Source organism: Oppia nitens, unplaced genomic scaffold (assembly GCF_028296485.1).
Source record: "Oppia nitens isolate AA-2021 unplaced genomic scaffold, nextdenovo-longstitch-racon4-pilon3 scaffold3_pilon_pilon_pilon, whole genome shotgun sequence".
NCBI classification, from domain to species: domain Eukaryota; kingdom Metazoa; phylum Arthropoda; class Arachnida; order Sarcoptiformes; family Oppiidae; genus Oppia; species Oppia nitens.
In genome coordinates this window covers 7,189,110-7,327,513 of record NW_026533221.1, presented here as the reverse complement: position 1 = coordinate 7,327,513, position 138,404 = coordinate 7,189,110, and the positions used below count along the sequence as shown (strand labels likewise).

The window sequence follows — 138,404 nt, the reverse complement described above, 5'->3', positions numbered from 1 at the left end:
ATTCAACCGGACCAACACATGATAGTCGGTGGCCAATGGGTACGGGTATGAATCAGATGTCAATTCATAGTCTTCCTATCGGCTTTAGTCTTACCCGACAACCGACTACTTTTGGCGACAATTTTAATTAAATCCATTTTAAATTTATTTTGTTAACAAGTTTTTTAATTTTAGTTAACAATACATTTATTATTCCTTTAAATGATTCATTAATTTTTAATTGACAAATGTAAATAAAAACAAAATTTTAATAATAAAATATATAAGTATATTAATAAAACATTAATATTATTACTAACAAATATATTAAGTTTTGATTTACTATAAAACTTTAATTACATGTTATTATATGTTAAAATGTTTGATTAACTTTGAGATGTAAGTAAAAATCGATTAAAATAGTGTCCATATGTTTGAGGGATTGCAAGATTGCTTTGATCCCAACGGGAGATCACATTTTATTAACAATTGGCTCCAGCTTTAGATACAGAAGCTTATCATTGTTATCACTGTCAATGCATAACGATATTAGTTTAGTATTACGTTATAAACACTAAATGGCCTATACTTACACATAACTTAGCCTTAGTTACCATATACTTAACATTCATAACTTGAAAAATGAAAAGTTCAGCGAATAAAATATATATTGTATTTAACTTTCAACACAATCAATACAATGAGTATTACATTTGATATTTGCTATGTATTGAACTAAAATGTTAGTCAATTTAAAATTTATGAATGAATGCAATGAAGGCAATGGTAAGCCTTCATCTCATTTCACAGTTTAATAAAGATCGCAGTGGGAAGAGATTTATACCTAAAACATACATTGCTTTGGCAGCTGATCCGTACCAACACATACAATGTCATACACACACCATTGTCTACATACCAGTGCCTATTGTTTTCTATATACCAATACAGTATTTATTCTGTACATAATATTGTGTATTGCATTTAATTTATATTGAATATACTGTACTTATCAACTGTTATATTATGTTATAAATATTATCAACAAAAATATTTACACAAAACAAGTTATCCAAAAATAGACTAATTATAAAATTTTATCCATCAAATTATTATCTTGATCATCTTGGCTTAAACTGAATATTCAAATATTTATATTAAAATTGTTAAAACTAATTAACTATACTAAATACTAAAAATATGTAAATACAGTGCTAAAAAAGAAAATATTTTATTTATTTAATTAAATTTTTATAATTATAATTAAAACATATTTTAGAATTACATAAAATATTTTTAGATTTTTTTCCAAAATGTTTTAGAATAAGATATTTCAATTATAAAAACTAATTTCTATGAAATAATATGTAGAATATATATATATATATATTATGTATATATTTTGTGTATATTATAATATTAAGTGTAGAAACAAACTTCTATTTGAATAGAATATACTGTAGAATACAGACTAAAAATAGAATATATAGTAAATCTTTGGGAATATGTTTAGGAATTAATTTAGAATGTAATCAAAATTAGACAAAATTAATATAAATATAATTATTATTGTTATTATATTTTAAGAATATGAAAAATTGATGTCAATTTTTTATAACATTTTTTTAATTTAAGATTGATAATTTTAATTCAGATTTTTTAAAGTAAAAATTATAAATTTAATTTTTTACATTGAATAAAATTATATGTAATTAGCCAAGCTACAGAATAATTTAGATTTTTAATCAATATTAATACTAAAAATTTAAAACAAATCAAAATCTATCATGTAAAAAAATGAATAAAATTATTTTTACGGGTGTTTCTTAGATTAACAAGGTTAAATCATTGACTAACCATTAATTAGATTGATTAAAAAAATTATTTGATTAAAAATTAAATTTTATAAAATTTACGACAATTTATATAAAAGATTATTTTATTTAAATAACAAAACGCCTTATTTTATATAAATAACTAGAATTTGATTAAACAATTCATTTTTATTTTAAATAATAGTTTAATATTGTCTAATAATATTAACAAATTTCTGCTAATTTATATCACTTCATAAAAAGATATAAATAAATATATATTTGAAGTCAGATATCATATCTAAGATATGCTATCATTGCGTTTGAATTATAATTATATTTATTTAAAATTAAAAAATAATAATAATAAGTATATCTATTATAGTTTCATATCTATATTCTGTATTAAATTAAAATATAAGTATTACTTACATTTCAGACATAAATAACGTTTCAAAGTTATACCTTTCAAAAGCTTACTTTTTCGACTCTAAATAAATAAATATATATTTAATTCAAACAAAAACCAAAATTAGTAATATTATGATATCCTTTATACTGAATATAATTTATTAAAAATATATAATAAAATTGTAATTTAAAATAAAACACGAAAAAACTTGTGAGCATATACTGTACTAAACTTGACTAAATTAATTTAAAAATATAGTTAGCAATGCTAACTTAGCATGGACAAATAATACAATGTATTGCCAATATTATAACATAATTAGGGTTCGATCCCTCGTTTTATTTTCTCAAAAAACCCTATTTTCTTATCCTAAGGAATTCCCAGGGAATCTATTTTCTTGTGCTCTCTTCTATTGAATCTTAAACAACAAATTTTATCATAAAGTTTTAAAAACAAATGTTATATTAAGCTTTTTGAGTAGTATTGTTATATAGTATCACTTTTATTATTTTCAATGTTTTAAATATTTCAATGAAATTTTAGCCAAAATACTAAAGTTTTGGTACTATATATTGTGATATTATAAAATATATTTTCTTTCTTTCTAATCTTTCTAATAAAATATTTTCACGATTCCGGCCAAATTTGAGGGATTTTATTTGGGAACTTTCCTTCCTTGAAAAGTTGCCCGAACTCTAAACATAATATATTTTATTTATAGTATTTTTAATACCAGGCATAAAGAGTCAGTTATAACTTATAATTATTTTTTAACGTTAAATTATGGCAACAATTTGTGCATGTTAAAATAGTTAAAATTGCTAATATAATTTTGATTAAATTTAGTCATCTTTAATATACATTTAGTATAACTCGTTTTATGTTTCGTATGTTTTATATAGTTATTATAAAATTTTATTAAAAAATACAAATATTTAAGACATAGAATATAAACTAATATCAATAACTTATATAATATTTATAAAAATTATTATATATTTTTAATTAACAATTGCTATAACATATATATTCTTTTAATTAATATTTAAAATTTATAAATTATTTGTATAAACAAATCGCAAAATATTAAAACTAATTATAAAAAACCAATTTTAAATTTAATATTATATATTTAATATTTATTATGTAATTTACAGAATATTTATACATAGATGCGGTTAAAATGTTTAAAAAATAATAAATACATTTAATCTAATATTTATATAAACAAAAACTATTTCTAAATTTAAAAGCGAACTAAAATTTAAAAGTATTATTAAAACAAAGTTACAGTCAATTTAAATAAATTTTACTATAATTTTCAATAAATAAATTATTGAATTGTAGTTATAATTGAATTCAAACACTAAAACCAATTGATTAGCGATTGGTGTCGACCTCTACTATATGTCATTCAATACAATGATTGCAAACTTTAGTTCAGTTTTTTAAGTAATTTATTGTTTGAATTGTAATGATTTGTAAACATTTTAATTGAATATTAAATACTTTAAATGTTTTGATTTTTATAGTAAATGATGTTTTAAATGATATTTAATGTAATATTTGTTTAAATGATAGACAAAAATGTGTAAAACAATGTTGACGTAAGTGTTTAGTAAATGTTGTTAAATGTATTGAATTACTTAATCATATGATATATAGTTGTCATTGAAATGAAACTAAAATTATATATTTATTTATTTTTAGTCATATATTATATATTATATGAAATATAAGTTAATTATAATTAGAAATGTATTTCATTTGATTAGTCTATGAGTTGTACTAAACATTACAATCAATACATTAACTGTTGTTTTAATTGATTGTCATTTAAACAGAAATTTGCAGTCATTTTGCAAACGAGTCATACATTTGAATACATCGGTGAAGACATTATCGACAAGACATCAACACTGGAAACCAATGGAGGATCAGATTGTCTGCAATTTGGACCCAAAACAGGTACAACTTCTCAATGAAGAGTGTATTGTTGTCGATGAAAATGATAAGCCTTTGGGATCTAAATCCAAGAAAGAGTGTCATTTGATGTCAAATATAGACAACGGACTGATTCACCGGGCATTTAGTGTAATGCTATTCAACAGCAGAGGAGAGTTTCTCGTCACTCAAAGATCTGACGCAAAGATTACATTTCCCACATATTTTACTAACACTTGTTGTAGTCATCCCTTATATAATGATCTGGAAAGGGATGAAATGGATGCCATTGGAGTCAAGAGAGCCGCTCAAAGACGTCTTCACATTGAATTGGGAATCGATTCGTTGAAGATTCCGCTCCAAGACATCAAATATATGACGCGATTTCTATACAAAGCGCCGTCGGGTGGCGTTTGGGGAGAGTATGAAATTGATTACGCTTTGGTCATACAAAAGGACGTCCAACTAAACCCTGATCCAAATGAAGTCAAATTCTATAAATATTTACCTAAAGATCAACTTTTGTCGTTTTTGGGTTTGTTTTTTAACTTAATATAATTTATAATTATTGCAATTATAAGTACCGGTAATTATTAATAAATTGTTTGTTTGATTAAATCAGAAAATGAAGAGCAGAAGGGAAATCTGGTGACGCCTTGGTTTCGACTAATGATTGATAATTTCCTGTTTGAGTGGTGGAACAACTTAAAGGATCTGAATAAATATCACGATCACAACAATATTCATCGATTACCTTAACAAACATTTTTGAGTCTTATTTTCCTTGTTATCAAATATAATGCAAATTTATTAAGATTTACTATTTTTGTAATTTTTAAATAAATTACTGATTTAACATTTCATACAACTTTACTTAAATATGATTGTCATAATTCACATAGAGTTGTTATCATAGCAAGTGTTGGTATTGTATGTATATTATTATTATTATAATGAATGACATCATCAGATAATTGCTAACAACACTAAATTTGGTTTTAATATTAAGAAACTGAATGATATACCGGTATTTTTATGCAATGATAAATGACTGGTGTATTAATGCATACAAAGCAACAAATTATTGATAGTTTCAAAACAATGTACCGAAATCTAAGTCATATCACATATATATTTCAATAACAGTAAGCAATAAACGATAACAATATTGTATTCAAAACAAAACTATTTTAATTAATGAAAAACTATTTAATAGACAATAATAGGGAAAAAGTAATTTCAGACACAGAAGTAAATTGTGAAAAAAATAAAAGAAATAATTGACGCCATTGTTGTCATAATCAGTAATTTCTAATAATTAGTTATTACTTTCAATTATATATCAAAATTGTCTAATTGTTTCTATTATTAGAAAAATTATACCATATTTTAATGAAATTTAAATATAAATGAAATATTTTAGTTGTATTATTATACTTTATAATAGTATATATTAATAATAAATTAATACTTTATAAGATCAAATTAAATGTATTTTATAAACATTTAATAAAATAGTAAAAATATCTATAAAAATACGTTAATTTACTAAAAACAGGAGATACTAATACAACAAGTGCTTAAAACATTAGGCGACGCTTGCATTAAATTACGAGAGAAATGCAAGTTTTTTTTGCGACAGAAGTGGAATATTTGGTAGCGATGGCTAATCCATTGGGTGGGGAATCACACAGAGATGTCACCCATACATACACATACATACTGTACATATATATACAGTACTATCTCTCTCTCTCTATCTATCGCATCCTTTCCTTCAGTTTATGAGACACACACACACACACACACCCATCACTTATATTTTTAATTTTTTAATTTAATTTTAATCAATACTATTTCTATCAAAGTTTTTCATTGTTGAAGTGGTCTTAATAGACATTTATGTAATTTTTTTAACTGTAAAACCAGTTAAAACAAAATTTTTTGATAAATTTTATAAAATATATACTATAATTAATAAATGTTATAAATTTCTTTAAAGTACAATATGATTTGATGAAAATATCAGCACCTAAACTTACGTTACTAAAATTTCAATAAATTAGCATTAATTTGTTATAGTATTAAATAATGCTATATTTAGTTGTTGATATTTTCATCAAATCATATTGTACTTTAAAGAAATTTATAACATTTATTAATTATAGTATATATTTTATAAAATTTATCAAAAAATTTTGTTTTAACTGGTTTTACAGTTAAAAAAATTACATAAATGTCTATTAAGACCACTTCAACAATGAAAAACTTTGATAGAAATAGTATTGATTTCTTATACGTCTCGCGACTGGTTTTATACGAGTGAAACGCTATTTTTAGTTAAATCGCGCGGTGCGGACAAACCATTGTTAAGGTATGACATATAAACACATCAACAGATGTAGAAATGTTTTAAGTTTTATTATCTAAAATTTCATTAAAATATCTCAATCCTATCAAAAGTTATTCAATTTTTTTGTTGTGGTTTTATACGATTGAAACACACTTTACTATTAATAATTTTTGCTACAATAAATTAAAGTAATCAACTTATAATAAAAAATCAATTTTATTTTTATAAAAAATAATAATCATATTACTATTTTTTGCTAATTGTTGATTGAAATGCACTTAATTCTCTGTCATTGGTAGCCGATTAGGATAGACTGCATTTTAGTGGCACCTAATAAAACATGTTTATATTAGTTATTTTTATTAATCATTTCCCTATTATTAATCATATTTTATTTCGCAGAAAATAAATTAATCACTAATAGTTTGGTTAGATTAGGTTATAAATATGATTAGGCGTGGTTCACATATTACGTTCTCACTTTTTAAGAAATATAGACCCCCTCCCTCTCCTATGTTCGCAATTGTTCGCATGTAGTCATTAAAAAAAATTACGTTCGCTTGTCCCTAACCACTACCCCCCCCCCATCACAAGAAATAAAATATCTAAATGCGAACATTCTTAATGTCTCTACCCCTCCCTCCCCCTTGTTCGCAGAAGTTCGAATGGCTAACCCCCCTCCCCTTAATTGCGAACGTAATATGTGAACCACGCCTTATGGGTTTAGTTAGTTAGGGATAGGTTTGACAGATAGATGTGTTCTGTTATTAATATACATGTATTAGTAATTCTATATTAGATACAGGCAGGAAAAGCTTACTAGCTTAATTTTTAAATTAATTGACAACGTACTTTATTAAACATTATAAAAACTTATAAAAAATATCATCATGTACATATAAACTATTACTAATTAATGTTTACTTTTTTTATTTTTTGCAAATAATAACGTAAAATTTTAATTTAAAAATTAAGCTAGTAAGAATTTCCTGTCAGTATCTATTCTATATATACTAATTAGATCCATGTAATAAAATGTGTATCAATAGTTAACACGTGCAACAATATTCTCTCAATCTATCTCTTTACTAAACAATGCTTTCACGCGCTATATATAATATACAGTGTATTATAAAAAGTATATTTTATTTATTTTTTATTTAATAAATTAAAATTATTAATAATCGCCGACACATTAAATTTAATTGTTTGCGTCACACAAACATTGAACAAATTATATAGTATTATAGATTACAATATATATAATAATTCTGATAATAATGTGTTTAAGTTTAGCTTTTGTCTAATTACTGAATAAAAACCCCAACAAATGAAAAACATTTACATTAAAACATGAAAATGTTAATAAATTAAATTAAATTTTTATTAATTAACGCAATTTTTTTAAAATTAAATATTGAATTTTGAATATCATTTAATGAAAATAAAGTCATTTTATTAGTTGGCAGTAAAGTGAAGAAAGACAGTAAAAACTTAACTTTAATTGAAAACACTTTGAAATTATTAATACAATATTATTAATATTAATAGTGATATTCATATGGTTTGTGTGTTTGACAGCAGACATAAACCCCAATTCACACTAATTTATTGTATTATAATGTCTTCATTGAGACCAACACTCATGTAAGCGATACGAGAGCTTTGGACGGGAATAATGACAATCGAAATGTTTAAAAATTATTTATAAAAATTGTTTTTATATAATATTGTAATTTTAAATCTATTATATACTGTATATATTAATCATAAAGTTTATAACGTAATACTACTGTACTTTAAAAGCATATCTATTGTAACATAATATAACACTAGATATCGTTACTAGTTTTATGTTTATTTCTAATATTAATAAGTTATTTCATTATCTTTTATATAAAACTTATTTATTAAAAACCAGTTGAGAATGCTAAAAAGCATTTTCATACGAACTCCTTATCCAAAGTAAAAATTAAAATCAAATGACTGACAAAATAAACTCAACATTGGTCATGTATGGTATCAAATGACTCAATAATACAAAATAAACTCAACATTGGTCATGTATGGTATCAAATGACTCAATAATACAAAATAAACTCAACATTGGTCATGTATGGTATCAAATGACTCAATAATACAAAATAAACTCAACATTGGTCATGTATGGTATCAAATGACTCAATAATACAAAATAAACTCAACATAGGTCATGTATGGTATCAAATAACTCAATAATACAAAATAAACTCAACATTGGTCATGTATGGTATTAAATGACTCAATAATACAAAATAAAATCAACTTTAGTCATATAGAGTATAAAGTAACTAAGAAATTATTACATTTACTTTAAATTTTAATTCCTTTATTTTTCTGTTCTTTAAAATATAAAAAATTGTATCTTAATTCCATTTAACTTATTTTTATGCTTTATTTAAATCTAAGGTTTAAACATTAAATTTAAAACTTTTGTACTTTGGCCGCCATTTTCTCTAAGTTCTCGATGAGATATCAAATTTTTAATACTTAATCCAAATCTGTAGTCAAAATTTCAAAATTCAATCAAATGCGGACAAAAGGACTTATAGAATTCAAATACTTATTCCTTTCAGGAGTTAGTGAATATGATAAAAATAATACAATTGATATTTCAAATAAATTATATAATTATAATATCTAATATCACAATATAAAATTTAATATGTATTTATTACTGTATTATAAAATTAATCAAAAACATTTATATTGTTATTTTTACTGTAAATATTATTTTATTTAATTTATAAATAAATAACTATTTATTTTGTTAAATTCATTTTATATTAAATTATAGTAAAAACATTTTTAAAAAATAAAATAGTCGTAAAAATGTAATTTTAGAAACAATTGTTTATTTTTATAATGAATTAGTAACTTAACAAATAATAATGATATCATTATACTCATCATATACACTAATATTATAAACATTATAATTTACTGCACTTTATTTGATTATTGATTTTATTAGAAATTTAATTAATTTGTTGTATAGCTATACAATTGAGATACCTTTGTATAAATTTTGATATATTATTTAATGTACTCCAATATATTGAATATTTGTATATATATATGGTATATATGGTATATATATATACCGGTATATAGTAAATGTTATTTTATTTAGAAAATAATTTCTAAGTTAAGCTAAATTGCATGACATAACATTAGAGTAATTTAATAATAGTTATTTGAACTTAAATTGATGATAATATCAATAATACACACACTATTGGCAACATTTGGTAAACATTATTTAATATAATTGTTTTGACACACCATTAATATGACATTCAATTATCACTAAAATATAAGACTAAATAGAAAATGAAAATATCATTATCATTATATAAATAATAATTTTAATGGTAAACAAATTGTCAGTAAATGCCAAAAACATTAACTATTGGGAAACACTTAATAATTAAGAGAAAACTACTTATATGTGAAACAGCTGTTTATTGTAGACCTGGAGTGCAGTGGACAGGGATTGACAGTCATTGGGATTGAATTAACTCTAATAAGCAATGTTTGGTAGCTTTGAATCACGCAATCGGCATATTTATACATTTATTTATTAACGATTATTATAAAAACCCAATATATGTTATGGTTAATCACAATATTATATCAAATACAGTACTATATTAATATCATATATAACTACAATATATTAATGTTATATAAAAAGCATTTAAAACTTCACAATTGTATTATTCACTCATCCGATAAAATTCGTGCTATATTTTAATGATTGCAATCAATTTAGTAGTGCATTGGATCACATTTTATACATTTACTAGTTTTTATATTTCAATTATAGACCTTTTGTCACTTTAACCATCAATTTAACTCAATTTCAATTCAATAATCACATTATAAGTGATTTTATTCATATTTTTTATTAATAGACAAAACTTTATTTTTTAATTTAATTGTGTATAAAATATAAATAAAATTATCAAATTGATATCTCATTAATAATAAAAACAAAAATAAAGTAAGATATAACTCATTAATTATAATCATTTTAGTTAATTCAAAGTCATATTATATTTAAACAGATTTTAAGCTTTGTTCAAAAATCCTATTATTTCTTAGTATTTAAAAAATATTTAATATAGTGACAATTTATTGTCCTAGTTAATTTTTGACTATTTTATTAACATATTCATAATATATATATATATATATATTATGCAAAAATAATTTGATTTATGTTTTATTATACTATACTAAGTATATTTTATTTGTAAGTTGACAATTAATAATTGTCAAAAAATATAAAATAATCATTTTGTTTATTTAATATATTAATTGCAATTATATGTAATCAATAATTTTATTGCTAATATTGTAGAGATATATACTATAAGCAGCTTATTAAAAATGAGTAAAATATAAAAATAGAAAAAATAAGAGGATTATTGAAATTATAGAAAATAAAAAATTAACTACAAATACAATCATAAAACTATTTTATATATTAAATAGAGTATTCTGTAAGTCAACCAATGATACAAAATAATATTTTGACAAATTGTTTACTCAATACTATACTTTGAGATTTTCAAGCAATGGATGAAAACAACGTTTAAATACAAATGTGTTTAATATTAAATGTATAAATATATTTAACGAAAATGTTACTAAATATTTGAAAACAAGATTTTAAATTAAATATTTATTAACCTTTTTTCTAAATTAAAAAACAATAATCATTTTTCAATCGACAAGTCCAACATAATTATCAATTTATACACTGTTTTCTATAACTATATCAGACCCCATAAAATAAAATTAAAAAAATAAGACAATGATTTACTTTATTACTAAATAAATTTGTTAATAGTTCATAGTTTTATATATCAATATTTATATACTTATTTTAGTAATAAATAATTTATAAATTAGTAAAAACGCTTTTACGTAAGTTTCGTTAGAAAAACATTACACAAATATTTAACATTTAAGTTTCAAATAATAACAGTTTTTATATTATAAAAATTTTAATATTCTAGGTTTTTTAATTAAAACTAATCTTTTAAGATAATGAATTGCAATATTTCTAATTACGCAAAATATTAAATGCATATTATTAATTGATGTAATTTAGAAAATTAGTGTTATATTGCATTTTTAAATAAATTAAATTAATAATTGCATATATTTTATATAAAAAATTATTTTTAGTAATATTATTAACGAAAAATATAAAGATATAATTTGTTATGTATAATTAATAATTTTATTGAGTGTATACTTAATAATTTTGTTGAGTGTATACTATATTATTAATAGTAATAAATTTACTTATAGTCATGACATATGAAAAGTCAGATTATTTTGTATTTCATATAAACATTGCTTAATATAGTACTTAAGTTAATGTTATGTTCTATACTTTGATAATAATAATAACAATAAGACTGACGTACACTATATCGCTATTATAATAGATTATTAGGTATATTGTATACTATAATAACATATAAATATACGTATTGTAGGATATAGTGTACATATACTGTATGTCAATCAATATGTAATATGACTAACGAGAAGACTAATAAAACGAGAATCAAAACATTAATCCTTTAGAGTAAAAGCATTGCTTTACTTCTCATCCGATTTAGTCAATTAAAAACACTTGACTTGAATGGTAGGAAATACTATAGGAATAGTTTAACTAAATTTATGTCTATTGTTAATATATATAGCATTTACAAGCCATTCACTAATGAGTTGTTCCCATTTCATGCAATCCATATTCCCATTGGATTCACAAAAATACAGAATATAATTACAGTATTATATGATATTATGTTTGACACAATCTATACTTATTTCAATACTTTTTTCTTATAAACCTTATTATATATGCTTACCATAAATTAATTTTACTATTATTATATTATATATTTAATTTAATTTAATTTATTATTATTATTCTGATAAATATCAAGTTATAAATAATATTTTTAAATAATTTTTATTGAATATTAAATAATATATTTTTACTAAATATTAACTATTATATAATTTACTAATATTAATTTTAAAAAATTAATTAATTTACAATCTAATTATATAAAGCAACTAAAATTAGATAATAATCTCTTTTTAAAATTATATTAATTTGTTATAAAACCAATTATGAACTTGTCATATTAAAAATTAAATTATATGTAACATTGAAAATATAATAATGTTAGATTTTTAAAATACACTCCATTTATAAAAAACAATATACAGATATATTGTTCATTATCAACTGTATAAAAAAATAGTTAATGTATTGTACATTATATGCCGTACATATTACAACTTGTAATTTACAAGTTTATTTATAAACATATTTAAATTAATACATTATTTAATATTTTTTAGTTTGGACTTTATATAAGTAAAAAAATTAAAAATAATCATTTAATTGCAGTATTATTTAAAATAATTCTAACTTGTATATATTATTATTCTGATATAATGTACAAATATAATTTAAATAAATTTAATATATCTTTAATTTGAGTAGTTGTGTGAAAATAAAACATTATAAAATTTTTTAATAAAAAAATTAATAAACAAAATTTATTAATTCATAAAATTATTTTTTTAGAAATAAAAACATTCCAATAATAATTGCATTTTCTAAGTTATTAAGTAAATAATACAACTTTTGGATTATAATTTACAATTTGTAATAAATAATTAAAATAATAGATTGTACGATTAAGTTTGATGATTTTAGTTAATTATATGTATACTTAAGTTAATTAATATGAATTTGATTATATACAGTATATACTTAGTATACATATTAATAGCTGTATAATACCATATTTTGTAATATCATATTAAATTGTTATTTGAAAATTGCTAAAGGTTAATTGTATGTATAATATATATAATTTATATACATATATGTTTGAGGGCTTTTTGGTAATACTGTAGAAAAACTTAAATTATATACACAATCGTTTTAATACCTTATATAATTTATATTCATAAAGCAAACTAATTAATCTATTTCCCTAATCAATAGGGAGGCACGCAATGCAATAATAATAGTGGCTATGATTTCATATCTAAAATATTCACTTAATTAAGTTTAGTTAATGTGTTTCAATGGTTAAAATAATACCATATTCTGACGCATTTCACGCTATTTCACATAAATTGCTTTTATCATACATTTTCTATTATTTGTGATCTAATAAAACAATTATTTATTTATTATATAATCAAATTTTAGTAACAAAAAATATAAATTGCATGCAAAACATTTATTTCAATTCATTTTCAAACTTATTATAGTATAAAAAATTTAAAATTTAATATAACAAAATACAGTATTTAAATGACAACAAAAAAGCGGCTCATTTTGAGTTAAAAGTTTTGATGTATAATAATATTTGCAATAATAATGTATATTTTACTGCAATAATTTAATAACAATAGATAAATGGGACACATTTACGAAGACAATCTTAACTAGTGATGGGCTAATAGAAATTTCTAATAAATTTCCCTAAAAAAATTCTCAAAAATAAATTTCATTAAAAATTTTACTATATTATTATACTACGGGACTATAGATATTTATATCTATAGACTATGGTTATTGAAATACTATATTAATGATACACAATATTCAATAAGCTACTATATAAAATTAATATAATTGTAGATTTGTAAAATTTTACTTTTAATTTTATCATATTTTTAGTTTAATGTAATAATATTTAGTTATTATTAATAATTATAATGTATTGTTAGAAAATAACATATATTTAGAAAACAAAATTAACCATGGATATTATTTCTCAATTATTTTAGAAATTTCTCTCTTTTGTTACTCTTCACAGAAATTGCAACTAAAAATGAAAAAATTATTAATTCAATTAATGCTTTTTTGCTTAATATTAAATAAAATTATATAAATCAATTGACAAAAATTTTAAAAAACTTTGGGGTACTGTGTGGGGTGTCGACTTTTTTGTATTTTTAAATAGCTATTTTTTTAATTTGAAAATCAAGGGGTCATAAGAAATTCCTAATGTAAATGGGAGAAAATTCCCAGGAAAATAGATATATTTACAGCAAATTTTCTTAAATTTATAAATTTATTTAAATATAACTTAAATTTTAATGATAATAAATAGTTTTGCAGTAATACAATTGTATAATAATAACAGATTTAGAAATAATTAATGATTACATTCAGTATTTTAATCATTATTATAACTTTAAAATCATACTCGACTTGAAATAAAATTTCTCATTCTAAACAAATATTCATTTTTAACTTTTAAGTTAACATGGTAATATTTTTAATAAGATTTAAATAATAAATATTTAAATTAACGAAATTTAAATATTTAAACCACTTTTTATTTAATTTGACTTGATTAAGATAAAAATTTATAAAATTATTTTTTTATCAAAAACATTAATATTCACTGTATAATTTATTATAATTATATTAATTATTTCAAAATAATATTATACCAATAACATAATTCTTTTTTTAAATATATAGTTATTTTTAATATTTTAGTCACATATTTTTATTAAAATAATGTTATATTTAGATATATTTTAACTTATTTTACTTAATAATTTGATGTAAATAAGTTAGAAAAACAAAAATAGTTAATTAAAATTATAACCTGTATAATTAATTTATAAAAATAAATTTTAGTAGTGTTCAGTTTCACATTGTTTTTAAGCGACAATTTATCAAATTTCCGAAAATCTGGGGTAAAATTTCCAAAATCTTAATCTCAGTGGGTAAGCCCACATTTACATTCCCCCAAATCTCAACCCTGATATAAATAAAATTTAAAAATATATATAATAATAGCGATACCGTACTTTACATTAGTTATATAATTATAAAAACTAATATATCTTATTTCAAATGTCATATGTTTCGTAGATTATATAAATATGCAATATTTTGAAGTTATTTTTATAAAATAATTTATCATAAATGTTACACAATAATTATTTGACAAACTACTATCAATTTAATTTAATTAAAATGAAATTCAAATACATATGTTAAGAAAAATTAATTATTATAAAATTAATACAATATAATATACTATTACAATATACAGTATTAAAAATAAATATTAAAGAGAATTAATTATAATTTTTGAAATTTGAATCAATATTTGTAGTGACTTTATATATTAAAAAGCAAATAATTGCAGATGTATTTAAATAAAGTTTTTTTTCATTTTGTATTTTATGATTTAATTTGGATTCATCTGTGATCTGACTCATCATATTTGTATAATTTTATATTTGAAAATTGAATATAAATAAAAACGATTATTATTATTATAAATATAATTTAAATGTATAGGAAAGAGAAAAATCAATTATAATTGAATGGTTAAAATGTTTGATAAAACTTTAATAACATTTAGTTGAATGCCTGCACTTCAACAATAAAGCAATTAATAGGTTGGAAAAGCATTGAATTTAATTAAATGTTGATTTTGTTACTTAAAAATAGAATAAATAATGAATTAGTATTGGAGTTGAGTTAGTGTTTGCTTTAATCGATTTATATGTTGTTATCTAACAATTTAGTTGACTCTCTGTTATGTTGTGTTATATGTGTTATATGTGTTTGTAGTGAACACTCCATCTCAGGATTGGGTGTTTTGGATATTTGAGTGAATAAAAGCAAAATTTTATTGCGACTGTCAGTGCAGTTAAGTCTCTTATAACCAATAGAGTCCTCTTATGATAATTTTGCTCCAAAAGCTCAAGTAATGCCACCAAATGCTTGTCTATTGTTAACTAAAACGCTTTGGGCTTTCAATAATCCTAAACAACACTACAGTCACTCTCATTCACACTAATCATCACTAAATCATTAAACACTACAAACCATCCATATTTTCAATGACCGCATCATCCTATCGGTGCATTGCATAAACATTATATCATTATTTCATAATATACAGTATATTAAATATCATTTATATAAATATAATATTCAGTTTTTAAATTTAACAGTTATTTGTTTAATGTAAATAATTGCTTCAATTATAATATGTAAGATATTATTATTTTATTAAATTTATATTTTATTAAATGACAAACTCTTTTTAATGCTGTTTAAAGCAAATTGATTAAAACAGATGTAAATAAACATAATTATGGAAACTGATGGAAGATCCGGAGGTATGGATACAAACAATGATGTCTTAAATGCAGTTGAAGTCAATGTCTCGACATCTTCTCAATACTCTTTAAATGATAGCAAAAGTATTGTAAAACAAAGTGCAGTAAATTTAGATAATATGTGTAGAGAGAGACTGCATAGTATGGCATCACATCTATCATATATGCCTTACCCGTCGCCATCATATTCTTCGCTATCTGTAAAACCACTTCTTGGGACAAAACACACCATCGATGCAATTCTTGGTCTCAGAGGATCTCATTCTCTTAGAAATAAACATTTTTCCGTTGACAACAACCATACAGATGTTAATACAAGTGAGCTCTCGTGTGAATCAATTGGATCTAACAGTAAATCAGGTAATTGTTTTTATAAGCTTTTCTTAACATTAAATAAATGGTTATATAAATGCTAAGCAAACAAAAATAAATTAAATATATGAATAATTTATTTGTTGAAATAAGCATTTATTGTAGTTATTATTAAAAATGTATAATTTAGTAATTATTTATTGTCTACAAACTTATATAATATACAGAAATAGTGTATTAAATAAGCCTTTGATTGCAAATCCCTGTGCGCTTCAGCACTCAATTGGCTATTAAAGCAATTGTTGAAAACAAAATCAAAATTTCAAACACTGTTTCCACTTTTGTTTTTATGGTTTATCATCAAAATAACTAAAATGAATATTTGTTATGAATATTAAACAAAATCTGCAATCAATTCACTTATAATTAGATATTTAATCATAAAAATAGTGGTATCGTTATTAAAGCAGCACCGGTACCACTACTAGAGCACAACACAATTAGGCTAATGGCAAGTAAATCATTTAATCAAATCACGCTCTTGTATTTGAACATCAATTAATTACTGAATAAATGATTGTCTAAATGGTTACCAAATGGTTACCCAATGGTCACCCAATGCGCACCAATTTTATCAGGTCTGACATATCATGTGAACCGCTTAAATAAATATTGCGCTTACAGTTTGCTTTGCCTAACAATACATGATTTTACTATTGCTATTCATAAACTCATAAATTATACTGTATATGATATACATTTATTATAAATTATATACCATAGAAATATTTACTAATATGTATGCAACTGTGTACTGAAACACACACACATTGTATTGTATACAACTACTGTATTAAATTTATATTCTATGATCTACACTGTATTCTACAGCACTGTATATATAATATAATTTATATAACAGGCAGTATTTATGTATATAATGAGTATTTATATAATGTATATATTTCCACAATATGTTATGACTATCATGACTATCATGACTATCATGAATGTCGAATATTTATAAGAGAATATAATTGTATTCATTTATCTGTGTAACAATCAATTCATCTTTTATCAAACTCAGCAAATAAAAATAAATATATAATTAACATAAAAACTAGTTTAACGTCAAATAATGTGACAAATGATTTGTGCAAAACATCAAAAAACCTTAATTTCCGACTCACTGACCAAAACAAGTATTAATATATAAACTATTAAATTATGAGATATTATAATGAATTGATATTTTAGTTCATTATTTAAATGACAATTTCAATCCGTTTTGATTGCATCTCATATTTGCTTCAAAAAGCTAATAGACTTAGATAATTATTTAATTGCTATTATTTTAGACTTTATTATAGTAATATTATAAGTATATATAATTTATATATTAGTTATATATATATATATATGTGTGTGTGTAAAATATATTTTTATATACATATATGGCGAATTTAAATATTATCTAATAATTTGTTTTTTACTTATTAACTAAAATCAATTATTTCATTATTAGTATGGTTTTTCTAATGATAATTTTATTTAAATTGTTTTATGTATGCTATCATAAACACATATATAATAAAATAACAATTATTTTTATTTATTGCAGTAATATGATCTTATTTCAATAATAAAAATCTATTAATGTAACAAAATATAACAATGATTTATATTAAATGTTAAATTGTTATTGTGATATAAATTATTAAATTGATTATTAATTATTTATAAATGATTTGCTACTCTCTCTCTCTCTCTCTCTCTCTCTCTCTCTCTCTCTCTCTCTCTCTTTCTTTCTTTCTTTCTTTCTTTCTTTCTCTCTATTTTTCTCTTTTTAAAAAACTTTTTTTATATCTTTGAATTAACTGAATTGCAGAGTAAGTTAAGTTTATTTTTGTAAATCTATTGATGATTGGCTTAAAAATGAATAAGTTTTTGTAAATTTAGGACTTAATTGAAAGGCGTTTGTGTTGTTATTGTATGCCTAACTAACTAACTATAGCTTACAATATAGGGATGTGTATTGTATGACCACTATTGGTCTCATATGATGCTCATCTATAGCGACATATCTATTGAGATGCAGATAAGCGTTTAGTAGTGAATAGGAGCTAATCTGTAAATAAGCTCAGTTAGCAATGCCTATTAGTCCCTACCACTGCTTTACTCTATAGACTAGAAACTTGTAATGTTTATTCTGCAATTTTTTTTTATTATAAGCAATGACAAACATACAGTACTGTCACTGTAACAGTAGTATCGCTGGAACTGTATGTTTATTGTAATGGTATAGTAGTTGTAATAAAATTGTCACAATTGTCCACAATATGCCATATATTGCTTGTTTCACAAATAAGTTTTCTATTCAATGATCTGTTGTATAAAAAAGTCTATTATTATAAAGAAGTTTATAAAAGTAACTTAACTTATGTTAAGAGAGTGCCGTTGTGTCGTACTATTGTATGTATGGACGGACAGGTTATCCCAAAGCCTTATAAATAAAGCAAACGCTTATTTAGTTATCAAAAGACTCCCTGTGTTTCTCTTTTCACAATATGTTGGGTTACGCCTTGTAATCACTTTTTAGGTGAACCCAACTTTTCACATCAATACCGCATAATAGACCCAAAACCGCCTAATTAGACACTATTAGCAACTATTAGATACTGCGGGCCATAGGACTCAAAGCACACAAATTGCCGATTAGATCGCATTCACACTATTCACACAAACCATACAATGCTTTTGTCAAATATTACTTATAATACATCTTTTTAGGTGATGAACAAGCAATTGACGACAACGATGACGATACCAGAGATTGCAATACTGTATCAATTCATAACATATCGTCATCGCCGCTATCAATAGATGAGGACAACAGTGGAAGCATAGGCGCCGCAGATGACGGACCCAAGAAAAAACATCGCAGAAATCGCACCACTTTTACAACCTATCAGTTGCACGAACTCGAGAGGGCTTTTGAAAAGTCTCACTATCCGGACGTCTATAGGTTTCACTTTATATTTATTTTACTATTATATATAATAAAATTATAAAAATACAGTACATATATATATATATTACGTTAAATGAATTATTACATTTTAACACCTAATAATACTTTTAATTATTTTATTATAACGATTATTAGTCGTGAAGAATTGGCTATTAAAGTAAATCTACCGGAAGTTAGAGTTCAGGTAATTATTTAAGACATTTGAATTTTATTTGAATTTGTAAAAATATCACTTTTAGATATTGACAACTAGATATTAGTAATATTACTTAATAATTAGCAATAATAAATTTTTAAATTGATTGACTATCATAAAGTATTGTATAAATATTGCATGTCAAGTAATTTAGTAATAATATTTAATAAATAATAAAAACGAAACTTATAAATATTATATTTTTTTAAATTAATATTTTCTCTATACTAATAATAATTTTTAATTTTAGATGAATATATATTGTTAATAATTTAAATATTTATATTATTCATTTGTATGAAATAATAAAATTAAATAGCTTTTGTTTTTTAATCATAAAAAGCTTAAATTTCTAAAACTAAAAGTTTATTACTCAAAATACAGTATTATTATTATATAGAAAATTAGCTTATCTCTAATTTATATTTAAACTATAAATAAATTTTGAGATAAAATGAGAAAATCAAATAATAATATTATTATATTATTTTGCAACAAAATAAATGTCTTTTAATAAAATTGATGGTATTTTAGATTAATTTAGTAAATGATTATATTAAGCACAAGTATTTGATTTGTGACAATAAATTTTAAGGACAGACAACAAGTTGAGCGCTAATGAAGTAGTCATTAGAATACTATACGGAATCACATAAAAGCTTCCTTTCAAATGAAATCTCAGGAAATTCTATTGAAATACTATTTTATAGTATTTTCTACTATTCTCTACTATTCTCTACTATTATCTACTATTCTCTACTATATTATCGGCACTTTTTAGCAATTTATACATTGATTACTTCATCCAATACAGTGACGTATCTTTTCTTTAATTTTTTTATAACTTATATTATTTTAAATATGATATTTGTATATTTATTTAACAATTAATTTTAATAGTTATTAATAAATTGTTTGTATTTGTGTTAAACAACTATAAATTTGCATATATTATATCATAAGTTAAAATTATTATAACACAAATTATAAAATAATAGTAATATTATATAACAACTTCAATGCTTTACTAAAAACTGAAAAACATTTGTTGGATATGAAGGATACGCTACCGGCGCTTAAATACATGTATAACATAATATACTGTATTAAATATTAGTGCCGTTGTGCCGGTGCTATACAAATGCCTCAATTGAGTTGTCTATACTTACTGTGCTCTCTATGCTTACAAAACTGTGTTTTGATGAGCCCCTGTACTCAACATTTCATTAATCATTTTGTTAGACTCCAATTATGTTAGACTAATATTAAATAAAAAAGACATTTTATACAATTTTATAAATTTAGTTAATATTAATTAAATTAAATATTATTAAATGCTTTTATGTTTTTATTGTTAGGTTTGGTTTCAGAACAGAAGGCAAGTATAACTTTTGATATAATTAACATACATTTGTAATAATTTAATATAATTTTTTATAATTAATAACTAATTGAAAGCAAAACAAAAATGACATTAATTTGCAATATATTTTAGAGCTAAATGGAGACGACAGGAGAAGCTGGAGAGTCAACACGCGCTCAGAAGTCTGAGTGCCGCTGACTATCACTCGCCAAATACGGCGGATAATAGCACTGCAAATGCATCGGTTTTGTCTCGTTCTTCACACTCTCCGATCAGTTCGCCAAACAGTTTAACAAAAAGGCCAACCATTTCATCGGACAGCAATCTATCGCACAACACATTTATACCAAATATGCATTTCAATACTTCATCACTACCTCTGGATTCATGGTTAGCAGCGGCCGCATCCCGGTCTCCATCAGCATTGCTCAGTACAGCCTCACTCTCCAGCTTTTTAAGTCATCCATCAAACCTTTATCCCAATTATTTAATTCAATCGACACAAACCCCTTCCGATTCACAATTGGTAACTCAATCGATGTGCAACTCATCCATAGCTCCCATTTCAATGGTTTCAAACCCATTGATGAGAACCAATACAAACCCCAATTCAACTTCTTTAAGTCCATCGGCCAGTCCTCTCAATCTGTCAGTTAATGACTCAAAAGAGATCCAAAGTAGAAGTTCGCTCAATACTAATAATATAAATATAAGAGGAATTGAAGACAATTTATCTATTGGAGGACACTTTGATCAGAGAAACTCAAGTATAGCATCATTACGTCTTCGAGCTAAAGAGCACGTGGAGCTAATCAATCAAAGCTTAACTATTATATAATTAATTTGTAGTAATTGTCAATCAATTTATTTATTTGTACTAATTGTACATTTTTAATGATAAAAAACTACATATAAATGCAAACAATGCAATGAATTTGTTTATTTAATTTGACAGTATTTTTCAAATACAGTTATTATAATTGTATTATCGATCGTTTGATTAAAAAATAAAATTCAAATTATAGTGCAATTCATGACAATCTAATGTTGCTTTCCTTCAGGAAATGAAATTCACAAAATTACGACAAATTATGCAGATTTGTCTCAATAAACATTTGGTTTTACTATATTTTCAATCATTTTCCACTCATTTGTATCTTTTATGCAAATATAATATTTTTAGCACATTTCATACTACTGTACCATATATTACAATATTCTAATATATTGTGTATATACAGTATATATGTTGACAATTGGTATATCAAACACACAATTAACTTATTATACACTATAGAGTGGGACATTTAATACAGTTAGTAATGTTTGGCTTACAGTAAAAGCTAATACAGACACATATAACATATATATAAGTTTTAATCTATTGAGTGCACTGTAAGGCACTGGAAGGCAATATATCTTTGACTAAAATTTTCATTTCCGTAGCGCTCAACCATAGCTTATATACCGTAAAAGTGGAGTGAAAACACTTATAACTGTTATTGAAAAATAAAAACCTTTAGGCCAACAAAAATACAGGGATTTTAGTTATATTAATGTATAGGCCTATCATATAATATAATAAATATAAACACTAAGACTTTTTAAACGTTCAATTTATAGATAATGGCTTTTATATGTGTTTTAGTTATTTTGTTTGAGTCAACTCTAGTTAATAAAATTGAGCGATAAATTCAATTATTATTAATACTGGTGTACCTGTTGTTCAAATCAAATCTCCAAGCAATTCATATAATCGTATGATTATTTCATATACCCTCTGAATGTACTATTTATACAACATTATTATATTATTCAATTTGATTTTATTTGATAAAAATTTAATTTATTGAAAACACAAAGAGTGCTAAAAGATTCACATTTAGACTGATTTTATATTTAGCTTACATTAATGTCAACAGCATAACTGACTAAATTTTATTTTTATAAGTTTATTGTTTGAAATATCTAAATATATTATTTCTAAATTTTAACATATAAAGCATTTAAATTTATAAAAACCATTGTCTAAGCAATAGTTTGAAGCAATTTTTGTTGAGAAGGTTTTGCTTTTAAAATATAATAAATATTATATTTGATTGTTTATGCATTTGGTTTGAACGGAAAAAATGTTTTTCAAATATTTTCATCTGCGATCTCATGAATCATTTATAACAATATTGATTTTATGCACATTTTCATCGATGTCTATGTCATATAAAACTTTAACATAGACTATGTATTTCTAATACACGGCGTGAGGCATATGAGTGCAAACTTTCATATAATGTTTGTTGAGCTCAGGTATATATATATATATACAAAACAACTATTGAGATGATTGTAATCTTAGGTTTGACATCATATTTAGCACGAGTTTGACCCATAAATCGCTTTACAGAACAGGATTTGTCTCAATTTTAATGACATATGTCTGTTATATACTATATATATATATAATATACACACATATTTGATGTCATTAATGTTATGTAAGAAATGTTTGATACAATCTTACCATTTAATGTAAGCAAATATAGTAAACATCTGACAATTGTGAGCATCACTTGTCTAATCAATTCAAATGAGTTGATAGGCGTTGTGTTTAGTGTTTATCAATAATATAATCTATTAATAAGTAGTGCTTAACTTTAATGGGCTTCAAATTCGCTATTTTATGAGCTTTTATCTCATGAATACCAATAAAATAGTCACTTATATTAGTAAAAAAAAAATTAGGGATGAATGTAAATATAAAGTAAATCTTTAAGTGTGAGTGCATTACAATTGATTAAAGTCTGTCTATAATTTAAGGTCTCAAATGTCAGTAAAATTGGAGACGAAAAACAAGTCATCAATTGGTGGTACTCTTTGCTGGAATCAACGGTCTGTAAAAAGCGGATTATATATATATATATATACTATATATACATACATATATAGATGCCTTATTCTATAGTATATATGCTTTTGTGACTAAATATGGGAAGATTGTCTCAAAGACCTTCTGTCGCTTCCATCAGAGTCCTGACCTTAAATGTTGTGATCAACTGTAGGCACTATTAGATGCTTTATCCACTTGAATGATGTCAGAGAAGTACCAGTGCTTTATGTTAGGCCTTATAAGTATTGTATATACTATATAGTAATAGAAGGCGAGAGTGTAAGACCAACAAATTGAGGGCCATTTACGTGTCTTATATGGTATGGTATGGTATGGTATGGTATTGATGTATTGGCGCCGCACCAACACATCCATTGAAACCATTGAACCATCACTTAATCTATTCTCGTTTGAGAGCACTGTCTATATGTTGTAAATATAGTGAATGTTGTCAATACTGTTTACACCTTTTATATGGCAATAATAGACAATATTGTATTGTAGACTATATGACAAATACCTATTTTGCCGCACAAACGGTTACACAGCACTCAATGCTGTGATAATCAATACATTGTTCACTAGTTTGTCGTCACTTCTACTTCATTGAAATACTTTTGTTATAATTATAATTAACACTATTTTCTACTTTTTCCCAAATTTAATGATTTTCCTTTTTTAGGCTAAACTTTGTGTACTTAACAAAAATGATATATAATATATCATATATTGGCAACTGATATACTGTACTGTATATATTAAATAATATATTACAAAATAAAATAGTCTTTAATACAATCATAATATTCTAATAAACAATTAAAACAAATTTATATAAAAAGTATAATTTAAGTCAATATTTGCATAAACTGTATTGCTTTAATCAATTTTGTATTAACTCACTATTGTTCACTACTTATATCATCATATTATAGTGAATTAATTATATAAATAATAATATCGTTTGTAATATCGATTAATACCAGACTTAATCAATGTATGAGACTTACAATATTAAGTGCAAAGCATTTATATAAATTGAACACAATTTGCTTCAATATTGATCTTAAGCCGGAAGTCCATCCAATACTATGTTTAAGGTTTTGATGATCCATTCAAAAGAGCACTGAATACTTGTATTGATATTATCATTATATATACAGTACTATTAGCCATCAATAATACGATCCGTTTGAGCGGGGAATGGGGTGTTTTGCACAACTGAGTACCTAATGAAACGCATACAACCATTTCATACAACCGTTTCATATTGTTTTCAACAATTCAATTAAACATTCATTGCGTATAAACTATTGATTTAAAAACAAATGTTTTATATGTTTTAACTTACTTTTAATATAATTTTTTCAATTAATAAATATTAATTTAAAATACATTTTTTAATTATATAAGTAAATGTAAAATAAAGATAAATTTAGTTAAAATGTTCATTTTTACTCTTTTAGCTTGATTAAAATTAGATATAATTTATTTATCTTTACTTACACTCAAAGTATGCTATCGTAAGTCTATTATTAATCATTAATTGAATCAAACAATTTAATTTCATACACTTATACACAATAATAATTAATAGCTTCTTATTTACTAAAACTACTTGTTATATATATACTGATAAGTTGAAAGAAAGATAAATATTAATACAGTATTAATATAATTTATATTGTACTGTATATAATATAATTTTATATATTGATATAAAACAAATAATTAAATAAATTTAGAAATAATTGCATAAATTATATGAAATAGAATATGGAATTTAATTCAATTGATATAACAATATATTTAATAAAACCAAAGTTATTAAAAGTTTTTTTAAGAAAGATAAAAAATAATTAAATTTTTATGTATATTTTGATTTTTTATATACTAGTTATATCACAGATAAGGTATATTTATTTTATTTTATATAACGCATACTAAATATCTACTTTTATAACACAATTATAAATCTAAATATTGTATATTAATTAAAATACACAGTCATAAAGTAAAATCACAATACTTTATAAAACGAGTATTTAGTTCAGTTTACTTTTTTAGTATTAAAAATAAGGATTTGTTTTACTACAAAAAACTAAAAATTACTTTTAATATTTTATATTATATGTGTTGCTCTAAAATATAGTCTATATTATAGACTATAATATACAAATATAATACGTTAATTGTAAATTTATGTTTAGTTCATTTACACACAAATATTAATACATTATATATAATACATTCTAAAGTATAAACATTTAGTATACTATATAATAGTATTAAATATATGATAAAAGGCAACAATTATTTGCATAACAAATAAGTTGATGTAAAAGCTAGAAATGAGCGAAATATAGACAATAAATTTATATAAATTATTGTACAGTAGTTTAATGTTTATTGAGACAAATCTGTATAATTTGTCGTAATTTTGTGAATTTCATTTCCTGAAGGAAAGCAACATTAGGTTGTCATGAATTGTACTATAATTTAAATTTTATTTTTAATTATACGATCGATAATACAATTATAATTACAATTATAATGAAAGTTTTGTTAAATTAATATACAAATTGATTGCATTGTTTGCATTATTTTATAGTTGTATCACTAAAAATATACAATTTGGACAATTAAATAAATTGATTGACAATTACTACAAATTAATTATATAAGTTAAGTTTTTAATGATTAGGTCCACGTGCTCTTCATCTCATCAAGTGTTCAAACAGATTATATTGGCCACCAGTTGATCCAATTTCTTATATTATTAGTATTGAGCGAACTTCTACTTTGGGTTCCTTTGGAATCATTTGATGATAGATTGAGAGGACTGGCCGATGGACTTAAAGAAGTTGAATTGAGGTTTGTATTGGGTCTCATCAATGGGTTTGAAACCATTGAAATGGGAGCTATGGATGGATTGCACATCGATTGAGATATCAATTGTGAATCGGAAGGGGTTTGTGTCGATTGAATTAAATAATTGGGATAAAGGTTTGATGGATGACTTAAAAAGCTGGAGAGTGTGGCTGTACTGAGCAATGCTGATGGAGACCGGGATGCGGCCGCTGCTAACCATGAATCCAGAGGTAGTGATGAAAAAGCTTTAAAATGCATATTTGGCAGCAATGGGTTGTGAGATATACTACTGTCCGATGAAATGATTGACTTTTTTGGCAAATTGTTTGGCGAACTGATCGGAGAGTGTGAAGAATGAGACAAAACTGATGCACTGATAGTACTATTGTCACCAATATTTGGTGAGAGATAATCATTCAAACTTCTGAGTGCTTGTTGTCCCTCAAATTTTTCTTGTTTTCTCCACTTAGCCCTACAATCGATTCAAATTATATTATTTTTATATAATGTTTAATATATATAAAAAATTAATAAAACTTTACTTGCCGTCTGTTTTGAAACCAAACCTAATAATAATAATAAAAATAATATTAAATTTAAAGTTAATCTTAAGAATATTTATTTAATAATTTTGTTGTAAAGTCATTGTATGTCATTGTCATTATATAATTATTACTTTAATTAATTTATAATGTTTCTTTAGTAAAATAATAAATAAATAAAATTACTTTAATAATATTAATTTTTAAATTAATAAATAATCATTTATTTTATATAAACTTTAGTAATATGTCTTTGTATAGAATAAAATAATCAATTTATAAAGTAATTGTCAAAAAGTGCCGATAATATAGTAATATAGTAGAGAATAGTAGAGAATAGTAGAGAATAGTAGAGAATAGTAGAGAATAGTAGAGAATAGTAGAAAATACTATAAAATAGTATTTCAATAGAATTTCCTGAGATTTCATTTGAAAGGAAGCTTTTATGTGATTCCGTATAGTATTCTAATGACTACTTCATTAGCGCTCAACTTGTTGTCTGTCCTTAAAATTTATTGTCACAAATCAAATACTTGTGCTTAATATAATCATTTAATATATTAAAAAATTGTTTTATATAAATAACAAATAATATTATTTACAGCAGAGGTATACTATATAGTATAAAGGACTATATATATATATAATTGAAATTTAATTTTTATTTATATATGTAAAAATTACTTAATAAAAAAAATTGTAGAATTAGTCATTGAATAAAAGTAATATTGAATAAAAATAATATATTAATAAAAAAATACCTGAACTCGAGCTTCACTCAAATCAAGTCTTAAAGCCAATTCTTCTCGTGTAAAGACATCTGGATATTGTGTCTTAAATAAAATTATATTAATATAATTAATGATAATAAAGTAATTAAAGTTTTTAAAAAATTAATCCAACCTTTTCGAAAGCTCTTTCTAATTGATGCAATTGAAAGGTAGTAAATGTTGTTCTGCTTCTCCGTATTTTTCTGGGTCTTTCCATTTCACAACATTTGTCCAAATCTTCATTTTCGTCGTCATTTGCATCAGAACTCGAGTCATTGATTTTGGCACTTAATTCCCTCTCTTTTATATTTAATTCATTATCTAATTATTATAATAAATAGTATGATTTATTTTTAGGAATATACAGTATATACTATAGTATTTTTACATTTAAGATTTGAATAAATTAATTTTAATATTAAATTTATTAACTATTGAAATTATATACATATAATTTGCAAATACTAATTATATATATTTAAAAAATTAATTTTTAATGCAATATTTTATAAATATTGGATTTCAAGTAATAAAAATAATTATTTGATTACTATTAAAAATAACTATAAACTAAAATTACTTATAAAATAAATAAGACATACTTGACTCTTGTTGATCATTATTTTGAATTTGTTTAGTAAAACTATGAATATTATTATTATTATTATTATTAGTTTTTATTCGTTTATTCAATAAATTTTCGATACAGAAGACTGAAGACCGGGATGTTATTGAATGTGAACTCTTTATGGAAAGACTTTCGTTTGATTTAAACATTGATTTCTTTAATAAGTTATTTGAATTAATTTCATTAATGTTTGTTAAGTCATTAGATTCAACACTAAGTGACATTATTTTTTCAATTTTTAATGCAAACAAATAAAAATTGTTATTCACTATATTATATTAAGAATCAATTGAATAATTTTTTTGTTGATAAAATCACTGATTTTAGTTTAAAAGCATTTGCTTTTATATAATATTTGTTGATTTAAAATAAGTTTTGCTGCAGTGATGGCAATATGTTTGACATAAAATTGAATATAAAGGCACAAACATATGAGTCAAAAATTGGTTGTCATTGCAAGTGATTTGTAAATCAAAAGTTCATATTATTTGCTTTATTGTAACAAAATATGTGCTGCTTTTCAGCTCAGGTATTGATTTGTCGAAAATGTCTTTTCTATTGCGAGTTGTATTAAAACCATTGAGATATATAAGGACCACAAAAACATTTCAATTTGTTTGGCAAAAATTATATATAAATCACATTTCACTTAGCAATTGGTATGCGTTTTCAATAAGTTTTTAGTGAAAATAGATTTAAAAATATTGTTGAAAGTATGATAAACTAAGAACATAACAGAGAGTGACAGCATTTGTATGTATGGTATGAACCAATGGTACCGTCACTCCTATGACTCGACAATCACTGTTTGTATGTATTCATATAACACGGGTTACACAATGGACTATATATCCCGTTAACACAATTAGCTTATAATATGAGTGCAAACAGCAAACTGAGAAATATTCAGTTAATGAAATGTGGCTCAACTTCACAATCCTTACCAATGATTGGTTCAATCATTACGCCTACAGTTCAACAAAAGATCTCAAGAGTGAGACAATCGATACAATGATGCTATAGTGAGGCTCAGACTCCCATCTCCTCAAACTCACTGAGCTTTCATTCAACCATAATATTCACTTAAGTCTAATGTCTAACGTTTCACTCAATCCTTGAGCTTATATTATTAGTTTTTGGTCACAATATTTATTATTATTTAATCGGCGCTATATTTAGCTAAACATTGGCCACACTTTCCCTTTCAATAAACAATCTTTAAAACAAACAAATTACTAACAAGTTTTTGAAAATGAAAATTAATACTCATTTATGTTTATTTTGTAAATACTTACATTATATATAATATAAATACTAACAACTATTTAACATATAGTATTTTTTGTATAAATATTATATGTTAAAATACGTAAATAGTTTATTCATACTATTTTTATAAAAGCTTCTAAAATTTTTACTTAATAATAAGTTATTTACTTTATATAACTTTATATTTGTAATAAAATATAATTGTTATATAAGATGTAAATACAAGTTTATAAAAGTTTATTTCAAAAAATATATTGTTTTTTAAAAATAAAATATTTTATAATTATATAGTTCAGGAATAAATTATAAATATAATTATATAAATTATTTACTTATAATTTATTAATAAATAAAATTTTTATATAATTATTAACTTGTATTTTATAATAAGTAAATTCGTAATTCTATAAATAAATATTAATTAATTATAATTTAAAATAGTAAAATAAGACATTATTAATCAATACAAAAAAATGGTTACTGTATTGTATCTTTTAATCTGTTGCGATATAATAACATTAAAAATTTATAAAAATATATATAACATAAATGAAAAATCAATAAATGACAATAATTAGTAAATAGCTAAAATTATAATTAACAATAACATATTTTGTATGTTGACAAATAATAATTTTAAAACCAATTAAAAGATAATTTGTAAGATTTGATACTAAATACTGGTAAATATACAGTATATTTATATATTGTATATATAGAAAAATAGTAAGTAAAGCAATTAGTGATTATGTCCTGTTTTCCCACACTTAGCACAGGTATATATCAGTGCAAATGGTTTATCGTTGAATTTTAAGAACTTTTCGGTTCCTTTTAAACAGTCAATAGTCTATTAGCCCTTAAAAGTACTAATTATCCGCTATATTGAGTCCTCATAGGAGTCAATACAATAGTATATACAGTATATTATTGAATGGTTTTTCTTTCAAAAGAGATTTGTTGTGCGTTAAGGGATTTCATTATTAAGGGGAACACTATTGCTATCACTGTTTATCTTTGCATATAATACTAAACACAATTTGCATTTGATGTATAAAATGATTAGCAAATAAATAGTCTCCAAATAAAATAGAGTTACCAATTGTGGGGCAGATGTCCCGTGTGTTTAACTAAAAAAGTTTCACAACAATCACAAATTATTGAATTTATATATCCTATACATTCAATACAACCAATTTATAATGTATACAATACTTTACATGAAATACTAGCTAAACATTTATATCACTGTTCAATACTATAAAGTATAATATGATGTCTTTGAACAGGGAGATAGAGAGGCAGGTGCTGTCAGCAATGGGACACAAAATTGTCACATTAAGTATCCAACAGTTCTCCAATAAAAGTAACTTAGTTTTTCTCTTTCAATAATAATATACTGATATTATTGAGAGTTCTTTATCACAAAATTGGTTACGTTTTGAATAATATGCAAAAAGTGGGGATTATTTGGTTTACGGATTATCACCGAAATGAATGAAACAGTTTTATATTGAATGAACAAAATTAAAAGATTTTGGGTCACTATATAATATAGCATAATATTACAATGTTTTGTGGTCTTAAAAATGAAGTTATTTTGCTCCCGGTTTGCATCTATATATACAAGCCGTGCCTTTTAAATAAGCTCAAGTAGTACTGTCAACCACTTCATCATCAATGGTCACCACTCGACTCATACCATTCAATACATTACTAAAGAATAAAACAAATCATTTCAAATAAACTATAAACACATAAATTCAATGCATTTCTGTTATTATATATTTTTAATTCATTTAGCCATTTAATCTTAAATTGAATTTATTTAGTATTTTAATATCTATACTAATTTTATTGATATATTTTTGTTATATAGTTATATTTAATTGTAGTCTATTATTGAATAATAATAATAGTTAAAAGTAGTAAAAATCACATTTACGCTAAATTTATTGTTATAATTCCTACACTTTATATACTGTATAATTAATTACTAACGATATTTCTAATTTTAGTCAATGTTTTAAATATCTTAATAATCAAATTTAAAAAATTTAATGTCATTATTTATTTAAAAATATTTTAATTGATTATATTTATATTACTTAATTAAAAAATTATATATTTAAATATACTATACTATATATATCAGGGTTAAGCAAGGTTTTGGATTTTAGGGGGGGTAGGGGGGTCAATTTACAAAATTCTCAAAAAATCTTGGGGGCTCTAGGGTGGGTGTAGACTTTTATTGCATTTATAAACGGCAATTTTTTCAAAAATCCAAAAAAAATGTCGGCGCCATCATTTTAGGGGGGGGGGGGGTCATTTCTCCTCGTTTTTAAGCGACAATTTTTCCCATTTGGTCTAAAAGTCTGGGGGGGTAAAATCCCAAAATCTTGATCATAGAGGGGTATTTTGTCTTTACCCCTACACCCCTTACTTTACCCTTATATATCCTTATCCTTATTATATTATACTTAATCCTTATACTGTATATTGTATCTTTATATTGTTATATTACATATACACCATATTTATTTTATTTATTTCTGAATAAATACCAACTATTAATACTTGTGATACATTCAATTATATATCAAATAGTGAATAAATCAACTATTGATATCCCATAAAGATATATATATATGTATCAATTTATATAAATATTACTAATATATCTTTTTTTAACTATGACTAAACTAATTAAAGTAATTAATTATACAGATTTAACTAAAATATAGAAAATAAACAGAATATAAATACTTTATTGTTATATATTTCTCATAATTGTTATATTATTTTTTCAAAACATTAAAATTCTATGAAAACATTTTTTAAAAATCATTTAATTATTTACTCTAAAATTTTAATCTAAACAGTTTTGTCAAATAAACTTAATAAAAGTGAATAAAAGTTGAAATAATTAAATTTGATGTCAAAATTAAACAAAGTTAAGTATTAAATTGCGGCAAAAGTTTAATTTAGTTGAGCTTATATTAAGAGAATTGAAGCACTTGTGCTCGACTATGTGTTAATTCAATAAACTTATATACAATATATGATATTGTATAGTATATGCATTACAGATATAATATTTTGATCAATGAGATGATCATCGCATTGAGCCGATGCCTCACCACAAGAGGCTGATCAGTATTGTCGTTGTAGATGTATTGGCACTGTAACAGTCAGTGATGGCCTTAAGGCAATCGTAGCTTTTGATTCATATTAGCGTTTCCTATAATATGTGAAAACCACTAAAATTATATTTACCGATCCTCTCATAAAAAGCTGTATTAAAGTCCAATTTTTGCTTATCTAACATCGCTTAAAGCTTTATAAACTAATACTAATACAAGTGCTGCACTTAGAATAAAGGCAGGACTGGGATGAGAGTGCAGCCCAACAATCACTACAATCATTCACTATATAAGGCATTTACTTAACACTTCTTGCCTTTTATTGCTTTTTCATATCATTTATTGATTTATTTATTACTTTTCATTACTTCAAGTTATTCGAGTATATAAAGAGATTAAAGCTTTATATGTGATTTCAAATGTTTATTATATAAACTTATTGCATATACTATATTATATGTAATAATGATGTATAAACTGGTAAACTGCTTATAAATACTGGTATTATTGAATAAATTTTTTGTCGATTATGTTATTGAAAATGTAATTTTTCAGCAAATTCTGATGCTTTAAGTTAAAAATAATTTTAGCTTTTATACTACCGTTCATGACATGTGACAAATACAGATAAATGTTTGGTTGAAATGTATTGTGTGATGCGTTACACAATCATTGCTATCATTATAACATAACATATACTCTATATATGTGTATATATCGTATAAAAGTTGTCTAATAATGAGATAAATTGTTTGTATTATCTTTTGTTCTGTTTGTTTCATTGACGATCTCATACATTGACAATCATTGCCTCAAAAACCAATTATATATGTCTTTACAAACCTTTATAAATCATAACCCAAATAAGATTCAAGAAATCTAATTACTCTTCTTTTCAATCAAAACACTATACTTTGTATATCTTTTCCCAATTGCTAAGCAATTCCATATAATCTGTCGCTAATGAATCCATCAGTGATATAGTTATATATAATTTATATATATATATATATATAACGTATATATTGTATATACACTATATAGATATACAGTTAATTTTGTAGTTTTATATATAAATCATATAACAAAATGTAAAGTTGTTTTTATTTAATAATAAAAAATAAAACTTCTAATTTGTCTCATAGGGTGTAATTACAGTTAAACCATCCAAACACAAAATATATTATAAATACAATCGTTTTAATTTAATGTTGTGTAAAATAGAAATAAAAACAGTAAAAAATTTTAATTTAACTTTAATGAACCGCTGTTCTGAATGTATAAATAATATATACTATATAATGAATCCATTAAAAGTTAAACCAATTCAAAAACTAATTGTAAATTATAATGATTATATTAATAGATTTAAATAATAAAATTCTATTAATTAAGAGGGAGATAATCGATAAGAGTAATTATAGATTTGCAAAATAGCAATTAATGATGAAAACAATCCCAAAAAACCAATGGTTTGCGGAGATAACTTTGTGTGACCTAATGATGTCAACGGTATCCATAAATCACAAAAGTTTTTAAATGTGTCAATGCATATAATCTTATGTTTAATAATCCATTCAATTATTTTAAGATATTGAGCTTTTGATGAATTTATAAGATTTGTTTGATTGCCATCAAATCGAGACGAGTGTTCATAATAGTAGTTTTGATTGATATTATTTTTATTAAAAGTCAAACTAAATTTCAATATATTACTAATTTCATAGATATCTCGGGTAAGATTCATTGCTATTGAATATAACCAGAACTTATTACTCCATTCGGACCATTGTTTGCCATTAACACTAATAAGACCGGTTGAAGCCAACCATACCATATGATCGCATAATAAATATAAAGAATTTGCAATTCTCGAGACCGTCAAAGTTACCCGAAGTGTCGGATCCGGTAAATGCATTGTTTGTAATGATGAATACAATGCATCGATACAACGTCCAAGTCTTAACACTTATATTACATGAAAAAATATATATAATTATTGTAAATCACATAATTTCAAATATAATTTAAAGACAATATTGTAAAAATTGAGCAGATACAGGTATTAACAATTATAAAACTACCCTACTTAAATGTATAATTAAAAATGACAAAGCATATATTGTTAATACTATTATATATATTTTAACCAAACATTTGATAATAAATAAATCAAATGTTTAGTCGATAATTGATAAAAAAAATATAAATTTTTAAAATAATTTTTTTTCGGATAAAATGTGTCGGATATTAAATAAATGAAAATTTTGTGAAAAGTGCAAAAGTGAGGACTAAGTAAATAATGTATTGCAAGTATTGCTATATTTTTGATACAATAAACAATCAATATTTGAACGCTTATACAAACATTTTGTATAAACGATTTGACTTTCAATCAAATCTGAATTATATCTAAACTACCGTAAAATGTCAGTTCTTTATCATATTCTATATATAGTGTACTACAGTATGTCTAACACTAAATCAACTAAAAAATACTGTATTTTTCATTTTGACAAATAATAAAGTATTAATACTGTATTAATATTAATCATAAATTTATATTAATATTTTATATGATTTTCAATAATACTTTTTAAAATCATGTTATTGATTATCAGTAATATCTAATTGTGGTCAAAATCACTGCTAAGATTTAAATTTAATATAGATAATAATAAATTAATATATAAATACAAGTATATCAATAAATATAATAATTATTATTATTAATAATAAACCCAATTTATATATCGGTAATTGCCACTAACTTAAGCTAATAGGTTAACTGATTAATTAATGATTGTATCAAATAATTAATAGTAATATTAGTTAATATTAGTTAAACAAAACAAGTCTAACATTTTCGCGATGAACTCAATTTACTTTCCAAGTCTTGAAACTTATCGATGGATTCATCATTTGGTTTGTATTTCATAAGTAGTGACCAAACCATACGTGAAGTGAATTGACATAACCTATCAATCAATTATCAGTCAATAATAATTTAAATCAATTATCATTAATATCTTAATGGTATACCTCAAGAGTTTTTCCCGACCAGTGGTCTGAGCATTGAATCTGATCAATGAATCCATTACTACAAGACATTACAATCACTCAATCATATCATATATAACTTGTATTGGGTTTTACCACTAATTAGTCAAAACGTCAAAACATTTACAGTATTTTCAATGTAATTGATAAACACATTAAAAAAAAACTAATTGTTTATCACTTGTCATAGACTGTCATTAATTTGTTTGATATCAATAAATCAATAAATTTATAACCAATTTATTAATAATTTTCAAATTAAGTTTCAATCAAAAAATCAAAATAATATTAATATATGATATTAATTAATACAAAACAATAGCTCATTAATACTTGCATTTTGTCATTATATATGCGATATATTGAATGAATTATTATAATAATAGACTAAGTATTGAATTGATATATATATTGAAATACTGTATTGAAAATAATTTGACAAAAAATTAATATAAATTTAGAAAAAGTAAGAATTATATATAAATTATTAATAAATAAATGAAAATATCATTAAATTATATTTAAGTCAATAGAGAGTGCAATAGTTGTATGCATTGAATGAATGCAACAAAACATACAATAATAACATTACTATAAATGCCATACAATTTCAATATGATATTCATAGACACAACACATGTGTGAACAACATGTGGACAATTAAATGACTGTTTAATCACTGAATAACCAATTGATTGATTGAAAACAACTTAAGACAATGAGATTATCTTATAAATTGGGTAATGTTTTGGGATCGGTGTACAGTTCGGGTAATCTCGAGTTCTTTCCCGATGGCAACCGATTAGTCAGTCCTGTTGGCAATAAGTTCATTATCTACGACCTCAAGAGTGGTAAGAGTAACGCATTGGATATACAACTGGAGTATAACGTGAAGAATGTATGCTTAAGTCCAAACGGATCACTATTGTTGGCGTCAACTGATCGGACACAGCTTTATATGATATCATTGATCAGTTCAACGGTTGTTCAGCGAAAAGACTACAAACGAATTGGTGACACAATCAATGACCTTAAGTTTAGTCCCGACGGAAAGTATTATACTGTTTGTGGCGCACATCAAGTGATGGTATATTTAACTCCCGGATTTGTACTCAAAGGACGCGGACGACAGCTGTCGGCCTTTAAGATACACAAAATCATAAAATCTTCTTTTACTGAATCTTCGTGTCTTTCCTGGTCTTTGGACTCAAAGCTATTGTTGATTGGAAGCAAAGACTTTGTTATTAAGATATATCCGATTGATAGACAACTCAAGAATATTGGTCAATGCATAACACTTTCGGGACATAACGATCAAATTGTGTCCACATTTTTTGCTAATTGTCAATCAACTGAACTGAATATTTACAGTATCAGTAAAAATGGTCAACTCTTTGTTTGGCAATCAAACTATGAATCACTTGAAGAGCTATCGAAATCAAATGAAGATAAAGGAGTCTTAAGATATACCAAACAAAAGAATTATTATATTAACAATGATTTACAAAAGACTTATTCAAATCTAAGACTGACTGCATGTGAATATAATAAGAAAATGAAATTACTTGTCGTTGGTTATAGCAATGGATCGTTTCTATTATATGATATGCAAGACATCACTTTAATTCATTCACTTGAATTATCAAACAGTGGTTCAATAAGTAGTATTGCTATTAATTCATCGGGTGATTGGATAGCAATAGGTTCGGCCATTGGTGAAGGAAACAAGTATGACATTGAAAATGAGTTGACATCCGAGTCTCAGTTAATTGTCTGGGAGTGGCAGAGCGAGTCATTTATATTGAAACAAAGCGGATATTCAACCGGTGTCACCAATTTGTGCCAATCTATTGCCTATTCTCCCGATGCAACACTTATAGCCAGCGGTGGAACAGATGGAAAGGTTAAGATATGGAATACATTCAGTGGTTTTTGTATTTGTACTTTCAATGAACATAAAGGACCCATTAGTGCACTTGAGTTTATGCCCGGAAAGAATGGCAAAGTGCTTATATCTGCTTCTTTGGACGGAACTGTCAAAGCATTTGATTTGAATCGATACCGCAATTTTCGGACTCTTACCACACCTTCCGATGCAAAAGCGGCTCAATTCATGTGTTTAACTGTTGATCAATTGGGCGCAGATTTTATTGCTTGCGGTTCTCACAACTTGTTTGAAATATTTTTGTGGTCACTTCAAACTGGAAGAATGCTTGAATGTCTTTCAGGTTTGTTTTTTCATTTAATAATTACCGTAATATACATACAGTATATAATAATAATTATTATTATTACTAATTCTTAGGACATGAGGCTCCTGTTTCCGGAGTAAAATTTTCTCCCACTTCTAATACATTAGTCTCGTGTTCATGGGATCGAACCGTCCGAATATGGGATCTCTTTGAAGGGTCGAAGTGCACCCGAGAAGTGATTCGGTTAGGAAGCGATGCTCTGGCACTTGCCTTTAGAGGAGATGGACACCAGTTTGCTGTTTCTACACTCAATGGTGATATCAATTTCTTTGATCCACAAAGTGGAGATCAAATGGGAGTCGGAATTGAAGGAAAGCGTGATTTAGGAGTTTCTCATTACGAACGGGAACTCATTAAAGATAAGAATAAATATTTTTCTGCTCTTCATTATTCAGCCGATGGAACATATGTTATGGCCGCCGGAAAATCTAAACACATTTGCATATATCATGTGATGGAGAAGTTATTAGTTAAGAAATTGTCTATTACTTGGAATTTATCAATGGATGGACTCTTTGATTACATTAGTTCGAGAAAAATATCTGAATTTGGTTTTAATTTAGCTCTTATTAAGAACAGAAATCAAGAGAACAGTTTTGCACCCATTTGTTTGCCCGGAGTTTCTAAAAGCGATTTTAGCGATCGTAGTGTTAATCCCATAATATCTGTCTTTGATATAAAATTTTCTCCAACGATGAGAACCTTTGCATTTGCCTCATCTGAAGGCATAATGATGTACTCATTAGACAATGAAAACACTTTCGATCCCTTCCAACTCGAGACAGACATTACTCCTTCTTCTTGTCGACAATTACTTCAACAAAACAAATACTGTGAGTCACTAATGCAATCACTCAAACTCAATGAACAAAAGTTGGTCGAAGAAGTGATTGAAAGTGTACCCATTGATGACATTTCATTCATTTGTGTCTCACTTCCCATTAATTATGTAATCAAATGTCTTCATTATATAGCCATAGCCGTAGAGTCGACAAAACACATTGAGTTTTACCTCAAGTGGTCTTTAAATCTTCTTTACAATAATGGAACTGTTCTTAAAACAAGTACTAATCTCGAGACATTTGATCCTACGTTAAGACTCCTTCAATATAACCTAAACAGACATTTCGATAATTTATCTAAAGTTTGTGAACATAATAAATATTTGATGAAATTAATACATGTTTTGGCCGCACATCACAAACCATCTCAAAAGAATATTATCGATGACGACAATGAAAGACATTTAACAGATAATGAAGAACAGGAAGAATATGATTATAATTATAAAGAAGTAGCAAATGTTGATACAGATAGTGAATAAATTGATTAATTAATTTAATAAATTATATTATCCTTGGCTTTATTTATAGCATAACATATTTTTTTATATGTATTTTTTCATTAAAACCATATTTTTTATTAAAAAACTTAATTATATATAGTTATAATTAATTACTTTATTGCCTTATATTTATTAATATCTCTATTAAGTCATTTGACTTATTGTATTGTATATTAATCCTTGACTTAAATAATGTGATGAAATATGGGCTCAAAGTTGTGTATGAAATGTGAAACAATTTAATGCAATAAACTATTATTTATTATAAATTATAAACGTTTGTATCGTAAGCTACTGTATAATACAATTTACTGTATTAAAAGTTATGTAATAAATAGTAGTGCAAAACATATGTCGTCGATCTGTATTGTATTGTACGGTATATTATATCAATAAAAATATATACTTAATATTTGGTTGATTTAATATTTTATTATATATTATTATAAGTTATAATTTATAACAATTATTGTTATGAAAATTTGTAAATAAAATAATTAAAAAATCAAATTTGTTTGACTATAGTTTGTATAAATTAATGTCTTTAAAGTTTAAATTAGTTAAAAGTTAAGTGACCAAAAAATACAAACTAAAACAATAACATTAAATTGTTTGAACTAATTGTTTGAATTGTGATCAATAATATAACTTTTGTTTGTTTGTTATGTAATGCAATCAAATGTCAATAACATTACATTAAATAGCAATCGATAGTTGGCTTCACTACTATTGGCATCGATTACAGTAGTAATGCATTAGTAGTGTATTTGATGCAATCGTATCGATAATAAACGTGTAGTCAATTGAAATGTTTGAGTATTATATTAATACATGTATTATATTATAAGTTATAACTGTTTAGACGCCACATGTTTTGACCAAAAGTCATACAAACTATGGTATGACATGAAAGATATGACTGTTGATGGCATTCATCACTTGTTGTAATTGCAATCAATTGATATTATGACCACTATTTGCCTACCAATGACTTAAACATGGATTTGACTCTCATATCTAATTATCTCAGAAGTGATGCCTTACTTCAGAAAGAGGTCTTTGAGTTAATTAATTGATGAAAAATTGATAAAATAATGTAACTATTAATAGGCCATTGAATACTTTGAGCGCCTCAAGAGTGACCAAAACGGATGGAAATTATGCGTCGAGTGTTTGGTTAAGTCCCAAGTGGTCGACGATTCGGCCATTTTTTTCTGTCTTCAAGTTATTGAACATTACATCAAAACGAGGTTTACTTTAATTTTTTAAAATAAGTGATTTAAGAATAAATAATTAATGAATGTTTGTTTGTTTGTTGTCAACAGGTATTCAAGTGATAGTGAAGACAATCGGACACTAATCCGTCAATTTATATTTCATTGGTTTAACACAAAACACCTGACATTGAATTACATTGAAAACAAATTCGCATATATTGTTAATTCAGTCTTTTTAGTCGACTTTCCGCTCCAGAAGTGGAACACATTCTTCACTGATATTTTAAGTCTTTGTCAAAACCAAGAAAATTGTGATCTTTTTCTACGAATTTTGCTACAAATCAATGCCGATGTCGCTGACCGAGAGATTCCCAGAAGTCAAAAGGTTTGTATTGAAATAGATATATATATATATATATATATATATATATATACTGTATATATATCACACTATTTGACTAATTTATGATAATTAAAATTATAAGGAATTGGAAAGAAATACTTTAATTAAAGACCTGATGCGAGAAACATGTCTTCTAGAATTGGCTCAGTTCTGGTTCAATGTTATTGTAAGATATATTAAAAGTTATTAATTATTATTAATATAATGTTTGTTGACTTATGATATACAGAATACATATCGAGACTCGAGTCCCAACACTGTCTGCTTATGTCTAGAAGTGATCGGCAGTTATGTCTCATGGATTGACATTAGTCTTATAACTAACGACTCAATTATGACAAATCTATTTAATTTATTTCCATTCGACACATTCCGGTGCTCTGTTACCGACTGTTTTAACGGTATTCTTCATAAGGGAATGGATTCTTTGGCCAAAACACAACTCATCCAACAGTTTATGAGTGTTGAGTCGATTAAACAGAAATTGACGCAAATATTCAATACATCTATTGTTTGTGACACCGATGAGAATAATAACCTTTTTGTGATAAAGTTCTCTAAACTTATGAATACCATTGGTATTGAATTGATTGAAGCGCTCAAGAAATTCAAGTCAAAGAGCAGTTTAAGTAACAATTGTATAGCTAATGGTAATCTGGAAGACCTACAGGCGCTTACATACATATCTACCGCTATTGAGTCAAAGTTTAACATTTTGTGCCAATTTTTGTCCCATAAGAACAATTTAGTGTCTTTACAAATACATCCGTTTACCAGAGAGTACATCCAATGGGCGAAAAACACGTTAACAAAAAAAGAGAATAACGTAACGGTTGTGGACAAGGCTTTAGAAGAGAAACTATTAATATTTTTAAGAATAATTATAGAGAAATGTAAATATCCAATGGATCACGACTTTAGTCTCGAAGAAGAGACAACATTTGATGAGTTCCGCAAATCGTGTAAAGTATTGTTTGATAATTTAATGCTTTTAAACTCTTCAGTTGTGATTCAATCCATTTGTAGTCAACTTATTGAACCTTTGCTTATGAATTGGCGAATATCTGGAAATAATTATACATTTGCTGACATTGAGATATGTCTCTACTATTTTTATCTGATGGGCGAAAACCTCAACTTCTTAAACGACACGAAACGCATTGAATTATTGTTACAATTGTTGATAACATCATCGATCTCTACTTTTCCCCACACCTGCACTCAATCCATTTATTTTGATCTAATATTACGATACGAAAAATATTTCGCCAATAATTTAAATTATTTGGTTCCACAGATTCTTATCTCATTTCTTGATGAAAGAGGTTTCAAAAATAGGAGTTTAAAGATGAGAAGCAAAGTGGCCCTAATGTTCAATAAGTTTGTCAAATCTCAGATCAAATCTAAAGGCAGTGATAAACAGCAGAACTTTACTGAAGACATTCTCAAACGTTTGCAAGACTTTCTTAAATTAGATGTTATTCCCAGTGATTCCGATTTAAATGAAACTAATGGACTAATTAGCAACAAAAACAAGACACCAAATATTTTTGATGAAATTCGATATTCAATTACAACTGAAGATCAACTTAATGTCTATGAAACTGTTGCGATACTGATTATTACGAATCAGAATTTTGATACAAATCGTAAACAATTTTTAATGAAGACTTTGTTGATTAACACAATTTGGGATAAATTTGAAGAAATCTATTCAAAACTTTCAAATGAAATTAATGCTCAAAATGGGAAAATAATGACGGATTCAAATGAATTTGTTGTTAAACAATATTGCACTCAAATCTCACACATAATATCTCTTACCTCTCGTACTTCAAAAGCGTTTTCTAATATAATAACCATAAAATCCGTTGGACTTCATGACATTTATTTACAATCTTTTAATATATTTATTAAACCGTTAAGTTTAGGATTAAATGAAGATTTTTTGTTTATAATTCAATCTACTACTCGACAGTTCCTTCACCGGTGTATTGTATGTCTCGATGAGAGTGATATTGTGCCACTTCTTCCTTCAGCCATACAAAGCTTGTTTTTACTGAACCAACAGCTCAACTATAAGACACTACAAGAGTTAATTCCACTTCTGAATCAAGTGGTCACTAAATTTAAGCATTCATGGCTTTTCCAAAGAGATTTAACTCCGTTTTTCAAACAAATATTTAAGCCATTAATTCATTCATTCTTTACAGTTATTTCGCAAACAGTTAATAATGAAGAAAAACTTTCAATTCAAAAGTCATATTATACTTTATTATCACTTCTTGTCACTAATAATATTATGGAACCATTGGTTTCAATCGGTATATAAATACTTGTAGTTAACTTATAGTGAACTTGTAATTAATATATGTTTATTATTTATGTGCAGAAGTACCACTTTTGGAACAGATAATGATAACTGTTTTTCAAGGAGCCATTGATTTCCCAGATGTTGTCACCCAAAAGATATGTTTCCAAATATTACGAAAATTTATTGAATTTTTTGGTAAGTCTTAATTTAAGATAATTATTTAATATTAGTATTTAGTATTATTTAATGATTGATTATCTGTATTAATGATAGCTGAATCAAATGAAGTATCTTTTGATAGCAATGGTAAGGCAGTGGACACTAAATTAGTGAAGAATATAGGCAGCAATGAGTTCGCAGAGTTCATCTATAAGTCTATAATACCCGCCTGTTTTGTGGCACCTATTCGTCACAATGAAGACTCGCAATTAGTCAATGAGTGCATTACATGTCTTAAAGCAATTCAGACAACTCGTGGTACACAAGAGTTATCCACTTATCTCTCGTCGCAATTCTTTCCGCAACACTTTCCAAATTATAGCAATTGTTGTGAATTGATTCAGACATTGATGAACAATGATGTAAAAACAACTAAACGTCTTTTTAAAATATTTTGCCAACAATTTAAACAAAACATTAATGAAATCACATAAAATATGCTAATTTTGTATTATATTTAATGTATTATAACTATTTTGTAAAAGTATAGTGTATAAGAAATTGCTTTATAAAATAATTTCTATAAAAATGTTATAATTTATAAAACTTTATATTTATGTTAAAAATATCGAAAATTAATTTAAAACTAACAAAGAAATATTATAATTCATTTTGTATAGTAATTTAAATTTTGTTTTCAATTTTGTAGACAAACGGAAAGTTTTGTTTTGTTTTCATATTTTTTGTTTTGTTTATTTAATACTAATTTTGGGATAAAAATTAAATGAATAAAATTGTGAGTTTTTGATGCATTACTAATAGTCTTAACGCTGTATTCAGTGTTATATATAGTGTATTAACTTTTTGATATTATTTTTAGATATTTTTTATACTTTAATATTAATATGACTGCATAAATAACTGTACATACTTTGAATGTACTCACCGATTTTATTTCATCAAATTTAAACAAAAATGCAATAATTGTTAATATTTAATAAATAGTAAATATAGGTATTATCGGTAATTAATATTCAATATACTGACTATTCATATTAATAGTATTGTTATTGTTAGTTGTATAATTAATGTATTTATTTACAATTAATTGAATAGGCTATATCTCTATGTTATCATTATGTTTGATAAATTATAACAATTTAATTTTAATACAAAATATTTTAAAGTATTGATATTAATATTACAATTATTTTTAATATAATTACAGTATATATTAATTTTAATAAAATAAATAAATAATATCTAATATGTATTACAATAATATTTTAAATATTTCATATATTCTTTGTTTGTAATTTTTAGTGAATTAACAGAATATTATAATTTATAACTGATATAAAAATCAACATAAAGTTCCAGTACTACTGTATAATACAAATTAATTTTAATATACAGTATATTCCTACTATAATTATGATAATTTTAGATAAAATAATAATTTTTACAATATATTAATTATAATTAAATTATTTGGTATTACCTATAATTAATTTGATTAAATTTGTGTTAATATTTGGACTTACCTTTAGTTTAATTAATTAAAATACTTGATTAATATATGATTACATTCAAAGTATATACGCTTATGAATCACACCTGCAGTAAAGCATTCATTGATATCGTTATTCTCTTATAATTAACTATAAAACAAACATTTTATACTTATTGTAATCGTAACAAAACTTTTAGTAATAATAATGCAATAAATAATTGATAAATCTATTGAGTTTATATGTAATCATAACTTATATAAACAATAGTTTTGAGATAATTTTGTCAATTAAATTGCATTGATGTGCAGTAATATACTTATAATGTATATAATGTTAATTAAATACAATTACAAACCCTATATATATATAGTAACGTAATGTTTGTATAATATATGTTATATGGACTGCAGTGTAGAGCGAGTAATGATTAATATATTTGTCAATTGAGTTGAATATCGAATATAATGTTTTACACTGTATTTGAATGAATAACACGTTTATATGATATTGAATAGCATTGAAGTGATAATCATATGAATATTAATACAATACTACTAATGATTATTAATATAAATAATTTGAATGACTATTACTATTACTATAATATAATACTGTATTGTAATGACTGTATAATTGCGTTCAACTGTTTGTGTCTTCAATAGTAAACATGAGATGATTATTGTTGTATACATTGAAGTAATCAATCAATTGATTGAAAACATATTGCATATGATTTGTGACCAATTGATTGATTGTCTTATTTGAAGACCTGATGGACAAGTGATCGATGGACCGAATCTTATCTGAATTTATCACTCGGACCTCAGCTGAGGCTGGATTTGCCCGCGATTTGCTCGCAAGTAAGCATCACTTAACTGATCCATACAGTGATAACATTATAATGAAATTACTTTGTTTTTTAGGTCATAACTGGGATCTGAAGACTGCTATCAATGCATACTATGTAATGAAAGGTTTGGTACAATCAAATGACAGCGAAGATAGTAACAGATGTGATAACGATGTCAATGATTTGTATGAATCGCATCCATTGTCATCAATTGATGTTAAATTAAATAATGAATTAAATATAAAGAAGTGTCGAATCGATAGTTTACCACAATTTGTGACAATTAAGTGCAGTTCAGAGCCTTCATTATCTTCACACTCATCTCAAAGTTCAGACAATTCATCAAATACTTCTTCGCCATCAAAATTGGCCATTCAGTCGAAATGTGATGACTCTACTGATGATGTTTTGGAAGAAACCAACAAAAAGCTGAGTCGAGGCATATCCAGGGCTACCGATAACGTGAATTTAGTGTCCAAAGCGCGCAATGAATTCGCACAAGACTTTAAGACATCTTGTAGAGGAAGTCGTCTCTTAAATACCAATAGTTATCTCGAAACACCTGACTTTACATTCACATTACCCGACCTTTCCATACATCCCGAAGACTTTAGGATATTTTTAGAGCACGACTTAATTGAAAAGTCAACTCTCATTTCACTTGAATCCGCCCAACGACTCAATTGGTGGTCAGATGTCTGCCAAAAATTATGGCCATTGGCCACCACTGGCGACGGCAATTGTCTGCTTCACGCGGCATCTTTAGGTAATTATATAGTTAATAGTTAATGTTTATATGCAGTATAGGGATAATTATTATATAATTAATTAACTATTAATTATTGATAGGAATGTGGGGTTTTCACGATAGATTACTTATCTTAAGAAAGGCATTGCACGCCTTGATGTCCAACAGCTCATATACTGCAGCTTTTTATAGACGATGGAAATGGCAAACATATTTCCAAAATTTTAAAGTTGGACTCACTTTTTCAGAGAGTGAATGGCGTCAAGAATGGGATTGTCTACTAAAGATGTCATCGACTGAACCAAGAGTTAGAGCTCAAACTGATAACAAAAATGAATTAAATGGCGGAAAGAAAACCGAATCAATAGATGAGATTCAATCACATGTTTACGAGAGTTTAGAGGAGATTCATATTTTTGCATTGGCTCACGTACTCCGGAGGCCTATTATTGTTATTGCAGATACTATGCTTAAAGATTTAACAGGTAATGTAATTAATTTCTTAAAAATTAAATTACAATTACTAATTGAATGATTTAACAATTAGGTGAAGCATTTTTTCCTATTCCTTTTGGAGGAATATATCTTCCGTTGGAATGTCCCGACGATAATCTTATGAAATCTCCACTTTGTCTCACTTATGGTTTGTTTTAAACATTAATTTAGATTTTACAAGTTTTACTAATTAATTTAAATGTTTTTTTCATAGATTCAGCACATTTTTCAGCATTAGTATCAATGAATAAAGATATTCAATATGTTGACAACCATCCGCCTTCACCACCGCCCGCTGCCATTCCTCTTGTGGATTACGAGCATAATATACTTCCACTTCAGTTTGTTATAGATCCCGGAGAAGAGATGTTTAAAAATGATTGTCAACACTTTTCTAATGAATTGGTCAAAAAGCTAACTCTGAGTGAAAATGAAAAATTGAAATTATTGAAACTATACTTTGATGTCGATTATATAAAGTTACCAAAACATCAAACAACTGAACTAACAACTGAAAAGAAATTAACCAAAAGAAATGCTAAGTTAAGTGCAATGGAAAAGTCTCGAACACTTCCGAGTAGTTTTGAATCAGATGACAGCTCTTCAGACGCTCCTTCAGCATCAAGTGTTGGTGGAAGTGTTAGCAGCAAAGCAAAAGCATTGAGTAGTAAAGCAGCCAAACAGTTATTGACTATTACTAAACATTTTGGATCACTTGGAAGAATGAGTAAACGAATTAAAAAAAATTTGGGAACTTTTGCAAAAAGAAGTACTTCTTTTAGACACAAACACAAAAATTCTAACGATTTAGAAAAGATAACCAAAACTAGTGATTCAAATGCAATAAAAATCAACTCTTGTGTTCAACAAATAGATACTCTTTCTAATAGTGAATCAAATGATGATTATCTTATAGATAAAGATATGATTATTGTAGCGCTTCTTCATACAAATAGACGTCATATATATTATGATGAAATGATTAGAAACTATTTGAGTACAGCCAGAGCCCGGTTCTTGCGAGACAAGAGACAACATTGTTCAAGTAGTAGTAGTAGTAGTAGTGTTACAACTGTCACCAAAACCAGTGCCATTACAGACCAAAATTGTGTGTCGATGTGTGTCAATACTGGGTGTAAAATGTTTGGTACTTCTGCTAACAATTATTTATGTTCCGCATGTTTTGAGCAACAGAAGCAACATTTAAAAGAGTCTCAAACTAATTATATCACTAGTAATCTTGACATCAAAACAAATGGCAACAAAAGTGATAATATCAATAAAGTGTTAGATTTTCAGTCAGATTCTCACTCTGTTTCGCAAGACTTGAAAGTGTCCTTAAATTGTGAAAAAAGTAAATTAGTTGACGAGGAACTGGATATCTGTTGTGCAAACTCTCACTTTTATGTCCCAACAAATATCTAATTATCATTTAATTCATATTTTATTAATCATAGATTTTAACATTATTTGGACAATTTTTATGTAAATACTCATTCCTTTTCATTCCTATATCTCACTTAACATTATCTATTTTCTATAGAAATATATTTTAATTATATGTACGGTATTTTAGCATTTTTTAGCAAAATTCAATGAAATTTTAATATATATTTCATATTTGTGTATAGAATGAATTTGTTAAATATCTAAATTAATTTTACAATTGTCGTATAGTATATTATATTATATTATATTATATTATTGGTCAATTGAATAGATATTGTGCTTATAAATTACATTGTACCGGCATATTTTTATAATTAAGATTAAAACGTGCATTTAAAAGTTATTGTTAATATATACAAATGTAAGTCATGTATAAAGCTATTACTAAATAACTATAACATAAGTATAATATGATATATAAAGTGTAAAAATTACTAATTAAATTACAATACAATTGCCAATTTAAAAACATATAATATTTTATTTAGATAGTTGATATATTTGATGAAGCAATAGACAAATTTTGATTATTCAAATATATTTAAATTATTTATTTGTTATATTAACTACATTAACAATAATAGTACATCTTATATTAATTCATATAATTTGCATAAAACAAAATATTTTTAGAGAGAAATCAATTTTAAGATATATTTATAATTGTAAACTCAATTTTTTAATAATAATATTTAATTACATTATATTAGCAATGAATCCAAAGATTTGTTATGTTTAACGGTGTGAATACATATTATTATAATTGTGGTCAATAAATACCGGTAGTGTTTATATTACAAAATATTTTGTTTTATTATAAATGATAACAATTTTGATGATTTAAAAAATCCAATTGGTAAAAAAATAAAACAATAATGATAATAAATAATTTCCAAAGATACAATTGAGACAATTTAAAAACTGCCCATTATTTTCACTCAATTTTTACTAATTTATTATCAATGTTAGTGCCTTTTATTCAAAATATATTTATTTAAACATATTTTTGTTTCACTTATTTTTCTTAGTTTAAATTTGTGGTTATTTTTTATTTCATATTAATATATAAGTCTAAGGTGTATAAAAATAAGTATATAAGAAAAATTATATTGTGATTATATTTATGTGATTAAAATATCAAATAATAAATATAATAGTTTTGATCTATAATAATGATTATAATTTATATATATATATATATATATATTAAGATATTAATAAATTAAAAAATATATGTTTGCACTTTCAAATAAAATATAATATAAAACAAATATTCTATTATGAATACAATATATACAAAATAATTATAAAACTATTTAGACTTATAAATTAAAACTTATAATTGAATATAATAAACATATATAAATAATAACAATAAAATCAAATTATTTTTCAATTTCTTATTATTTAATTTAATGTGATTTAATCATTTTTATTAATATTTTATAATAAATGATATAAAAAATTTAAATATTAATAAATAAATGAATTAAAGCGTGGATCATAAAGGGATATAATAAAGTTGCGCAACTTTGAAACTATTGAATTTTTAAAAATTTAATAAATTATTGAATAAATAAATCAATATTTTCGATAGCATTTACATACGGCTAAATATAAAGTAAAATTATTTAGAATATATTTATTATTATATAAGTAGTAATTATTATCAAATAATAAGAGTTAAGTATTAACAAACATTTTATAATACAATAGACATTGAATTGTTGTTTGAATATATTTGTAAATAATTAAATGATTTTAGTTATAATTAAATTTGATATTAAATATAACATTTATAGACTTTTTGATTATAAGTCACTAAACAGTCTATTCATATGATAGAGACTGAGACCGACGCACTGGTCTCTCATTTGTCTATTCAATCAATGAATATAGCAATGAATATAGCAATACATATAGCAATGGATTAACATTATATAGAATATAGCATTGGATTGAGTGATAACTCGATGTTCACATAGAAATACATTGAAATACATTGAAAGACTGTGAGTGACTGTTGGACTGCAATATGAATGCATTGTATCTCATATTGACATCAATTGTATTGCTATTTACAAACAAATATCACACAAACACCTCATGAGTTGATCTCATGTTTGGTCACTCAATATAGTTATTAATACTTAAAAAAACATTGTTTTCCACTTTTCTTAACAAACCATTTGTTTTACACATTTTATTAAATGACTGATTGAAACCATTGGTTAAGACATTTATACACTTTTTTAATTTGATTGTAATATCATTGATTGATCCGCTGGTTAATAATGATGGACAATACGGATCAAAGGTTTGTTATTTTATTTAAGTGAATCAATTAATTAATGATTTGTTTGTTAGACTTGCCATCAATGACATGAATGGACAGTCTGTTTTGATGTCAAATATGGAACTATTGCCCAATATGTCAGTGGATGACCAGTTGATGCAATTAGTGATGGATAATCCAAATTATATGGTCTTATTTGATATATATTGTTAACTAATAGCTTATATTGAGATCAATTTATTTGTTGTCATCAGATGCCAGATAACAGTCATTTGGTACAAAACCAACGCTCTGTGAATCCAATGGAAAGTCATTCTGTAAACAGCGGACAGAATGCCGTCGAGTCATGCAATTATGTGACCAATCAATACGATAATCAATATCATTCATCCAATGATTCCCATCGATATAAGTATCGAAGTAGTGGTTTGTCGTCTGTCTCGGAAACTGTAACCCATGTCTCGGAAACCGATAGTTCGCTATTAGGACAAAATTATGGAAATGTGGGAAACATTAATGTCCAACAAAGCTATCAGTGAGTTTGCCATCAAATGTTGACTTTTATTTAATTATGTTTATTCTTTAGAATGTCTTCATTAAATAATTGGTCACAAAATCAAAATCACAACAATTTAATTAGTCATCATCAACAACAACAACAGCATTCACCTCAACCTCAACAACAGCAAAGTCATGGCCCTAAAGATATAGTGATGAGTAGTGTACAGTCAATTCATGGCAATCATAATCAGCATAAAGTGACCCCACATTCAGCTTATATTCCTCGACAGCGTATTTCAAACTTTGTCCCAACTATGGCTACAATGAATCCATCGACCACTTCAACTCCTGTAAATCAAACACATAATAATATGGTTGTTCTCAACAATAATCACAATAATATTGATAATCGTAATATCAATAAAAACCATTCACAACTAATTACTGAAGGGTTAGTGCAAACACATAGAGTTGAATCACCAATTGTTCAGAAACGGACTGTTATTATATTTAAAGTGATCGATCAAATTGTTGACAGTTCTGGTAAAGTAATTAAAGAAACTGTAATCAAAAATGAAGAAATTATTAAGAATTTAGGAAAAGGTGAGTGGAATGATGTGATCACTCCATTATCATCAATAAGTAATGTTTCCCGAATTGCATCCAATCCGAGCTCTACTGGCGTATTGGCTGATGTAAGTTCTTCAGTGAGAAGTACCGGTACTACCAATTCTTCTTCAATTGAGTTACAAACTAACAATGAAAACAATAACAGCTTAACTAAAACTAATTCTGTTAACAAAAACGATGACTTTGTTAACAAAACTCCAAATTCAACAATACCTCCAAATACTTTGGTTCACATAAATACAAATTATAATAAAGAGATTAAGAGTGAAACTGTAAAATCAAATGATCAGCAAAATGTTGAGCCAAAGATCAGCGAAAAAGATGAAGAAGAGAGAAGAGAAACGGCTACTGCTTTGCTGTCATTAACTCAACGGAGTATTAATATTGATTGTAATCAAAATGATATAAATTTATTCAATGATTTTTCTATTAAATCGGGAAACAAAGTGATGGCTAAATGGAGAGATAAAAATTATTATCCGGCAATTATTTCCAAACACTTACCTCAAAACAACAAATGGTCTGTGATTTTTGAGGACAGGGCTACAAGAAGTTTGTTTGAAACAGAACTGATTCAATTGTCATACTTAGTTAAAGGACAAGATGTTATGGTTACCATTTCAGATGGATTTTGTGCAAAAGCTATCATAACTGATGCTATTTATGAATCAAAAGATATTCAATTTGATTTACAACATCTCAAAGACAATAAAATGATTGTTAAACGTTACCAATTGAAAGATGTCTTCTTAAATGTAGAGCAAAGTGCAAACATTTGCAGTAAATCATCCAAACCTTTAATAAACGGCGCCGTCTTTGCTGACGTAGATTTAGACAATATTGTGTGTGGAAAGAGAGTCAGACAAACAGTTAAATCTGAGATTATAATTGAGAAGTCATCGCAACAGTTCCGAAATGGAAAAAGAAGAGCTACTGATAATGCCTCAGGAGATGCAGATTATGTCAATGATGAAGAAGAGTTGGACGAAGACAAAGATTACGGATATAAAACTAAAAAGAAGTCAAATATTGGTCGAAACATTAAAAAGAAAGCCGAATCTCATAATATTATGATTAATAGCGAACACTCGTTGTCTATATCTCCCCGAACATCGAAGGTTCACTCATCAATGCCTGCACAAGAACTGATCAAATTATTGGGACCCTTACCTGAACCGGGATCACAAATATTTGAATCGTTATCTTTTTTACTCACGTGTGGTGACAGAAACAGCGGTGATATTTGTAGTGAACAGTCAAACCCCGAGCGGTCAACACCTTTTGATAAGTCATATCTGACAAAACAAATCGAAACGGGAGGCGGAAAGGTATTCGAGTCATTTGAAGAAATGAAAGTAAGTTAATAACAATCATCTTATGTTAGTTTATTAATCAAATTTATTTTAATACAGAATTTCAGTCAAAACAATGATATGCTTCTTATAGCAGACACATACCATCGGTCTATCAAATATATCCAATGCTTAGCTGCGGGTATATCAATAGCCAGTCATCTTTGGGTAATCGACTGTTGTCGACAAAATAAATATCTTAAACGAGACAATTATTCACTTCCCGCCGGATTTAGTATTATTACTAATGCGTTGCCATCAGATAAGTATGTATATTATATACACTAATAGTAATAATAATGACATAAATTAACAATTGATGAAAATATTGTATTACCGATAATAAAATTAATGGTAATTATTGTATGATTTTTATAGAAATACCTTTAAGAAGAGTGCGATACTATTTAAAGGAACGAAATTCTATTTCGGATCGAAAACACCCGAAAAACTTCATAGTCTTTGGGCACCAGTTTTATCGGCCGCTCAGGCGGTCATTGTTAACAATAACTCTATTAATTTGGATGAATTGTCACGTGAGACCATTTTTACATATTTATATCTAAATTATATAAACTGTATTATTTTAATTTTATTTAGTAGTTATTATTATTATTATATATTAATAATACTGTTTTGATGACCATTTTAGGTAAATCTGTTGACATAATAATCGGTGACACGACGTGTTCAGTAGATTTGGTAAAGAAAGCAAAGCAAGTGAAGATTCCAGTGGTTTCCAGTGAATATATAGTTCAATGTCTAATCAATGGCCGAAAGTTATCATATGATGCCAGTCCTCTATTTTCATATACTTATAAAAACAATTTATGACTTTAACATTCATTTTTTTGAGATTAAAGTTACGTAAATATAAGTTTAAGCTATTGTCATCCATTATAATGTTTTAACATTTGCTTGTTTTATATTTGTTATTTTTTATATATATATTCTTATTATTTTAATTATTTTGAAATTTGTGATCAATTCATCTATTGATTCAATTATTATAAAATTCATTAAATCCATTTTACCGATATTTCATTGTAATATAACATTTTATTTTTATTGTAAAAAATACTCTTTGTATAGAATTAACTGTAACTTAGTTTTTGTTTAAATATTGCATTTTTAAATATCTATGTTAACTCACTATTAAATAAATCACTTAATGATGTTATCCTTGAATATTATTGTGTATTGATATGCCGTAATTATAACGGTTTAATCAATCGATAAAATACTTAATTTGTTGATTTAAACTTTTAATATACAGTATAATAAAATTGAAATTACTGTACAGTACTGTAAATGTTAACCAACAAAATGGTTAATACATTTATATATTATTATGTAAATTTAGTAATCACTTTATGATAAACACAATTTTTATAATGGTAAGGTTATAGTTTTAAAAACAAATGAATATATTAAATAAAAACTAATTCAATAAAATATTATCCAATTAATTAATATAGCGTTTTAGTGGTTAAAAATGCCGCTCAATGTGTAAGTTATACAGTGATTGGCAATACTGTAGTGTTTAGTGATTGCATGGATTGTTGTGTTGACTGCCATTGAGTGGCAGTGAGTGTCAGTCAGTGATAGCCTAATGTGTGTAACATTTGATGGAAAACTGCAAACAAAGTGAATGTCGTAATCACTGATTGTTTACTAATTTATCAAATGTTTAACTATTCATTAAATTTTATTTTAATTAATTGATTGATCTATTAATGACTATTTTAATAGCAATAATATAATTGATTTAATGAACTCACTGTTGATTACAGTATTTATTAATAATTTTGTGCAAACACTGCGTTGAAAACCATTTGACCCGTTGGTGGACATGGAGTACGATGAAGAAGATGAAGATATCATTTATAATAATATATCGGATTCAGGAAATGAGTCGACAGATGAAGAAGACGACGGACTGTCTGTTGCTTTAGATGTCGAACCCATCGGTGGTCATCATAAAGAAAGGATGGACATCGATGAAGATTTTCCTTTTGAAGTACTCACCACTGACTCGATTGTCGAGCATATGATTGAATCCATCAGAGATGTCAATACAGTAGTTCAGGTATAATATTGTATTGTATTATCATTTTTTATCATCAGATCAAATGTCTTAATCTCTTTGATTAATAGCTTCCGCCGACAATAACCCGTATTTTGTTGAATCACTTTAAATGGGATAAAGAAAAACTCTACGAAAGGTTTGTAATTAATTGGTGAATGTGTTGATTAAGATAATGATATGATATGTCTTCAGGTATTACGACGGCGACCAAAACGAGTTGTTTTCTGCCGCACATATCGTGAACCCCAACTCTGAGCTAAACGTCAGCAAACAAATTAAGGTTTGTTTGACTCAAATGGTTTTATTTTAATTTTATATTAATTGTCATTAAATATGTACAGAAAAATAGTCACAACGGTATGGAAACTTGTATTATCTGTTGTCGAGATCTGCCTTCTTCTGTAAGTTAAACAAAACATTTACAAATTGTTACAATTTTTCAATAAATATTGTAAATTGTGTTTTAGTTGATGACTGGTCTGGCATGTGGTCATCGTTTTTGTAAAGGTATCAATATTTTAAAATTTATTTAATTAAAGTAATAGTACTAATATTTTATTGTGAAATAAATACAACAGAATGTTGGGTAAACTATTTGACCACAAAGATCATAGAGGAAGGACAGGGTCAGAAAATATCATGTGCTGCTCATGCATGCGATATTTTAGTTGACGACCAAACTGTAATCACTCTGATTACAGAACCTAAAGTAAAACTTCGTTATCAGCACCTCATCACCAATAGTTTTGTTGAGGTATTTGATGAAGATTTTGATTTTACTAACAAATAAACTAATCGTTGTATTTAACTAAAGTGTAATCGACTTCTGCGGTGGTGTCCGAAACCCGAGTGCTCTCATGTGATACGAGTTTCTTATGTGGACTTTCAACCTGTTAAGTGTGTTTGCGCTACTGTTTTCTGGTATGTTTTGTTGTATTTAATTTCAATATAATGTTAACGAAATTATATATATATTTTTGTGGATAGTTTTGTTTGTAGTGAGAATTGGCACCAACCGGTTAAGTGTGATCTCCTTAAGAAATGGAAGAAAAAGTGCGACGACGATAGCGAAACATCCAATTGGATCGCCGCCAACACTAAAGAGTGTCCCAAATGTCAGGTGACAATTGAAAAGGATGGCGGATGTAATCATATGGTATTATTATTGTTATTATTATTATTATTCAAAATTATTGATTTTCGTTTAAATGAAAATAAAATATGTGTTATTAAAGGTATGTAAGAACCAGACGTGTAAAGCCGACTTCTGTTGGGTTTGTTTGGGTCCGTGGGAACCACACGGCTCGTCGTGGTTTGTATTCATTTAATGTCTTTTTTAATAACAATCTTATCAGTGAATGCTTTGATATTGTTTGTTATATATAGGTATAGTTGTAATCGATATGATGAAGACGAGGCTAAAGCAGCCAGAGATGCACAGGAGAGGTCCAGAGCTGCACTCCAGCGCTACCTTTTCTATTGTAATCGTTACATGAATCACATGCAAAGTCTTAAATTTGAGAACAAGTTATACGCGTCCATAAAGGAGAAGATGGAGGAAATGCAACAGCACAACATGTCCTGGATTGAGGTCCAGTTCCTCAAGAAAGCAGTTGATGTATTGTGTCAGTGCCGACAAACCCTTATGTATACCTATGTATTTGCTTATTATCTCTTGAAAACAAACCAATCGATTATTTTTGAAGACAATCAAAGAGATCTCGAGAGCGCCACAGAAAAACTTTCAGAATATTTAGAAAGAGATATAACTCATGAAAATCTGTCCGGAATTAAACAGAAAGTTCAGGACAAATACAGGTGACATCACTTGCTTTGATACAAATAACAAGTTTATAACTATTGTTTGTTTGCTTTTAGATATTGCGAGAGTAGACGTAAAGTGCTTTTACAACACGTCCAGGAAGGCTATGATAAGGAGTGGTGGGAATATACCGTCAAAGTTGATAGAGTCTGAGTTTGACACAAACTATACACATATTGTTTCATCTATTTCTTTCAAATAATAAATTATTTGCAGTCAATTTTATTAATAATAATAATAATGATAAAAATAATAATAAACAAAGATTTAAGTTAACAAATTATGAAACAATAATAATACCGAAACTTTAATTAAAGTAATAATCATAAATTGATTAATAATAGCAAATGTTAACTATTTAGTTATAAACAACAAACGAATGGCAATTTGCGCCTAAATATAGTTAAATACATATATCTATTAAAATTGTATGAAATCTACTTTTTTATACAAAACATCATTACGTTTGTGTAAAATATGCCAACTCTTTGTCCGAATCTTTACTTATGGTTTTGTTCGTCTCTTTCTCTTATTCCTAGTTTTTAATCCCTTTTTATATTTAAAACAATTTTTTCAATCAATTTTTGTTTAAAAATAACTTTAATATTTGTTTATATTGTTTGTTTGATATAGAAATACAAACTTAAATAAAATAATAAAGTTTATCTCTTTATTTTGTAATCAATACATAATTTATATTTAATATACAAGTAATTACTTATTAGTGAACAAACTGTGTATTAATTGTGATTATAATAATTGCAATGTAATTGACAGGTAATCATAACAACATATGACCCCAATTGGCATTCATATGAATATTTTAACTATTGATTGGTCTATTGGTTCGGCTCTCAGACCACACAATCAAACACTAGTTTTCAGACCCATTAAGGCGTTACCAATGGACACACCTGTCATATAATATGTTAACTCTATTACTGTTATAGCACTCAATGTCTGACAATAATTATTGTAATGTTTTCTAATTAATGACAATAACTATGAGTTATATAAAAGTTTGAAAACTATTGACATTAATAGTGTAAATGTAATGTAAATAATGTCTGATATTAGAGCAGTTAAGCACTAATTGATTGTATTTGCAAACAATTGACTCGATATTCAAAGTATTGCTTATGTGTTGTGTATTGTTGTGAAGCAAACATTGTTTGCATTTATGAGACAAACATTTGAGACAAAGCTTTCATTTGAAGACAAAAACATCACTCAAGAGTTTGATCGGCCGTCGACTCCAATAAAAGATACCATTTGTTTGAATAAAATGGTTAAAGTGATCGGTCGGCACTTTCTTCACGATGAAAGAGATCGTAAATACTTTGCCGACAGCTATTCATGTCGACCGCCGACGCTCTTCATTATTACCATTACTTTGATTGAGGTCTTCTGCGACCAATTATTTAACACTTGTTATCATATTTTCTAATATATTGTTTCTTTAATTATAGCTTTTATTTTTTATATACTACTCGACAGTGTTCGGTGGTATCACTACTTCAGGTCCCGTTCCTATCGATAGTATGTTTATCTATAGACCGGATAAACGATTGGAAATCTGGAGATTTTTCTTTTATATGGTTCTTCACGTCGGGTATGAAACGATATGACACGATATGTCACGATATGTCACGACCCGAAACCATATGAAATTATTTTATAATTTAATTAATTTGTTTTTTCTTATGAAAAGATGGGTTCATTTATTATTTAATTTATTGGTTCAATTATTGGTGGGAATTCCTCTTGAGATGGTTCACGGGTCGGCCAGAATTGGAACCGTTTATATGGCCGGAGTGTTGGCCGGTATAGTGATTTGAATGAGTTTATATAATATGATTTAATAAAATAGTTTTATTAAACAAATAGGTTCATTGGGGACATCAGTGTTTGACTCGGATGTGTATTTAGTGGGAGCGTCGGGTGGTGTCTACGCTCTATTGGCCGCACATTTGGCTAATGTTCTAATAAACTATAATCACATGGAATCAGCTCTTTTAAGACTTGTTGCCGTTTTGGTTGTCGGTATGTTTTGATTGATAACAATTGCAAATTTGTTTTAATATATATATAAACGATGTGATGATAGCATCAACTGATGTCGGTATAGCCATATATGATCGATACGCGCATCCAAATGACGGTCCCGTTTCATATGTGGCACATCTGACGGGTGCACTCGCGGGCCTTACAATTGGTTTATTAGTATTGAAAAATTTTGAACAGAAACTTCACGAACAGCTCATTTGGTGGATAGCACTGGGAGTTTATACCGCATGTGTTCTCTTTGCTATTATTTACAATGTTTTGAACTAAAGGTTTATAATTTATATTAACTTTTATAATAATTATATTTAATACCATTTGATTCATTCAAAAGTCTATATGAATCTCAATAATTGATTCTCCTTTACAACAATTTTTAAAATTATTTTACATAAAAAACTGTACATTTAATTTATTATTGCACTTACTTTTTAGTAATTTATTTAATCTTTTATTAATTATCTAAATTACAGATCTTATACGATATTTTGTACATTTTTTTAATTTGATTATTTCATAATTTTTTTAATAGTGACATTTCTTTTAGTTTTTTTTGTAGCAACTTTTGAATCAAAGTTAAAATTATTTTATAAAATATATTTAGACTTATATTTGATATTTAAGAATCTCTTGTCAACTGATATTAACTTATAATAACAAAGAATCTCATATTTTATATATTTATTATAACTTAATTGTTGTGATCATGTATTTAGTCATTTCTCTTATAAGAGATTTTGTATTTTAACAATTTTATAAGTTTTGTATTAATATTTTATTTATTTGCACATAAAAATAAAATTTATTAAATTATAGGAATTTTTAAATTTTATTTATTTTCAATTACCGTACGTAAGCGCAAATAGTCCCAGGGATCTAATGTATAACTATGGGCTAAAATGTGAATTTCTATCCTCATATTAAATGATTGATTAATGAATTGTCAAATTAGTCCCACTATTGAAGTTTAGTTGAATGTCATTAATTAACCCCCCCCCCCAAAAAATATGCCATCTATTGAATTGTATATGACTATGGATTCTATAAATTCTATATTAAAAATAGAACATTTAATTTAATTTGCTAGTTTATGTAGTTTTTAAGATACTAACAAAATAATTTTTCATTATAATTTTTATCAGTATTAATATTAGTATTATTATACATTTAATATTATTTAATAAATTATTATAATTGAAAAGTTTATTTAGTATCTCAAAAACTACATGAGCTAACAAATCAAAATTAATAGTTAAAATGTTATATTTGAAATATAAAATTTATAGAACAAATTTCCATGGTCATATTCATTGTCATTTTTGTTGTATTTAAAGTTAAAATTTCATTTTTTTATCAAATCCATTTTCTCGATAACTATTTAGTATAACAAAAAAATGGTAAAATACGTGTCTAATTATTTTTTGCCTAGTAGAATTTAGAATTAACCGAATTTTAATATCACTTAGAGATATCATACATCCCTAAGCTAGCATACCTGTGCTTCTATAAATTCAAAGTAATAAAATTACTGTATTAGTCACAGAAAACCATAGTTGTTGTTAAAAAAAATTGTTTAATTCTTTTATAAAGAGAAGTTATACCAACAAAAAATTCTCTATATTTTCCATTATAATGAAAAGTAATATTAGTTAACAACTATAAAAATATACAATTAAACTGTAAATAATGGGATATCTTAATAAATTTAATTTATTACAAATATTACCGTAATTGGCATCAAATTTGAGTAAACTTTATTTAATAAACTTACTGTACTATAGCTTTAATTTTGCTATTTATTATATTTATATTAAAAACAAATCTTATGATTATATAACTTTTTAAGTCATATATTAATAATATGATTGATCGCAGTTTATGTAAAAACAATATATATAGTGATTAAATTGTTTTTATTCAAAAAATAATTAAATTTTATGTTAAAATTATTTTTAAATAATATAATAATTAATATATTAAAACAAATATTTGCATTAAATATAATATTTTGATTCTCCGAAATAAACAATTAATAATTATTTAAGTTTCGCAGAAAATGTTTAACAAATGAAATGTTTATTAGCTGTCTATTTGTTTATATTTTAAATATATATAATATATTAATGATTGGATGAATACATTTAAGAGGTTAAGTCACTAAATCTTTATCATCTGTAGCTGTGGCCATATATTCGTGTTTTTGTCTCCTGAAAAATCCAACCTAAAGGCAAAAAGTAATTTATATTATAATTGTTTTGCAAATATTCAGAAAATAACAATAAAGAGGTCATACCTTCCATAGGATGAATATGAGTAATGCTAATAAAATGAGGCCCAGGAGTACAGCTATGATAAGCCACCACCAGCTCACCTCTCGGGGCAAAAGTAAGGTCACGTCAGGTATAGCTTTGGTCTCGACCTTCAAAAACAAACAATGCGTTAAAATGTTTAACTCTAATAATAATAATAATAATAATATGAAAACTATTATTAACTGAAAAGAAATCGTTGTGTCGTTTCTGTTGAATATTAAGTGTCGGATCCAATCGGATCTCTGCATTGGATTTGATGACTACATAATTGACTCCATAAGCATAGTCTTCGACAAGAGTGGCGTTCCATAAACGAGAAGCGATTCTTATGACCTAAAAGTGACAATAATTAGTAAATTAAATATATTATAACTAAAGATTATTACTAAAAATTAAATAAAACGTTACAAATAATCAACGATTTAAATGTCAATAATGTATAATAATTTCATTTAATGAGATTTACTGACATATAAGTCTATAAAATAATTTATAGGACATAAATAACAGTCTAAAAAATATTATTTTATATCATTACTACTTATGTTATACTGTATTATACAGTTATTAAACTAAATATAAATTAATTATTGCAATTATATGAAACATTTTAAATGAAATTAATATTAATACATTAATAAAGACCAGAAAAGATGTTTTTTATTTGGTCTCAAAAGTATCTAAAATTGTTAGTAAAAGTTTTAAAACAATAATTTCAAAATAAGTTTACAGTTTACTAATAAATTTAAACTATATATAAAATTCATTTTTAATATATTGTATATTAATTTATCTTCAAAATTCATATAAAAGAAATAAAATATACAAACAATTTTAATAATATTAATAATTAATTGATTTATAATACTACAGTATATGAACATAATATATGAACACATGTATAATTATATTTTTAAAAATTTAAACTTTAGTAGTGAAATGTCAAATTTTTTTTAATTAAGTCTCAGACCATAATCTCTATTATTTTTTATTTTTCGTATCATTAAAATTATTATAAATTTATATTAATATTATTTGCTTATTAGTTTAAACCCTAGAAAATACAAAAACACTCATTTATAGTCCTATTTTTGGTACTTTTAAATATTAGAAAATTATATCTTAATAATAATAACCTTTTTCTTCGCCATTTATTTATTAATCTAAACTTATGAAATGCATTCATAAATATTGATATTAGTATTATATTTTGTAATGAATACACCCACACATACACCTACTTATTATTATAATGTAAAATAATTTCAAATATAAATATGTAATTAAATAAATTAAAAAAAAACTTACAGCTGTTTGATTGGCGGCTAAATCTAGTATAACACACGTGAAGTTAAAACAACGGGCGCCGGAACTACAGCTCATTGTCACCACATTCTGTACGCTTCCATCCGATGCCCGCACTTCACGCGGAAGGACAACCATTTCACGCTTACGTCGACTCTTTGATCCTTTAGTTTCAGGCATTTTCTTTAAAAAATTAAATTGTTTTTTATTTATTTACAATCTATTAAATCTATTTTTTCATTATTTTACGTCTACTGACAATACAATTGACATTTAATTATAATATTTAACATTAAATGAAAATACCTGTCAGTAGATTTAAATCAAAATTTTATATATTAGGAAATTATATGTAAATTGATGTCATATAAAAATTATTATTAGTATAGACTTTAATGTCTTAAAATAAAAATTTAATTCAAATCAACACTATTTGCTTAAATCAAAATATATTATCAATTTTTGGCCATCAAATTAGATTTGATAATTTGATGTCAAACTAATTCACATAAAATTCTATAAATTTTTAAAAAATTAAATACTGTTATGAAATTATACAAAATTAAATAAAAAGATATTAAATCCAGCATATTAATTATATAACCTAGTCAAGTTTTAGACAATTTGGTTCTATAAATTTAGTTTAAAAATCTTGAAATACAGTATACATTTATTAATTTATATAATATTTCATAAATATTTACAGTTAATAAATACTCTATTAACTTAAAAAGTTATTTAATATAAATTTTATTATTTATTATACTGTGATGTTCATTAACAAGTTAAATTATGAAATAATTTTTATCATGCTAGTTCTTTCATATTAAAATAAATTGAAAAATATTTCTGTATAAATATGCATAAATAAAAATTTATACAGTTATGCTTTAATACAGTACTCCCACGCTTACAACAACAAGCCATATGTATTACTACATGTATCAAAGTATTATTCATTCAATTATACGACTAATAAAATTAAGTAATAACAAAATCAATTAATAAAAAACAATCTCAATGTTTATGATTATGAACTTACAATACAAGTGCGCTATTAAATGCGTTTCTCATTATACTATAATATGCTATCATATTATAATATAATGAAATGTTAATAATAAATATTTAACAATTTGTCTATATATAGTATATTTTTACAAATTGACATATTTATAGTTAGTTTGTAACAACAATAATAATATTTGTTCAAACTATGATAAAATGATACTACAAATAAAATTTAAATTTAAACTGTGGTTAAATCACACAATAACTTACAGGCATATTGTTATTGTTATTATTATCGGCCAATGAATTAAATTCTTGGTTAATCTAATAACATTACAGTAGTGTAAATAAAAATAACGATCAATCATTAATTAATTAATTAATGGGTTATTTGTAAATAACATCAATAAATTGCAAAACAAGTAAGACTTACAGCAAAGTCAAGTGGATTGACCTGATCGGCACCCATTAAACAATAACCTTTACCTCCCTGACCGGTAACTTGAGGAACTCCTGTTAAATATAATAACCATTTTCCATGTTCTCTGCCATTCTCGACCTGATAAGGCCATGAAATGTTGACATCAATACGGGATGCCTTCCAGGGACCGGCATTTCGGACAATATATTTATGGAAAACTCGACTTCCAATTTCATCCTCATATTTCTATCATTACATTCATTATTTGTAAAATATTTTTAATAATTTTATTAAATATTGTCATACAATAGCTGCTTCTCCTTTAATTTCACCGCCATATCTGACAGCCTGTTCTTCAGAGTTACCGCTTAATTCAAGTTCTGCATTACGAATAACTTCTGCAACTAATGTCACGACATCGTCAGTGATTGATTTATCAGAACTAGTTCTGTATTTATAAAATTATGTTATTTTTTTAAATTATATCATTAAATTGAAGTAATTTTATTAATTTTGTAATTACGTTGTCGTAAGTATTTGCATTTGAAGACTAGTTTCTGCATCTGAAAGACCCATTGGATTAAATCTGAGTTGAAATTCTACTTTTGACGGATTAAATGGATTTCCTAAATCACATTTTAGTGTTGTTTTATTGACTGGACTACAGTCCAGTTGATCTCCTTTCTACTCAATTAAAATTTATTTGATTAATATTTTTTTACTTAATGTAATATACAATCAATATATTTACAATAATTTTTCGGCCGACATAACTTAAACTTGAAGGATGTGTGACAAACACACCGGCATCATAGGCTGGTTCACCTTTGTTTAAGACACGAACGTTTAATGTCAAATGTTCTTCACCTATAGTTATTATCAATTAAAATAAAACAAAACAAAATTATTTTAAATAACAAAAAAATGCTAACTTTATACCTAAATATAACATATAGGTATTTGTATCCTTTTTACGGGCACTTAGATCTGCTTCAAGTCTTAAATCACTTTCACATATTTCGTCGGATCCTAAAATCACAAAAATAATTATAAAAAATTAAATTAGTTAACTATAAAAATTAAATTTCAGATAAATATAATTTACCGCATTCTTTGAGAAATCGGGCCTCAAAAACACGGTGCGCTTCTTCACGGTTAAGAATCGGCAGTTTATTAATGTCTGGAAGTGTTTCGCCATCGGTTGGCATTCGGGGCTCTTTTTGAATCAACGAATACGTCAACTCAAACATCACAGGGTTTTGAATATCGGATTTGTCTTTGAGATAAACAATTTCCTTTGAACAGTGCTCTGACTGTAAGTCACTCACACCTAATGTTAATCACAAAATTGATTAATATTACGGTAATGTAATAAAAACTAATTTATAGGACATATACCGCGTATGGTTATATCGCGTTCAACTATATTAGGTGTGTCTGAATCGGCAGTGGATCCAAATTTAACTCTGTAATACTTTTTTCCTATTTTTATTATACATTAAAATTAATCTCTAAAAGGATTAAATTAATAATTATAAATAAAATATATGAAAACCTGTATAAGTTTCCGCTTCAATCTTATAGTGCAACCTTAAGACGCCAGTGGCAGCAGATCTTAAAGTTGTGTTAAACTTAAAACAGGCATTGAATGAAAAGCAAACTAATTTTGAATAGAGATCATCCCTACATCCCTCTTTGTTTGGATCTATTTGACTCAATTCACCCGTCACTGACGTTTGAATATTTATTATAGGTCTCGCCCTAAACAACAAAACCTTTGCAATACCAATATAACAACAATTAATAGTTAATAAACAAATTAAAAACGTTTATTAAGTTTCAAAAAGTTTAACTTACGGCATCACTTTCGTAGGCACCGACCAGTAAATCGGGATAACCGTTTTGATCTAAATCTTGAGCTCCTATAAAATGGTTTATTATAATTAGTAATCTTATAATATATAATTTATCATTATAAGTTATATATAAGTTTATAAAAAAAGCAGCAAATGGTAAATATTAAAATATCTCTCAAATGATTGTCAGTGAATAATTCTGTAAAAAACATTTTATACATACATTTCAAAAACAACAAATTTATTCACATAAATAATTTTATTGGACTTTGATTTCTATAAAAATCATAACAATTAAAGTCACGTTTTATTGACTTTATAAATCTAAAGTCGTGGGTAAGGTATGAGACAACTGGGTTAACATACAACTATTTGTATGACAATTATACAAAACTAGTGTCAAAGTTGAAAATGTTTAATTAATATACTGTAAACTAAAAATTTGTAATAAATTTTATTAATAATGTTTACCGGTAAATACTTTTTATTATAGAATAAAATAATTATAAAACATTAATTTATAAAAAAAAACTTTTTAAAAACTACAAATATTATATAAAAATTTATAAAATGTTACAAATTATAAAAACTAATCAATTGCACTAATAATTATATTAATTATAAATTAAATTTAAATATTACTTAATATTTCATTTTAATAATTTACAATTATTTCAAGTATTTAGATAAACTCGCAAAATTTCACAAACTAAAATTGATTTAATAGTTATAATTAATTAATTTTTATATATTGACCTACTATTCAATGACAAACACACCATTTAATTTAATTTATGTGAGAATTGTTTATTTGTAATAATACTAATTAAATTTGTAAAATAAGCAAATAATTTCTTTCATTTTGCTTACATAATAGATTTCAATAAAAATAACTGAAATAACACATTAATCAAAACTTCAAAAATTGGCAAATGTTTTTAACTACAAACCCGATAATGAATATCCAAATGTCTTAATATTTTGCATATCTGTCGGTAATTCAGAAGCTCTGATAACCTGAGAAGGCGTTTCCTTAACACCGGTAGAAGTGCCCAAATGGATATACACAACACCATTATCCTCATACGGCGCTCCTATTGCTAAATCGTGGTTTCCGTCCTATTTTTAAATTAGTTTTATTTATAAATTATGTTCATTTGTGCAGAAAATCTTATTATTTTAGTCTAATTTCTTTACTATTTTTATACCATATATTTTTTTAACTATTATTATTATTATTCAAAAATTGTAAAAATAAGAAAAAATAAACAAATACTTAATTATGTTTATAGTAAATATTATACTATACATATATTCAGTATATGTAATATATATATAATAATAATAATTATCGTAATAGCAAAAGATGTTAGTTATGAAATAATATAACTATATATATACGTAAATCAATTTAAAAAAATTAAAATGTAGATAAATTGTTTAAATGTGTGTAAAAACAACACAAAATTCATCGATAAATAAGAATATTCTTCATGCATTGCATTAATAACTATTTTTTAAAATTATTTAAAGTTAAATTTTTTCTAATAATAAACTAAATAATAATACTAATTATATATTATATAAACCTTATTGATGTCACCGGCATTTGCGAGAGCAAACCCAAACCTGGACTCGGGTTTACCGGTAAGTCGAGTGGCTTTCGTTAGTTTTTTATCCTCACTATTAACGTATACATAAACGGCTCCGCCTTCACTTCGACTATAATAAAAGGGTGCGCCCACTACTAGATCAATACGCCTAAAATAATTAAAATATTTAAAAAAATAACATTTTATATACATTTGTTTCAATACATACCCGTCTCCGTTACAATCAAGAGAAGTCATTGAATAGCCATAAGAGGAAGCAAACTGTTCTCCACTTAACATAAAGTTGACGTCAAAAGTAGACTCTCCCTTATGTTTAGAAAAGAAGACAACCTGCCCTAATATGTCAATAAATACATTATTTTATTATATATTTTAGAAATTCAATTAATGACATACCGGTGCCATTAGCTCTGGGAGCACCGCCTGCATAACTGGTATGATTGTCAAAAAATTTACCAGATGCTACACTCATCCCTTTAAAATGTTTAATAATAATTTTCATGTAATAGATCTAAAGGTATAATTAGTTAATTATGACAAAAATAATAAGTACCTAAATAACTATATTTATCAACTGGAGATTCATTTTCCAGTACTGGTCCCAAATACCTGTGTTAATGTTTTTTATGTTATATTTTAAATATTATATAATAATACTATAAAAAAATACTTTTAATTCAATTTTAAGACTTTTAAGACATACCAAGTTTTATCATCACGAATACGATATCTGCAAATAAACCACAATTTCACCAAAAGTTAGTAAAATATATAACCATTTGATTAATAATTAATAAGTCATTAAGTAAAATGTGTGAGAAATTGAGTAATAGATTACAAGTAACCGAACCAAAGGTAAGTGAAATTAAAAAGTAAGTGAATCTGAGTTACCCTTCCCTGAAAATATAGAAAATATATTCATTAATGTAGTTATTCTTTAAATACATCATTCAATTAGATTATTCATATAATATGGGGTTTATTGGAGTCAATGGATTTATTAGAAGATAGGAGTAATTCAAATTCAAATTAGTGTAAAATGTGTTTGAGTTATACAAATAAATACCTGACGGAGTTTGAAAAGATAGTTCCGCGCCAAGTGTATGGACCGGGAGATCCAATAACAATATCATAGTCATCAGTAATCTCACCGCTAGTTCCCGCCTGACAATAGCCTAAACATGTCATTTGATATGTTATATATGGTTATGCAATGACAGACAAATGGTTGAATAATTGAATAATTAGTTTTGATAATATACCAAATTGTTCATGTGCTTTATTGACTGGACGATTATAACATGGCTCCCAGGCCCGTCGGAAGTCTAAATATTGTGATAATGAGTAGCATATGCCCTGTCCCCATTGAAAATCTGGTCCTTTTAATATATACCGGTGTGCGCACGCCTTATCATCAAATGGATCAAACATTACTATACTATTGTAACATTAATGCAATTGATAGCCTTAAATAAATAAATACAAACCATAACATAACCTAAAAAAGTTGAACGAAATATTTATATTAAATTTTACTAATTTCCTAATAAGCAATGACTGATATTAGATATATTATTACCTCCTGGTCCTTGACTTTTTACAGTTACACCCAACCATTGGTTATCTTTACTGATACCCTCCTCGGGAGCTAATAGACAATGAAAGTGTTAATAATTGTGAATATAAATTATGTAAATTTAATTTACGTTTATTTTCTTCTTCTATCTTTATTTGTGAACAATCTCTACGAAATGTATTCAATGGACACTTAAATACAACTCCTGAATGGTTTGTCTGTGGCTGACCACTTTGGGCTATGGGGGCGCCCACAAGCATACTATTCAAATATATAATGGTTATAATGGTTCATAAGTTTTTATTTCTACCAAAATTTTATATTTATAATTAATATTTCATTAATCTTGATAATTATTAACATGTCATCTAAAATAATGTACTATAGTTTTACTATAATTACATTAATTATATTATGGTATTGAGTAAGTATAATGATTGTTGTTAATATTAATTACTATAACATCAAATCAAAGTTATTTGATATTAAGTTATTACTTATACTGTATATATCCGATATTGAAGAATACTTTCTTATAAAATATGTGTACAAATTACATCAAAATTAATATTTTTGCATTATATTCAAAAAATGTTTAAAAGATACAAAAATTGACTAATTTATTGAATTTTAATTTTACAAACTATTGAAATTTGAAGATATTTTGTATAGTAATTTGAATTATAAATATTATATTATTTAAATACATTATATTGCATTATTGTGAAAATAATTTTTTAGTAACTTATAATTCTAAGCAATTATAATTTGATGCTATATTATACAAAAATATAAACTTATTATTTATAAAATTTGACAAAAATTCCAGTTAAGAGATCTAATTGAATATCGTGACCATCACAACAACATTTCAAAAGTGTGGGTCAGTCAATAAAAAATAGGTATTAAAAATACATATATAGTAAAAGTTGTGAAACCACTTTGACTGATAAGTATAGAAACAATAAAAAATCATTTTAAATATATCATATGATTAGTGAGAAATTGTGGGTTTAATTATTGTAACGATAATTATAAAAATTCAATGATTGGTTTAATTTTCTTAGAAATCACGAAAAGAAATCTATTATCAAATGTTTTCTGTGAGTAAAACAGGAATCACGGAATTGTGAGTAAATAATAGTGATTAGTAATTGTATGGTTTGTATTACATATACCGGTAATAATAATAATTTACTCAAAAAATAAATCAAAATAAAATACACATAAATTTATTTGTTTATTGTTTGTCACAAAAATTGTTTTATACAAAACTTTGATTTATATAATATGCACACACAGTACTATACAGTAATAAGTAATAGTAAATAATAACAAATTTATTACACTATACAACAACATATTGTCAAAGTTGTTAAAATATTTAAAAAGTCTTCATTTTTTTAGACAAATAATTTTATGACATTTTAATTTATCCAAAATTTCTTAACATTTCTGATAAAAATTGGTTAAAAAATAATAAACATATCAATTCTAATGCTAATTCAGATTATAATTAATCCGTTAAATAAATTCAAATAATTATTGAAATTGAAATATTTAATACAACTAATTTAAATGTATAAACAAACAAAAATATAATAATAATAATTTACACATTATTTATTACAATATAATAAGTATATTTCAATAAAAATAATTAGATAATACATAAATTGGATAAATCAATAAATATTTAAACAAATATATTATATTATTATTTAGTCTAACTATAATATATTGTATTGATATATTCTAAAGTGCTATTTAAAAATAAGCTGATATTATGTGATAATCTTAGTTATTGAAATTGTAGTATTATAATGATAGCGTAGGTTTTCAGTCAACAAAATTTAACAATAAATCTATAAACAAATATAAAATATTTACTATTTATATTTGTACAATTGATAAAAATATAAAAAGTAAAGTGATTGTATATCTACTTAATTAATTTACATTTTACAACTAGATCAGTCATTGAAAACTAACTTTATAAAATTCAATTACAGATCATTTATAAACTGTACAAATTAAATGAGGAGTTTAATTTACTCATTGTTTTATATAAATTTTTAAGTTATATAAAATATTTGTTAAATTTGTTACGTTATATATGCATCATAAAGTAATCATGATAGCACTAGTTTTTAATCACTGTAATAGATTATAACATTAATTTTAAAATTGGTAGTACAATAAAACATACAATAATTAAACAGTTATATTAATATTTAATAAATTTACTTTTAAAATTGAAAATTGTATTTTTTAACATGGAAAATTATTAATATGACGTTTGATAAAAACAATTTTAATTATAAAGAAATAAATAACAAATATAATATAAATCATATTTTATAAACTCTAATACTATAATATATATAATAAATTGTTGATTATTATTGCTTGATGATTGCTATACATATATAATAAGTGCTAAAATAATTTATTAATACTGGTTATTAGTTTTTTTTTAAGATGTTTGGTTATTTATGATAGCAATATAAGCAAATTATTATGTCAAATATCCTTATTTGTTTGCTAACCATATTTTTAAAGCACATAAAGTCAATGTACAGGTAAGTCATAAGTTAGACTATAAGAGAGGACGGGGAGTCAAATTGAGTGAGCGATAAGGCATCACCTAAAATATCAGCTGAACTTTATTTGTCACTAATTATTGACAAAAATCAATTGTTTTGTGTCGAAAAATATACCAAACAATCATTTATAGTATAAAGATTATGATAAATATTTTTTTATTGATATTTGATAAATATTTTAATATATTTTTCGACATTTTGCTAACAGATTTTTTACAAACTCTCCTAAAGAGGCGATTATATTGCTATGTGTTTAGAGATTTAGGCGATTATAAGCATAATATTTCTAATGTAAGCACAGTCACACACACACACACATACACACACACATACACACACACACACACACACATACACATACACATACACACACATACACACACACACACATGATTTATATATATATATACATACATACATACATACATACACACACTTGTTTGAGACTTACACAGCTTCGGTCAAATGTCGGGTATTTTCATCGAGAATGAGATGTTCGGCCACTGAATACCCGAAGTATGAATTCTTTGGTCCAAATTTGATGACTGGAAGTCTGGTCTCCAAATTGAAAGCATTTGTTACTTCAATTAATTGTATATTCAATACTAAAGTCACTAATATTAATGAATATAAAGATTGAACACTAATTCTTGTTAAAATTGAATTAAAGTTTATAAAAACTTTGTGTAAACAATATCTTAACAAAGTTTTATTAATATTATTAATACTGGAATTAAACATTTTGTATGAAATGTATAAGAATTTTAAAACTTTTCGATATATAATAAATAAATAAAAACTTTATTTATAAGATTAAAAAAATTGATAAATAATGAAATTTGAAACACATTTATAATAATAAAGTTATTGAACACTAAAGTGAATGTATTTTAAGATTATATAAACACATTGTTTGTGCAGAGTTTGCATCAAAAAGTGTATTCAAGTTGTGAGCAATGAATCGCTTGTTTTGCATTCAAACTTCAAAACACATAACACTTTGTGATAGCCCTAAGCCAGACACCACTTCCCACTCATAACTGCCGATTCAAATGCACTGAAAAACAAATCATTTTGCCGTATGTGTTGAGCACTGTATGACTAACTCATCACTGGCTTTCAATACTGTACTGTATATACCAGTGCTTCATAATATCATGGAGTTTATGGAAAGAGAGAGAGAGAGAGAACACGACAACTACTTGTGTGAAGAGCGCACCGTTACCTCCCATCCCATTGCAAACATAACTTAATTATATTAACTTATATGGCATTCAATTGACTCGATTGGGCTTTGAATACATTAATCAAATGAATTAATGATAAATCTATTACTAAATGATGAATAATATTATTTAATTAAGTGTTAGTATTGAAACACTATTGACTACTGTATTGACTTATAAGTGGACACTACTATCACATGACATAACAACAACACTAATACAATAATATATATGAAATGATGATATATTTGGCTATTATATGATATAAATGTAATTTCAATGCATTATCTATTAAACCATAACTAAACCAAAATGAGAAGCAATACATTGATTGCATTGTTTAGTAATTAACAACTCTATAGACTATACTATAGATTGTTAGTCATTCACTCAATGTGTTGTCAATGTTGTTAATGACAATACGGTCCCCAATGTGTATGCCATTAGTTTGCAAACAATCGCACGCTTTGCTCGTATTGTAAACATTGGACACAAACATAACTGCGACCATCACTTGATCATCACTTTGGCACCAATTGATGACAATGTTGGCCGATATGGACCTCGAAAAGGAAATTAACAGAGATTCTGATGAAAGTGATGCAAACAATGACAAGAAACCACTTGTTTTGACCAATGCTTTCGACCAAATGAGTCATTTCGAGGCCATCGAAGGTAAAGAAGATACCGACTCTCAATGTCCACAATCATGGCGTATGAAAGACAGGGTATGATTTTATTTTTGTCACTTTAATTGATTTAATGCCACAAAGGTATCAATATTTTTGTAATAACAGATGAAAACTGTAAGCGTTGCTCTTGTGTTATGTCTTAACGTTGGAGTGGATCCGCCGGACATAATAAAGCCAAATCCATGTTCAGTATTGCAGAGTTGGATCGACCCGTTTTCATTGGCACCACAAAAAGCATTAGAAGCCATTGGAAACAATCTTATGAAGCAATATGAGAGATGGCAACCGAGGGCCAGATATAAACAAAGTTTAGATCCCACTGTTGATGACGTAAAGAAGTTATGTACTTCTTTGAGACGTAATGCTAAAGACGAGAGGGTTTTGTTTCATTACAACGGACACGGAGTACCCAAACCTACAGTCAATGGAGAGATTTGGGTATTCAATCGCTCTTATACTCAGTACATACCTCTATCAGTCTATGATCTTCAACAATGGATGGGTTCGCCGTCCATCTATGTCTTTGAGTGTTCCAATGCCGGAATTATAGTCGACTCGTTTAGTCAATTTGCAATACAACACGAAAAAGAATATGAATTAAATTTAAATACCAATACATCAACAAATGGATCGCCATTTCATCATCAAATGGCACCAAACTATAAGAACTGTATTTTGTTGGCCGCCTGTGCTAAGAATGAGTTGTTGCCAATGCATCCCGACTTACCGGCCGATCTGTTCACTTCATGTTTAACTACACCAATAAAGATAGCGCTTCGTTGGTTTGTTAAACAGAGGGCCGGCAAACTTGTTCCGGCCGTTAATTATGAATTGTTAGACAAAATTCCCGGTCTTTTAACTGATAGACGAACAATGTTAGGGGAACTCAATTGGATTTTCACTGCTATAACAGATACTATTGCGTGGAATACTTTGCCTCGCGATTTGTTTCAACGTCTCTTCAGACAAGACCTATTGGTTGCCAGTCTTTTCAGAAACTTTTTATTAGCTGAAAGAATAATGCGTACCTATGATTGCACTCCCATCTCATTCCCAGCACTTCCACCTGCATATCATCATTCAATGTGGAATGCATGGGATCTGGCAGTTGACTTATGTCTATCACAATTGATTCCTATTGTCAATGAAGAAGCTCAATATAGACACAGCCAATTCTTTTCAGAACAATTAACGGCTTTTGAAGTTTGGCTTAAATTAGGTGCCCGTCCAGACAGACATCCCGAACAGTTACCAATTGTACTTCAAGTCCTATTAAGCCAAGTACACAGATCCCGAGCTTTAGACCTATTGGGTCGGTTTCTAGACCTGGGACCCTGGGCTGTTCATCTGGTATTATATTTTATTATAGGATTAATTAATGTTCTAATATTACATTAATTATAATCTATTTATTTAAGGCTCTATCTGTCGGAATCTTTCCATATGTACTCAAATTATTACAAAGTTCTGCTCGAGAATTAAGACCTCTATTAGTGTTCATTTGGGCTAAAGTTTTAGCTGTAGATCAGGTTTGATGACTACCATTGATTGGATTGTTTGAAATTAATTATTATCTATTAATTAAGTCATGTCAGGCCGATCTAGTCCGAGACAATGGTCATCGATATTTTCTAAGTGTACTCTCAGATCAGCACATGCCTGAAGAGTATCGAACTATGGCTGCATTTGTAATGGCATGTATTGTAAAGAACCATCCAGCAGGACAGGTAGTTTGCAATTTATTTATTTTTTAAGGATTTGTGTTATTTGTAAATTTATTATATTCATAGGAGGCGGCATTACAGGGAAATACACCTAATGGTAATTTAATTGATCACTGTTTGGAACAGTTACAGATGCCTTGTGGAGATCCTTCCTCAAATAGTTCATCGCCATTGTTACGTCAGTGGTTAGCTCTGTGTTTGGGCTTTATTTGGGAAAATTTTGAAAAAGCCCGTTGGAGTGCCACTCGTAATACAGCTCACGATAAATTATTTATGCTTTTGGAAGATCCCGTACCTCAAGTTAGAGCTGCAGCTGTCTATGCTTTGGGAACATTCATTAATAGCGCCACTGAAAGGACAGACCACGCGAACGCATTGGACCACAATATAGCCATTACTTTAATAAATAAGTGCTTAAATGATAGCTCACCACTCGTTCGCAAAGAACTTTTAGTAGCACTTCATTGGTTAGTCTTAATCTTTGAAAACTGTTTTCTCGCAATTATGTATCAAAAGATAGATGAGGAAAGATTAGCTCATAACACACAAATGTCAGCATCAGCTATAGGTATGTTTTGTTAGTTTTTTTAAAAATTGTTTTATTGTAATATACAATATAATATAATTAATTGCACTAATGGTTTTGAATTAACAATTGATTGACTGCTAATTTATTAACCTGAAAATGACAATCAGAAAACTCACTTACTGTGGGAACGCCACCACAAGGACTACGTAAAGTGCCATCGCGTGACCGCTTGTCGACCTTTACTAAGTTCTTAAGCGTACCGATTACTATAACACCTAATTCCCACCAATTTGGTGAGCAATTGTCATGGTTTAAAATACTAATATTTTTTAACATATAATTATTAAAAATATAATAATCAAATACATACTCACTTTGAAATATTAGAATAATAATTAATTATATATATATTAATTTAAATATTAATAATAATAATTAAACTATTTAAAATATTACCGGTAGGTTACATTCCGGGAGAAACTGCATTAACACCTCCGACTACTTCCAATACATCTACCATTCCCATGAAAAGAGTCAATTCATCCAATTCATTGCACAGTTACCAAACAAATTCTAGTGTTATCTGTCAAAACCCAGCCATACCTAATGTTTTTGTGGTTATCTGGAAGGCCATAACCTTCTATGCAAATGATCCTTATCCTGAAGTGGCAGCGATGGCTACTATAATAATCGATGAAATGAAATCACGTATTTTTGCCCAAAACACGGTTTATGATTCATTAAAAGAGTCTAATTCTATGCACTCTTTATCGGAACCTAATTCACCAAACAATACACAGCAATATATGAGTGAATCTCCGACATCTAATACGGGACATTCATCTAGAAATACAACTCCAGTGCGTGAAAGTCTGGCATCTAATCGATTTATGCCATCTCTTAACTATAAAAACATATTTTCAGCTAAACGTCATATTTTTGGTCGTGAACCCAGTGTTTCAGATAAGAGTCAGGACGGAAACACTGAAGATATGGCTAACTATCAACGCGAACCTCTTATTAGTACACCATTTGTCGATTGGTGTATCAAACACTTTAGTCAGCCGTCAAATTTGAATTACTCTCAAGATTTAGACACTGAAAGTAACTCACACTATGAAAAGGTATGGAAGTGTTCGCGAAACAAGAATATAGAAGAAAAATCAAAACGGGAACTGCTTTTAGTTGATTCTTCACATATTGACGAACAGATATTCCATCAGCGAAATGTCAACAGTGCTCAACATTTAGCTTTTCATCCCTACGATAACAGACTTATTATCGGTGAAAGAGATTCATTCAGTGTCTGGAGTTATGATTCACAACCTCAACAATCTTATTATAGTTATAATAATTTTAATCCAGTTTTGTTGGGCACTCACTCTAACATCAACCCATTGCCATCCAGAATAACAGGCCTTAAGTTAATCAATACTCATGACTTAACACAACTCATGACTAGTTGTGATGACGGATCGATTCGGGTTTGGAAAGACTTTACATTAAATGATAAATCAGAGAAAATCAAATTAGTCACTGCTTTCTATATATTCAATGATATGCAACCAAACAATAAAAATGGTGTCATTTTTGAGTGGAATCAATGGCAACACAAACTGATTGCATCGGGAGAGCCACGAGTCATACGGCTTTGGGATGCAGACAAAGAAATGAAAATTCGTGATATGAATACTGGAGCCGACAAAGATGTCACTTCATTATCAACTGATAATTCGCATTACATATGTGTCGGATATAATGACGGCAGTGTTCGTGTCTTTGATGATAGGCTTATGCCACACGATAGTCGGGTCCATACATTTTATGATAATAAGGGATATATAGTCAACGCTCATATATATCCATATGAAGACGGATTCCTTATAATTAGTGGAAGTTCTACGGGAGATATCAAATGGTTTGATAAGAGAAACGCTACTCATCCTATCAAATCAATTAACACTGGATTAGGGATGACAGCCATGACTTTTCATTTAGAAGCCAATGTGTTTGCTTGGTAATTGCCATAATCATTATTATTATTAATAATTTCAATATTTTAATTTATCCATTTTATAACAGTGGATTAGGAAACCAACCAGTGCCCAATTCATACCCTTCCATCAATTTATATACATTTGATGGATTGCAGGGAAACACAATTAGATATTATGATAGATTTATATCTAATAGATTGTCACCAATTTGTAGTCTGGCTTTTCATCCGCTTAAAGTATGTCTCAAATATATTATATCCAATTTTGATAAACTATTGTTTTTTTAAATTAAAGGCACGACTGGCCGTCGGGACGACAGATAATTTAATATCAATCTATAGGCCTTCCAAACGTTTTTGAGTTCAAATCGCTTTTAATTAATTTTATGTTTTAAAAAACTACATCAATTGCTACTAAATTCATATTTTAATATCAATCTCATCAATAGATTTATGGACAAACAATTGATATTAATTGTAATTAATGTTTATATGACAAATAATGTTTATTTATATATAAGAATATTTCTATATATTGTAATGAATTCTCAATTTTGTGCCAATTATACTATTAAAATATTGTAAATATAATAGATATTAATTTAAATGAAATGATAATTTTCAATAAAATTTATATAAATTTAATTGCAATTCATTAGTATATTATGTTTGAATTCCTTTGAAATATCGGCCCATTATATAGGATTCTGTTGAGTCAGCCCTACAGGCGTCGGGTCTTAGATGAGTGACTTCATTGAAAAATTGATTCAAATGATGGATAAACTTTTCGGTGTCATTTCCGGCCCATATTTTTGTCAGAAATGTACCCGAAATTGGCTTTAAAACAGTTAATGAAAATTGAAGGACACTATAGCATAGATTATGGATTGCCGTCGAGTCATAATCACGATTACCACTGGCATTGGGAGCCATATCACTGACCACTACATCAACTAACTTACCATTTAATGCGTGCAATATCTTTGATTGATTCAGGGGTTTAGTGAAGTCCATATTGTCCATAATGATGGCACCGGCAATCGGGTTAATGGCACGCATATCAATTGCAATGACAGCACCCGTCGGATATGTATTTTCAGCATCCAGTTTGAGTTGTTTAACAATATATTGTGTCCACGAACCGGGTGCGGCTCCACACTCGACCACAATCATCGATGGATGTAATATCTGATACTTGTTGTCCATTTCCATCAATTTAAACACACTTCTGGCTCTATAGTTGTTATAACGGGCTTTCTTTACGTACGGATCATTCATCTGTCGTCGCAACCAATCCTGTGATGACTGACTCTTACCACTCGTGTTCTTCAGAGTTGTTTTATTCATGCATTCAGTCAAATGAAAACATTTTGCACTTTGTGTCCAAACATTTGTGTCTTTAATTGATTTGAATCGTATCGACAAATGTCTACATAAATGTCGATTAAATGTTTGTCTTAAGTAAAACATTTCTAATCAAATAATTATCACTAAATTTATACAATAATTGTATTAATAATAACAACCAAAACAATCAATAATAACACAATAACTGATAAACAAATAAATATTTTTTGGTTTAAAAGTTTAAATTATAAGCAAACAAACAAATGATGTCAAATAAAATCAAAAATAGAGTGACTATAATATAACTAACAGTTTTTAAAATGTTGTACAAAATTTAAATTAAATAATTAAAATTTATATAACTATAGACAAAATTAAATTTAATTTAATATAAGATTAATATATTTTGCATAAATACTGTCACTAAATATCATTTTAAAAACTAAATTAATAATATTAATAAAATACTGTATTTTATTAAAACTATTAATCTTATCTATAGTTATGATATATAAATTTTAATTATTTAATTTAAATTTTGATACAAGAGTTAAATTTAGCTAAAAAAGACTAAACCATTTAATTCGATTATAATATAATTTATTATATAAATTTAGTACTGATGATAATTATAAAAATTTTATGTACTGAATGTAAATTACAATAATTATTACATAAACTTTTAATTTAATACAGTTTAACACAATAGTATGTAAAATAATTCTCAATTAATTTGAATTGTGACGCTATTCACAAATAAGTGTTAAAAAATATTTTTATGTTAAAGTAAATACAATTTATAGTGATTAACATAAAATAAATAATAATTATACTGTATTTCAATCTAACATCTTTAGCAATAATTTAATATTTTATAAATCATTAAACAAAACAATAAAATATAAGATTTTGCTTGGTTAAAATTATTAAAATTTATTTCATCTATTATATATTCCTATTTCCTGGGAATTTACATTAGAATTTTAGGGAATTTTTAGATAATTTTTGATCTTTTTCCTTTAGATCAAACAGTTAAAACTTAGAAATTAAATTTTAGATAATTTCAATATCTTTTATAGTTTCTGAGATATCATACCTGAGCTAATACAATATATTAATTGTGATCATTAAGTATTAAGTGCAGTGAAATCAATGTATTTGTGTCAAAATCATTGTTTTTAAAAATAAAATATTTATATTCAAATTCAATCTAAAGATAAGTCATAAGAGTTTCACTTATATTACCTCTGGTTTTATATTTTTATATTCTAATCAATTACTTTAATAGTAAATAATTAATTGAATTTTATATCAGTATTGTATATTGAATAAAATATATTAATACTGTATATTATAGTGTATTACAGATACCTATTTATATAAATTTATTAAAATCATGTGTCTAACATTTAATTCATTGTCACCATATATGACTGATCCTAACTTTCAATAAATATTTTTTCAATCAATTATTTATAAATTATAAATATTATAAAAATATCATCACTTAATAATTATTTTAACTATATTACTGTACACTGTTATACTTAGTTGATAGTTATAATATTTAGCATAAATTTATACTTACTTGTTAGTAGTACTAATACTTAATATTAAAATCTATAATAAATTTATTGTAATATTATGTTGAATTTAATAACTGAAAATTGTCAATAAACTATAATATTGATTATATCATTTTATATACAATTCACAGAAAATTAAATCATATAAGTACAGTATAATAATAAATTATGATAATTTTATTACCTCATAAATTATACATTAATTTATTATTGATAAAAATTTGTGACAATTTTGATATCATTAACAAGTAGTACATTATTGTTCATTATATTCTTGACTACTATTCTAGAAATTTTTAAAATGCAATATCAAAATGTACTTCAATTTAAAATTATGTTTATTTTTTAGTCTAAAATTATAAAATATTTAGTTGTAATAAATGATAGACACAATTGAACTAGGACACATACAGTATGATACATTAAACTACCATGATACAGTAATATTATTATTGAAGGTCATTGTATGACTTTGTGTATATTTTTTGTTTAATAACATTTGTTATCATATGTTATCAGTTGTTTTGCTTATGAAATGTTTAATAAAAATATTAATTGATAGTCTATTGTATTGCAAATATAGGAAATGTTTTAATTTGATTAAATTGTTTGTAAATTGTTATTCAATTAATAAAAATATAACTGAATTTGAAATATATAGCGACGTAATTATGTGTCGACTATAGTGTACTATATTTACATTGCATTATACTGTAGTGTATTGTATTAAATGCCGATTACATAGTGTTTGTCAAGTAATGTATTAAATGTTTGCAATATATGTGACACAAGTGTTGTGTATTTGAGACTATAGTTTGAGTTCCCATTAAAAGCGTTTTCAAATTGCTTTCATTCACTTATATATTATTATATGTTTTAAATCCTAACTTTAAAATCATTTGTTTAATTAATTGATAATTTAATAGTAAATCTATGATCAAATTGATGTCAATTAATTAATAAAATATTGTTAATAAATGTAATAATGATGTGATAAAGTGTTTAATATGTGATAACTGATGGATGTCTTGCATAACACTAGTAATGGACAACACTTTTAACATTTTGTGTCATTTTTTCACTCAAAATATATGACTAAAAACTGATAAATCAATTAAATAGTGATTGTCTGCCATATGATTGTGAATCTCATTAATTTAACGCACATTTGTTTTCAGATCTGTATTAATGTTTGATTATTTTGAAATAAACTATTAATTCAATAAAAAACATATTAATTATATTTTTTGCAATGTTTTACTATTGGCTGTTCATTACATTCAACATTACTATACTCTAATTGTGTGCCATTTTAACTAAATTTTTAATTTATATTTTTAGTGTATATATTACTGTATAATATATATAAAACATATTTTATTTATTTGATTGTGTTCTCAAAACTGTTATAATTATATATAGATTTATATTTTTATTATTTAAAATAAAATTTCAACGAAAGTCATTTACTTAAATAATAACTAATAATTATTAATATTAATAATTATTTGATTATTTAGTTATATTTGCCTCAAAGAGATTGCCTTTTAATATTGTTTTAATATTGTTTTAATATTGTTTTATGTTTAATTTTAGTCTAATTTGTGCTACAATAATAATAGTCAATAAATTTTCAGTTGTTTTATATTAATTGTCAAATAAAAATCATTAAAAGATTGTCAGTGAAACAAGAGTTGAAAAAATCAATACAAAACTATTAGTATTATATATATATATATATATATAATAATATAAATATTTAATTACATAATCAGTATATATTTATATATAAAAAATATGGTTCAAAAATATCAGTCACCGCTACGGATCTATAAATATCCGTTTGAATTAGTTATGGCCGTAAGTTTGCATACATTTTATTTATAAAAAATCAAATCTAATCCATTATAATATCATAACATATGGTTTACAAAGTATTTTACTTTATCTGATTATTTATTAGCATTTAATTTAGTTTACTATAAATTATGTATTTATGTAAATATATTTAATTAATTTGTGACTTTAAAGGCCTACGAGAGACGGTTTCCGACGTGTGAAATGATTCCGGTGTTTGTCGGCTCCGATACCATCTCAGAGACTGATGACGGAGTGGTTCACGTAATTGAGCGCAAGTGTCGTATCAATGTTGAGGCGCCCTATCTATTGAAAAAGGTATCTCCTATTGAAACTATGATATTATTAATGCCAACTAATTTTGTGACATATCTATAAAAATTATAATCTATTAAATCACAAACTTTAACAATAATATTAATTTATTATCAATTAATAGTTTATTGATTTCATTATTTGTTATTATAAATTAAAAGTGAAAAGTTCATTGATTTTATATCTTAAAAACCTTTATCTCATGTTTTGATTAATTCAAGAATTTTTAAGATAATATGCCATTTCTAACATCACTACAATTATTATTGAATATATTTATAGTATTTCCTATATAGATATTTGATTAATTTATTGTTATCAGATTTTTAATTAATTTTGAAATAATTTTAGAAATTTATCAAAAATATCTAATTTTATATTAATATATAAAATTATTAACAAAATATAGCAAAAATGGCAAAATAAGCTTAGATGATTTTTGTAAAATATTTTACTGTAATTGAACTAGATAAAAAATTAATTTGCTATTGTTTTTCGGGATGAATACATTGTTAAATGATTTTTAATTTATTTTGCACCTGTATATTATTAGTAATATGATATCATAAAAATTATATAAAATATAAAAATGTTGATTTTTCAATGATTAAGATCATATTTTACTAAATTGTATGGCATAAAAAATCCTAAAATACTTGTCTCAGTATATTTTTAAATTACCGAACTATAAATTTGATGATACAATTGAAAAAACTTAAATATATTTATAAATATCACACAATCCTGTAGTAGAATACCTGTGCCTTTATATAATACATTCAAAGTGGTTAGTCCACTTTTTTTAGAAACGTAAATAAATATTAATTATTTATTGATTTTCATTCCAGAGTCAAGTAATATTACAAAAAACTATTTCCACCTATTTTGTCTTGATTTTATTTATAGCAATCGCATTTTAGTATGTTATAGATTATTATAATACAGTATATAATTTATATATTTCATTTAATATATGTAGTATCCAATTAAAATTATTGTTTAAGAATTTATTTATAAGAAAATAACTTTATTTTATTGTTAATATTTTGATTTTATTATAAAACAAATTTTTATTATAAATAATAAAAAAAATTATTATAATTGAAAAAACTATTTATAGAATAGAAGTAATAAAAATAGAATTTATTACCAATGAGTGTATAATTAATTTATTTATGAACAATAAAAATATTTTTAAATATTGATTATTTATATTTATAGAAATATATATCGATATATTGATATTTAATTTCTAAATAGAAATTCTAATTATTATAAAAACATTTTTTATATTATATAAATTATATACATTGAATATAATGTACAGTATATACGGTATATATACTTATATTTAAGTTACTTGTTTTTGAAACATATGTACAGTACATATGTAGCATAGAATAATGAAATATACAAAAATATTTTAGATATAAAAACGTATATAAATTATATACAGTAAACAACATTTAGTTTTCAAAAATATAATGTTTAATAACAGACGGTATGTTATATATGTTTATCACATGATTAAAAATATGAAGATTAACATAATATGATTTATAAATACAGGGCATTTTGAATATGTAATTGTGTTTTTAATTTGATTTTAATTTTTAATGCTAAATACGATAAAATATTAAAAATAACTAAAAATCTAATATGATATTATTAAAATAAATAAATAAATTGAAATTTTAAAAATAAAATTTCATTAAAGTATTGTAAATTTAGTTATTTAATAATAATAATTGTATTTATTTTAACAGATAATAATGTATAAAATATATTTCCACTAAAATTTAAATTTGAAGTTGTGTTTAAACCATTATACTCTATTACATGTAATTGTTTTACGTTAGTATAAGCTAACACAGATCTGTATGTCTATCTTAATGTAATAATAATATTGTATAATAGTTGTGTCATTTGAATGTCATTATATAAAATGAGTTAAATGTCATATTTATTATTATAATATTATTATTACTACAAATGGGGAATATTTTATATTAAGAATAAATCGATTTTATTAAATATAAGGGTCTTTATATATTATAAGGTTATATTGATTTTTATAATTATGTTATATATATTTTTACAATTAACCAGAAGAACAGTAATTATTACAAAATTTGTTGATTTTAACAAATATTTAAATGTGTTTTTAATATTAAATGAGTTTATTTATTGAATAAAAATAATTATAAAATTTAAATAATACCCACATATTTATAATTGATTAGTTGTTTAGGATTATATAGATTATTGTTGTTTTAAATTTGAATGTTTGGTATAATATGATTATTATTTGACAGATCACTGGTGTAGACATTGTATACTTTATACAGAAGAATACATTAGATCGAAGAAACCGAATATTGAGTATTGAGGCCTGGAATGAGAGTTTCGCCAATAGGATCACTATTCATGAATTATGTACTTATAGGGTATGTGACTATTAATGGTTATTAATGACTATTAATAAGTGACCACTTTTTTAATAATATTATTTGATAGGTATATCCCGAGAACCCCGAGTGGACATGTTTTGAACAGTCGGCCAGTTTGGAAGTGAATCACTTCTGGGGATTTGAAGGAGTGGTTGAAAAGTTGGCGGTTAAACACTATTCACAAAATATTAAAAAAGGCAAAGAAATAATAGAGCACTACATGAATGTACTGAAAGAGGAGGGAATCACTCATATTCCCCCTTTCAATGAAAAACACTTGAAATCTAAAGATAATACCAATATTGATGATCTGAATGTCCCATATATTGATAGCAGCGATAATAATCATAAAAATGGATCAATTAATAACTATAATTATAATAATCAACAAATGATAAACAATGAAAACGGAAAGACAGGTAAAGAAAGCTGACGGCAATCACTGCTTACCGGCTAAGCATTGATCCGGACATAAATCTCCGATAGTTTTCAAGTGGAGATTAACTACAATTATGTTGTAAAACATTGATAACTAATTTATTAATTGATTTTATTATAATTTGTAAATACATGAATCAAATTTAGGATAAGATTATAATAAAAATAATTAAATACAAGGAAAACAATATTTGTTTTCAATTTATTTGCGAAATGATTTTATCGATAATTATTTTAAATGAGATAATTAAAAGTTAGATGTATTTTAAATAATTTTCATCATTAGATTTTAACAACAATCTATTCATTAATAAAAAAAAATATTCATATACTGTATTACTCTATAGTATGTAAACATTTAAGACAAGTAAGACATTTTAAATAATAATAACTTTGTTTTATTTGGTTATTTACTTTCGTATATCAATTTAATAATAAATTGATTTTAATCTATTGTATTAATAATAATAATAAAATAATTGCTTATGAATCAAGAATTATTGAAAGTTAAGATGAAATCAATTAATTTAATAATAATAATAATGTATTTTATTTGAATTGAACAAAAAAAATGGAAAGAATTATAACTTAAATATATGTTTTTAATTAATGATAATTTTGTTATATATTTCTAGAAAATACAATAAAGTTATTCTTAAATATAATACATCTGATATATACTCATTTAACCCATTTTTAAATTCAAATATATTTAATTATATTATTAAATAATGTATTAAATTATTAAAACATATTTAAGTTTACAATTAAATTAAATAATGAATAGAAAGATTTGTGATAATTATTATAAAGGATATAATATATTAATGAGAATCCAATTAAACGTTAGAGATGTCTATATAATAGTTAATATATATGTTTTGTGACAACCGGTCGAACACATGGATGACATTATGAGAGACCAATGGATTGATGAATGAATTGATGGATTTGATGAATGGATGATATGATGATTATGTCATGAAAGATGATATTAAACGATAACAAAGATGTCAAACCATTGTTTGCCATTTACTTCTTTGCCGTTGCCTTTTTTGGCGCCGCCTTCTTCTTAGGTGTCGCTGACTTTGTCGTCTTCTTTGCCGGTGACTTCTTGGCGGCCTTTGGTTTGGGCTTTGATGGAGTCTTTTGTTTCTTAGCTTTCTTTTCCTTTTTAGGAGCCGCAGCCTTTGGAGCGGTTGGAGCACTTACTGGAGCAGCCGCTGCCTTCTTAGGTGAAGCCTTCTTGGGTTTGGCCACTGCTTTTTTAGCGGGTGATGCCTTCTTGGGTTTCGGTGTCGATGCCTTCTTCTTTTTGTCCACTTTTGGTTTGGCCGCTGCTTTCGGTTTCTTAGCTTTCTTTTCTGCCTTTGCTTTAGCGCCTCCCTCTGCTATTTTGAATGAACCCGAAGCTCCCTGACCTTTGACATGTCTAAGCTGACCACCGGCTACACCTCTTTTCAAAGCTTGCTTCAGATGACCGTTGACTGCTTTGACATCAGTTCCCACATTGAAATGACTCAAAATATATCTAAAGTTTAAATATAGAATTTATTGATTAATATATTATAATAAATATTGCAGTCATTATAAACACACAATAAAAAGTTTGAAAACTTTATAATAAGTAATTTATTATAGAGTTTATTGAAATAAATTAATCAATAAATTTTTAAAAAATGAATTGATTATAAACTCAAGAGTAGACATACTTGTGGACCGCTTGACGTGAAGATCCATTGCGTTCTTTGAGTGATTTGATGGCACTGATAGCCATATCGACATACTTGGGATGATTTGATGGTGTCTTTGCCTTTTTGGTAGTCGAGGCAGCTTTAGTAGCCCTCTTCTTAGCTGCCGGTTTAGCGGCAGTGGCCGGAGCCGCGGATGACTGTGTTTCGCTCATTATGTCGATTATTGGGATCAAGTGATGTCAAGTAGTGGTAGTATTAATATACTGGTTATGGTATAAGTGGTAGAAGTGATGATAACTGTTAGTACTGTTTGTTAGACTGTCAGAGACTGAGTGTTGTGTGCATTGCTGTCAACCAAACTATATATACAATGTTAACGAACTCTACGAGAACTCAATCACCAAAATCTCTCTAAACTCTCGATTTGTTCAACACTTGTCTCGGATTTGTGTTTTCGTCAAACAATTATCTCATATATTAAGACCATCGGTGGACACAATCTGGTCAACCATTGCAACCAACATATTCAGTGACAATCACTCAACACATTGACACCCCGTTTGGTCACCAAAGTGGTCGTACTCTTGAAATATTTGACATTTCCTCTCATTCCTAACCTCTTGTTTCTCATGTCATTCGCAAATTGGCGACCAATTGGTCCACTAATTCAAGACATTTAATGGTAAGTTTGTGTTATATATGTCAAATGATGTCTAAACTTGTGATATATTCAGTCATCAGTGGTAATCACTTGTTAATTGTTTAGATAATTAACTTTTTGTGGCCATAGAAGAGCACAAACATTGCTTTTGCGGCCATTTTTGACATACATTGCAAATACATTACAACACTATTTGAATGTTTAGTTTAATTTTATTTATTATTTTTAAACATTTGTTTATCAATTTAATGGTCAGTCTTATAGTTATGTGTCAGTGCATGCATTGGTCACCAAATTAGGTGACAATTATCTAATTTAAGTGAGCAATCAATAGGTGTTTGTTATAATGCAATGAAATTAAGTGAAAAAAAAATCATTTCTTTACTAATCGTTTACTACTCTCTCATTCATTCAAATTATATAATCCATTGACTTCTCAATTATATAATTAAATACTTATAATATTGTGTAATATATTTGATATATTCATTGAAAATCACTAATTTTTTTTATTAAATTTATATAATTAATTAAATTATAGAAAAAATAAAACAATTATTAATTTTTCAAAAATAGTTTGAAGAGTAGACAATGTTAATGCTATTATCATATGAATGCTATGCTATGCTATGCTATGCTTGACATTCACAGTAAATGTTTATTGAACTTAAACTCTAATATATCACTACTGAACTGATAGTAGATTCAAATGTTTGTTTCACTAAAATGCAATGTTTTGATAGATTTAATTGAAGTTAAATTGTAAATATTTATGATATTTAATACATTTGATATAATATAGTACATAGAAATGGTATATTTAGTAATATTATATATATATATATATATATTGATAATATAATAGTTGAATGTATGTGTTAATCGAGAGCAACATCGATGATAGCATCCAAACATATGATAGACTGTTTGGAAAGCAAACAACAACTGGAATATAGAGAAGGGATTGCAATGAAGTGAGGTTTGGGTGAAAATGCCGTTTCGGTTACGACTTGGCAAACGGTCTCAACAATACAATGTGTCCAATAAAGACCTGTTTGTCATTCCCATCGACACTCTGACCAATGAAACAATTGAATGCACACTCTTCTCGACGAGCGTTGGGCGCGAATGTCTGTCCAATGTTTGTCAAAGACTTAACATACAATCGGACCACTTATTTGGCCTTTTATTTAAATCAAAGCGTGGTTTTCACCAATGGGTTGATATATCGAAACCATTGAAAAAACAATTAGACAAATATGCAATTGAGTCGCGACTATATCTTCGTCTACAATATTTTGTGCCTAATTATCACTTCTTAACTGATGAAGTCTCAAGATATCATTATTTTTGTTCAATGAAATTGTTGGTTATTGAGGGTCGTCTTGTATGCAATCGTGACGAAGCTATACTTTTAGCCAGTTTTAGTCTTCAAGCAGAGTTTGGTGACTTTAATCCTGAACGACATGATATCCAATATCTGAAAAACTTTGCACTTTTCCCTCCATCTATGGTTACAAACAATAGAGTGGCTCAAGATTTGCTGTTAGAAAGTGTGATTAATGCGGTAAATCATTTAAAAAAAGTTATGTGATTTAATTATCAGTATTATAATTTTGAACAAATTTGTCCAAAACAGTATCGTAAACTACAGGGTGTCCCCACAAGTCTTGCAGAAATCTATTACATTTCAGAAGCACAACAATTAGATGGCATAGCTCTTGAAGGCTTTCCTGTCAACGATTCTGGACTGGATGTCTGTCTTGGAGTTACTTTAAGAGGTATTTTTGTTGTCGACATCAATGGATCGAAAGAGATTTTTAGTTGGAATTGTATCAAAAATCTTGTCCACCAAAAAAAGGTAATTAAATATCACATTTATATATATATAATTGAGAAAATCTAAGCCATTAAATTGCAATTTTATTTCAACATTTTTTCAAATTTATTTTGTTTTTTATATTAAAATTTATAATACGCTTTTATCTTATATAATGCATTATTTAAAGATTAATTATATATAATTTTGTTTAAAAACGTATTGTATTTATTATATAATACAGGTAAATTTTTATTATAGTACTTTTTAAAAATTTATAATCTTAGTATATTATATTAATTATACCCATGATCATATTTCAATCTATTATTTTTTTATTTATTAGAATATATTTTTATGGTTATTATATCTTAAATATAATGGTATTCTGCAATAATTAGTTAAAACGTTAACAGAAATAATTACAGAGTTGTGCTCAAAGTGCTTATATTTAGTTAGGAATTGTATAAATTAATGTTAAGATTGAATTCCTGTTTTACGAGCCATATGTATATTATTGTATAGAAACAAATGAAATATAAAAATAATATATAATTAATTGAATTAACTTAAAGGTGTTTACCATTGAACGTAATCCGGATGGACTCCGAAAAAACTATACAACATTTGACAGTGACTTTGCTTCATGTCTTTGGCGGACATGTGTTGAACAGCACCAGTACTTTATGAAGGGATTGCGTAATAGTGTTGATACAGATTCTCAACAATCAGATCAAAGCAAACAAGACTTGGTCTCCAGTATTAACGTCAATACAAACGGAACAAACAGTTTGAATCGTATCAGTTGTAATACAGATATATCAGTCAACACTGACATATCAAATGCTACTGTTTTGCCACAGACTCTATATATTGCAGATCAAACATTTAGTGAGAGTATTAATAATATCAATACCAGTGTTGATAGCTTTGACACTAACACACAGTACAAGACTAATAGTTATAGAGACCTGACTTCCACAGCGGTTACTCCACAAATACATAGCAGTTCCGAAACAAACATATTTGGTGCCCATTCTTCAGCCGATGCAACTGATTTGCATCAAATTCATGTCAGTTTTTCTGATAGTAGTGAACATGCAATGAATAATCAAAGTGTTGTATCAAGTAATTCAAACATAACCACAGTTCAGGTTCATCACCATCCATCGTGGACTGATCTATCACACCAACAACTAAACAATGTCACTGAACTCACATATGAACAAAGGCGTCAATTATTACCACCGTATATATCACCACCTGATTATCAGACATTCATGAGTCATAAATATGCCAATTTAAATATGACTGTTGGACAGAGATCTAGTCATCCAATGACAAACTATGGCACAAATGGATATATTATACCTTCAACATCAACATCGACTTCATCAATTAAACACATGATTGGACAACATGGGACCACACAGTATAGCAATTTTAATGATTTATCAAACTTAGAATTGGATCAAATAGTAAATAACAACAAGTGTGCCGTGAGATCATCATTGCCGCCAACCAATTATTTTCCATCACAACAACCTTTGATAGCTTCTCCATCACGTCTCCATCAATTAGCATCTGGTGTTATAACATGTAGTACTCCTGAACTTAATTCATTGAGTATTTTAAATAACGATAAAGTGATAGATAATAAATCAATTCAACATAACAATCAATTGTTATATTTTATAAACAATCAAAAGCTTCCGCCTCCCTATTCATTCAATAGTGTTCCTGATCTAAGTATCCAACCCATGGTTGCCTCACAATTGATTCATAATATTATAGAACCGTCGGTAACAGTATCTCAAAATCAAAACCGACGGCAAGTAACTGCTGGATCAGAGCCTAATATTTCAAACATACCATTAATGACAGCCTATTCAACAAATGTCAAACACGTTACGCACATTAACTCATCTACTAATGTAATGCATTCATCAGTCGATAAGTTACTTCAATCACAGGGTTTACAACAACAACAACAACACAATAATAACATATCACCCAATGTTTCTCAACCATCTAATAATCATATCAAACAATTATCTAATTTACAAAATATTTACACTTTGTCTCAAAGACAACAACATTCCGTAATCAGTAATAATCACAATAACACTCACAATAATAATAATAATCAAATTACACCCGTTTCCGGTGAAACGGTAACCCCGAGAGTTATGTCACAACCAATGCCATCAAATATCTCTAAAAATAAGTTAGAAAATAGAAATTCAAGTTCAAGTGATATCACTTCAACCATAGGCTCGTATTTGGTTAAGAAGAATGAAACCAAAGTAGAGACAAATAATGATATCCATAAAGATCGCAGAGTTTTTGCTTTAGAAGAGATGATGAACGACCCGGACTTCATTCGAGAATTCGATTTATTACCGCGGATGAACCCGACGGCTAAATTTACAACTGCTTTATTGCCCGATAATATGTATCGAAATAGATTTAGGGATATACTTCCCTATGAAGATAACAGGTTTGAAATTTATTTTTTATAAACATATGCATTAAAGTATATTATTTTATAGTTATAGTACTTTTTATTATTAAGAGATTTAAATTTATTGATTCAAAATTATATGATTCATGATTTCAGATTCATGATAAAGTTTTTTAATAAATTTAGTTTATAGTTGGATTTACTCATCCAGTGAGTGTGTGAGTGTGAGTGTGAATATTTACCAAAAATTTGTTTTGGTAATGCTATCTAGCATTCTCAACTGGTTTTACATTTATTATGACAATCATCGGATAAAATATGCTATACTTTTAAATCTTTGTATAATATACTAAATGTCACAATATTTAAAAATATGTTTATTATTGATTTAACTAAAATAGAAATTAAACATTTGATTGAATAAAAATTTATATAAAATGTTTACTAAGTAAGTGATGCCAAATGAATTGCAGAGTGAAGATAATGTCAACCAAAGAGAATAAGAGTGGATATATAAATGCATCGCACGTTACCATGAATTTGGGAAATACAAGAAATCATTACATCGCAAGTCAGGGACCACTGGCGGCAACGGCTATAGATTATTGGCAAATGGTTTGGGAATATAGTGTTAATCTTATAGTAATGGTAACCAATTTTCATGAACTAAATCAACAAAAATGTTTTGAATACTTACCGCTAACACATGAATCACCACATAATGTACTTCGTTTTGGTGATTATGAGGTAATTTTACTATTATTACAATTATTTATTTAATTATACTTAATGTATATTATTGTTATTATTATTATTTTAGTATAACATTAGAACTTATATCAACTTATACAGTATATTCATTATTTTGATTTATTAATAACTTTAATTTTCAATTTAATTAAAACTGTTGATTTAATTTTTAAGATGTTTAAAATATAAGATTTTATAAAGTATAAGAATTCAAATATAAAAATAAATATAATGTTAGTTAATTGAATTGTAATTTATTACAGATATACTGTATATAAATATTTAACAAAATAAATTTACTGTATAAGCAATTATGTACATATTATGTATCATTATACTGTATCTTTCATTATATCTTAATATAAATATAAGTATACTGTATTATAAATTACTGTGTAGTTTTTACATATTATTGTAAATATACATAAATTTATATACAGGAATAATATAATTTTTTCATAGACACAGTTTTAAACAGTATTTCACAGAAATTTACAAAATTATATGAAAGTGTTTGTTAATTAATTATCGTAATAATTATATATTTATAAATTATAATTTTTATTAATTTATATAAAATGATTTTATAAATTAATAGAAAAGAATATATTTTATGTTAATTTACATTATTAATAAATAACATAAAATATGATATAAGCCCTAATGTACTACTAATATACTATACTATCAAATGCTTAGGATATTACATAAAATTGTTTCGATATTCGAATCTCTTTATCTTATCTTTAAATCACTTTTAATAAAAAAAACTTAATATATGATAATAATAGTAAAAATGATTTTTATTTTTAGTTTAAAATAAAACTAATCTTAATGTTAATAATAATACTAATAATAATGAATTGTAAATTTATCACTAGATTACATGTAACTCAACATCGATGTCAATGACATATATAACTTCATTATTGAGTATAACATTGAATGGACAGAAACGTACGGTAACTCATTTACGATTTACCGAATGGAATGACCACTCGTGTCCCGACGATGTTCCCGGCTTTTTGGCCTTTCTATCGGAAATGGATGCCATTCATCGGCGTTCTACTCGTGAAGGCAGTGGTTTCGGTAGAAAAAGGAGTCAACCGATTCCACCGATTGTAGTACATTGTAGTGCAGGTGTTGGACGCAGTGGTGTTGTCATACTCTGTGATTGTTTGTTAAAATTTCTTGACTACAATAGCACTGATATGTTAGACGTTCCCAAAGCTCTGATACAACTTAGATTTCAACGTATGCTTAGTGTTCAGCATTGCATACAATTTAGGTTTGTCTGCAAAGTGTTAACACAATATTTGGCTAATTCTCGGCTCATTTAAGTGCATTTGATTTCATTCATTACCATTATTTACATAATTCCTATTTATTGCGAATTTTACTACAATTATATCATTTCCATAAATGTTCTCTAATTACTATATTTTATTTATCCATTTATTGGTCTCAATAATAAACAATTAGATTGTTATTGAATGTCAGTCAGAGAACATAATAATACATAAAACACTAGTCTTTAACATAACTAGAGCTGTGGTTAATTGAATGTGCCTTAAGTTAACATCCATTAAGTGATAAATTAAATTTATTTTAAATCATTAATTGTTTATTATATTGTTTTTTATTAATCATTGTATTATTTCATGAATTTCAATGAAAATTATTTTCATATTAATTGCATTTTATAAGACATTTTACATTAAATATATTTTGGAAATTTTTTTTAAAAAGTTTACAATATTACAGTATTAATGATTCCAACATTTTTACACATATATTTTTGTAGTAACAATCACAAAGTTATACTATTTGCACAAATTTTTAAAATATTTACTGTTATATTATTAATATTATTACTTAATATTTGTGCACTTATTTCATAAATATATTTTTGAAACGATAATTTATATTTAAAAAATAAAATAATTTTTTTTATTGTTATTTTTTCTAATTTAATTAAATAAATGTACTAAAAAGTTGTAATTAAATATATATACATTTATTATATTTATATTTCGTCGCTCTTATAATATTTATTTGAAATTTATTTGATTCGTATTATAATTCATATTCATTTAAAACTAATTTTATTAATATAATAATTTTAGATTATTATTAATGAATTGTAAAGTAAATATAGATTTATTTTACTGTTAGTAATTTTATTATATCTAAATTTTATAGTACAGTAAAATAAACAATGTTTAATTAATGAAACGATTAGTTTATTTTATAATACAATTATAATTAATTCCTAACTAAAAATTGACTCTTTAGATAAAAATTGAATTTTTAAGATCAACAAAATAATGATTTGTTTAATAATAATAATCATTATTAATATTATTTATTATACAGTATTACACATTACGATAAACTTTTATTACTTTTAAAATATTATTGTTTGACTATTTATTGCATTAAACATTTTATATACTGTAGACATTTGAACTTAAATACCTAAAGTTAAAAAGTTGAAACACAATAATTATTATTGTATTTATTGTACGGTAAGTTAAATTTTATTTGTCAAATATTTAAATAACATTAACACCATTTTAGCATAAAATTAATTTATTAAAATCAAAATATATTAGCCAATGAATACAATATGCAATTTTAGTATAACTAAAGTAAATACATGTATATTAATAAACTGTATTACATTGTATTTATTATTGGTTATTACCACAAATTAAAATAATTTAGTGAAGTATATTACAATAATTTTGCTTAGCGTTTGTATGAAGTATGTTGTATATAATGTAACGATAATATTGTAAAATTAATTAATTATTTAATTAAATATTAAAAATTTGCTTTAAATGTCTCCATCAGACTGTTATGTGAAAGTTTGGTTATATTTTTAATGATTTTAAATTTAGCGCTCAAATCAATGTTAAGCCAATCAAGTGTTAAATACATTGATTAGAAAAAAGTGTAAAAAGCGTTATGTTATTGAAGTGACCATTGATTTGATTGTTTGATTGAATTGACGTTAACTTCAAAACATGAGTTATAATCGCAAACGTAATTATAATGACAACGAAGGTATGTATTACTCATTTGATGTCAACAACTGGTCTCATAATTTGTTGTCTTCAGATGATAAACATCCGAAACGCCGGCGAACTGCTATTGACACCGAAGATGGCATTCAATCACATCTCGAGTCACTTATCATACGTATCGGAGAATCGGTTTGTTTAACCATTAAATGACTTTTTATGTCTTATTGTTGATTACATACACAGAGCTCGTCGTCCATCGAGACTAACATCGATGAGCTGTCAAATGTGATGATTGCCGACATCGAGACCAATGAAAGCTCTAAGACTAAGATCACTCGTATTTTGTGTGAAAGGTCTGAGTTTTTGACATTTATATAGATATTTGTTAACAATTTTTATATTTATTTTAAAGTATTATTAATTATCCGGAAAAGACATGTATTTATTCAACACTTATCGGACTATTAAACGCCAAAAACTATAACTATGGCGGAGAGGTATTGAGATATCATATTGTTTTGAGTGGTTTGTAATTCATTGATTATAATTAATTAATTGATCCCAAAGATTATTGAACATCTGGTGATGCAATTTAAGGATAATCTGAAAGCTCTCAACTTTGAATCGGCGCGACTATTGGTCCGCTTTTTTGCTGATCTGGTTATGTGTCGAGTAATATCGTCGGCATCTTTGATGACATTATTTGAGAATCTGGTGGAAGTCTCGATGGAAGATAACATTCCTCAATCACGATCCGATTACTTTGTTTATGCAGTGATGTCTGCCCTACCATTTGTGGGACGAGAATTGGTTGAGAAAAAGGATCAGGACTTTGAACAGCTTCTCAACACAATTGATAATTATTTGAATAAAGTATTTAGAATTTATATTTAATACTGTATTTTAAATGTAATTTATATGTTATTTAACATTTAATAGCGCCATAAGACCCACCATCACACAGCTCTAAGAGTATGGTATTCAGATACTCCTCATCCACAGGAAGAGTATTTGGACTGTTTATGGTCACAGATATCTAAACTACGCGGAGATAAATGGATGGAAAGGCATATTTATCGACCATATTTAGCATTTGATGGCATACTTTCGGAATCACTTCAACATAATTTGCCGTCAATACAACCTCCACCTCATGAACCAAATTACATATATCCCTATCCAAAGGTTATCTTTAGATTATTTGATTACACCGATTGTCCTGAAGGTCCTGTTCTTCCCGGTTCTCATTCAATTGAAAGATATCTAATTGAAGAACATTTGAATTGGATTATTGACCGAAACTTTACTGACCGGAAGTTATGGTATAATTAGATTAGTAATTATATACATTTATTCATATAATGATTAATTATTGTATATCCAGTGCAACACAATTACTTCAATTTCCGAGTAGACATAAGATTCCTTTGGAGTATATGATAATAGAAGTGATGTTTTCTCAGTTATTTGCTTTACCTAAAAGCAAACATCTCGATATATTTTATGGCTCAACATTGTTGGAGTTGTCTAAACTACAACCGAGTACTTTCCCACAAGTGGTAAAGATTTTATTGTTTAATTGTCTCATAAAATGATTGTAATTAAATGAATAAATTTCTTAATAGTTGGCACAAACGGTTGAGCTATTGTTTGAACGACTCGATACCATGAACTGCATGTGTGTCGATAGGTTTGCCGTTTGGTTTGCGTACCATTTAAGTAATTTCCAATTTAAGTGGAGTTGGGATGACTGGAGCGTTGCCTTAACAATGGATCGGTTGCATCCAAAACCCAAGTTTATTCGCGAAACTTTATTGCGTTGTTTACGGCTATCATTTCACGAACAAGTGGTCAAAATAGTTCCCGAAACGTTTCATGAGTTTGCTCCCGAAGAACCAATTGCTATAAATAAGTACACTCAGGAAGGGTCAGATTCTTTGCCTGGAACTACTGTTGCAACGGAGTTGCTCAAAAAGTTCAAAGAAAAGTGTACACCAGATGAAGCTCTTGAAATTCTTAATGAATTAACCAATCCTTTGATGGAAACGGATGACGGTTTGGATTTTTAAAAACTAATCTATTATTTTAATAAATATTTTCAAAATAATTTAGAGACAACTTGTATTCCACTTAAAATTGATGTCTTTTTAACTGTATTATTGAATTTGGCCTCAAAATCACTAACGCATACTTTCTCGGCTATTACTAAGTATTATTTAATTATGAGTTATCGGTAATTATTATAATACTTATTAAGTTAATTATTTTATAAATATAGATATCAACCGACTATTGAAGGTCTTAAGACATCAGATGAGTCGCAGATATGTATTTTGAGCACTATTTTTGAAGTTTGGAAGAAACACCAACAGGTCTTAAATAATATTTAAATTATTAAAATTAAAATTTTATATATTATTGATTTGTCATTAGTTATCAGCCATTTTGGTTAACAAACTATTGAGAGATGGAATCGTCGATTGTTCCTCTGTTGCCAATTGGCTCTTCTCTAAAGATAATGCATCAGAATTTATGAAGTATTGGTTTTGTTGTGTGAAAAGTATTTTAATATATTTTATTTACAGATCATATGTTTGGGAGATTTTGCACCAAACCATCAATAAATCGATAAAAGATGTGGAATCGCTTGAAAAAGAATTGGAAGAATCTAAAGGAAAACAAAACATAAAAGTTTGAATATTAATGAGTTTTATGATATTATTTATCTCTAATTAACTATTTTCTAACAATAGTTGGAAGAGTCGACCGAAGAAGAGACTGATAAAAGTGAGACACCGACGGCTGAAATGATTGAACGATTGGAAGAGCGCTTAGAGTCGGCCCAATCGGATCAGAAAAATTTGTTTCTCATTATATTTCAGCGCTTTATTATGCTTTTGTCGGAACACATCCAGAAGTGTGAATCACAGGGAAGTAGTTTTAAAACACATTGGTTTCGATGGACTCTCGGAAGAATACAACAGGTCTTCTTTGAGGTGATTATTGAGTTACTTTTTTTCGGTTAAGATATGAATTAAATGAATTGATTTATTGTCTTAAACAGCATCACAATCATATCTTCAAATATGTGTCTACATTTGAGACACTCTTATTCACTGCTGATTTGGATCAACACATTCTTCTCATTTTTAAACAATTCTGTTCTTTCAGAAATTAATGGAATTTATGATAACATTAAACACTTATATTGTATTCAATAATATTAAACATTATTTTCTATTTAAAAATTAATAGAATTATTGAAATTATTATTTTGTATCACTTATTATAATAATATTTAAATTATATTTAAAGTAAATTGTATTACATTTTTGATGTTAACGTTGAGAGTGAAGACATCTATGTATTTACAAATACATTGCCTGAAAAACACATGACTTTGTTATCAATCATATGATAAACAAAACGCCTTCTGAAGAGATGTTTCACCTGAAGATCACTTATTTGGTTAACTCTTAGCACTGAATAAACGTTATGTCGATTCAAATGATTGCTTTGTTATTATATTTGTTGATTGTTTTCAATGCAATCAATTGTCGACAACTAAGTTATGTTCAAAATCCAGATTGTGATGAATATAACAGTTGTAAGCAATGGACAAACAAAACGACGGATAAGTTGATTGACATCACATACAAAGATACAAAAGACTCAATTCATTATTTATGGTCATCTGTTTCATCACTTTCGCCCACTTTATTGATATTTAAGACAACACACAATACCACAGTTGGCATCAATTGGGACTCATTTCTTGACAAAAACAAATTTAAACCATTTCTTAATATAAATAGTGAACCGCTGTTTGGATTAGGTTTTCAATTCAATCGACTCTTCTTTTTTAATGATATTTCCCAAAGTGGTCACTACATAGAAGGTGATCCAATTGCTGAGATCAATTGGAATCAATTTAATTGGTCTCAAGTGGTGACACCAAAAGATGTGAAGGACTCAATGTCTGTTATTTCTGCAAATGCAGACAATTGTAAGATATTCAACGGAACCGTTAGTTTTAATCTTAGAGTGCGTTCAAGTGATGGCAGAAATGATGAATTACCACAATTGACTTACACTGAATCCAGCGTTTCTCTTGACTTGAATGTCATTGATGTCGATCTCAAAAATCACAAGAACTTTACGGGAGATAAGTATTTTCCGCGATTAATGGCATCGATATCTGTGGTTACACTGAATGGCACTAAATCTGCGACTAAACTAAGCAAAACCACAACCATTGATGACGAGTACACTCCCGGAGTGTTTGATGTAATAATTGATTGATTTTTAATAATGAATTTAATTAACATTTTTATTAAAATAGAGAATTCATTTGGATTTGGATTCAACTAAAGATAGAAAATTGGATCAAAACGAGAGACAAGGTTTCATTCAATGGAAACCAATTGCTTATAATAATGACGAGAAAATCATTGCTAACACTTTGGATGTAATTGCAAGTGATGTTCAAAAAGGCAACAATAATAGCAAAATTGATAATCGACTAATCGAGACCTTTGTCTATAATAAAGATTTTTCATTATTTGAGTTTAATTTGACATTTGGTGCAAATGATGACACTTCTTATTACGACAAAAGTAAATATAATTCATATTCATTAGTCATAGGATTGGGTTCAGCACCGGAAGAATCGCTTTCATTATTGGTACAAATGATAATTTTGGTCGGCTTTGGGCTACCGGTGCTCGTTATGATAGGCAGTTCAGCATATCTTATATATAGAAGAATTAAAAAAAGAAAAATTGATAACTTATTGTTAAACCAAAGTACAGATAATATTAATCAATAATAATAATGCATTAATTTTGATATATTTTTATAAAAATATTTATATTATTGACTATTGTATTGTATTGTATTACAATAATTAAATTTTTAAAAATAATATTTAATATTACTTTATAGATAAAACTATTTATTAAATCTGTGATAAAATTTGCTGATTAATAAATAACTCATCGAAATTTTTATTTAAGTTTTACTATTAAAAATCAAATGTCAAACTATGAAATTTATTTACATTAATACTTATCAATAAATGATAAAATTTAAATACACTTTCTGAGTCTGTATATCAGATTTTTATATTTAAAAAAAGTTCATTATTTACTTAATATTATATATTAATTATTAGACAATTATTGTAATTTACTGTTTTAAGTCAGAAACTATTTATAAATATTTAGACTTATTTATGAAAGTCTCATAAATTTTTGTTTAATGATTAGTACTATTTTTGTGTAATGATTCATGAATTTATAGGTGATTTCTGACTTAAAGCAGTCAATTGTATGAATTTTAATTTATTTATCTTAAAAAGTTTAAAAATAAAGTTTATAAATTTGTAAATTATTTAGTTTATATAATTTAAAACATTTTGCTTGTTTTTTAAATGTACAGAATTTATTTTTTATACACTATATAGTATTTATAGTATAATAATTGATACTTAAATTGATTGATTAAATATAGAAAATATTGTAATTAATGATCTATTAAATGTTATAATGTATTATAGCTTTTATTATGATAGTTATAAATGGTATTTACTTAATAATAATTTTTTTAATTAGTCTAAAAACTCGTTATTACTGTCTATTATAGTCTATACTATAGACTAGAGACTGAAAACTGACCTGATTTTTCAGGTCAGGTCAGGTCAGGTAAAAGTTAGGGCTCAGGTCAGGTCAGGTACGGGTCCGAACACCAAAATTTTTTGGTCAGGTCAGGTCAGGTCCGAAAATTTTTTATTCATTATTTAAACGACAATTATTACAAAATATGACAATCAAACACAAAATTTATTAAATTATTATTTATAAAATATTTGTATAAATTAAACATAAAATATTACAAAAGATGATGGTTTTGATCTAATAAATAATAACATATTAACTTTATTAGAATCTAAGTTAGATCTACTATCAGTTATCGTTAATCCCGAGTAATTAAAGTTAATTTAGAGAAATTTGTTGTGTGTATAGTATGAATAAAATTGTTTTTTGATAAAATTATTTTCGGACAGACATAGTCAGGTCAGGTCAGGTCAGGTAAATTTGTACCCTATGTTAGGTCAGGTCCGAGTCCGAGATTTTAGGTATCAGATCAGGTACGGGTCAGGTACGGGTCCGAAACTTTTCGCTCTCTACTATAGACTCTATAGTTTACAGAGTGATTGTTGTTATAAATTACACTATAATTAATTTTATAGAAAATCAATGTTATTGTCATACAAATATACAATATATTAGATTTTAAATATTATAGAAATATATTTATTATTATTGATTACTAAATATCAATTAATTTAAATATATGATAACTATAGAAAGCGTTTACACTATAGAATATTAATATTTGTTGTTAATAATTTAAATTATAATGTATACTATACACACTATATCAAAGTTTTCACAATAAAAATATATAAATTTAGATAAAAATTAATTATTTAAAAGATTTTATGTATTATTTATAAAAATGTTAATTCTATACTCTATTATTGATTTATCGATATATTAATAATTCAATTGTAATTCAATTTAGCTCATTAACAGATTCTTTAAATGTAACTGTAATTGAATCCCGATTTACTACAGTATATAATATATACTGTAGTTATAAAATCGGGATTCAATTACAGTTACATTTAAAGAATCTGTTAATGAGCTAAATTGAATTACAATTGAATTATTAATATATACTATATATTCTGTATTTATTATTATATGTAATATATAAGTCAATACTTACCTTTAAATTTAGTTCTATATATTTATATACATTTTTCAATATTTCCAAAAAATCAATTATTGCTAGTTATAGAAAATAAAATAAAATTTTTATTATTCAAACATTTATCAATAACTTATACAATATATCAATATATAAAAAGTAATTCTATTTGAGTTTCTATTTTATATAATACTGTATATCGCATACCGTTTGTAAGCGAAAATAGCCACTGAAATTAAATGTAAAACTATGGGACTAACAATCTATGTGTATATAATGCCAAATAATGGCCTATAAAAAAGTAATTTTCAAATTAATAATCGATCAGAAGCTGATTATTGTATTATTATTTTTATCTTTACAATAATTGCAATTAACTAATTTTTAAATAGTTTCTGATAGCAATAAACAGGTTACCCACCCCCATGACTTAACATTTAATTCCGGTGGTGGGGTAATAAGATATTTAGCCCCTTATCAAATTTTGATTATTATTTTTTTAGATTTTTGAGTGGGTTATATGCGGGCACATACGCTAAGTATATTCAGTTTATTTGATGTCAATTATATTTTTATAAAAAAAAATATTTTTGATAATTTCATTACCGTTAAATCGTGAATACTGTCATTACCGTGATTTTTATATGGGGTAAAATGCAAGAAAATACCGTAATATAATTTTTTTTGTTTTATATCAAAATATCTACATTTATTCAAAAGAAATTAATTTCGAAAATATTTTAATAAACTATTACCGTTTATTTATATATACCAGTTTTGATGATTGCAATCAAAAATTTATTTATACATAATATGCAAAGATTTTCAATATATTAATTTATATAATATTTGTACAAAAATTATACTATTTTTACAGAATTTTATTTGAATATTTGATTCTTTGTTCATTTCTTTTGCAATTTTTAATTGATTTAAAACTCGGATAAAATATTTACAAAATAGAAAAGTCTTTAGAATCCGTGTTCTATCTCTTAATGAATTAACAAAATAGTCGATAAATTTTAAAAAGTAAACTAATATACAATATATGGATGAATTCAATATAAAATTTTATATTTACTGATATAAGCACTGAATTAAATATCAAAACAACAGTCTATTATATGTTGAAAAATCTATTAAAAACTAAATAGATTGATCTGAAAATGCTATTAATATTATTAACTATTGATTTCTAGTAATTGTAATGAATAATTACCGTAATTATATAGTACAGTATATACCGGTATAGATATAATAGAAAATAAATTATAGTTAAGTTATATATACAAAAAATATTAACACTTGTTTAGACATAATTAAGTTTGGAATCAATTTCTTGAATAATCGGATCATTGATATGAACTCCTCGTGAAATTAAGTCATTTCTCTTTTGTTTAATCGCTTCAATTAATTTAGATTTTTCAAGATTTTCCACTTTTGTCAGAACTTTAGTATTCGAGATATTTTTCGATCTATTGTTAGTAAAAATCGGTGCCTTAGACCTCATAGGTGTAGAAGTTTTCGTAAATATATCTCTTTTGCTTGTTTTAAGAGTTTTGATATTTTTTGCTATCGAACTGTTAATATTAAAAACAAATTTATAACTTTTGATAATTAAATTAAGAAAATCAAAAGTCTTACTCAAATGATGGTTCTCTGGTGACTAAAACTGTTTTCGGTGTTGTATTTCGCGGTAAAGATGTCGTCCTAACTAAAGAATTTGTTTGTAAATTATTACTTCTTGTATGAATTGATTTTTCTTTTTGATTAATTTTTTCTTCTAATTCTTTAATTATATTATCTTTTTCTTTAAGTTTTCTTTCAAGAAAATACACTTTTTCTTGTATTTTCCATTTTCCTGATTCCTGTTCTTTACATTTATTTCTTTCAGAAGTCATTCTCTGTTCGTAATTGTCTTTGAGATCATTCATGACTTGAGATATTTCTTCGTTTAAATTTTCAAATTTAAGATTTATTTCTTTTTGTTTCAAATCAATTTGACTTTCTTTATAACTGATCTTCTGTTCCCTAATCTTCAACTCCTCTAAAGATTTCAAGAATTTATTCTCAAGTTCTGTCAATTCTTTAAACTTAACTTTAATTTCTTTCTCTTCTTTGATAAGTTTTTCTTCTAATTTCTTATTGAATTCTTCTTCATTTTGTTTAAGTCTTTCTCTAAATAAAATCATTTGTTTTTCTTTCCATAACTCTATTTCTAAAGCCGTTTCAGTCAACAAATGGTCCAAATTATCGATGTTTTCGATTGTATTTTCTTTGACAGTACTCTTCATGACACTAATGTCTGGCAAATCAGGCATAAGAGGTATCTTTGTTTTACCACAATTTTGCAAAAACATTATGATCTGTATCTGAGCTATTGTTTTGTTTTGTTCAGACATCACCGGAACTACTGTGTTGACCACTTTCTTGTCATCCGCTCTGTTAGGTTGTGCTTCATATACAGAGAATAGATCTATTTTAGCGGTTCCCACAATTGTCTTAATAGTTGTTTCTTCAATCATTTCAATAATAAGTGGAACTTCTTTAAAAGTCTTCTTCAGTTTTTTGTCAGTCGTGGCAAAGTTGAAGGCACAGAAGCCATGAGGTATAACAGTGTCTTCATTGACGGTGACAGTAATGGACGGAAATGTCTTAATGTTGTCAGTGTATCCAAAAAATGGATAACAAAACTGAAGATAACTTGATTTGATTGGTCCCACATTGACATCAATTGCAACAATACTTCTCAAATCAATAGCAAAACAATAATGATTTAAATCCATTTCATCACATCTTTTGGTCACTTGATTGTCATCTATTGAAGCCATAGTTGACATAACATATGATAATTACAATCAATTTGAAGACATGACTATACAGTTATTAATACTATAATATATTAAGTATTAGTTATTATTGTATTAATTATTGTATTAATTATTGTTTTAATTGATAACAAATATAATAACTATGGAAATGGTTTAATCAAACTAAGTATTAATACTTTATTTATTAAAATAATTGAACCAATAGTTGAATAGTGTGTATGTAATAAACTGACAAAACTTGTTGACTAGTGTTGTATGGATTGGGCGGTCAGTGTTTAACACTAGTTATACTTTAATGCTATAGCATTGGTCTCATAGTGTACTGTATATACAGTGAGTGAGTGAGTGTTACATTAGTTTTGGATATTTGAGTGATTGTTGAAACAAAACGTTTGTCGTCATTGAATGAGTGCTTTAAATGACTACTCAATTGATTGACCGCTTGATTGCTATAAGTAGTCAATGAATGGCTAATCAATGACACAATTAGTAAGCAATCATTGAATTGTTTTTAATAGCAATTAGTGATCGCTTTTTACACAACAATACAACCCATTAGTGCAGTCATAGGGCTGTCACTCAATGGTTGTCTGCATTTGATCGCCATTTTCGTTACCATCGCTGACATCGCATTGTGATTGTGGTCACGATTGACATCTTCGGCCCATTGGATCCATTGATGTAATTATTTGACATTTGTAACACTCAATTGATTTATGTTTACTGACAATACATTTATAGGTAAATCAATTGACTTTTAATAATTATAATCGATATTAAAGTCTATGTCATCAATACTATAGTCATATTGTAATTATCCATTTGATTACAATTAGGATATATTTATATAATTATTATAAAATTAAATTAATAATAAAATTATTAAAATGTTAAATAATTTATATTTTACTTAATTAATGCAAAATTCAATTTTGAGTTAAATGTCGATTATATCGAAGTAAGAGTTAACACATTTTAACAAACAGTTGAATTGAGTGTTGAAAATGTCTAAAAATATTTTTAAAAAATACTAAATTAAATAATATATATTTTGTACCCGAAATCTAGATTCTGACCGATATTTTTAGTCAACAAATTTGTTTACATTTGATATCAAAGTTTATAATAGTGTTGACAAACACATCGATTAATTAGTGGCAATGCATGCATCACAAGGAAGAGGTAGTGCGGGAACTAACGGTTCGGGAGTGTTGATGGTTGGACCCAATTTCAAAGTCGGCAAAAAGATCGGGAGCGGCAACTTTGGTGAACTCAGATTAGGTCTGTCTTCGCATTTAAATCTAAGATTTATGATTAATTTAGTGCTAAATTTTATTTTATTATAAATATTTACTATTATGAAAGCGACACAATTTTTTTAGTGAAGGTTTCAATTTATTTTTATCATTTTTATGTATTTTAATGCAAATTACCTAAAAATAATTTTTGGTCACACATTGAAGCGTTTTTAAATTATTTTAATCATTTGCTTTATTATTTATTCAACATTTTCACTATTTTTATTTTAAAATTTATTGAATTTCATAGAATTTTAAATTTAATCTATTTATTATATTATAATTCATATGTCTTTATTATTATTTAGTATATTTATCATAAAAATTATTAATTATTTTATGATTTTTATATAATGTAATAAATATAATATTTTTTAGTTACAAAAGATTTTCTTAAATTAGTTAAATAATAATTTTTAATAATATATTTTATAATAATCTTGGAATAAACATTTTGAAATGATTAGAAATATAGGATATGATATTTTTAAAGATAGTTTTTAATAATAAAAAATAATTTATTGAAGCATATACCAGTATTATTTTTATTATATTTTAATTTGATAAAATCATTATTTTTAAATGTTTAAATTTTGATTTGATAATTAAAGATTTATTGTTAATTATTACAATAATTATATTTGATATAAATTATTAATTCTATATATATAATATATATATATATATATATAATTACCGGTAATAGAAATAAAATTTTAATTTGTTAATAATATTAAAAATAAAGTATTAAAGCAAATACAGTAATTGTATTATTTAATATAATAATAATAAATAATAAAATATGAAAATTAGGTAAAAATTTATATAACAACGAACACGTGGCCATCAAATTGGAACCAATGAAGACCAAAGCGCCTCAATTGCATCTCGAGTATAGGTTTTACAAATTGTTGGGAAACGTAGGTTAGTATTGGTGTTGGGTTTTACTATAGTTTGTTGTTATTGTTAATTAAATTATGAATCTTATAACAGACGGAATACCTAAAATCTATTACTTCGGTCCGTGCGGTAAATACAATGCATTAGTAATGGAATTATTGGGTCCCAGTCTTGAGGATATGTTTGATCTCTGCGACCGAAAATTCTCGACTAAAACTGTCGTTCAAATTTCATTACAATTGGTATAACTTATAATAAAAATAGTAATTGAATTAATCATTAAAAAATATTTCTATTTTAAAACAGTTGTCTCGCATAGAGTTTGTACACTCAAAACATCTTATATATCGCGATATAAAACCAGAAAACTTTCTATTGGGAAGACCTAACTCACGGAAATCTAATGTCTTACATATGATTGACTTTGGGTTAGCCAAGGAATACATAGACCCAGAAACTGGTAAACATATTCCATATCGAGAGCACAAGAGTCTAACCGGAACCGCCAGATATATGAGCATAAATACACATTTAGGAAAAGGTAACCAATTTTAAGATATTTCTATATATTTTAAGCTAATATTTGAGTTATATTTAGAGCAAAGTCGAAGAGATGACTTGGAAGCAGTCGGCCATATGTTTATGTATTTCTTACGCGGAAGCCTTCCCTGGCAAGGACTCAAAGCCGACACATTGAAAGAGCGTTACTCTAAAATAGGTGACACTAAGAGGGCCACACCTATTGAGGTACTCTGTGAGGGATATCCCGAAGAGTTCGCTACTTATTTGCGATACGTTCGAAGGCTGGACTTTTTTGAGACACCCGATTATGAATATCTTAAAAAGTTATTTATCGATCTATTTGAACGGGAAGGCCATCAACACGATGGCGAATATGATTGGACTGGTAGACAACAGGTATTTGTTTATATATTATTAACTAAAATATTTATTTATAATTAGAAAATTTAAATTGAATTTTAGTCACAATCACATCAAATGTCTGAACCGCCTCCCATTCCACGTGAAAGACATGCGGCCAGTAATATAAAAGTAATGAATGATATATTTAATAAAACATTTATTTTGAGTTTAATGCTTAACATTGATATATCGGATAAATAGTTAAACGATCGCAATAAGAATGCGTGGATGGATAGACAAGATGATAGAGGATTGGGCGCCTCCGGTGCCGCTAAGCTATTAGGAGGCAGTCTATCCACTGCTGATAGACACGGCTCTGTCCAAGTAGTGAGCTCTACAAATGGTGATCTCACAACTGATGATCCGACTACTGGCCACTCTAATACTCCTATTACTGGACCCGTTGAAGTGGAGGTGGTCTCGGAGACAAAGTATGACAATGACTTGAATGGGTTAATTAAAGGGCCGCTAAAGTCTAACGGATTATTGTCCCCTTTGTTCAGATGCTGTTGTTTTTATAAAAAGAAGAAGAAGAAGAAGCCTACGCGTCAAAAGTGATTGTTGGGTCAAAAGTGATTGTTTGGTCAAAAGTTATTGTTTGGCCAAAAGTTTGAGTTATATAAAGACATCAACTTTTGGCTTACGTTATAATTTTCATTAAGTCTTATAAAAATCCTAATTCGATAGTAATTTTTGGAATTCAATTTCAATAATTTATAATATGTGGTGAATTTGACTCCAAGTGCTCATAACTGTGTGCTAACCATTTACCGTACTTTTATCAACACAACAAACCGTTTGTTATAATATTGAATTCAATTCATTGGATGAATCGATTTCATTGTGATTTCTGATTATCATCGATATTATTCATCGAAGGCAACAATTGTTTGATCAAAAAGATGTTTTTATCCGTGATTTTCCAGTAATTCATTTTGTGTAATATTATATAACTTTTTCAAACTACATGTCAATCCCATGAAATTGAATTTATTATTTAAAATTTAATTGCAAAAGAAAGAAAAATTAATATTATAATTATTATGTTTATTAGTCTCATATAAACTGAATCTTAATTAAAATAATTTTTAAAAATCATTTTGTAGTTTGATATAAGGTTTTAAATGTAAGTTTATATTTTGTTAATTTTTTTAGTGATGTTTTTATTATAATATTCTACAAAATTAAAGTTAATTAAGTGATTATTTAAAATTTCTTAACAATTGTTGGTTTTGATTCAAATTTTTATCAATTACTACTAATTGTAAATATATTCAGTTTTAGAAAAAATATTTGTAAACCAAAGTTTGCAACTTTTATACAGTTTATATATACGCTAATTATAATACTAAAATCTACATCTTTTGCTAAGATAAAATAATTGTATTTTTTAATAATAATAATAATAATAATAATAATGTTAAATTTTCAGTTAAAATATACACAGTATTTGACCCATTTTAGGAATTGACATCAAATTATAATTAGTTAATTTTATAAAACAAATATACAGTACTTTAGTATTGTTATCATTAATTTATTACTTTTATACGTCTTATTCGTTGATGTCATAAATTGAGACATTTATTACGTAATTTTATTTGCAACACTTAATTATATTTTTATTTTATAATAATTATAACAATTATTTTAACTATTGCTGATAGCTATTTGCTAAAATGCAGCTAAAATAATTATTGTTAAGATATAAGTTTACTAATTTATTACTGATAAGCAAATTGTAGATGTATAGTAGAAAAAATTATACGAAATGTACAGTTATATTATAGGTATTTTTACATTTAAAAAATTGCGCAAATGATAAATCTATAAAATAAAATATTTATAAAAATGTCGTATTATAATACAGACGAATGAATCATTGATTTATCATTAATTGACTCATTTTACGCGGAATATTGAAATATTAATACCTTTTGATTAATACTTTTACTGTAATATTCATTTAAATTGTATGATAACTACGGTATGTTTGATTAACGGGTATAACATGTTTGTAAAATGCTTAACGTTTTATTATTGTTTATAAAGTACAGTATTAAAAGTACTCTAAGAAAACTTTAATAAAGCTATTTTTATTTCTTATATATATTTTAAATATTTTTAAAGTTAACAAAATTGATTAGATATTACATTTAATATTTGCATTGATTTGTATAAAATATAGATTTATACGACACTATTACAACACAGTTAGCTCACACATTAACTCTTTGAGTTAATTTTTTTTAAACGATAACTTATTTGAATGAAATATATAATCAAAACTTTCTTTTTTAATACTTTTGTCATTTTTGAGTAATTGAAAGAATACTCCGCCCGGAGTTCGCCGTCGTTTGCCATCCAATGTCATGAGTCCACCGCTGGACTCAACATCAAGAGTAGCCGAAAACAGTTCTGTCATTTTTGATTCACCGATTGTCTCAAATACTCTTTCTATTAATTGTTGAAAACAATAGTTAATATAATTTAATGAATGATAGTATAATCAAAATACATACTCAAGAGATCCACTTTCGGTTCTTTAAGTTTGTGCGCCATTTCGGTCACAAAATCTTTTTGGTTTTTCCTAATTTTCTTTTTCTTTGACGATTTCTTTGACGATTTCTTGCTTTGATTGTGATTAGTATCAACTGTTTGTGACATTTCCTGATTATCTTCTTTATTGTCTTTGTTTTCGAGTTGGCTTTTGGTCCAAAACGAGTAGTTTTCACAATTTCGGTCATATTTTGATGTCCGCAATCTTTTATTAATATCCATTGAGGTTTGCATCGAATCTTTAAGATCTTCTTCTAGAAGAATATTGGACCAAATACTGAACCGATTGGGTCTTTTGGTATCAGTTTTCTTGTCCATTATGTCCAATGTTTTATTCATTTGAATAGTAGTTGTTGTGTTTGTTGTCAAGTATTGACTATCAGTACCACAACAGTCATCATCGAGTTGTCCGTCCTCTCTGTCATCGGAGTCATCATCTGATGACTCATTTGTGGTAAAAGTGTGGAAACGACTCATAGCTGTTGTCTTAAATCACTTAATATTTAAATCAATGTAAACATTGACTTCAATGAAGGCTAACATTTGATTAACATTACTGTCAATAGTTGTCAGCACTTTATAAACATTACATTCAATCAAAGTATTATTAGTATTAGTATTAGTATTAGTATTAGTATTAGTATTAGTATTAGTATTAGTATTAGTATTAGTATTAGTATTATTAGTATTATATTTTATTATATTAATAACAAATATACCGGTATTTAATAGAAATAATAAACTAATTGATAATCAATTTTAACTGTCAAATAATAAACATATTTATATTTTTGATATTTTTATAGATTTATTAAATTATAATTATTAAATAAATTGTATTTTAATACTAATTAAAATATCATACAATATTATAGCTAATGTAGGCTTTCAATGGCAACAAAATTTGTAATTTTCAAGTTTATAACAATTAATCAATTGTTTGGTTAGTTTAAAAATAATTATTATTTATATTAAGGAAATGATCGATATTTATATATAATTTGATTGTATAATATATTTTATAATTGTTGACCTCATTGGGTGATTCATATAAATTTAAAAATTGAATTTTTAACAAATCAAAGACAATGTATGAGAGGACACACCTTTGAAATACACACACAGTTTGTTAGATTACAAGTTGAACATAATATCCGCTAATTTGGTTCATAAATATGTATTAATAAATCTCAACTGAATATTATTATTGCATAAATGTTTTTACTTTTGTTTATTTAAATCATATGTTAAAATTTTCATACATTCAAAATATATGTAAGCTATGAATATACAGTACTGTAACAAATAAATTAAATAATAATAGCATTACTATATGAACATCTATAGAAAGCTGAATATCTGATTCATTTACCAAAAATAGCGACAGACAGACACACAAACAGATTTCATGTGACGAACTTTCTCTAAGTTTGTTGAAAATTATATTTTTTAATTTGTTTAATATGTATTACATATTTTTTATTAACTCTTATACTAAGAGTAAAGTAATGGATCACTAATAAGTGATTAATTCATATCAAGTTTTCAGAAAACTGTATATCATTTACTTAATGATTATTTTCAAAACTATAGTTTCAATAAATTAGATCCAAAATATGTGTCTGTTTTCAAGGGTAAGCCTTTTTGATGGCAATCGTGACAATGAATTAATGACTTTCTCACTGCAGTGAACACCTGAAATGATAATACATTTTAAGAAATATGACCACTAGTGGTATAACTAGTGGTATAACTATTGTTAATAATAATAATAATAATAATATTATTATTACTAAATTCTCAATCTGATAGACAATCAAATATGTTATAATGGGTTTGTATGGGAATATCATAATTGATTTCAATTGGAGTCAGTTATACAACAAAAAGAGAGACAAATACGAAACAAAGTTTGGATGAAAAGTGAAATAAGTTGAGTAAAAGTAGTGATATTTTGATAAAAACACAATAAATGTTAAACTATTGTCTGATAAGATAATACTTTGGACACCAATGTGGAAGAAGTGCGCAAAAGTGAGTATTGATTGTCAAATGTTTGTCTTAAATGGTTTGACATCAATAAAGTGATCGCAAACTAAACGCTCCAATTCTGATGCATTTATTTGTTAGCTATTGTTTGGCGCCTATATGTCGGACAATAACTCAACTAAATATATCATTGAATGGCGAGTCTTCACAAACATTACAATCCATTGCTTTTAGGCAACAGTTCTTTAAGTAAAACCAAACATATTGTACTAAAAGTCAATGTTTTTCTAGATATATGTAAAACTCATATCTATTCAAATGTTTTGAACAAAATTTTCTGTTTTATATACATCTTCTTCTTCTTTTGAATTCATTTGCTTTTTATTATAAACGCAACTCTTTTATATAGAAATTACTGAATCTTTCAATTTATAAAATCTAATATAAAAATATATTTTAAGTACTTTTCTGATGACAAAAAACTCTATCACTGTCTTAGTAGTGATCTCTGCATTGAAACATTAATTTTAAAATAATTTAATTTCCATATTACGAGTTAGTATACTTTAAATGTGAATATAATTTTGACAAAAATGTTCAAATTTCAACATTACTTATTATATATTATTAATCATTTATAAAACAAACAAAATCAAATTCAAGATTTTTAAAAATAAATTATTAACATATTATTAAAATAGTGTTCAGTTTTTTGTGTACAAAACAATTACTTTATTTTAAAATAAATTCTCTAAATTTAGATTTCAATTGCATTCTATAAAATCAAACTAATTATTTCAAATACAGTATACAATGTAATGTAAGATTATATATGTAATACATACTGTATTATGTATACTAATATGTATACATTGTTATTAATTAATTTGTACAGTATTATTATTATATGTTATTATAACTATAACTATAATTTTATAATTATATATTTTTAGAAATATTATTTTATTAATCATTATTTTAAATTTATTCAAGTATTTGTGATATTATCTTAGAGATATTTTGTTTTTTTTATAAAAAATTACCACCAAAAGTATATTATTTTTAAATATTATACATTATATTATTACATAGATACCAGTTTATCAAAAATAATAATTAAAATATTTATTCATAAATTACTGTATATAGTAATTTTAGTTAAACTACATTTAATAATTGCTTGTATTAATATTTTTATATAAATGCATACTTTTTTTGATAATTTTAAAAGTTATTGTTTTAAGTTAAGGAATTGTATTATTTACTAAATAAAAGTGTTTGTTTATTCACTACAACCTTCAAACTAAATTTTTTTGAAATTGATTTTATGAAAAAGCAATTATTTGCTTAAATGTAAAATCTTTAATAAATAATGAAATATTAGAGAAATGCTTAATAGACGTCAAATAATTTATGTTTTACAGCGGTTAGCCATAAGTGTGTACTAATATAATAAATTATTTTATAATTAGAGTTCAATCAAATTGCATTCCTCCTTTTATAAGTCAAAAAATCCCTATTTGCATCCTCCCTAGGAATTCATAGGGAATTTGTTTAAATATTTAAATATTATATTAAACTGTATTTTGAGTAGTATTGATAAATAGTATCACTATTTTGAAAAATATCTTAGGTTTAGTACAATTTATTTTAATAATATAAAATATATTTTCCCTTTCTAACAATGAATGGATGAAAAACAATATATTTTCCGGTAAAATTGGAGAGATTTTATTAGGGAACTTTTCTCCATTGGAAAGTTTCTCGAACTCTAATTATAATACAATTTCTTAATAAGTAAGTTATTTACTATTTAATTAAGTATTGATTTTTAATAATATTTTGTCTGTAAAATTGTAATTTACTAATATTTATACATAATAAGTATAATTTACATCTAGAGTCTTCAAGTTTTATAAATTGATTTATCATAGAAAGATATTTTCAAATTAATTTACTATTTTACTTAAATAACAGAAAAAATCTCAAATAAGTCTTTAATGTTGAGTATGAACATGGACATTTTGATTTACATAAAAGACCCTGCTAAATAATTATTTTTGTCTAAATATTCTATCTTTACTAAACTATCATTAAAATTTAATATATATTTTTATAAATTGTAATTTTTGATTAAAAAGCAAAATATTATATATAATTATTTACATTTAAAATATTTTTAACTTAATCTTAAGTTTAAACGTTAAATAACTCTTATAATTAATGAATGGTTTTTTATTAATAAATTAATTATAAAAGTATGGACATTGATTCAGAACATTTTTACTAAATTTTAATAAAAAAATTTTAATAAAAAAAATACTAAGTAATAAAAATTAATATTATTATTAGTTGTTAACAAATTTCTTAAACTGTTATTTAAATATATAACATTTTTATCAATTATATCTTAATTTTAAAAAATAATTTCATATATACTTACATTTTTATCATGTTTTTATGTTATTTGTATCATTGATTACAAATTAAAATAATTAATTATTAAATTCTATATATAAACTAAATAAATTTATATATAATGTATTCAATATGTTTAAACAGACATAACATAATGAAATCTAATCGATTGAGTCTATTATTAAAATATGTTATAACAACATGAAATCATAATAATATAAACTACTGTTTTATAATAAACTATACATTTTATAATTTTTTCTTGTTTTGAATCACTTGAAAATATTTGATAATAGTTTGTGAAATGTTTAGCCAATTATATAACTCACGAAATAAAGAACTGAATGACACACACAGTGGTTGTGCTTTCGTGCCGTCGGTTTGATTGCCGCTTAGGTTTGCTTTTGAAGACATTCACTGAAATTCTTTACAATTTTTCAATTCTATCACTGCTTTCATCTCTCAAACAATGTTTTGCCCACAAATTCAAATCAATTCAAATCTCTTATAAGATATAATACTTTATTTTGCTGAACACGAAATTTGAATCATAAAAACAAATACAAACAGAAACACAACAATTTCATTATATATACCGGTATATATATATATATATATATATATATATATATATATATATATATATATATATATATATATAAGAGAGAGAGAGAGAGAGAGAGAGAGAGAGAGGTCAAAATTGTTTTTGTTTATTTAAAATATTAATTACTACATTATATAATAGTATTAATAATTAAAAATGTCTATATATAGATTTTTAGTATATTTTAAAATGTTTTTTCGTAAAAATAATATTTCATATTTAAGATCATTTTTATGCTAACAATTATTAATTATTTTTATTGTTTAATGTTTAGTACTTTCATGGGTTAGTTTTCTTATGTGTTGTTTCTTGGATTTAATGTGGCCTCAAGTGATATATACACCCAAATATAAATTATAGTATAGTATAGTCGGCAAACATAGTGTACAATGTATACATTAAATACATTTTAAACATAGCATACAATCAATTGAGTAATAATTTATGCTTTATTATTTATTAATTGATATATAAATAATAATAATAAATAAACTTATTAAAAATATTAAAATTTAATAAATATACCATTTTCTATATTTTTAAATAAAAATAACAAATAGTTGAATTGATTGAAAGTTTTTTATAAAATATTTTATAAATAAAACTTGACATATTAATAATAAAATTAAATATAAAATCCAAGAAAATCTTATGTCCGATATTATATAATTTTATTAAAATTTTGTATTTACATATATTTTATATTAAATTTTCTTTATATAAAAGATTTTCTAAGAATATTTATACAATAGATGCTATTATCAAGCATTGTTGGGAAAATTTATTTTATATCATATATTGTAATATTTTATAAGCAGATAAAGATATTAATTAAATAATAATTTATATATATGTATTGAGATATTTTTAAAAAATTACTTATTACTATTAAAAATTGATAATTTATTAATATATTAAAAATTAAAATAACTGTTAAGATTATGCAATGTTAGCAATTAAATGAATATAACAAAAAAATATTAGTATTAAAATTTTATATTTATTATAAAATTATAATAGCGGGCCCCAAAATTGCATCAGGGTGAGTCACAAAATTATGAAATTTAGATTCAATTATAAAATAAGCAATTTATTAGTAATTTTCAAAAAGATATTAATATAATTATATATTAAGAGGCAATTTGACCGTTTAGTTTCACCACTTATATAGTAACATACCTATACCTAACCCATATTTGTAATTTTTAGTACTACAGTATATTGTATTACTGGTAATTGAAATACGTTATTGAGTGTCAGTGTTTGTGGTTTGTTATCCGGATATATATCAATAATTATCTCAATTGAAGAGATCATAAAAGTCTAATTTAAAGCATAAAATATTTGAGAATATTTATTATTCTATTATTTAAAAATTTTATAGAATTTAAATTAAATTAATATATATGAAAATTTTTCTATATTGTAATATTAAAAATAAAATATTACATGTTTTATATTTATGGTAAACAACAATATTAGTTATTTTTGTAGGTTTTATATTTCATATTGTATACAAATATAGTATAAATTATTTAAACAAAAAGAGATTTGACAGAGAGTTTAGTTGACTCTGACATTCAATTAACAATCTTTAATGCTATCTATAGAGTCTATAGACTATAGTATACTACAGTATGTATGGGTCAACCACTTTGATGTTTGTCTCCATTTTTATACATAAAGACATTGGGATTATATCTGTAGACTTATAAAACGCTAAAATATATTCAATTCTTTTAAATGATTTTACTTTTTTAAAATTTTTATTATATATATTTTTACATTAATAAAACTTATATTATATGTATTACAATAACTTACAATTTTAAAAAATAAATTGTACTATTGTACTTTAATAATAAATATTTTAGTAYTGTACAAATGATATAACAATTTGTATAAACTATGATAAAACTAATTATTATATTTGACAAATTTAGGGAAAAAATATTGACTAATTAAAAATGTAGTATTACTACAGTACAGTATATACAAATTGAAATATTGTTTTTAAATTGATTATCATGACATTACTAATAATATATTCTGCATTTATCAATTTATATAAAATTATATTTATACAAAATATTTATTTAAATATAAATATGACCAATGAAGTTTATTTTACTTTTATGTACTAATAATTAACCATTTTTTCAAATGTTTGGGGTTTGTCTTAAATACATATTGAAAAAATGTTTAAAAATTAATTTATTATCATTTATTTTTTAAGATTTATTTTTCAAAAAAAAAAATAAGATATTTCCCGACATTTGTTAATTTTAATTTTAATTTTACTATACAAAGAAAATAAAACGTTAGTAAGTTTATTATACAATTTAGGTATAGTATAATACTGTAGTACCATATATTATAAGTTAATTTTTATTAAATTTATATAAATGTAATTATATTATAAATTATTTAATTTAGCATTATCTTTTCAATGAATTAATGTCTTTACAGCTAATTTGAAACTTTAAATCTCTACAAATTATAATTTATTAATTTTTATTTTGAATTTTTATATATTAATAAACAATATTTGAAAATATTTTGTGATAATTCCCTATAACTTAATTGTTTTTTATTTGTGTTTGTATAAGATTATAGATATAAAAAATAGATAAAATTGTTGTAATATTTAAGTAGACATTTAAATTCATGTTTTATGTACATAAAAGTACTGTAGATTTTGTCAATACTATTAAATACATAAAAAACTAAGTAAAACAATGATGTTTGGGTTAAATCATATTATACTACTGTTTAATTTGTTTATATTACAGATCTTTATTTTTAGTGTAAATTATAGTATTATTTATTAAATTTATAAAAAAGAAAATATGATTGTATTGAGTACACGATTTATTGCATATATAACAGCAATTTTGTGGGAATATAGCAAATGTTTTTGAATGTGTGAGAGATAGTGGAGACTGCGTACAGTTGGCTATTATGTGATGAGTGTTGGAGTGCCTATCAGTGCCTAACTGTGCCTCACAATTGTTATCTCAACTGACGGTATAAACAGCAGAATATAGTGACAAACACTGGACTATGAAGTATGAACGGCAACGGCACTCAACTAACTCATAACTGGCTGTCCTGCCTGTACTCCCTGTACTGTCTGTGCGCTATCACTTTAACGGTATGTCATTTTTTTTAATTACTTTTTACTTTAATTTACTTATTTTATAATTTTTATATGATTTATAAAATTATATAAAACAAAATTAAAATTTTTTAATAAAATTATTTTTTATACCAAATATAATTTCTGTATAAATAACATTTTTTTAAAAATAAAATAATATGATTTAATAACATAATTATAATTAAATTGCTGACAATAATGTATACAACTATTTTCAACATTTTATCAATTATTAAATATTATTAAAATAGTATTGTTTGTTAAACTCAATTAATATATTATAAATATACTATCTAATTATCTAATTATAATAATTACCTTGATAATTTTAAATGTTTTGTTAAGCTTATATTGTACAACACACGACTACACATAACTAGTTGTTAAAAATAAAAATTTATTGTATAGTTAGTCATAACTTACTTAACACCATAACTCTGAGACAACAAAGTTGTTAACAAATATTTTGAAGAATTCACAGTTGTTTTTATGCTTAATATCTGCCCATTAGTTAGTTATAACAAAATACTGAATGTTTCATATTATGATAATTTTGTCATTTTTTTACTGGAATTTAAATATAATTTTACATATTTTAAAATAATAATACAGTATATACTGTATATTATATTAATAATTTTAATAAATACTTTTATTTTTATAGTAATGATTGATTTAGTATAAACTTTTAATATTTATAAAAACTTATTTTTTAATACAATAGACTTTTTATTGTTTAGACAAATGACTATTTTGTTGAGTTGTAGCCATATTTAGACAATTGACTCTTTAGAGAGAAGTTTGTTTTAACCGATCAATTGGTTAACCCTCAATAAACAATATGTATTGTAAATAGTGATATAACTATGTATATACAGTAATATATGGTAAAATAGTTAAATTAATATCAGATTTTGTTGCCATATATTTGGTCAAACATTGATATCTCAATACAAAACACAAACAGTGCCGACAAACACAATATCATTCATTTATTACAAAATTTATTGGCCGTAAAATATTTAGATATAATATATATACCATTTGGATAAATCCTATTTTAAAAGCTGGACTTGTCATATGAAGTTTTTAACATTAAATTAGATTATATTTTAAGTTATTTATGATGATATTTTATATTTATGATAATAAATAGATTGATAATTATAGTTACAATAGACGGTTAACTAAAATTGATATTAAAAATATTTTTCAAAGTGAATTCAATTATAGGCTATAATTTATAGCATATTTATAGTTTGGTTTTTAAAAGATTACGATTATTTGATAAATGAATTGTTTAGTCAAATAAATTCAATGTTTTGCTCATATAATAAGTGTTGTCCTCACAAAACATCTTATTGTTTAATCTGTCAAAACTTTTGATAATAAGTTGTGATTTTGAGTTTTATCATAAATCAACACAAAATGTTTTTATTTAGAGCACATCAGTGACGATATCCATGTTTTAGTCAGACTATAGTATTTAGCATTAAGTTTGTTATTACATAATAACAAACGATAGCCTTTAAACTATACAATTAGTTATAAAACCGTTATACGTTTGTTATAAGGTTATAACATGGGGTTAAATGCTATTTTAAACTAAATTTATTTTCATTATAAATACCTTTAAAATATTTTTAAATAACAATAATTAACTAACAATAATATTTATAATATATAATAATGATAAATTAATAAAATATTTTAATAAACAAAAATATTATTAATAATTTGTAAACTAAATTAAATATAAAAAAGTTTATATAAAGTATGTATAATTAAATATAAATTCTTTCTCGATAATGTATTTTCAATTGATTTTATATTTGCTTAATAGATAATGTTATAGAATCTATTATATAGATTTTATTATATAGTAAAGATGATTTATTTTGTATTTATTTTAAAGTAAAAGTAGTAAATATAAATAATAGATTATTATTATAAAACAATATTTGCTCTTTTTAATAATTTTATACGTTAATTATAGTTTATTTTGTTACATTAAAAAAAATCTATAAATAACTTTGTAATTCAATTTGATTAAATGTCTAGAAATTTATTTCAATTTTAGAGTAATTCTCCTAAAAGATGACAATTCCTGATTATATGTACTAATTATACGGATTTTAAGATTTTAAAAACTATAAAATTTAGAAATTATTTAATCAAAAAAATCTTTAAAATTTATGAAAAATAATTTCAATATATTTTTATAGTTTAAACTACTCTAAATTAAATTCATGATATTATTATCTGTGTTATTTACAGCAAAAACGAATTAGCAAGTATAATTTAGGTTATAAAAAATAATTTAGCAATAATGGATATATCATATAATGTATTTGTCAAATATTTTTATTATTAAACTTTAAATAAATTGTAAATTAAAGTCATATTATATTATACAATATAATAAATCATAGTGTTATTTTCTAACATTAAATAATAGACTATTTGTAAAATAGGAAATACAATTAAGTTTTGTGTAAAAATTGATAATTTAAAAAAATAACTAATAAATCTTATTGTGTGCACATAATTGTCATATTTAATTTCAATTTTTACAAATATCTTTCTAATCTATGGGTAAAAAGTTTTTTCAAAAGAGAAAATTGAACTTTTGATAAAATATCTTATTTTCACATTAAGTGTATCTGAATTACGCTCAGGTTTTATCCCAAAGCCCTGAAGTCAATAATACAAAGTGCAGACATTGAGTGAGACATGTTATCATCAAATGTCTTCAAAAAGTAACTTATCTGTATATTATGTGTATAAATACATGAATCGGCGTATGGGGGTAGTGAGCAACCTCACCCCCAATAGTATAGATTTTAAAACATTTTTGTGTCCATTTGAAATATTATATAAAAAGTTCTTAAATTTTTAGATTTTGGACCTCCTTTAAGATTATTACTAATTGAAATAAGATAGTAATGGTGGTCACAAATGATCTGTTAATTTGTTAATTTTCACACTTTTAACTTTGTCTTAAACTCTTTATTTTTTTAGTATTAGATATAATGCTAAACTTTGGTATTCAATATCTACATCTTGTAATACAAACTGTTTATTTTTATATCAATACCTGTTATAACTTTTATCAAATCTGAAACATATAAGTTTACTTATTTTCAAATAATATCGTGAAAGCATTTACACATATTGTATCACAAATTGAATTTTTTGTGCACATTTGAAAATTTGAAAATACAAGTGATTTGATTGCATACAAATATTTTGATAATTTTCTTGAAAGACATCGATACCTGACCTCTGGGACACCATTTACTCTCTGAATAATGAAATAAAGCCTTAAGTTAAATTTGGTTTCTGTTGATGACATTTAAATCAATATTTGATAAAATCTTCTCCAAAAAATATTATTTTTAAATTTGAAAATAACATTAAATTTATAAAATAAACACTTATTTATGATATTTTCCTAAATAGTGCTAAATTTTTAACTACACCATAGGTTAAGTATTATTAATATATTTGATTAGAGTTAACTAATATGTGACACAAAGCTTTGCACACGTTTTTTGCTTTTGTTTGAATCACTTATTATGTTTGAGTTTTGTTAATCATTAGCTAATAATTAACAAATAAGTTATTTTAACTATTCATAAGTTTATTTTGTTTTTAAGATTTATGTCAAGATATTTTATATCAAATATATGTTAATTAATGACTATTTTATAATTATTGATATTTATAGCAAATATTTTGATTAATGTGATAAATTAATTAAGTGATTGATTGATTGGTATGGAATTAGTAATAATATTTAACTTTTTATTAATATGATTTGTATATTAACATAAAGGTCTCAATAGTATCACCAATATCTGCGGGCAGTGGTTGGTCGGAGTGGAGTCAATGGTCTATATGTTCGAGGTTTGTCTGTTTGTTCCCAACTTTGCATTTGTATTGATCTAAACAAAATTTTTTTCTGATTTTTTATTTACAAATTATCTAAACTATTAAAATATAATTAAATATAAAAAACATTAGGAGTTGTGATGGAGGGGTCAGTGTTTCTCTTCGCAAATGTATTGATAAGAAAGGGTGTATTGATGGCAATAGCGAGCGATATAAGATATGTAATATGCAGGTCAGTCTATAAGACACTTGACATTCAATATATTTATGTTTATATTATTTGCATTAGTATATCATATTATTAATATAACACTATATAACAATAGGTCTGTCCAAGTGATGTCGACTTTCGGGCGACGCAATGCGCTAATTACAACAATAAGCCATACAGAGGAAGATTGTATGAATGGTTACCATATATTGACCCATTAGATCCCTGCAGTTTGACCTGTAGGGCTAAAACATTTAATTTTGTCGCCAAACTGGCGCCCAATGCAGAGGATGGCACCCGATGTAGGGATGGATCACTTGATATGTGTGTTTCTGGGAAATGTTTGGTAAATATTAAATTTTATATATTTTTGTATTAACTATATTGTAGTTTCAGTTGAATATGCATTTGAATCCATATTTCATTTCATATTACAGTATTTTATCAAATTATCATAATATTGAAAATATTTAATATGACTCTTCAAATGCAATTTATAGCCAGTTGGATGTGATCTAGTATTGGGTTCAGATAATAAAGTTGATGGCTGTGGCATATGTGGTGGTAATGGTTCTTCGTGCACCCGACACACTTATATTTGGTCGGAAACCACATACTCTCCCTGTTCTGTATCATGTGGTAAAGGTATGCATTCAAAAATAGATGGATTATTTTGTGCAAATTGAGACATAGATATATATCGGCAGATAAATTACAAATTTGCGGATAATTTAGTGATACAATGTTTTTGATTGATTCACATCTTATTTGACGTGATATTTGATAAAATTGATTATTTTTAAGTGCTTATACTATACTTAGTATTTTTGTTGAGTTTTAGATCATTAAACAATTTCTTTTCTCTGCAAACTATAAAGGAGTTAACTATAAAATATTTATCAAAATCAAAGTCATTTAAAATGATCTCTCTCTCTCTCTCTCTCTCTCTCTCTCTCTCTCTCTCTCTTCTATCTATCTATCTATCTATCTATCTATCTATCTATCTATCTATCTATCTATCTATCCTATATATATATATCTTGTGTTTTTTCTTTATTTTTCTCTCGTTTGTACTCATGGATCACAAACTCATCAATTTTTGTAGTTAAATATAGAAAGTTGTGCTCTAATAGCTGTTAACAAACAGTCTATACTGTAAACACTTAATATCATACATGTATTGTACATATTATTATATAATACTCTAATATCATAATGTGTGTAACTTATATAATCTTTGCTTTAATACAAATATCCATAAGATATAGTAATAGTAGTTATAGTATAGTGAATAAACTGTATATCCATACCCTATCTCTATACATCCTTATCCATATATGTTATAAAATTGTTGTGAATCAGTGGTGCAATATTAATATGATTTCTTTGGTTTTTTATCATTAACTCACTTAAGAAATGAAACCATTTTTCATTATTTTATTCAACATTTGGTTTTAGAAAGTAAATGAATTTCGATCTCAATATATAATAAAACTCATTAAAAATAAAAAATATATGAATGAAGACTTCTAAAAGTTTAATAAATGGTTTAATGTTTACTGTATTTGAGTTTTAAATGATATTATATATAATTAATTTAAGATTTCTCAACACTTTTACTATTAAGAATTCCTTTAATTGTTTTTAGATGTTTTGAATAAAAAATAATTAAATCTTTTGCCTTTTGATTAAAATTTCTTTTAGAGAGTATTTTGTTTTCAATTAAAAGAAAGTATTTTAAAATACTATTACCGGGAAATTAAAAAGTATTTATTTTCATTAATTGAATACAATGTAGTAATATATTATACAATATATAAATACAATATTATAAATAAAATTACGTTAAAATAGCTGATTAGTTAACAAAACTATTCAACTTACTTTACAACAAAATATAAAAGTATCGGTTATACTGTATTAAATAAAAACAAAATTAATAAAATTTTTCAGTTATTTTCAATTTGATTAAACATAGATTGTAATAAAAGTAAATATCGTTAACTAACAAATTATATTGAAATCAAATCTAAATTAATTTAAAGCACTTGTATCCACACATTTATGTTTAATATGTGAATGACTTCTTAGGATATCAGATGTCAGAAGTTATTTGTATGGATAGGGAGACAAAGGAAGAAGTGGATGAGGTGTTGTGTGAGTCGACATCACGTCTCAGACCGCATATCACTGAATGCAATACACACTTATGTCCGCCTTTGTATGAATTGCTATAATTATTATAATTATATTTCAATTATATTTGTAAATACAAATTGAAAATATTTTTAAATAAAAAGTTGGATAATAGAGTCGTGGAGTGCGTGCAGCAAACGGTGCGGTGGAGGACATCAAAGTCGTGATGTCTATTGTGTTCAAGACATTGTCAATGGGACCCGAGTTAAAGTTGATGACAACAACTGTCCCAAACAAAAACCAATAAATCAAAAGTCTTGTAATACACAGGAGTGCCCGCAATGGTTTGAAGGCGCCTGGAGTCAGGTATAGTCACATTCAACATATTTCAAGCTTATCTCAAATACATATAATATACTAAAGTATTGTTTACTTTTTTATATAATCTTTGCATAACTAGTGTTCAGTCACTTGTGATACTGGATATCAAACTCGACCCGTCGTTTGTCGAGACGTTCGCGGCTTTTATAGGTTTGATCTCTTTTATGGCTTTACACAGCTTTCATAAAATTACGTGAAATCATAAATTTATATATTATTTAAGTTAATGCAATAATACACTATTGGTTATTATATAAAATTCATTTTACGTTTACTAAGTTATATACTTTTCTATTATTAAATTCACAAAAAGTTTTGTTTCTCAATAAATTGTTTTTCACTTTAGATTATTAAAACTAATTTGTTTTTTAAATATTCTATTTATTACAAATACTTACCGTAATTATATAAATATTTTTATAGATAAATTTTTAAATATATATATTATGTTAGTTTTTGAATAACTATCGAAATATCTTTTTATTGACTTATTGATTCATAAATAGAAATAATGTATAATTTGTTTGTAAATTATTATTAACCACATTAATGAAAACATTGATGAAATGCAATAATATTTTAGTAATGAATGCAATAATGAGACCAAACCATTGGACAGACAAAACTGCTCGACTGGTATTAAATGTTCAAAAGAGATCTCATGTGAGTTACTATATTTGTTAAACATTTTTATTATTATATCATAAATTCAAATAACATTTTTAATTATATATTAATATAAATACAATAATATATACATTATATTATAAGAAATAACATATGATTAAGTTATTTAAAGTATATTTATAAAAATTTTCTTTTCATAAATGCCTAATTAAAAACCTGTTTTAATCAATAGTAACATTATTTTATTGTATAATAACACGATATTATACATTATAGTTATAAAGTCTTTAAAAAGTCTATTGTTTAAAATGTATTATTAGATTAAATTTATATTTATAAAAATATTACCATAAGATTCAAAGGAGAACTCACAAGAAGACTCTCCCGTTTGGTCGCATCACTCGTACCGACCATTCAATAGAGTGGCCGAGTCTTCCATATCTACTGAACCTAAGTATGTTTAACAACATTTAAGGAGTGATTTGTGTTGAAGTTGTAATACTATAATACTTATTAATTTTAGTTATATAGTGGGCGAGTGGTCCACATGTAGTGTAATGTGTGGGAAGGGTATCAAAAAACGTAGTGTCGACTGTAAAATATTTTTAGAATTTTCACGAACAGTCGTCAGATTACCCGATAGCCAGTGTCCGGGACTGAAACCACAAGAAATTGATGTCTGTTTTCTTAAAGATTGCAAAAAGAGTGTCGACGAAGACGAAGAAGACACGGATGATATGACTGATGATGAGGACGACGATGAGGATGAAGACAATAATATAATTAATAGTAGAGTTGAGAAACCGGTTAACAAAATGATCCCACTCTCCAAAATTGGTAGTCAAACAAAATACTTATGGAAAAGCTTTGGATTTACTGAATGCACAGCCAGTTGTTTAGGCGGTAATGGATTACAGACTTTACTTACTTTTATATTGTAATTTAAAGACTATAATCAATAAATTGATGTTTTTAGGCACTCAAGAGTCTATTATATCTTGTGTTAGAGATTCAGATGAGACTGAAGTTAGTTCGTACTTATGTAACATAAATAATAAACCGGACTCTTTTACTCGCACTTGCAATGATCATCCCTGTCCTCCCAGGTTTATATACAATATATTCATACAGTAATGTAATAAATAACTTACAATTAAATTACACGATTAGATGGAATGTTTCAGAATATAACATTTGTTCCAAAGAGTGCGGGTCTGGTATTCAAACCCGAGATGTCCAATGTGTTCATGAAGTGACCCGAGGTGTGGCCAATACTATTATTGTAGCCAATCATATGTGTAAGGATCAGATGCCTAAAACTAAACAATTTTGCAATGTTTTTGATTGTCCGCCAAAATGGGAAGTTCTGAACTGGTCTCAGGTTTGATATATTTATGAGTTTAATGATAAAACATGACATTATGTGGGTTTAAATTCACTCAATTTTACTTATTTAGTGCTCCCGTAGTTGTGGCGGAGGCGTTAAAACACGAAAATTGAAATGTATTAAAGGTATTGCATTCAAATAACTTGTTTTCTGCATTATGTTTGCAAACACACAAATTTATAGATTAATATCTTAATTATATTAGTAAATTATTTTATTGTTTAATTGTATTATTTTGACACTAACTTATACTTACAGATTAATAAATTATAAGTTATAATACTTTAAATTAAATTTATAAATATAAATATATGATAAATGATAAAATTACTAATAAAACATTTGATTCACAATGAATGGCATACAGAGTTAGCATTTGGTCAAACAGTTGAACAATCGATATCTAAGTGTCCAAAGAAAAGACCGAAAGCTATGAAGACATGCAATTCAAAGCCGTGCAGAAATGCATTGTTAGAATTGAGGAAAGTTATCCATGACTCGAAGCATAACTTTGAGTCCAATAAAATTGAAGATATATTTATACAAAAAGAGTCTATGAAAAGGATATCATTAAAAGTTAATGGAGAGGCTATTATAATGTCAGGAACTATACTCCGCTTGCGATGTCCACGACGTAAGACCGATAAAATGCTTAACCAAAGTCATTGGCTTAAAAATGACCAAAAAATCGTTTTTGACAACAGAATCAAAATGACAGCTAAGAATGTCCTCCGTATTAGAAATGTCGACATTTCTGATTCGGGCAGTTATTCGTGTCGAGTCGACAATAGTTCACTCAATACTTTGCTACTCAAAGTCAAACATATCTTACCAGATGAAGACAATACTGTTGAAAGGACTCACTTGAGTCACACAAAGATTGGATCAAATTTTTATGGCTTTGGAAAGATTGTAACCAATTCTGATGAAAGAAGTGATACAAGTCATGGAGTTATGGATTTTGCAAACAAGAAAAAAATTTTGATGAGAAGTAAACCAAAGAGAGCTTATAATCATCAAACAAATCCAAATTTATCTAAAGAGTCCTTTTCTGCAGAATCTCCAGTTGTTAACAATGACCAACATTTAGATACATTTGAAGTCAACTATGGAAAGGATGAAAACAAAGAAGTGATTAGTGAAGATATCAAGAAGTATGAAACTAACTATAATGAAGACGAATCTAAAGAAAAATTTAGATCAGAAAAAGATCCCGAAAAAGAAGAGTTGCGAATGAAATTAGACACCATTTTGTCAGATCTGAAAAAACTTACAAAATCTCAATTAAGACAATTGTATTTCTTATCAAAGGAAATACATAACAATAGCTACAACTCGAGTAATATCCTTCAGAGTGATCATCACTTATTAACTAAAGCATCGATTGAACAGAATATAAATTGGAAACACTTTAGGTTTGATTGGATGACCACTGAATGGTCGACCTGTGCTGAACTCTGTGGTAGTACTGAATATCAAGTAATTGCTAATCATTTATGACATGTATTGAAAACAATTTAAGACTAATTGTAAATTCTTGACATAATCTTAATTTAGGTAAGAGTTTCACAATGTTATGTCATATTTGAGAACATTTCTAAATTAGTCGATAACTCTTATTGTTTGGATATTGGACTTGAAGTTCCGGTCACTGTTCGTAACTGTAAAGAATCTGACTGTCCTTTTTGGCAAACAGGCCAGTGGTCTGAGGTTTGTACTTAATATATAATATTAAATCTTAAGTATTAAATTATACCATTAATGTTAAAATATTTATAATGCAGTGCAAGCAATGTATTGACTCGAGAACCGGTATTCAATATCGAGATGTAAAATGTATATTAAATAATGGATCAATTGTTGACAATAACAAATGCCAATCACAAGACAAACCAATTACACAAAAACAATGTGTAAATGATTTATGTGAACCCACGTGGATCACCGGTAATTGGACTCAAGTAAGTTATATCAATAACTATTATATAATATACAGGTATATAAAATTGAATCATTATTTAACTAAATATATGTATACTAAGTGTAACGCCAAATGCAATGAAGAAGGTTTTCAATCGCGAACTCTTCAATGCGTTTGGTTTAGTAGTGGAGAAGCGGCCGGTAATTCATGTAATGATAAAACTAGACCTGAAGTCATACAGATGTGCACTAATGAAACCTGTAGTAGAGGTATGTGTCAGCGATTGATAAAATTTTAAATATCTATACAATATTTAATTAATTACTAAATCAGATGAATGTGAAGACATTTCAAGACACTGTCATTTAGCGATATCAATGAATATGTGTCGTATTGCTCACTATAAACACCAGTGCTGTCAGTCTTGTAAAAGTCAAACGTGAAAACAAATGAGACTTAATTTGCGAACAACAAGTATGTGATCAAACAATTAGACCAAAAGCACAATCATTTAAATAATGCAATATTTATTTCAATTACATTCAAACATAATATAATAATTATAACAACAGTAAGAATATCTATTTAATGTTGGATTATATTATATTATATAAATTATTGTTAAGACATTTACAATGTTTGATACAAATATTGCTATTCATAAGTAAAGTTAGAATTAACTGAGTTTTAAATCTCATTAAAAGCTTTTTTTTAAAAATTATTAAATCAGAGTACAATTTTTTGAATGAAATTTAGTGTATATGTAGTGAATCACAATTTTTGTAAACTTATAGCAACGTTGTAACAATTATTGAATTTTGTTCAGTTATATATTGCAAGTATTTAATTTAAGAAAAATAACAATAAATTAATGTATTACTAATATAATTAAGTATTTGCACATTTTTGTGTATTTCATCAACCAATACATAGACGTCTAAACAATCGTATTTAAATAACATCATTATTCAATATATCAATATAATATTATTAAATGTTTTTGTAAGTTTCAAATTAAACAATTTTAATATTTATATTGACGCCTTTTAAGTATTTAATAAATTATAATTTAATTTAAATGTTTTTAATACTTATAATTTACTTAAAATCATTACCAATATTCACATTTATTATACGTCACATTTTAGTTTTTACATATTTAAATTGTTATTATTAATTTATATTATTAATTCATTTGACAATTTGTAAAATTTATTGTAATTTAAATAAAAATTTTATATTATATCAAGAATAACTTCACTTAATAATTGTTTATATAGTTATAAGTCTATATTGCTATATTAATAACATATAATATTTATTTATTATTAATAGTTTATAAACACTTGATTTTAATTAACAGTAATTATAAAATATCATTTATTATACCAAAACAAATCAAATGTTTACACATTATTTTCATTTATAATATAAAATAGAGATCGAAATAAAAATGATATAAATTTTATGATACGATCCGATATGAGATTTTTCAAGTCTTATTTGATATAAACCCGAATTCTTCAAAACCTTTTTACATTAAAATTATAAAAATTTATATAAATATTTAATCTTTTTATTATCAATTTACAATCTTTTATTTTATTTGTATATTATGTTTAGTGTTTTTTATTAATTTGTATAATTTTTTAAGAATGTATTTGTAGTTTTCTAACACGTATTGGAAGTTATGTGAGAATCTGCCTTCAAAGCCATAATTTATTAATAGATGTGAATTAAGTTTAAAAATAAATTGATTTAATTATTGTTATTATATCAATATTTTTAAACTTAATTCACATCTATTGATAAATTATTGTTTAATTGTCTTACTTTAATACAAATAAATTTTAATAAATATAAATATATATAAAGAATGTAATCTCAAACAAATATTATAGTTTCAAAAGTAAGAAACATAAATAAAGTAATATCTGTATAAAAAGCATACATAATAAAAATTATGATAAAATTGCATCACTAACTAAAATCAAAATATAAAAATAATTCAATTCTTTAGTATGCAATTAATATTTGTTTTAATTGTGTGTATAATTATAATATTCACGAATTCCTAAAAGTCTGAAATCTATATTTTTGTCTATATGTCCGTTTGGTCCGAATTTTTTTTTAATTTAGAATTTTGACATAAGATTTGGATAAAACATCAAAAATAAGGTATAAGTGTATTGAAGTATCAAATTGTCATCTCTTCAGGAATATAGACACAATGGCGGCCAATATTACAAAAATATTTTTTTTAATATTTAAGTTTAGATTTGGATAAAACATCATAATGTCTAATAGTATGAAAGTTTTGTATTATATCTTAAAAACAAAAGGCTTCAAAATTTTGCTATTATTGGAAAATAATTATCAAAAAAGTAAGAATGTTAAAAAAATTAAAATAAACAAACAATTATTATTTATATTTACGTTATTTTAAATTATGATAATCACATGACAAAAGTTGACTTTAATACTGTCATTTGATATCCTACATGAATTGACACATATATTATTATTTCATTATTAATGTAATTAAGAAATTTGTAAACTCGAAGAATATTTTAGAAATCATTTATATATTAACATAATTTAATAAATCAATTTAAGTAGAGTTCGTCTGAAAATGCTTTCTAGCATTCTCAACTGGTTTCTTGTAATTTAATTATTGGATGTATTTAAATGAAATGCATAGTCTATAGTATAAACTATAGTTTAAAATATTGTGTGTTTTATCAATTGATTAACTTATGTTATCTTTTAATATACAGTGCGAATACAGTGCGTGATATTATTATATTTATAAATGGTTACAATGATTAATATAAAATGACATCAATGGATCAAATAAACTTAAAGTTATTCAAGTATTCAAGTTATGTCAATTCACTATACAAAACGTACTTTTCTACAATTTTAACTATAAAATCATAAATACAATATAATAATTATTTTTTCTATCAATAGCTTAATAAGCTTATCATATAGTTGTATACATAAAGATAATGTTTGTATTAATATATACTTTAATACAGTGTTGTTGAATGTTATACTTTGAAATCATATGATAGTTACAGTCAATTGATTGTTGTTCATAGTTTTCAAAATAACTTTATATTATTTTTATTAAAGTATCTATATATTGTGTGCTAACATTAAAATTTGCAATTTTTTAATTTTTATGTATCAATTATTTTAAGTTATAATTGTTGTTGTAAAATATTATTTAATTATATTATTTAAATAAATAAAATTGTGTTATAAAATGTTATTACAAACCACAAGAATAGTTGCTTTCGTCTTACTTTTGTTAGGTATTTATGGTTTAATTACAAATTTTGTTATCTTTTATATTTGACAGACATTTTGCTGACACTTATGTACTTCATTTATATAATAATATATTAATTTTTACAGTATATTTGAATAATAATCACATATTAATACAACTATTATATATATATTATTCAATTATTTCTATTTTATTACAAAATATTTAATAAATTACTACAACTATTTTCTATAATGTTTATAATTACACAAATTAAATAAGTTTGAAAAAAATTATTAAAGATTTATTTAGCCTTATATATGAAACTAATTATAAACAATTTTAATTATAATTCTTGATAATATTTAATTAGTTTTTAACAATATTGATATTACAATTAATAAAAAATCTTATTTATAACTAAATAAGTAGAAAAACATTTATAATATATAAGCGCTGAATGAATTCATTTGCATTGAAACACATATCTCTTTTAAATACATTAGTTTAGGTAATAACTCGTTTTAATTGTAATTATTATTATAAATATTTTTTAATTCATTGTAATTATTAATTGTATGTTTGTGAGTGTATGTGTGTGTGTTTGTATGTGTAAACTATCTATAAAATATTTTAACAACATTATAAATAAATTAAATAATCTTAAATTTATGTTTAATCCGTATATATATAATATATATATATATTAATTTATTTTAGAAACCTATTTTATTGGCATTTTCCCATTATTTTTAATCAACAAATGGACTCAAAGAGTATCTTCAAATGTGGTGTCCATTACTAACGATGACAGTATAGGTGCTGGTATTGATAGGACATCCCTGACCTCAAATGCAATCATTCAGATTTTGCTTCAATTCGGTGGCGGAGTTCTGTTCGCTACTGTTTTTACTCATTTATTGCCCGAAATCAAAGAAAATTATGAAAATTATATCAAAAGTAATGTTTCTTTATTTAAGACAAACGATGAAACTCATGAAAAGTCATCAGAAATACCTATCGTTGAAATTGCTATATGTTTGGGATTTTTCCTAATTTTCTTTATCGAAGAATTAATGCATTTCTTTTTGAATCGATTTAATAAACACCAAAATAAACACAACAATTGCTATAATAGAGATTTGATGTACCGGTGCTCAAGTATATGCAGTCATCTTAATAATGAAGAACTAAGTCTTCCAAATGAGACCAAACCCTTCTCGAGAAACACTTTTGTCAATTATGGCGCCGATCTGTCCATTGAAACCAGTATTAGAAATGTCAAACCAAACATACTTTCTAATGAAATATTAACAGTTTGTGACACAACCAACAATTCTTGCACTTCAACATCTGTTTTGCAAATTAATAATAACTATAATAATAATAATAATAACATAGAAACTGAAAAATTAAATAACGAACCATCAATTGTATTGTTTATCCGCGGATTAGTCATTATATTATCATTTTCAGTTCACTCTATATTTGATGGATTAGCTATTGGTTTGCAGACCTCATCATCAGAGTTATGGTTCATGTTTTTTGCGATATCAGTACACAAACTGGTCATTGCATTTGTAGTGAGTCTTCAACTCTTTGAACAATCGCACCGTTTATTTCTAGTGGCAATACATATGGCTATCTTTGCAATTATGTCTCCAATCGGTATATTAATAGTTATCATAAGTGAAGAATCGCTTGTCGGAGAAAACTCAGAAAGTAATCCAATTGTTATTTTGTTGACATCCATAGCCACCGGAACTTTACTTTATATAATTTTCTATGAAATTCTGCAAAAAGATCGGCGCGAAAACATTAATGGATTTTTACAATTATTCTCTATTTTGTTTGGCTTTGGAGTTATGCTTACCATTAATGTTATGATTTCGGAATAATTTTTATTTATAATTATCATTATTTATATACAGTAATTAATTTCATTATTTAATTATTATAAGTTTATATTTAATGTTAATCAAGAATATAATTGATTTAATATTGATATTGAATTAATTAAGCTATTTTAGTATTATTTTAATATTTAAAAAATAAATTACTTAATATTATCATACTTAATCAATGTTTATTAAATATAATGAGGTTATCAATTTATAAAATAAATAATGTTAAACACTATTTTTGCCAATAAGTACTGTATAATAAAGTATGATTATAAAATTTATACCAAGGTTGTTTGAAATACATAATTTTATAAAAGTATTATATTTTAATTATTATTAAATAAATAAATTAAATTAAATTTATACATTAATATGAAAATTTTTACACGCCATAAAATTAATAATGAATTTATATTATGATTAATAATAATAAATTAATTAGAGTTAGATAAAATATTTATATTTAATTAATATGCATTTTATATTTATAGATTACACTTTAAAATACATTAATTTATTGAATGCAGTAATTTATTGTATTATTTTATATAACAATATAATATGTTTATTTTATTGATGAGATTTGTGACTATAATTTATTATAAGAATTCATGAATGACACGAAATATATACTGTATTACACGTATAGTATAACCTAATTCACAATTTTAAAAAAGTCATAAATATTATAATTTACTATTTCTTACTTTCAAACCTGAATAATATATTTATATTTTTTAATTAATTAACACACTTTCAATTCAAATAGAAGTTAATAACAATAAAATAATTCACTTCAAATCATGTAAAAATTTACTTAATTATAATATTATAACTTATATATATTTTAATATTTATGTAATATTTATATATTGTATATTATAATAACATAGTATATCTGTAAGTAAATATTCTTTACAATTAATTGTTATATAATAAAAATTTTAAACAATAATAAATACCCGATTTACCGAAATGGTCTAATGTTTTGTAATAATTTATTGCAATAAAGGACTTCAAAGCACTTGAAAAGATCTATATTTTTGTAAACATTTATATTATTTAAGACTTAAAAAAATATATATATTAATATAAATTTTCGTTTTCATTTTAATGGAAGTTATATAATAGTACTGAATGTAAATATTATTAAATCGCTATATCTTTTGACAAACAATTGATATAATAAATCTGTTTTTAGTAATAAATAATATAAACTAAATTCTTGATTTGCATATTCAATATAGTAAATATCATATTATATAATATATGAATAATTAACACAGAAAAAATATTTAAAGCAACTATATTAATAATTATATATATATATGTCTGCCCTACCCTATACATATTGTAATGAGTAGATTTTATCATTACTGTTATAACTATAATATATCCTATTCCTATACCGTTTCAATATTATTTTAATAGCATTGCCATTTATATCTGGAAAGTGTTGATTATTTAGATGTTTCATGAGAATTTTTGGGGTGAGTTACTCGCTTCACTTTCCATGCAATGATTTCACGTAAACCACTGGAATGGCCGCCACTATTGGCACAGTACTCCTGTAGTGGTTTAGGTTGTCTTAATTGTACATTGGGCACAATATT

General features: G+C 25.3%; 23 protein-coding genes across 26 annotated transcripts in view; 16 read left to right on the top strand and 7 right to left on the bottom strand.

Moving 5' to 3' along the window:
- LOC128958056 (homeobox protein orthopedia-like) overlaps nucleotides 1–131 on the top strand; it is a 4,444-nt gene extending 4,313 nt beyond the window's left edge. The window contains exon 4 of the mRNA XM_054303872.1: nucleotides 1–131. This exon is cut by the window's left edge and continues 107 nt beyond it. Within this exon, the coding sequence (XP_054159847.1) occupies nucleotides 1–131 (131 nt within the window).
- Nucleotides 132–3,751: 3,620 nt separating this feature from the next.
- Nucleotides 3,752–4,947, top strand: LOC128958777 (isopentenyl-diphosphate Delta-isomerase 1-like). Its single transcript, XM_054304706.1, has 3 exons — nucleotides 3,752–3,812; nucleotides 4,050–4,684; nucleotides 4,772–4,947. Exons 1-3 carry the CDS (start codon nucleotides 3,793–3,795, stop codon nucleotides 4,906–4,908), a joined length of 792 nt encoding a protein of 263 aa, XP_054160681.1. The 5' UTR covers nucleotides 3,752–3,792; the 3' UTR covers nucleotides 4,909–4,947.
- Nucleotides 4,948–16,728: 11,781 nt separating this feature from the next.
- Nucleotides 16,729–22,493, top strand: LOC128958055 (retinal homeobox protein Rx3-like). The gene is made up of 5 exons (XM_054303870.1): nucleotides 16,729–17,113; nucleotides 19,856–20,090; nucleotides 20,232–20,280; nucleotides 21,651–21,670; nucleotides 21,788–22,493. Exons 1-5 carry the CDS (start codon nucleotides 16,729–16,731, stop codon nucleotides 22,491–22,493), a joined length of 1,395 nt encoding a protein of 464 aa, XP_054159845.1.
- Nucleotides 22,494–27,281: 4,788 nt separating this feature from the next.
- Nucleotides 27,282–33,944, bottom strand: LOC128958054 (paired box protein Pax-6-like). The gene is made up of 5 exons (XM_054303869.1): nucleotides 33,893–33,944; nucleotides 28,856–29,043; nucleotides 28,714–28,785; nucleotides 27,957–27,976; nucleotides 27,282–27,882 (listed from the first exon to the last, which is right to left on the bottom strand). Exons 1-5 carry the CDS (start codon nucleotides 33,942–33,944, stop codon nucleotides 27,282–27,284), a joined length of 933 nt encoding a protein of 310 aa, XP_054159844.1.
- A 1,182-nt stretch (nucleotides 33,945–35,126) lies between these two features.
- LOC128958321 (peroxisomal membrane protein 11B-like) lies at nucleotides 35,127–36,969 on the bottom strand. 2 transcript variants are annotated; one of them, XM_054304161.1, is made up of 4 exons: nucleotides 36,916–36,946; nucleotides 36,802–36,859; nucleotides 36,622–36,737; nucleotides 35,127–35,727 (listed from the first exon to the last, which is right to left on the bottom strand). In XM_054304161.1, exons 2-4 carry the CDS (start codon nucleotides 36,855–36,857, stop codon nucleotides 35,150–35,152), a joined length of 750 nt encoding a protein of 249 aa, XP_054160136.1. In that variant the 5' UTR covers nucleotides 36,858–36,859; nucleotides 36,916–36,946; the 3' UTR covers nucleotides 35,127–35,149. The 2 variants fall into 2 exon arrangements, with proteins under 2 accessions (XP_054160136.1, XP_054160135.1); XM_054304160.1 differs by having other exon boundaries at nucleotides 36,802–36,969.
- A 427-nt stretch (nucleotides 36,970–37,396) lies between these two features.
- LOC128957294 (periodic tryptophan protein 2 homolog) lies at nucleotides 37,397–40,427 on the top strand. Its single transcript, XM_054303030.1, has 2 exons — nucleotides 37,397–39,047; nucleotides 39,125–40,427. Exons 1-2 carry the CDS (start codon nucleotides 37,538–37,540, stop codon nucleotides 40,393–40,395), a joined length of 2,781 nt encoding a protein of 926 aa, XP_054159005.1. The 5' UTR covers nucleotides 37,397–37,537; the 3' UTR covers nucleotides 40,396–40,427.
- A 678-nt stretch (nucleotides 40,428–41,105) lies between these two features.
- Nucleotides 41,106–45,042, top strand: LOC128958944 (exportin-T-like). The gene is made up of 7 exons (XM_054304910.1): nucleotides 41,106–41,471; nucleotides 41,527–41,666; nucleotides 41,742–42,018; nucleotides 42,119–42,202; nucleotides 42,266–44,360; nucleotides 44,429–44,545; nucleotides 44,624–45,042. The coding sequence occupies exons 1-7, from the start codon at nucleotides 41,415–41,417 to the stop codon at nucleotides 45,001–45,003; spliced, it is 3,150 nt and encodes a 1,049-aa protein (XP_054160885.1). The 5' UTR covers nucleotides 41,106–41,414; the 3' UTR covers nucleotides 45,004–45,042.
- Nucleotides 45,043–46,485: 1,443 nt separating this feature from the next.
- Nucleotides 46,486–49,751, top strand: LOC128957309 (OTU domain-containing protein 7B-like). Its single transcript, XM_054303047.1, has 5 exons — nucleotides 46,486–46,883; nucleotides 46,947–47,639; nucleotides 47,723–48,106; nucleotides 48,169–48,264; nucleotides 48,331–49,751. Exons 1-5 carry the CDS (start codon nucleotides 46,811–46,813, stop codon nucleotides 49,539–49,541), a joined length of 2,457 nt encoding a protein of 818 aa, XP_054159022.1. The 5' UTR covers nucleotides 46,486–46,810; the 3' UTR covers nucleotides 49,542–49,751.
- Nucleotides 49,752–51,510: 1,759 nt separating this feature from the next.
- Nucleotides 51,511–55,178, top strand: LOC128958053 (metacaspase-2-like). Its single transcript, XM_054303868.1, has 7 exons — nucleotides 51,511–51,882; nucleotides 51,933–52,050; nucleotides 52,116–52,396; nucleotides 52,448–54,347; nucleotides 54,405–54,610; nucleotides 54,723–54,880; nucleotides 54,997–55,178. The coding sequence occupies exons 1-7, from the start codon at nucleotides 51,860–51,862 to the stop codon at nucleotides 55,176–55,178; spliced, it is 2,868 nt and encodes a 955-aa protein (XP_054159843.1). The 5' UTR covers nucleotides 51,511–51,859.
- Nucleotides 55,179–55,968: 790 nt separating this feature from the next.
- Nucleotides 55,969–58,789, top strand: LOC128957285 (E3 ubiquitin-protein ligase arih1-like). The gene is made up of 11 exons (XM_054303021.1): nucleotides 55,969–56,433; nucleotides 56,502–56,569; nucleotides 56,626–56,713; nucleotides 56,775–56,834; nucleotides 56,901–56,940; nucleotides 57,012–57,187; nucleotides 57,248–57,354; nucleotides 57,421–57,589; nucleotides 57,669–57,745; nucleotides 57,820–58,251; nucleotides 58,312–58,789. The coding sequence occupies exons 1-11, from the start codon at nucleotides 56,197–56,199 to the stop codon at nucleotides 58,406–58,408; spliced, it is 1,551 nt and encodes a 516-aa protein (XP_054158996.1). The 5' UTR covers nucleotides 55,969–56,196; the 3' UTR covers nucleotides 58,409–58,789.
- A 553-nt stretch (nucleotides 58,790–59,342) lies between these two features.
- Nucleotides 59,343–60,727, top strand: LOC128957456 (protein rhomboid-like). The gene is made up of 5 exons (XM_054303221.1): nucleotides 59,343–59,657; nucleotides 59,725–59,867; nucleotides 59,967–60,079; nucleotides 60,143–60,298; nucleotides 60,363–60,727. Exons 1-5 carry the CDS (start codon nucleotides 59,436–59,438, stop codon nucleotides 60,587–60,589), a joined length of 861 nt encoding a protein of 286 aa, XP_054159196.1. The 5' UTR covers nucleotides 59,343–59,435; the 3' UTR covers nucleotides 60,590–60,727.
- A 1,647-nt stretch (nucleotides 60,728–62,374) lies between these two features.
- LOC128958655 (integrin alpha-PS1-like) lies at nucleotides 62,375–70,303 on the bottom strand. Its single transcript, XM_054304555.1, has 22 exons — nucleotides 70,100–70,303; nucleotides 69,904–70,012; nucleotides 69,541–69,567; nucleotides 69,391–69,446; nucleotides 69,234–69,311; nucleotides 69,046–69,172; nucleotides 68,814–68,985; nucleotides 68,175–68,343; nucleotides 67,226–67,290; nucleotides 66,924–67,143; nucleotides 66,767–66,850; nucleotides 66,474–66,698; nucleotides 66,308–66,397; nucleotides 66,120–66,235; nucleotides 65,892–66,052; nucleotides 65,675–65,816; nucleotides 65,381–65,614; nucleotides 65,218–65,271; nucleotides 63,940–64,119; nucleotides 62,815–62,964; nucleotides 62,613–62,738; nucleotides 62,375–62,540 (listed from the first exon to the last, which is right to left on the bottom strand). Exons 1-22 carry the CDS (start codon nucleotides 70,266–70,268, stop codon nucleotides 62,469–62,471), a joined length of 2,826 nt encoding a protein of 941 aa, XP_054160530.1. The 5' UTR covers nucleotides 70,269–70,303; the 3' UTR covers nucleotides 62,375–62,468.
- A 3,568-nt stretch (nucleotides 70,304–73,871) lies between these two features.
- On the top strand, nucleotides 73,872–79,640 carry LOC128957405 (regulatory-associated protein of mTOR-like). 2 transcript variants are annotated; one of them, XM_054303148.1, is made up of 9 exons: nucleotides 73,873–74,973; nucleotides 75,043–76,287; nucleotides 76,356–76,466; nucleotides 76,524–76,664; nucleotides 76,728–77,229; nucleotides 77,358–77,483; nucleotides 77,653–79,207; nucleotides 79,273–79,423; nucleotides 79,482–79,640. In XM_054303148.1, the coding sequence occupies exons 1-9, from the start codon at nucleotides 74,785–74,787 to the stop codon at nucleotides 79,545–79,547; spliced, it is 4,086 nt and encodes a 1,361-aa protein (XP_054159123.1). In that variant the 5' UTR covers nucleotides 73,873–74,784; the 3' UTR covers nucleotides 79,548–79,640. The 2 variants fall into 2 exon arrangements, with proteins under 2 accessions (XP_054159125.1, XP_054159123.1); XM_054303150.1 differs by lacking the exon at nucleotides 77,358–77,483 and having other exon boundaries at nucleotides 73,872–74,973.
- Nucleotides 79,641–79,759: 119 nt separating this feature from the next.
- Nucleotides 79,760–80,734, bottom strand: LOC128958353 (rRNA methyltransferase 2, mitochondrial-like). The gene has a single exon (XM_054304199.1). The coding sequence runs from the start codon at nucleotides 80,654–80,656 to the stop codon at nucleotides 79,850–79,852; it is 807 nt and encodes a 268-aa protein (XP_054160174.1). The 5' UTR covers nucleotides 80,657–80,734; the 3' UTR covers nucleotides 79,760–79,849.
- Nucleotides 80,735–83,916: 3,182 nt separating this feature from the next.
- On the top strand, nucleotides 83,917–87,387 carry LOC128958427 (SEC14-like protein 1). Its single transcript, XM_054304281.1, has 4 exons — nucleotides 83,917–83,979; nucleotides 84,151–84,294; nucleotides 86,607–86,738; nucleotides 86,809–87,387. Exons 1-4 carry the CDS (start codon nucleotides 83,917–83,919, stop codon nucleotides 87,172–87,174), a joined length of 705 nt encoding a protein of 234 aa, XP_054160256.1. The 3' UTR covers nucleotides 87,175–87,387.
- A 576-nt stretch (nucleotides 87,388–87,963) lies between these two features.
- On the bottom strand, nucleotides 87,964–89,214 carry LOC128958846 (histone H1-delta-like). Its single transcript, XM_054304790.1, has 2 exons — nucleotides 88,892–89,214; nucleotides 87,964–88,710 (listed from the first exon to the last, which is right to left on the bottom strand). The coding sequence occupies exons 1-2, from the start codon at nucleotides 89,083–89,085 to the stop codon at nucleotides 88,212–88,214; spliced, it is 693 nt and encodes a 230-aa protein (XP_054160765.1). The 5' UTR covers nucleotides 89,086–89,214; the 3' UTR covers nucleotides 87,964–88,211.
- Nucleotides 89,215–89,248: 34 nt separating this feature from the next.
- Nucleotides 89,249–100,816, top strand: LOC128958847 (uncharacterized). The gene is given in 16 exon segments (XM_054304791.1): nucleotides 89,249–89,555; nucleotides 90,400–91,101; nucleotides 91,174–91,395; nucleotides 91,929–93,873; nucleotides 97,730–97,785; nucleotides 97,840–97,949; nucleotides 98,009–98,093; nucleotides 98,164–98,469; nucleotides 98,536–98,918; nucleotides 98,981–99,155; nucleotides 99,222–99,805; nucleotides 99,875–99,968; nucleotides 100,030–100,133; nucleotides 100,182–100,287; nucleotides 100,350–100,592; nucleotides 100,661–100,816. Coding segments are annotated over 15 exon segments (5,103 nt in total). The 5' UTR covers nucleotides 89,249–89,555; nucleotides 90,400–90,525; the 3' UTR covers nucleotides 100,775–100,816.
- Nucleotides 100,817–100,994: 178 nt separating this feature from the next.
- Nucleotides 100,995–102,424, top strand: LOC128958051 (glycosylated lysosomal membrane protein A-like). The gene is made up of 2 exons (XM_054303867.1): nucleotides 100,995–101,883; nucleotides 101,939–102,424. Exons 1-2 carry the CDS (start codon nucleotides 101,092–101,094, stop codon nucleotides 102,422–102,424), a joined length of 1,278 nt encoding a protein of 425 aa, XP_054159842.1. The 5' UTR covers nucleotides 100,995–101,091.
- A 3,192-nt stretch (nucleotides 102,425–105,616) lies between these two features.
- LOC128957732 (centrosomal protein of 120 kDa-like) lies at nucleotides 105,617–107,265 on the bottom strand. Its single transcript, XM_054303545.1, has 2 exons — nucleotides 106,015–107,265; nucleotides 105,617–105,950 (listed from the first exon to the last, which is right to left on the bottom strand). Exons 1-2 carry the CDS (start codon nucleotides 107,208–107,210, stop codon nucleotides 105,680–105,682), a joined length of 1,467 nt encoding a protein of 488 aa, XP_054159520.1. The 5' UTR covers nucleotides 107,211–107,265; the 3' UTR covers nucleotides 105,617–105,679.
- Nucleotides 107,266–107,460: 195 nt separating this feature from the next.
- LOC128958456 (casein kinase I-like) lies at nucleotides 107,461–111,400 on the top strand. The gene is given in 9 exon segments (XM_054304314.1): nucleotides 107,461–107,882; nucleotides 108,270–108,482; nucleotides 109,313–109,423; nucleotides 109,493–109,641; nucleotides 109,706–109,940; nucleotides 109,998–110,317; nucleotides 110,384–110,452; nucleotides 110,525–110,754; nucleotides 110,827–111,400. Coding segments are annotated over 8 exon segments (1,308 nt in total). The 5' UTR covers nucleotides 107,461–107,882; nucleotides 108,270–108,361; the 3' UTR covers nucleotides 110,900–111,400.
- Nucleotides 111,401–112,526: 1,126 nt separating this feature from the next.
- Nucleotides 112,527–113,431, bottom strand: LOC128958050 (phosphorylated adapter RNA export protein-like). The gene is made up of 3 exons (XM_054303866.1): nucleotides 112,846–113,431; nucleotides 112,628–112,780; nucleotides 112,527–112,555 (listed from the first exon to the last, which is right to left on the bottom strand). Exons 1-3 carry the CDS (start codon nucleotides 113,357–113,359, stop codon nucleotides 112,527–112,529), a joined length of 696 nt encoding a protein of 231 aa, XP_054159841.1. The 5' UTR covers nucleotides 113,360–113,431.
- Nucleotides 113,432–120,867: 7,436 nt separating this feature from the next.
- On the top strand, nucleotides 120,868–132,111 carry LOC128958775 (protein madd-4-like). Of its 2 annotated transcripts, XM_054304703.1 has the most exons (19): nucleotides 120,868–121,047; nucleotides 124,892–124,962; nucleotides 125,080–125,179; nucleotides 125,274–125,504; nucleotides 125,659–125,803; nucleotides 127,250–127,379; nucleotides 127,459–127,660; nucleotides 127,755–127,825; nucleotides 128,259–128,338; nucleotides 128,657–128,756; nucleotides 128,826–129,205; nucleotides 129,279–129,408; nucleotides 129,473–129,683; nucleotides 129,760–129,814; nucleotides 130,057–131,168; nucleotides 131,247–131,399; nucleotides 131,474–131,650; nucleotides 131,732–131,879; nucleotides 131,944–132,111. In XM_054304703.1, the coding sequence occupies exons 1-19, from the start codon at nucleotides 120,964–120,966 to the stop codon at nucleotides 132,051–132,053; spliced, it is 3,690 nt and encodes a 1,229-aa protein (XP_054160678.1). In that variant the 5' UTR covers nucleotides 120,868–120,963; the 3' UTR covers nucleotides 132,054–132,111. The 2 variants fall into 2 exon arrangements, with proteins under 2 accessions (XP_054160678.1, XP_054160679.1); XM_054304704.1 differs by lacking the exons at nucleotides 120,868–121,047; nucleotides 124,892–124,962; nucleotides 125,080–125,179 and having other exon boundaries at nucleotides 125,479–125,499.
- A 1,795-nt stretch (nucleotides 132,112–133,906) lies between these two features.
- LOC128958049 (zinc transporter ZIP3-like) lies at nucleotides 133,907–136,785 on the top strand. The gene is made up of 2 exons (XM_054303865.1): nucleotides 133,907–133,916; nucleotides 135,608–136,785. The coding sequence occupies exons 1-2, from the start codon at nucleotides 133,907–133,909 to the stop codon at nucleotides 136,783–136,785; spliced, it is 1,188 nt and encodes a 395-aa protein (XP_054159840.1).
- Nucleotides 136,786–138,404: the final 1,619 nt, after the last annotated feature.

What these genes read in the sequence shown, in the direction of transcription:
- LOC128958777 (XM_054304706.1), top strand. Translation starts at nt 3,793, where the DNA reads ATGTGTAAAACAATGTTGAC. An exon ending in ATGTGTAAAACAATGTTGAC is followed by an intron (nt 3,813 to 4,049) that starts GTAAGTGTTTAG and finishes TCATTTAAACAG; the next exon opens with AAATTTGCAGTCATTTTGCA. An exon ending in TCAACTTTTGTCGTTTTTGG is followed by an intron (nt 4,685 to 4,771) that starts GTTTGTTTTTTA and finishes TGATTAAATCAG; the next exon opens with AAAATGAAGAGCAGAAGGGA.
- LOC128958055 (XM_054303870.1), top strand. Translation starts at nt 16,729, where the DNA reads ATGGAAACTGATGGAAGATCCGGAGGTATGGATACAAACAATGATGTC. An exon ending in TGGATCTAACAGTAAATCAG is followed by an intron (nt 17,114 to 19,855) that starts GTAATTGTTTTT and finishes ACATCTTTTTAG; the next exon opens with GTGATGAACAAGCAATTGAC. An exon ending in CACTATCCGGACGTCTATAG is followed by an intron (nt 20,091 to 20,231) that starts GTTTCACTTTAT and finishes AACGATTATTAG; the next exon opens with TCGTGAAGAATTGGCTATTA.
- LOC128958054 (XM_054303869.1), bottom strand. Translation starts at nt 33,944, where the DNA reads ATGTTAGATAAGCAAAAATTGGACTTTAATACAGCTTTTTATGAGAGG. An exon ending in AGCTTTTTATGAGAGGATCG is followed by an intron (nt 29,044 to 33,892) that starts GTAAATATAATT and finishes TATAATAATTAG; the next exon opens with ATAATGAATTAAATATAAAA. An exon ending in TGAGTGAAGCTCGAGTTCAG is followed by an intron (nt 27,977 to 28,713) that starts GTATTTTTTTAT and finishes TATTATTATTAG; the next exon opens with GTTTGGTTTCAAAACAGACG.
- LOC128958321 (XM_054304160.1), bottom strand. Translation starts at nt 36,857, where the DNA reads ATGGATTCATTGATCAGATTCAATGCTCAGACCACTGGTCGGGAAAAA. An exon ending in GGTCGGGAAAAACTCTTGAG is followed by an intron (nt 36,738 to 36,801) that starts GTATACCATTAA and finishes ATTGATTGATAG; the next exon opens with GTTATGTCAATTCACTTCAC. An exon ending in ATTGAGTTCATCGCGAAAAT is followed by an intron (nt 35,728 to 36,621) that starts GTTAGACTTGTT and finishes ATGTAATATAAG; the next exon opens with TGTTAAGACTTGGACGTTGT.
- LOC128957294 (XM_054303030.1), top strand. Translation starts at nt 37,538, where the DNA reads ATGAGATTATCTTATAAATTGGGTAATGTTTTGGGATCGGTGTACAGT. An exon ending in AATGCTTGAATGTCTTTCAG is followed by an intron (nt 39,048 to 39,124) that starts GTTTGTTTTTTC and finishes ACTAATTCTTAG; the next exon opens with GACATGAGGCTCCTGTTTCC.
- LOC128958944 (XM_054304910.1), top strand. Translation starts at nt 41,415, where the DNA reads ATGGATTTGACTCTCATATCTAATTATCTCAGAAGTGATGCCTTACTT. An exon ending in ATGCCTTACTTCAGAAAGAG is followed by an intron (nt 41,472 to 41,526) that starts GTCTTTGAGTTA and finishes AACTATTAATAG; the next exon opens with GCCATTGAATACTTTGAGCG. An exon ending in AAAATTTATTGAATTTTTTG is followed by an intron (nt 44,546 to 44,623) that starts GTAAGTCTTAAT and finishes TATTAATGATAG; the next exon opens with CTGAATCAAATGAAGTATCT.
- LOC128957309 (XM_054303047.1), top strand. Translation starts at nt 46,811, where the DNA reads ATGGACCGAATCTTATCTGAATTTATCACTCGGACCTCAGCTGAGGCT. An exon ending in TGCCCGCGATTTGCTCGCAA is followed by an intron (nt 46,884 to 46,946) that starts GTAAGCATCACT and finishes TTTGTTTTTTAG; the next exon opens with GTCATAACTGGGATCTGAAG. An exon ending in TCCACTTTGTCTCACTTATG is followed by an intron (nt 48,265 to 48,330) that starts GTTTGTTTTAAA and finishes TTTTTTTCATAG; the next exon opens with ATTCAGCACATTTTTCAGCA.
- LOC128958053 (XM_054303868.1), top strand. Translation starts at nt 51,860, where the DNA reads ATGATGGACAATACGGATCAAAG. An exon ending in TGGATAATCCAAATTATATG is followed by an intron (nt 52,051 to 52,115) that starts GTCTTATTTGAT and finishes TGTTGTCATCAG; the next exon opens with ATGCCAGATAACAGTCATTT. An exon ending in AATGTCCAACAAAGCTATCA is followed by an intron (nt 52,397 to 52,447) that starts GTGAGTTTGCCA and finishes TTTATTCTTTAG; the next exon opens with AATGTCTTCATTAAATAATT.
- LOC128957285 (XM_054303021.1), top strand. Translation starts at nt 56,197, where the DNA reads ATGGAGTACGATGAAGAAGATGAAGATATCATTTATAATAATATATCG. An exon ending in TGGTCATCGTTTTTGTAAAG is followed by an intron (nt 56,941 to 57,011) that starts GTATCAATATTT and finishes TAAATACAACAG; the next exon opens with AATGTTGGGTAAACTATTTG. An exon ending in GAACCACACGGCTCGTCGTG is followed by an intron (nt 57,746 to 57,819) that starts GTTTGTATTCAT and finishes TGTTATATATAG; the next exon opens with GTATAGTTGTAATCGATATG.
- LOC128957456 (XM_054303221.1), top strand. Translation starts at nt 59,436, where the DNA reads ATGAGACAAACATTTGAGACAAAGCTTTCATTTGAAGACAAAAACATC. An exon ending in TATGGCCGGAGTGTTGGCCG is followed by an intron (nt 60,080 to 60,142) that starts GTATAGTGATTT and finishes TTAAACAAATAG; the next exon opens with GTTCATTGGGGACATCAGTG. An exon ending in TGTTGCCGTTTTGGTTGTCG is followed by an intron (nt 60,299 to 60,362) that starts GTATGTTTTGAT and finishes ATGTGATGATAG; the next exon opens with CATCAACTGATGTCGGTATA.
- LOC128958655 (XM_054304555.1), bottom strand. Translation starts at nt 70,268, where the DNA reads ATGTTTGATCCATTTGATGATAAGGCGTGCGCACACCGGTATATATTA. An exon ending in ATTCGTGATGATAAAACTTG is followed by an intron (nt 69,447 to 69,540) that starts GTATGTCTTAAA and finishes ACATTAACACAG; the next exon opens with GTATTTGGGACCAGTACTGG. An exon ending in GACACAACGATTTCTTTTCA is followed by an intron (nt 62,739 to 62,814) that starts GTTAATAATAGT and finishes TTGTTTTTGAAG; the next exon opens with GTCGAGACCAAAGCTATACC.
- LOC128957405 (XM_054303148.1), top strand. Translation starts at nt 74,785, where the DNA reads ATGACAATGTTGGCCGATATGGACCTCGAAAAGGAAATTAACAGAGAT. An exon ending in CATGGCGTATGAAAGACAGG is followed by an intron (nt 74,974 to 75,042) that starts GTATGATTTTAT and finishes TTGTAATAACAG; the next exon opens with ATGAAAACTGTAAGCGTTGC. An exon ending in GACCCTGGGCTGTTCATCTG is followed by an intron (nt 76,288 to 76,355) that starts GTATTATATTTT and finishes TATTTATTTAAG; the next exon opens with GCTCTATCTGTCGGAATCTT.
- LOC128958353 (XM_054304199.1), bottom strand. Translation starts at nt 80,656, where the DNA reads ATGTTTTACTTAAGACAAACATTTAATCGACATTTATGTAGACATTTG.
- LOC128958427 (XM_054304281.1), top strand. Translation starts at nt 83,917, where the DNA reads ATGGTTCAAAAATATCAGTCACCGCTACGGATCTATAAATATCCGTTT. An exon ending in CGCCCTATCTATTGAAAAAG is followed by an intron (nt 84,295 to 86,606) that starts GTATCTCCTATT and finishes ATTATTTGACAG; the next exon opens with ATCACTGGTGTAGACATTGT. An exon ending in ATGAATTATGTACTTATAGG is followed by an intron (nt 86,739 to 86,808) that starts GTATGTGACTAT and finishes ATTATTTGATAG; the next exon opens with GTATATCCCGAGAACCCCGA.
- LOC128958846 (XM_054304790.1), bottom strand. Translation starts at nt 89,085, where the DNA reads ATGAGCGAAACACAGTCATCCGCGGCTCCGGCCACTGCCGCTAAACCG. An exon ending in TCACGTCAAGCGGTCCACAA is followed by an intron (nt 88,711 to 88,891) that starts GTATGTCTACTC and finishes TTTAAACTTTAG; the next exon opens with ATATATTTTGAGTCATTTCA.
- LOC128958051 (XM_054303867.1), top strand. Translation starts at nt 101,092, where the DNA reads ATGTCGATTCAAATGATTGCTTTGTTATTATATTTGTTGATTGTTTTC. An exon ending in ACACTCCCGGAGTGTTTGAT is followed by an intron (nt 101,884 to 101,938) that starts GTAATAATTGAT and finishes TTATTAAAATAG; the next exon opens with AGAATTCATTTGGATTTGGA.
- LOC128957732 (XM_054303545.1), bottom strand. Translation starts at nt 107,210, where the DNA reads ATGTCAACTATGGCTTCAATAGATGACAATCAAGTGACCAAAAGATGT. An exon ending in ACCAGAGAACCATCATTTGA is followed by an intron (nt 105,951 to 106,014) that starts GTAAGACTTTTG and finishes TAATATTAACAG; the next exon opens with TTCGATAGCAAAAAATATCA.
- LOC128958050 (XM_054303866.1), bottom strand. Translation starts at nt 113,359, where the DNA reads ATGAGTCGTTTCCACACTTTTACCACAAATGAGTCATCAGATGATGAC. An exon ending in ACCGAAAGTGGATCTCTTGA is followed by an intron (nt 112,781 to 112,845) that starts GTATGTATTTTG and finishes AACAATTAATAG; the next exon opens with AAAGAGTATTTGAGACAATC. An exon ending in ATTACTCAAAAATGACAAAA is followed by an intron (nt 112,556 to 112,627) that starts GTATTAAAAAAG and finishes ATTAACTCAAAG; the next exon opens with AGTTAATGTGTGAGCTAACT.
- LOC128958775 (XM_054304703.1), top strand. Translation starts at nt 120,964, where the DNA reads ATGAACGGCAACGGCACTCAACTAACTCATAACTGGCTGTCCTGCCTG. An exon ending in TTGAAGGCGCCTGGAGTCAG is followed by an intron (nt 127,661 to 127,754) that starts GTATAGTCACAT and finishes TTGCATAACTAG; the next exon opens with TGTTCAGTCACTTGTGATAC. An exon ending in GATCATCCCTGTCCTCCCAG is followed by an intron (nt 129,409 to 129,472) that starts GTTTATATACAA and finishes TTACACGATTAG; the next exon opens with ATGGAATGTTTCAGAATATA.